This window comes from Geotrypetes seraphini, chromosome 1 (genome assembly GCF_902459505.1).
Source record: "Geotrypetes seraphini chromosome 1, aGeoSer1.1, whole genome shotgun sequence".
Taxonomy (NCBI): Eukaryota; Metazoa; Chordata; class Amphibia; order Gymnophiona; family Dermophiidae; genus Geotrypetes; species Geotrypetes seraphini.
In genome coordinates this window covers 78,002,149-78,146,327 of record NC_047084.1, presented here as the reverse complement: position 1 = coordinate 78,146,327, position 144,179 = coordinate 78,002,149, and the positions used below count along the sequence as shown (strand labels likewise).

Below are 144,179 nucleotides of genomic sequence, written 5' to 3'. Positions count from 1 at the left end.
GATGAAGTCTTCAAGATCGTGTTTGGAGGTGTTCCATTTGCCTGGTGTATCACATATCGCAAACATTCATCATTACTTCAATTAATATCAGAGAAAAGAATCATTTCTATTAAGCAGTAAATATAACTTAAAATCAGTAACAAATAGTGAAGAAAATTTCATCTTCTTTACAGTTTGTGTCCTGGAGGGCATTTCCAAAAGTCAGAACTAGAAACTCTTACATCAGCCTTCCTTAGTGGATCAAATTCAAACGATGTCGTCAGATATGGGGGGGTAGGGGGTAACTGGAAACCTTCACGGAGCCAGGTCTAGGACTTACACCACACGGGAAGCCCAGAACCAGCGGGAAACAGAAACTGTATAGATCGTAGATCCATGTACCTCTTCATCTGGCAAATCCATCTGCATTTTCCTGCCATGTATACTTCTCAATCACAAAAGATCTTTTCATTTCCATCTTCACCGGTCACAAGACCTCCCTGGAAACAGGAAACAGTAATATAAGGAGCGTTTCAACTTATACCTCCAGCTTCCTCTTCATCAAACAAAATCTGTTCCCAACTCTGACCCCACATCCGCGATAAATCTTCTTCCGCCTTACAGTGTATGAAGATATTTAATTAATATCAAACCGATATTCTGTAGGCATTACCGATCCTCTCTCCATGCAGCCCTCCAGACATCCACTCAGACATGACTACTCTTATTCAATGTCTGCAAATCATCTTTTCTCCATCCTCCTCACTCGACTTTAAACCCTTCATAAGAGACATTCTTCCCCGATGTTCCATTAAAGAGTACACAGACGTCAGCAAGTATATTTTATCTTCTTAGAGAAATTCCTTATTCAAAGAATTTATGAATTATTAAAGTTCCAAATCAGTTAACAGTTTCTTGTGACAGCCATTTTAGAACTATATAATAAAATACAAAAAAAATAAATGACTAACTTTTTTTTTTAATTAATCACGTTATAGACAACAGATTTGGATCATTTTTATACCTTTTCTTTGATAATTCCATTGGTATTTCTTGAGAGGAGATGAATTCCTTCAGTTTTTCAAGATCATTGAATATATAAAACTTATCTTTATGAGTGACCTTCATTTGAGACGGGAAAAAAGACCATATTTAGCTCCCATCTCCTTCAGTGGTTGTCTTAATTGCAAGAATTTTTGTTTTTGCAGAACTGTTTCTTTGGCCAAATCTGGAACAATTATTAGTTTTGAGTCTTTATATGATATTTTTTTACTTTTGATGCTTTTATAATGTCCAAAACATGCTGGAATCTAAGTAATTTAAATATAATTGTTCTTGGCTTTAGTACCAATCCTATGTGCTTTTTCTATCTCAACAGGAATATCTGTCTTAATTGAAAGAATCTTTGGAATGGTTTCTTCCAAAAAGGAAATAATATCCTTCCTTAAGACCAAAAATTCTTAAGTTCTGTTTTCTTGAAAATTTTCAAGATCAATTAATTTCTTCTGCATTATAATAATTTTTTTATGCTCTTCTTTATTTTCCATCTGTGTTTTTTCCAAATTTTCAATTCTGTTTTCCATTTTATTCATTCTATGATTAATAACATCTAACTTTCCATTCATGTTGTTCATTTCCTTTTTCATCTCCAGCATTGTTATGCTTATATTCTCCAATTTGTCCATTATTTCAATGACATCCAAAGCATCTAGTGAGGATGACACACCACCAAGCGATTGCAGATCTTCTTTTAATCTTTTTGGTTTCACTGAAGATTTACCTGAGTTATCTAGTGCCTTTTGTTTTACAGATGTCATCTTTAATAAAAAAAAAAATTAAAAAAAATTCTTCCAAATTTGATAAAATAAAAGGATATATAACAATTAATTTCTTTTAACTTGAGTCTAAGGGAGGGAGCTCAACCCTCAACCTGCCATACGCTGTGCTTTCAAGTTCCAGAATCAAGAAATGCACATCTGTTTTTATTTCTCAAGTGTTGCACTACTTACTGAGTTTAATTTCATGGGGGTTCCTAGTTCAGTTCTGGTCTTCATATTTCTCTTTGCAGTCCCTTATTCTGTATTTGGCAAAGGACTGTCTGTGTTTTGTGTTTGAAGAGATCATCTTTTCTAAGTTGTTTTATGTGTGGTAATAATGGCAGGTGGGGAAATCAGGAGGGGAGGAGAGAGATCTGAGGCCCCCTCTTTTAATTTCTTCCCTGGGCCCCAGCATGTCTAAAACCGGTCCTACCACTGGGGAAGTGACCACTTACAAGGACTTTGTATTTGAAGGCTCAGAGAGTCCAGAGTACCTGAAAGATGAGTCCAGAGAGCACAGCTATAAAGGACTTTTGCCAAGAACTTCTACCACGTCAGAGTGTTCATGAAGAAACTTATTAAAGAGTGTAAATATCTGAATCTATTTTGTTCTACTATTTACTGTATATATAGTTAATGCTAAAGTTGTCCCAAGTTTTGTTTGCCTCATTCAAGTTGAAGTAAATCCATTAATTCAGAACTGCAACTTCTAGCCCGGACTGACTTACTGGATGAAAGGAGAGTGAATGGCTTACTGGGCCCAGTCAGTCTCCCAGTGTAAACAGGTCCCAATCCTGACCTCCCAACAAACTTTACTAAAATAATAATAATAATAATAATAACTTTATTTTTCTATACCGCCATAATCAAACGACTTCTAGGCGGTTCACATTGAAAGAAGGCTGGACAATAAGAGAATTACAGAATGCATGGAGAGAAAAGTTACATAAGAGAATGGGGTTATATGGGGAAGGAAAATATGAGAGGTTGGAGATACCTGAGAGATTTCATCAGGAATTACAGCGGGGAAATAACATAGTGAGAGAAGGTCATCTGTTTAAGTAATAAATTTGTCGAATAGAGTGGTTTTAATTGATTTTCGGAATGCGTTGTAGTATTGTTTGGCTTCATTTAGTGTTGTAGTGTTGTTTGGCTTCAAGCAACCCGCCCTTATGCTCGCCAGGCAAGAAATGGTTACATGAGTCTCTTTGAATTCTCTAGGTTAAGCCTTGAGTTTACACTCCTTCTTATCCACCATAGTCTTTATTTTACTATAAGTGCACTTTTTTCCCTCTTTTACCCCTGCTTAAGGTACCAGGCATCCCTTTCTTCTAGGATGGGATAGGCAAGCCCAGGCCTCAAGGGTCGCAATCCAGTTGGGTTTTCAGGATTTCCCCCATTGAATTTGCATGAGATCTATTTGCATACACTGCTACCATTGTATGCAAATAGATCTCATGCATATTCATTGGGGAAATCTTGAAAACCAACAGGGTTGTGGCCCTCAAGGACCAAGGTCGTCTATTCTTGGTCTAGGATAGCAGTTCCCAACCCTGTCCTGGAGGACCACCAGCCAGTTGGGTTTTTGGGACAGCCTTAATGAATATGCATGAAAGAGATTTGCATATAATGGAGGTGACAGGCATGCACATCTGCCCCATGCATATTCATTAGAGCTATCCCGAAAACCTGACTGGCTGGTGGTCCTCCAGGACAGGGTTGGGAACCACTGGTCTAGGATCTCAAGGACTAACTAGTGAGAGACTTGCTACACATGCCACCGTGTTCAGGCAAACAAGGAATCCGTTGCATGAATTCAAAATACCACAACATAAGGAGATTTCTTCTTTGCTAATGGGAGTGAAAACAAGAGTTCTTGAATCGGTGGGGGGGGGGAGGGGAAAGAAGGGGGAACTGTGGAGAGTGCTGGATAAGTGCTCAAAGTACACAAAAAAAAAAGCCCCCAAAATCTGGCACCGCTTCAACTCTCTAAAGGGAAAATCTAACTGGAATAAAGAGAAAGGTATGTTTGTAGCCAATCTGGCATTTCTTCTGAGACCATAGTAAATGTGAGAGGTAAAAGCCACTGATGATCAGAGTAAACACACACTGTTGGGTACTTAGAATTTTACGCTGAAGCTATAGCTCTGCTTCCTGACAGAAAATGCATTATTCAGAATATTCTCAAACCAAAATAAGCTTCTACTGATTCATGCAAAGGTTTCTAGAGGTCTTTCAAAGATGTATGTGAAGGCACATTTGCACTCCCTAGTGATATGGAAAATGTTTTACGGCAGCAGAAGAGCGAAAGGCCGGAGCAGAGCAGGAAAGCTAACAGCTTCATCTAAACTGCCCATTGCAACATCTTCAGAAAGCCATTATAAATAGCCATCTATCCCCCAAATAGCATTCCATTCACTCACCAAAGCCAGACCGGAGCAGATCAAGCAAAAGATATGCTAAGATCCTGGAACAAAGCTGTTCAGGGACAGTTTTATCATTTCCCGCACTGGTGAAAAGTACATGTGTACTCTTCACTCTGCAGACTCTGCAGGATTTTTCAAAGAACAAGCACCTGCCTGTGCATATTTTTCCTTGAAAACTAGCCAGGAAAAGTGCCTGTGCATATTTATACCTGCTAACTCGTGGAGAGATTTTCAGTAAAATTACACACACACACACACACACACACACTTAGTAACATAGTAACATAGTAGATGACGGCAGATAAAGACCCGAATGGTCCATCCAGTCTGCCCAACCTGATTCAATTTAAATTTTTTTTTTTTTTTCTTCTTAGCTATTTCTGGGCGAGAATCCAAAGCTTTACCCGGTACTGTGCTTGGGTTCCAACTGCCGAAATCTCTGTTAAGACTTACTCCAGCCCATCTACACCCTCCCAGCCATTGAAGCCCTCCCCTGCCCATCCTCCTCCAAACGGCCATACACAGACACAGACCGTACAAGTCTGCCCAGTAACTGGCCTAGTTCAATCTTTAATATTATTTTCTGATTCTAAATCTTCTGTGTTCATCCCACGCTTCTTTGAACTCAGTCACAGTTTTACTCTCCACCACCTCTCTTGGGAGCGCATTCCAGGCATCCACCACCCTCTCCGTAAAGTAGAATTTCCTAACATTGCCCCTGAATCTACCACCCCTCAACCTCAAATTATGTCCTCTGGTTTTACCATTTTCCTTTCTCTGGAAAAGATTTTGTTCTACGTTAATACCCTTTAAGTATTTGAACGTCTGAATCATATCTCCCCTGTCTCTCCTTTCCTCTAGGGTATACATATTCAGGGCTTCCAGTCTCTCCTTGTATTCAGGCATTTTATTATATTGTGTGTTTATTTATTATGGAGGAAGGAGTGGCCTAGTGGTTAGAGCTACAGTCTCAGAACCCTGAGGTTATAGGTTCACATCCCACACTGCTCCTTGTGACCCTGGGCAAGTCACTCAATCCTCCATTACCCCAGGTACATTGTGATAGATTGTGAGCTCTCCAGGACAGATATGGAAAATGCTTGAGTACCTGATTGTAAACTTCGGGTTGGGTCTGGATGTCACCGCGTCACATCCGCTCATGCACAGATGCACGCCAGACTCGGCCCCGAACTTTCTGTAAGAGGTCTGTGTAGTGAGCTTTCTTAGCTTCCAGAATGGCAGCTTTGGAGGTGTTTGATCATTTTCTCCAGTGTGATTTGTAGTTCTCTTTTTGGGGTTTGACCCATTTCCTCATCTTCGTAAAAAATAAATTTGACCACGTCTCTCCGCTACTGTCCAAGCTTCACTGGCTTCCGATTATCGCCAGGGTCCACTTTAAATGCGCCTGCCTAGCTTTCAAAATCCTACACGGCATCCTCCCTCCCTGTATCCCTCTTTCTTGGAACTCTAACCCTAATACCACCAGATCCACCCACAAATTTAAACTATCCTTCCCCTCATTAAGAGGCATTTCCCATACAGGAAAACTAGTGACCTCCCTCCCCTTCAGAATCACCGAACTCTGGAACAACCTTTCCTCCCCTCTTCGGAACCTGAGCTCTCTCCAACTTTTCCGCTAACATCTGAAGACCTGGCTATTCTCAAAAATCTGATACCTATTCCATCTCTGGCACTCTAAGCCTTCTAAAAACTCTTCATACTTGGACCTCTAACCTTTCATTGTTAGTTCCTTTCTATCCCATCTCCTGTAAATCGTGCAGAGCTCTACAAATGTGGAGATGATGCGGTATACCTAAGGTTTAGTTTAATTTAGTTTCCTCTCTGCTTGTCTCAGAGCTCAGAGCTCTCTTTTGGTATCGGAGGTCATCATTGAACCAGGGAGCAGGGTTTTGGTTAGTAATTAAACATGTAGTTTTTGTTTGTGCCATGTTGTCGTAGAGGGTCTGATGGAGGCGGCCAGGTCAATGGAATAGAGATTTTGGTTGCAAGTTTTACTGAGATCCCGGATTCCAGTGGACATGGCTAGAAGATCGACTGTGCTTGGATTCCGAGTTTGCTTAGGGTGGAGCCCTATGGTTTGGGGTGAACATAACGTCACTTAGCAGCTGCCACCTCATGTTCTAACTTAAGAATACCTCTAGAGAGGCGGCATTTCCTAGCAATAACATAGGCGATACAATCTCCCCGAAGCACCACTTTCACGGTATTCCAGAAGAGGTCAGGATCATGTAAATGTTGGCTGTTAAATTCCAAATACTCTTCACATTTTTTTGTTAAAATTTTGTCAAAATGTTCATCCAAAGCCAAATAATTGGGAAAGCGCCAGCGGCCTGTTCCACGAAAGCCAAACCCTACATCCACCTCCACCCAAACCATGGAGTGATCTGATATCGCCGATGGGCCAATAGTCACCCCCAAACAATGCTCTTGAGTCACTAACGATTGATGATATGTAATCCTACTATAGTTCTCTGCTATTTTTAGTGGGTTAAATGTGTATACTGAAAGTATCATTATATGTTGTTCTTTAAATCATTGTGAATGTCTTACGCTGGAAACCGCTTAGTTATAAGTGGTTAAGAAATTTTAGAAATAAATAAGTAATAAATAAATGTTTCTGTCCCATTCCGGAATAAGGGAGTTCCACTGGCACAATGAAAGTCCTGTCAGAAGTAAGGCACTCCCACTCCCACTTCTCCTACCTGGGGTGTCTTTTTTTTCCTAAGCACTCCTTCTTGCTCCCAAGCCAGGAACACTCCACAGGCACCTGCTGTAGTAGGGCAGGGGCTTCAGATACCGTGCACATTTTGCTTTTAGGTATTCCCCCTCAATGCTAGGGTCTCAGCAGGAGTGGGCAACCAAAGACCATGCAGTCCCTTTTATTACTTTCTGACCCTGCCCACATGAGCTAGCTCTTTCCACAATCAGTCAAATGGAACAGGGAAGAAGATCTCCATAATTTCAGACACGAAAAGACAAACAGTGGAGATTGACCAAGGTCGAGGTGTGCAACTTTATTTCAAAACTTTATGAGTGCGATGGCTCGACATACACGTGTTTCGGCCTATCAGGCCTGCCTCAGGAGCCCAAACATATTGACACACAACAATAAATAAATATATCAAAATACATATATATTAAAACCATAAAAAATATATTTAAGAAACATATTAAAATATATATAAATGGAGTACAATATAAAATGGACCACAACAACGTCATACATACTATGATGGAAATTGAAAATTAAGCGAAATCTAAGTATATATGAAATTGTATCAATACAATAGAACAACATCAGTAAAAAATGATGAAAAGTCTAACAATAAAAAAACATTGGTATGCAGATTCTGGCTTCTATGTGGTTCAGTTTAACTTTTGTCTACACATTTCTATTTGTAGTTTGTGATTACTTATTCCGTACTGGATGAGGGTATATCTGTGTTCTGTGTGTATGAAAAGGATATGTTTTTTTGTTAGCATTGACTTTGTAGGATCGATCTATGATATTAATCTGGCTTGTGTAGTTTTACAGTGGGTGTATTGATGTTCTAGTGCTCTCTGCAGTGTTTATGATGCTGCCTTTTCCTAAGTGCACCCTTGTTATGTTACTCATGGATTACTACTAAAAATAATTTTTTTTTATATTGAGGTTGGGGTGTTAAAAAAAAAAAAGGATTGGCCCCAGGTGTCAAATGTACTACTGCTACTATCAAGGGAAAAGAAAGGGATAGAAAAATAAAAGCAGGGAAACTTAGCCAAAAAACCCCCAAACCCCAACAGGAAAAAGATTTTCAAGATGGAGTAGCATTACAATTCCCAAAAGGCCTAAAGGCAAGAATTTAGCCTGAGGGAGTATGGGAGCTGAAGCTTGTGAAAAATTCAGAGTTTAAAGAAAAACTGTAAACAGTACTAAGCCATGTTTCCAAATGTCTCATTTCTCCATATAAATCAGCATGCTGAATTAAAATACTTGTATCCCTTGTACAAAGTAAAGATTTACAAATCAAGACATATTTATTTAGAACTCATTAACATGATTTTCATACGTGGGAAGAATTTACATCATTGTTGCAATACCTGTAAATTTGTGTTATGATTTATATGACATGCAAGCTATTCTGGGGCTTATAAATCAAACTTTATTACTTACACAGACATGTGCTTAAAAACAAACAGGGAAGAGAAATCCAGCATTAAAAATCAAAACCTTCAGTATACCAATTTTGGGATTATAGAAATGATTTATTTAGGGCTCCTTTTATAAAAGCGCAGTAGAGGTTTCTACCGCGGGCTGACGAGGTATATGCTCCGACGCTCATAGGAATTCTATGAGTGTCAGAGCATTTTCCTCGCTGGCTCATGGTAGAAACCTCTACCATGGCTGTGTAAAAGCCAACATTAGTATTCTAGTCATCATGAAAATAAATGGCATTACACTTCCCCCTCCCCATTCGCGGTCTCGGCAATAGCGATTTCACATATTCGCAATTTTTGGGGGAGGGGGAAAAAAAGAAATAAAAACATAGTTTAGCCTTCCTCCCGGCATCTCGGCCTTACCTAGTGGTCTAGTGGGCATTCGGGGCAGGAGTGATCTTCCTACACTCCTACCCCGTGTAGATCGCCAATAGGAAATGGCTGTGGGGAGTTCCCGTAGTCTCTCGGGGTGGGTCAGAGCCGGACCAGAAGATATTCACCGTATTTCACCATTCGCGGTCTGGGTCTGCCCCTATCCCCCGCGAATCCAGAGGGAGAAGTGTATGTATTTTTTTAAAGATATGTTAAGGATAAAAAAATTGGCTTTGAAACAGCCACAAAGGGCTCCTTTTACAAAGGTGCACTAGTGTTTTTAGCGCCCGCACAAGATTAGAGCGCACTATATAGCACGCAGTAGCCCAAAAATTACCGCCTGCTTAAAAGGAGGTGATAGCGGCTAGCACGTGCTAAAACCGCTAGCGCACCTTGTAAAAGGAGCCCAAAGTGAATCCATCTCATTTTTATTCAGGCCTTCGCACTATCTCCTGTCCCTTCGGCTCCTCTTCATCATAATTGTTGCAAACAAATTCTGAAAAAAATTCCAGTAGTTCAAGGCTATAAACTGCACTGAAACATCTGGCACCCTGTAGATAGGAATGACACAATTTAATAATAATAATAATAATTTTATTCTTATATACCGCCAAAGCCATGATAGTTCGAGGCGGTTTACAACAAGAGGTGCTGGACAAACAGCGAAGTGGTCACCATACAAAGTCATCGAATACAAGCTTACAGGATGGAAGAAGAGAAAAACTATAAAATTCTTAGGTTACAAATCGATTAAACAAATTCATTTTTACTGATTTTCTGAACTTGAAGTAGGATGAGGAGTGCAGGATGATGTTACCCAGCCAATCGTTCCATTTACCTGCTTGGAAGGCGAGAGTTCTGTCCAGGAATCTTTTGTTGTAGGCAGCCGCCCTTTCCCCCATCCCACCCCTGCCACGCAGCTGAACCGCTGAACCCCCCGCTGACCCTTCATCCCTCCCCCCCAACCAACAAAAAGCAAACACCCATTTTATGGATTTCAGAATCATTCATAAAATGTCGCCAGCAGAGCAACAAGTCTGGGTGATTAGCATGCCATGTGATTAGCATGATTTCTTGAAATATTTGGACTGACTGTACAGAACCTTATAATAATGAACTAGTTGTTGGCAGCGAAAGACTTCTAGATGTTCCCACTCCTGCCCCTGTCTATTGAGGCCCCAATCAGTCTTCAGTCGTCTCCCTCCCTTGTCCTTCCCTCTGCCGTCTCAGTGTTTGTCCCAAGCACTACTGAATTACAGTCATCTTTTTGGTAGACAGTTTTAGTTATCCACTACTTTCAATACATATGTACTTACTTACGTTTCATCTCAGCCTCCTTCCTCCCAACTTCACATCATATGGGTTCAAATCGCAATAAATACGGCAACATTTTTTGGCAGCTCTGCCCGCTAAATATATTGCACACTTGCAAAACATTACATCCTAGATATGACTGCATGATAACAACAGGGACAAAAGACAAGCTATTTTGTTATCATCCTCATACATCCTCAACACTAAAAATATCTACATTTCACTTTGTAAAAAGAGCCCTTAGTCTTATTCTTTATGGTTTTTATTTGTTAAGTTAATTATTGTAAACCGAGTCGAGCTTTCTTGGACTGATGTCTCAGTTTATAAAGCCAAGCATTAGATTAGATTATATCCCAAGGACTGAGTTGAGAACCCCTACTGTAGATATGTCACATGAAGGTCGCTTTATAAGTTATACCAATTTCCAAAGCAGAATTCTGTGCATACTTCCTCATATGAAATTATTCTATGGGAAGAAGTGTGAATTAAACCCAATTCCCCATGCTCTTAGCCCGCAGCATTAATAATTAGGCACAGACTCTATTGTTTATGCATTTTAACACTACAAAACCATACCCTCATCCATAGTAACATAGTAACATAGTAGATGACGACAGATAATGACCCGAATGGTCCATCCAGTCTGCCCAACCTGATTCAATTTAAATTTTTTTTTTTTTTTCTTCTTAGCTATTTCTGGGCGAGAATCCAAAGCTTTACCCGGTACTGTGCTTGGGTTCCAACTGCCGAAATCTCTGTTAAGACTTACTCCAGCCCATCTACACCCTCCCAGCCATTGAAGCCCTCCCCTGCCCATCCTCCTCCAAACGTCCATGCACAGACACAGACCGTACAAGTCTGCCCAGTAACTGGCCTAGTTCAATCTTTAATATTATTTTCTGATTCTAAATCTTCTGTGTTCATCCCACGCTTCTTTGAACTCAGTCACAGTTTTACTCTCCACCACCTCTCTCGGGAGCGCATTCCAGGCATCCACCACCCTCTCCGTAAAGTAGAATTTCCTAACATTGCCCCTGAATCTACCACCCCTCAACCTCAAATTATGTCCTCTGGTTTTACCATTTTCCTTTCTCTGGAAAAGATTTTGTTCTACGTTAATACCCTTTAAGTATTAACGTAGGTAATCTAAGGGGTAGGTAATCTAAGGGGCTCCGAAGATTCATATTATAAAATTAGCCCATGGGAAGAACAAGCATTCATCCTTTCAAGACAGAATTATGGGAATGGCAGGGCATGGAAGCCTGCAGAAAGGAATGATGTGTCCTCAAGACTGAACAGCCAAAAGGTTGACCCTTATAATCCACAGACAAATGACGAGTCCAAAACAATAGGCTGTGGCAGTCGATGTTACTATTATAGACTTTTATTGGTATCCAACAGAACAAATTGCATCCTAACTTGTAATAATGAAGAGGACCCAACACGGTCCATGTGTCGACCCAGAGGTCTTCCAGGTTGAAACACGGAGCGTGTTGGGTCCTCTTCATTATCCTCAAGTTTGAAGACATCCAATACTAGTATCTGTGGTAAAGATGAAGCTAGTAATAAGATTAGCCTGATCTTTTCTGGGAAGGGGGGAACTAGATGTACGGAGCTAGCTGAAAATCATCCCCACTGCTGTTATAGTCCAGGGCCAGGAAAAAAACACTCAGTGGAAGGTATGAGTGGCGGGGGAAGGAACCTCCCTTGAGCCTCCTTCTTAACCTTATTTGATCCCCATGGACCAAATGGGGCAGGATCAACTGAATGACATGGGGACAAATCTTTCACCATCCTTGCAGGAACTCAATTTCTCTGTCCCATCCACATGAGTTTTGTTACTATCCCTATCCCATTCCTGTAAGCTCTGCCTTAACTGCACAAGCCTGGATTGGCCACTGTGAGAACAGGTTACTGGGCTTGATGGACCATTGGTCTGACCCAGTAAGACTATTCTTATGTTTTTATGTGCAGATGAGGACAGAACTTGCAGGAATGGGGCAGGGATAGGAAAAAAGAACTCGCTGGGACGGGACAGGAAAATGAGTTCCCACCGGGATGGGGGAAAAACTTGTCCCCGTGTCATTCTCTACTGGGAATCAGGTGCAGATACGTGGGAGGGATCCAAAGGGTGAGAGAGCTGTAATATTATTTTAATCGATGGCAAGAGGCTGGATGCCTGCTTTTATTGAAAAATAGCGCACACTAAAAAGAAAAAGTCAAAATGAAACACAAAATGCTAAACCAAATGAAAAAGAACATTCTGCACGCCCCAATTTTCTAAACTAGCTTTAAAAATCTATTTCATTCCTAATTTTGTTCCCCAGACTTGTCTAATCTAATCTAATCTAAACCTTAAGTTTATATATCGCATCATCTCCATGAGAATGGAGCTCGACACGGTTTACAAGAACTTAAAATAGTGGGTAGAGAAGAAGAAAAAGGATTACATGAACTTATGTGTAGAAGGGGGGAGAGAAAGGGGGGAAGGATAGAGCTACAATTTGCTGAAAAGCCAGGTTTTCAGTTGTTTGCGGAATAACTGAAGGGAGCTCAGGTTCCGCAGCGGGGTGGTGAGGTCGTTCCAAAGACCTGTGATTTTGAAGAGAAGGGATTTTCCCAGTTTGCCTGAATAGTGGATGCCGCGTGGAGAGGGGAAGGCTAGTTTAAGCCTTTGGGCAGTTCTGGAGGAGTCGGGACTGGAGGAGTTAAAAGACAGTGGGATAAGAGGAGGCAGGATTCCGTGAATGATCTTGAAAGCCAGGCAGGAACATTTGAAATGGATTCTGGAGATTATTGGGAGCCAATGAAGTTTGGCAAGGAGTGGCACTGAAGCAATAGATGTGAAAGAGCATAATGAACAGGCTTTAGACCCCCACCACTTAGAAAACAAAAATAATAAATGAGAAGTGGTAATGAGAAAGCTCACTAATGGATCAGCTTAAGTATGGAACAACACTTCTTCACCATTCTAAAATAGTAATCAATCAAACTCTTCACTTTAGGCATAAAAAGTAAGCTGCCAAGAGACTGTTAATACACAAACCAAATAAATTAAGAGTTGTATACGGAAATTAAAACTAGATTATTTTTGCCTTTTTTTTTTTTTAAGCTATCACAGTCCTTTTTTAAATGAAGGGTTTGATCAGGCTGGGCTATATTTTGCACCTTCTCTAGGAAGGAGATCCCCTGTATAAGACTTTGTTGAACAGTAGCAATTTACTGGAACAAATCAACTCCACCTAAGTAATAACTATGTATATAGTCTTCAGAGAATGACTTTACTTCCCAGGTCCCCAGCAAGGTTTTCTAAGTCTATCCCATCCTGGAACCTGAACTATAGCTACGTGTTACAGGGTTCCTGATTAGGAGTCACTGCCCAAGAAAAAGATCTAAGTGTCTTAATTGAGGATACGTTGAAACCCTCAGCTCAGTGTGCGGCAGCTAAAAGAGCAAATAGAATATTAATAATTATCAAGAAAGGAATGGAAAACAAAGATGAAAATGTTATAATGCCCTTGTATCACTCTATGGTATGATCACAACTTGAATACGGTATGCAGAGAAGGGATGGGTTAGATCTCTTCAGCTTGGAGAAGAGATGATAGAGTTCTACAAAATACTGAGTGAAGTAGAAAGGGTATATGTGAATTGCTTGTTTACTCTTTCCAAAAATGCTAGGACTAGAGGGCATGTGTTCAAACTACTAAGTAGCAGATTTAAAACAAACCAGAGAAAATATTTCTTCACACAACGTATAATTAAACTCTGGAATTCGTTGCTGGAGAATGCGGTGAAGTTAGCTTAGCAGGGTTTAAAAAAAGGTTTGGTTAATGTCCTAAAAGAGAAGTCCTTAAGCCATTATTAAGATGGCTTGGGTAAATCCACTGCTTATTCCTAGGATAAGCATATAAAATCTGTTTTTCTCCTTGGGATCTTGCCATGTACTTGGGACCTGAGTTGGCCACTGTTGTAAACAGGATACTGGTCTATCCCAGAATTGCAATTCATATGAACAATGGTGCCTGTTTTGCTTCTAGGTATGGGCTGGCTATAAATATAGAATTCTCCTCACAGCTGGTAAGCCTGCTGTATACATAACTTTTGAGAAGCACACAGAATTTGAAGGGTTAGTGGCATTGCTCCTCTCCTCTCTCCCTCCCTCTTCTTTCCCTCAAGGTCCTCTAAACATTGTCACGCTTACACATAGCAACAGGAAATACAGCAGGCTGCTTTCACCAGCCTTAGGTCTTCCCTCTACCACAGCGGTCTCAAATACGCGGCCTGCGGGCCGCATGTGGCTCTCCAGGTTTTATTTGCGGCCCGCGGTCTGAAGTGATCATTCTCTTCCTTTTGGAGCAGCAGCCGGCTCGCTCATTCAAAGCCGCGGGTTGGTGGCTCCTTGCACTATCCACTCCTGCATCGGAAGCCTCTCTGATGTCACAACATCAGAGAGGCTTCAGACGCAGGCACGGATCTTGCAAGGAGCCGCCACCCACGGCTTTGAACGAACGAGCCGGCCAGACACGCTGCTGCTACAGTGGCGTACCAAGGGGGGGCAGTCCACTGTTCTCCCTAGAGTGCAGCTCGCGGCTCGTCTAGAGCAGTGGTGCCCAACCTGCTTCCCTTCCCTTCTCACTGCTGCCATCGGGGATCAGGCCAGCACTGTGTTCTTTGATCTCCCTGCTTCTCTTCCCTGCGGGGCCGACCAACTCTCACGGCCCGACGTCATTTCTGACGTCGAGAGGACGTTCTGGCTAGCCAATCGCTGCCTGGCTGCCCGGAACGTCCTTTCCGATGTTAGAATTGACGTCGGGCAGCGAGAGTTGGTCGGCCCCGTGCAGAAGAGAAGCAGGGAGATCTCGTCCTGTTCCCGATAGCGGCAGAGGCAGCAGCCTATTCCATGGCGGCGGTGGCATGGGGGAGGGCAGGAAGGAAGAAAGAAAGAAAGAAGGTGGGGTGGGGACAGGGAGCCAGAAAAAAAAGCAAAAAATGGGGCACGGAGGAAGGAAGGAAGAAAGAAAGAAGGAGGGGGGACAGGGAACCAGAAACAAAGCAAAAAATGGGGCACGGAATGAGAGAAAGACAGACAGAGAAAGAAAGAAAAAGTTGGGGGAGGGAATGAGGTCTGGAGGAGAGGAAGCATACAGGAGGCTGAAAGAAGGGAAGAAGTATTGGATGCACAGTCAGAAGAATAAAGTGCAACCAGAGACTGATGAAATTACCAAAGGTAGGAAAATGATTTTATTTTCAATTTAGTGATTGAAATGTGCCAGTTTTGAGAAAGAAAAGATATTGAACTTTAAATGTGAGTGCTGCAGAAAAAAATAGAGTACTTGGAGGGCCGCAGAAAAAATAGTTTTTCAGAGGCCCTCCAAGTTCCTACAAATCCAAAATGTGGCCCTGCAAAGAGTTTGAGACCACTGCTCTAAACATTATCTTGCTTGCTGGTAGCAATAGCATGCACAGCAAGCTGCTTTTGGCCATCCCTTGTTCTTCTCTCTGCCACATCCCACCGATAGGAAAGTGCAGACGGGATGTGGTAGAGCAGTGGTCTCAAACTCAAACCCTTTGCGGGGCCACATTTTGGATTTGTAGGTACTTGGAGGGCCGCAGGAAAAATAGTTAATGTCTTATTAAAGAAATGACAATTTTGCATGAGGTAAAACTCTTTATAGTTTATAAAACTTTCCTTTAACAGTTAAAAGGAAATATATTTTGACATTGTTTAAGGGATTTCTTGTACATTTGGTGCTGGTCTTCTTTGATGAGGTCACTTCAGAATCTATTTCCAAGGAAGAGAAACTTTTTCCCTTTCATCCCCCTCCTTCCTTGTGTGAGCCGGAACACGCGGTCCCCGCAGCCCCCACCCGCACGCCGGCTCGATCGTTTAACCAGCTTCCTCTCTCCAGCTCTCCTTAGTTTGCCGGCTTTCTTTTTCGGCGACCGGCACGCTTTCAAAGAGCCGCACATGCGCGGCTGCTCAAAGTTCAATCTTCCGCTCTGCTGCAACTTCCTGTTTCCGGTTGGGTCAGAGCAGAAGATTGAATACTGAGCAGCCGTGCATGCGCGGCTCTTTTGAAAGCATTCCGGTCGCCAAAAAAGAAAGCCGGCAAACTAAGGTGAGGTAGAGAGAGGAAGCTGGTTAAACGATCGAGCCGGCGGGCGGATGGGCGGGTGGGGGCTGCGGGGACCGCACAATCCTTTATGCCTCACTGCGGTGACAAGACCATTCACCGCTCCACGGGGCAGTGATGGCCTTTTCCCCGCCCCCGCAGAGGCTGCTAATTTTCATTCCCCGTTTTTGGCGGGTTACCCGCGGCTAAACGCGGTAGCCGCGGGTAAACCGCCACCGTGTCATTCTCTAATATGAATAAGACCCCCATTTATATTAACACATCTTTGCAAACCTAAACAGATAAAGTGTAAGTGTGTGTCTGTTTTTAAATGGTTTTTTAAATCAATTTTGGGACTTGGAGCACTAGCTTTATAAAAACATCCCGTCAAAAGTTTGATTTCTCACCCTTTGTGCTCTGATTTTCTTTATCCACGCTGTTATTTTATATGCCACAGTCTTATCTTCCCATTGGTTGCCTCTTCTCCAAGCTGAAGAATCCTGCTAGTAGAACTTGTCTTATACCCCTAGTTATCTCTGTTTTCTATCAGTACCTTTTCTATGTATACAATATCCTTTGAGGTGGGCTGATCAGAACACACAATGCTCTAGATCAGGGGTCTCAAAGTCCCTCCTCGAGGGCCACAATCCAGTCGGTTTTCAGGATTTCTCCAATGAATATGCATGAGATCTATGTGCATGCACTGCTTTCAATGCATATTCATTGGGGAAATCCTGAAAACCCGACTGGATTGCGGCCCTCAAGGAGGGACTTTGAGATCCCTGCTCTAGATGCATGACAGATTCAAATAAGGATTGCTTAGTAGCCAGGCCAATTCCTTTGAAAAATTGTCCTCCCTATGCTTTTGTTCCTGGAATAATCACAATGGGGCAAATTCTATAAACGGCATCCCGATTGTAAGCAGTAATAGGCGTCCTACCGCTGTCTAACCAGTCAATCAGGATGCACCTTTTTTTTTTTTTTTTTAAACCTCCAGAGGCAGGTCGCCTACATTAGAGGCGCCTCTGGGAGCCTAGGGAGCTGCGCAAGTCCACCTAAGCTCGCCTAAGGATAGGCATGGGCGTGGTTTGGCCCGGAAGTAGTCTTAGGCAGACCCTTAGGCTAGTATAGACTCCTAGGCCAGTATGGGCATGGTTTGGCCCAGATGTAGCCTTAGAAAACATAGAAACATAGAAAGATGACGGCAGAAAAGGGCTACAGCCCATCAAGTCTGCCCACTCCACTGACCCACCCCATTAAGTCTGAGTGCTGATGACTCAGTTCCTCAGCTCGACCTTCGTAGGGATCCCACTGGATGTCCCATTTATTCTTAAAGTTGAGCACGCTGGTGGCCTTGATCACCTGCACCGGAAGTTTGTTCCAGTGATCCACCACCCTTTCTGTGAAGAAGTACTTCCTGGTGTCACAACTAAATTTCCCTCCTCTGAGTTTAAGCGGGTGCCCCCTTGTGACCGAGGGTCCCTTGGGAACGAATATGTCGTCTTCCAACGCGACACGACCTGTGACGTATTTAAATGTCTCAATCATGTCACCCCTTTCCCTGCGTTCTTCTAGAGTATAGCTGCAATTTGCCCAGTCTTTCTTCGTATGAGAGACCCTTGAGTCCGGAGACCATTCTAGTGGCCATCCGCTGGACCGACTCGGCTCGAAGCACATCTTTACGGTAATGTGGCCTCCAGAATTGCACACAGTATTCCAGATGAGGTCTCACCATGGCTCTGTAAAGTGGCATTATGACTTCAGGTTTGCGGCTGACGAAGCTTCTCTTGATACATCCCATCATTTGCCTTGCCTTGGATGAGGCCTTCTCTACTTGTTTGGCAGCCTTCATGTCTGCACTGATGATTACTCCCAAGTCCCATTCTTCTGAAGTCCTAGCTAGTGCTTCTCCATTCAAGGTGTATGTTCTGCATGGATTTCTGCTGCCGAGATGCATGACCTTACACTTCTTAGCGTTGAAGCCCAGCTGCCATGTCGAGGACCAGTTTTCCAACGTGATCAGATCCTGCTTCATACTATCCTTGAGATTGCTTTCACTTACTATATTACACAGTTTGGCGTCGTCGGTGAACAGTGCTACTTTACCCTGAAGCCCCCGGGTCAAGTCCCCTATGAATATATTGAAAAGGGATGGTCCCAGGACTGATCCCTGCGGCACTCCGCTAGTCACCTCCGATGTCTCAGAGAGGGTGCCGTTGACCACCACCCTCTGAAGTCTTCCACTCAGCCAATCATTGACCCATGCAGTTAGTTTCTCACCCAACCCCATCGATTTCATCTTGTTTAATAGTCTACGGTGCGGGACACTGTCAAAAGCATTACTGAAATCCAAGTACACTATGTCCAGAGACTCTCCCGAGTCTAGCTTTCCTGTCACCCAGTCAAAGAAGCTGATGAGATTGGATTGGCATGACCTGCTCCTAGTGAATCCATGTTGACAGGGATCCCCTAGGCCAGTGGGAGATGCATATAATGTAGGCCAGCAAAATGCTGGCCTACATTGTAAGTAGACACGGCCATTGATTTTTTTGTGGCAAGGGACCTACCTGCCATGATAAGTTTAGCAGCCACCGCCGCACCCCCCAAACGATCACAGCAGGAGGGATGCCCAGTCCCTCCTGCTGGGCAACCCCACCCCCAAATGATCGTGGCAGGAGGGATGCCCAGTCCCTCCTGCCCGGCACCCCCACCCCTAACAATCGCGGCAGGAGGGATGCCCAATCCATGCTGCCTGGCACCCCCCCTAATGATCGTGGCAGAAGGAATGCCCATTAGCTCCTGCCAGAACCCCCCACCCCTAAATCACCAGAAGGAGGGATGTCAAGTTCCTCCTGCCGGACACCCCCATCCCCCTGCCGGACCGGAATCTTAGGTTGGCCCATGTGCCTAAGGCCCCTCCTATGCGCGGGGCCTTAGGCACCTGGGCCAACCAGAATCTTAGGTTGCCAATCAGGCCTTAGGACCCTCCCCTGTGCATCCCACAATCCACCAGGAAGGGCAGGCCTACCATTTAGATGAAGGCGGGCCTGCTGGAAAGATGGAGGGAGGACCTGTCCAGCTAGCAATCAAACAAAGGTTAGAAGGAGACCAGGGTGCTAGGGGGGCTGGGCAGTCCGTCAGTTGGGTGGAGGGTGTCTGGCAGGAGGGACTGGGCATCCCTGCTGGTGATCTACCGGAGGGGGGGTTCCCACATGAGGGATTGGGCATCCATCCTTCCACAATCGGTAGGGGTGCCGGGCAGGAGGGAGTGGGCATCCCTCCTGCTGCGATCGTTCGGGGGAATGTGTGGCTGTGGCAGGGAGATTCCTTGCTGTGATAAGCTCAGTGGCAACCCGATTCTCTAACTGGCGTCTGTAACAGTTAGATAATCAGGTTCTTTTTTAGGCGGGCTTAGGCACAGTTCTGTATAGGACTCCTGTGTGCTCTGAGAATGGGTGTCCTATAAAGTAAAATCTGGTAACCCTAAAGTAGATACCCAATTAGCATACCTATAGTTAACACATGTTTTCAATAAAGTAATACTTTTCACATCTATAAAGCCAACAACTCTATAAGCAAAGCAGATATATCTTCAATTTCAATTATTGCTCTTATAACAAAGGCGGAGCAGTAATCTTACAAACAAAAGTAAAAACTTGTTTGCCAAAGGCTGCAAAATACCCACACATTTCTTTTTTTTTTTTTTTGTTTTCATGCACAAAACAGCAAGATAAAAGTCCATGTAATTTCCACCAGATAAGCGCAGCTATCACAAACAATGAACGCTGGATTGGGAAAAAAAAACCACACACAACATTTTTAAAAATCCAAAGGACAGATCTCATTTTTATTATTGGCAACCAGTGAAATTCCCATCACCTAGAATCTAATACTAAGGCAGTTTTCTTTAAGGCAGAATTCCAATGTGCGTAGAACTGTTAATTGTTCATTAATTGTAATATAACAAAAACTAAGAAATCATCTCAAGACCTCTTAGGCTGCAAGGCTACATTTTGAATTACATTTCCAAGCTGCACTGGAATGAAAACGGCAGCCATCTGTAGAAAGGAAGCACTCATTAACAAGTTGGCCTGTGGAGGCTTCTACATAATAGTCCAATACATCAAATAAGCCACAGAAGCAGGCTAATTATTTCACTTGCTATTAGTATGAATAAAATCATATTAATTATGGTGGATCACCGGGAAAGAGGGGGGCTACTTCATAGTAATTAATTCTGACTGACATTAGACTCTCTCTCGCACTTTCTGCACTAAAAGGAAATTGCCCAATCAATTTTTACAACACACAAAACCCCCATACAGAATTAGCTTTTATCTCTGACCAAAGTACATGAGGAATTGCAATCAAGCTTTCGCTGCTCTGGCTTTCAGGATAACCTTGTGGTCTAGTGATTTCAGTGTCGGACCCCACCCCACCCCCTCCCTTGTTTGAGAGGCAGCAACCCAGTAGTTAGAACGCCAAGCTAAGAAGCGCTGAAACCGGGGTTCAAATTCAACTTCCCTGACCTTTGGGCAAATCACCTTGGGCTAGATTCACTAAGGGCCCGATTCACTAGCCTGCCCGATTGTGACTGATCCATGGCAGGCCGACCAATTCACTATAGGCTAATATTTAAATGGGGGCGATCGGAGGAACGCCTCCCCCACCGACTGCACGGATCGCTACTGAGCAATCCCGATGCATGCGCAGACCATCTCTTTGCCTGTCGATGGTTTGCGCATGCTCTCTCTGCGCAAGGAAGACACTTTTGCAGGGAAGGAGGGAGGCAGGTGGGGGGGAAGGGGGCAATCAGCCAGAACACATGAATCCTACTAGGCCTTAACCTGCCCAGACTCTGCAAGCCTGTGGGTTTAAAGCGGGGGCTGCACTGAGGCATGTTCTGGAACACATCATAGTGCAGCCCCGCTTTAAACCAGAGGGCTCACACTGCAGGGAAGGTGGCAGAGAGCAGGGGAGTCAGGACAGAGAGCAGGGCATGATTGGAACAGAGAGCAGGGCAAGATCGGGGCAGAGAGTGGGGCTGTAAGATCAGGGCAGAGCTCAGGACAGAGAGCAGGGCTGGAAGACTGAGGCAGAGTGCAGGGTAGCAATGGAGCAGGAGAGTCGGCAGGGCCATGTGCGACTGGTCCCCAGCAGTTGCTTCTTCTGTTGATTGGCCAGCCCAGTAGGTGTCCCAGATTTGTTTAGTGAATCGCATCCCTGCATACTTTGCATGCCGTTTCCCCTCATTTGCATGCACAGATCGGAAGCGGATCAGAGGAGAAGTTAGTGAATCGGGTCAGAAGGAAATCTGGTTGCAAAGGGGCCGCAAACTAAAGAATGACACGGTGATGGTTTACCCGCGGCTACCGCGTTTAGCTGTGGGTAGCCCGCCAAAAACGGGGACTGAAAATTAGCAGCCTCTGCGGGGACGGGGACAAGGCCATCACCGCCCCGTGGAGCGGTGAATGGTCTTGTCACCGCAGTGAGGCATAAAGGATCGTGTGGTTCCCGCAGCCCCCACCCACCCACCCGCACACCGGCTCGATCGTTTAACCAGCTTCCTCTCTCCACCTCACCTTAGTTTGCCGGCTTTCTTTTTCGGCGACCGGAACGCTTTCAAAAGAGCCGCGCATGCGCGGCTGCTCAGTATTCAATCTTCAGCTCTGACCCAACCAGAAACAGGAAGTTGCAGCAGAGCAGAAGATTGAACTTTGAGCAGCCGCGCATGCGCGACTCTTTGAAAGCGTGCCGGTCGCCGAAAAAGAAAGCCGGCAAACTAAGGAGAGCTGGAGAGAGGAAGCTGGTTAAACGATCGATCCGGCGTCCGGGTGGGGGCTGCGAGGACCACGTGTTCCGGCTCACACAAGGAAGGAGGGGGTGAAAGGGAAAAAGTTTCTCTTCCTTGGAAATGAAGTGACCTCATCAAAGAAGACCAGCACCAAAATGTACAAGAAATCCCTTAAACAATGTCAAAAGAGCCCAAAATAGAAAACTGCTACTGCCTTGAGACTCCATTATTGAAGGAATCAACTTGAAATCACAGAAGAGACAGGAAAAGGTTAAATGCCTCATGGTACAAAGCACAAACCAAATTGTGAATGAAATCAGAGCAGACAGTAAGAATTATAAAATTGATGTCATTATCCATCTGGAAAAAAAGGCGTACTAGAAATAATGCCTCAGCAATACAATTTTCAGAAGTTCTATTTGCTCATGGTAAGGGAGAAGAGAGTCTGCTAGTGATGGTGGGGGGACTGATAGAAGATATGAAAGAAGGGTGGTAGAAAGGAACAGATGGTAAAGGAGGGAGGGAAGGGTGGTGGTGGAAAGGAATAGAACAGACATTGAAAGAGGGTAGAGAGGAACAGACCCTGAAGGAAAATGTGGAAGGCAGAGTGGGGAGAAGACGCTGGAAGGGAAGAAGACAGATGCCAGACTATGGGGGAGCGGAGGGAAGAAGTTGGATGCCAGACCAATTAGGGGGGGGGTGAAGGGAGAGGCACAGTAACAGCAAATGGAAGACGCAGAGAGAAGACACACAGTGGATGGAAGGAATTGAATGAGAAGATGTGGAAAGCAGAAACCAGACAACAAAGATAGGAAAAAAAAATTATATTTATTTATTTATTTATTTTTTGCTTTAGGATAAAATAGTATATTAGTTGTGTTGATAAAAATTTATAAACAAAGCCCTGCCAGCTGAACATCTCTTTCTCTAGTTCAGCAGCAGGAACTTTGATTTATAAGAAAGGAATAAGCTAAATATTACAGTACTAAGGCTTATATGGATGCAGCGGGGACGGGGACGGGGCGGTGAATGGGATGGCAGTGGCGGTGACGGGGCGGTGAAAGGGATGGCGGTGACAGTGACGGGGCGGTGAAGGGAACGGCGGTGACGGGGCGGTGCAGAGGATGGTGGGCCGGGGACGGTGCAGTGACGGGGACAGATTTTTTTCCCCGTGTCATTCTCTATCGCAAACAGATCGGTACACGATCGGTTTGCTTAGTGAATCTAGCCCCTTATCCCCATTGCCTCACATACTTAAATAGGATGTATAAGCTGTTTGGGAAAGGGACTTACCATACTTGAATTTGATTAATCATGTGGAAAGGCAGGCAAAAAAAATTTAACATTATCAGCCTCATTTTAGATAGAATGCGGATATCAGAACTGATACATCTATGTCAGAACATGTACAATTTCCAGTATTATTTTATATAAAAAAAAAAAAAAAAAGCACAAAGAGCCTCAATGAACATGGACTTGTCTTTACTGACCCAACACGAGCTGTGTTTTGGCATGTTGACAGATTTGTTTTTATGACACAGGAGAAGAGTAGAAAATCTCATGCCCTATTTAAGTTCCCTTCAGTTAAGGGGTGTAAAAGTAAGAAACATCATGGTCACTGTCTTTCTTATCAAGCAGCTCATTATGATAAAGATTTTCACCCATTATTGATTAGATCTACATCTTATACACATTATAGAAAACTTCTGGACTTTTCTTTTTTCTAAATTTTTGACTAATTAATCTCTGTATATTACATTTTCTTTTTTATGTATATTCTATTAGCATAATCTTTTGTTAACTGCATTGAACTTATGGTTATGCAGTTTAGAAATTTGTTATTATGTTATGTTATCAAGGGTCGGCCAATGAGCAAAATACAATTACCAAACTTTGGGGATCCAAATCAGTCCTAAAACTAAGCAGAGAGAGCAATCTTTTAATGAACACTTCGTAACAATTTGATATTTTCTATCACTTTAATCAATATATTGTTGTCTCTTCCTATCTTTCCCATCGCACTTTTAGTATATGCTCTGGAAGATCTTCCTCCATCGACACCCTGCTGTTGGTCAGGGTACCTCAGGGCTCTGTCCTGGGACCACTTCTTTTTTCCATCTACCGTATTTTCACGTAGATAACGCGCACCCGTGTAAAATGCACACACGGGTATAGCGCACGAAAAACACAAATTTATGTACAGAAATTTTTATATACCGCGCACACTCGTATACCGCGCATGCTGCCCGACTCTCCTCTGGAGACCCCGACTCTCTTTTCGCCCGCCCCGACTCTCCTTTCCCCCTTGAAGTCCTGTCCTTACCCTGAAAGCCTGAAGCACCCCCGACGTCCGATTCACTCCCCCGCAGGACCGCTCGCACCCCCACCCCGAAGGACCGCTCGCACGCACCCGCACCCCCACCCTGAAGGACCGTTCGCACCCCCACCCCGAAGGAGCGCTCGCACCCCCACAGCCTCCCCTCCTCCCCCATGGAGAAGCTGTCTACCTTGTTTCCGGATGCCAGCGAGCCCAGCTGTTTCCTCTGCCGGCGGTCCCGCCCCTTCTCTGAGCCCTGCTGTGCTGCTTTTTCTTCCGGCGGTCCCGCCCTTTCTCTGACGTCAGAGAAAGTGTGGGACCGCCTGAAGAGGAAGCAGCGCAGCACAGGGCTCTGAGAAGGGGCAGGACCGCCGGCAGAGGAAGCAGCTGGGCTGGTATCCGGAAACAAGGTAGACAGCTTCTCCACGGGGGAGGGGGGGAGGCTGTGGGGGTGCGAGCGGTCCTTTGGGTGGGGGTGCAAGCGGTCCTTCGGGGTGGGAGTGTGAGCGCTCCTTCCGGGTGATGAATCGGGCATCGGGGGAGGGGAAACTATGTAAAAAAAATTTTGTACAACGCGCTCACGCGTATAACGCGCAAGGGTATGCGCGGTTTGTAAAAACCACGTATAACGCGCACGTTATATGCGAGAAAATACGGTACACTTCTTCCCATGGCGCTCTAATCTCCTCTTATGGCTTTCAGTATCACCTCTATGCTGATGACTGACAGATCTATCTCTCTACACCTGAAATTTTGACAGACATTCAGGCCCAAATCTCAGTCTGCTACCTTGCTACCTGGATATCTCACCGCCATCTAAAACTAAACATGGCCAAGACTGAGCTCTTTATCTTTCCTCCTAAACTCACCTCTCTTCTTCCCCTGTTCTCTGTTTCTGTAGACAACGCCCTCATCCTCCCTGTCCCACTGTCTTGCAACCTCAGGGTGATCTTTGACTCAAGAACGAAAGAAGTTATCCTGCCGCTGTACCGGGCAATGGTGCGTCCGCATCTTGAGTACTGCGTCCAGTATTGGTCACCATACCTTAAAAAGGATATGGTGTTACTCGAGAGAGTTCAGAGGAGAGTGACACGACTGATTAAGGGGATGGAAAGCCTTTCATACGCTGAGAGATTGGAGAAACTGGGTCTCTTTTCCCTGGAGAAGAGAAGACTTAGAGGGGATATGATAGAGACTTACAAGATCATGAAGGGCATAGAGAGAGTAGAGAGGGACAGATTCTTCAAACTTTCAGAACATAAAAAAACAAGAGGGCATTCGGAAAAGTTGAAAGGGGACAGATTCAAAACGAATGCTAGGAAGTTCTTCTTTACCCAACGTGTGGTGGACACCTGGAATGCGCTTCCAGAGGATGTTATAGGGCAGCGAACGGTACTGGGGTTTAAGAAAGGATTGGACAATTTCCTGCTGGAAAAGGGGATAGAGGGGTATAGATAAAAGATTACTGCACAGGTCCTGGACCTGATGGGCCGCCGCGTGAACGGACTGCTGGGCGCGATGGACCTCAGGTCTGACCCAGCGGAGGCATTTCTTATGTTCTTATGTATCCCTCTCCCTCGCGTCTCAAATCCAACAGACTACCAAAATCCGTTGTTCCTTTCTGTATAATATCGCTAAAATCTTCAGGGTCAGGTCTGGGAGCAGCTACACAAATTTAGGGCATAGGCTGGGGCGGGAATTATTTCCAGTAGGCCGGAGAGTCTTTCACCCGAGAGACTCCAACTTATAGAACAGGAAAAAAAAAAAAAAAAAAATCTGTCTCATACCAAAGATAATTTTGTTGAACAGTAGCAATTTATTGGAACAAATCAACTCCACCTAAGAAATAACTGTATATCACACGTCAAACACAAAGCCCGGGTGCCAAATCCAGCCCGCCTGGCCGTTTTATGTGGCCCTCGATGATTGTGTCGCATCTAAGTACCTGATTGTGCAGCCCCGATCCCAGTGGAGCTCCAAGCTCCTCACCATGCTACCTCAGTACCCATTTGCAGGCAGAATGACCCAGTCCCAGTGTAAAAGCTAGGTTGGAGCAGGACGCTCCACTGAAGTGCCTGACCGCGACACATGTGTCTCAGGGCAAGGAAGGATCTATACTTCTACTAAGACTAAGTATCTTAATAGAAAATTTGGCCCTCGACAGCCTGTGTTTTAGATTTTGGACCCTTATGTGATTGAGTTTGACACCCCTGATGTATATAGTCTTCAGCGAATGACTTTACTTCCCAGGTCCCCAGCAAGGTTTTCTAAGTCTATCCCATCCTGGTACCAAGTCTCTGGTTAGGGGAGATCTCCCTCTTCATTCATCTTGTGGGCGGCTCAAGCCCCCCATCCCATTTTGCAGCCCAGGGCGACTTCCTCTTCCCCATGCTGTCACCATTCACATTGGCTCCAGCTACTACTACTACTACCATTTATCATTTTTATAGTGCTATTAGGCGTACACAGCATTGTACATCAAATATGGAACAGACAGTCCCTGCTCGAAAGAGCTTATAATCTAGTTATGACAGACAAACTGGTCAAAAAGGTGCCTCTATACACAGTGATCAGATGGGGAATGCAAGGCAGATGGTTGCTAGCAGATGGGTTGGAGTTAGGAATTGAAAGCAGCTTTGAGCATGAATTTGAATACTGCCAGAGATGGTGCTTGATGTATCGAGTCAGGCAGTTTGTTCCAGGCATATGGTGCAGTAAAGTAGAAGGGATGGAGTGTGGAATTGGCTGTAGAGGAGAAGGGTACAGTTATGAGAGAGACTTACCCGATGAGTGGAGTTTCCGGGAAGCAGTATAGGAAGAGAGGAGAGACACCGAGGAGCTGCAGAATGAATACACTTGTAGGTCTGCAAGAAGAGTTTGTATTGTATGTGGAAACTGATAGGAAGCCAATGAAGTGACTTGAGGAGAGGGGTAATGTGAGCATAGTGACTGACAGAATATGAGGTGTTCAATAGAGTTCTGAACAGATTGAAGGGGAGGGAGATGGTTTAGCAGAAGGCCAGTGAGAAGCAGGTTGCACTAGTCTAGGTGAGAAGTGATGAGGGTATGGATGAGGGTCTTGGCAGTATACTCAGAAATGGTCTGGTTTTAGCGATATTGTATAGAAAGAAATGACAGGTTTTGGCAGTCTTGGATATGAGAAGAGAAAGACAGATGAGTCAAAGATTACCCCAAGGTTGCGAGCCAACAAGGAGGATGTGGGTGTTCTTCACAGAAACAGAGAGCGGGGAAAGAGGAGAGACAGGTTTAGGTGGAAAGTTAAGGAGCTCAGTCTTGGACATGTTTAATTTTAGATAGTGGCAAACCATCCAGGTAGCAAACTCAGACAAGTGGTTGAAACCTGTGATTGAATGTTTGTCGAGATTTCAGGTGTAGAGGAATAGATCTGTGAGTTGTCGGCATAGAGATGATACTGAAAGTCATGGGAGGAGATTAAAGTGCCAAGGGAAGAAGTGTAGATGGACAAAATAAGTGGTCCCAGGACAGAGCCCTGAGGTATATCAACTGACAGTGGGATGGCGGTGGTGGAAGATTCACCACAGCATAAGCAAAAGGTGCAAAGGGAAAGAAAGGAAGAAAATCATGTGAAAACAGAGCTCTAAAATCCAAGCAAGGACAATAATGCAACAAGTTCCTCCTATTCCCATCCCTTCACACACTCAGTCAAGTAGTGCCTTCCCTACCAGTCCTATGCCACTAGGGGCCACTGCAGTAAACTTACTTAGGGTTACATGCAGTTTTAAGTTTGCATGATATAGAACAGTGTTTTTCAACCTTTTTTGGGCAAAGGCACACTTGTTTCATGAAAAAAATCACGAGGCACACCACCATTAGAAAATGTTAAAAAATTTAACTCTGTGCCTATATTGACTATATATAAAGTAATTCTCTTGAATAGGAATCAAATAAACACAAAGAAAGTATTTTATAATTACTTTATTATGAAATATTAAGTAAACAGAATAGTGAAAAATTATAAAATACTTTATTCAGTGCGAAACCTGGGCCTGTTTGGCTGAACACAAAGCTGATATTCTGGCTGGAATCGAAGAAAGACACACACGTAGTTCTTTGTCAACAGCTCTCAGTCTCTCTCTGTATTTGGTTTTTATAGCATACAAAAATAGACAAATATACCCTCCATCCTTTTTATTAAACCACAATAGCAGTTTTTAGCGCAGGGAGCTGCGCTGAATGCCCAGCGCTGCTCTTGACACTCATAGGCTCCCTGCGCTAAAAACCACTATTGCGGTTTAGTAAAAGGTGACCATATTGTAAAATATAGACAGCAGATATAAATTCAGAACTGTGCGTAGTAAGTGAAGGGAAGTTTTCATCTCTGGGAATTTACTCAGTTAACTATTAAGTTATTTGGGCAAATTCCTTTGAAAACTGTGGTAATACTGCCTCCACTTTGCTAAATTTAAAATAAAATCATTTTTCCTACCTTGTCTGGTGATTTCTGGTTGCACTTTCTTCTTCTGACTGTGCATCCAATCTTTCTTTCCTTCTATCAGCCTGTATGCTTTCTCTCCTCCACACCTCATTCCCTCCCCCAACTTTTTCTTCCTCTCTCCCTGACCTTTCTTTCTTTTTTTCTGTTTCTCTTCTTTCCTTCTGTTTCCCTGCCTGCCCCCTTTCTTTCTTTCTCCCTGCCGTTCCCCAAGCCACTGCCACTGCCGCTGCCATCGGGGAACAGGACCCACCAATGGATAACAGGCCCCAAAGCCGACGCCGACGCATGCTCTCCCTGACGTCAATTCTGCAATCGGAGAGGAAGTTCCGCCCAGCCAGGCAGCGATTGGCTGGCCCGAACTTCCTCTCCGACTGCAGAATTGACGTCGGGGAGAAGAAGACTTATTGGCTCGATAGATTAGATCGCCAAGACAAAGTGAGTCCTGGGTGATCGACTCACTTTGCCTTGGCGAGCTACTGGCGCCCCTGCCTCGGGCCCCCTGTCAGCTCCGGGCCCCTGAATGCAGGACTTGTAGTACTGCCCTGATGGCGACCCTGCGGCACACCAGGCAACATCTCGCGGCACACTAGTGTGCCGCGGAACAGCGGTTGAAAAACACTGATATAGAAGATAACTCTGCACAAAGCTACTCAATGTATTTGGGATATTTGTCACCAAGACAGAAGTGTGTGGAAGACTTTCAGGCTACTCCAGCTCAGGAAGTATAGAAGGATTAGTTTGGTTTTCTGCAGTACCAGCTGTGAGGATTTAATGCCTGCTTCTTCTTTATACTGCAATCATAACAGACCTTTTATGACAAATTTTTATCTGTGCAAATGCTGGAATGTTCTGCACATATATATTAGCATCTGATTTTTTTTTTTTCAAAACTTTCTTACATTAAAAAATACAGAATATGGAAATCTCATCAAAATCCTGGAACCATTGTCATTGAATATTTTGATTCATTCCCTTATCTACTGATATAAGGGAATCTGCCAGAAAGCTATTAGATGCCTTCAGTTAATACAATATACTGCCATCAAAGTCATTACAAACACGGGAAGATACGAACACAGAATAACCTATAAGATTGCCCTCTTAACATTCAACACCCTCAAAACGAAGGAACCGGCTTTCCTCGAAAAAAAATCTTATACCATATGAATCTAATAAATCCTTAAGACCCTCTGGACAACATCTGCTCTGGGTTCCTTCTCTAAAAATAATAAATGCCCGTAGATCAACAATAGTCTCAGTTACTGCACCTACAATTTGGAACGTCACCCCAATTTTCAAAAAAGGGTCAAGAGGAGAGCCGGGCAACTACAGACCGGTGAGTCTTATGTCTGTCCCTGGAAAGATGGTTGAAGCACTGATTAAAGATAGCATAGTCCGGCACTTGGATACACACGACCTGATGAGAGCCAGTCAACACGGCTTCAGGAAAGGGAAGTCATGTTTGACAAATTTACTACAATTCTTTGAAACTGTAAACAAATCTATCGATAACGGGGAACCAGTATACATAATATACCTAGACTTCTAGAAAGCGTTCGACAAAGTTCCACACGAAAGACTTCTCAGAAAATTAGAAAGCCACGGAATAGAGGGAAACATACTAAGGTGGATAGGCAAATGGCTGGAAAACAGAATGCAGAGGGTAGGCATAAATGGGAAGCTCTCAGACTGGGAGAAAGTGACAAGCGGTGTGCCCCAGGGTTCGGTTCTTGGGCCCATTTTATTTAATATTTTCATCGACGACCTAGAAGAAGGAACGTCTAGTGATATCATCAAATTTGCAGACGATACAAAGCTATGTCGGACAATCAGATCACAAAAGGACAGCGAGGAACTCCAGAGAGACTTGAGCCATTTGGAGAGATGGGCAGAGAAATGGCAGATGAAATTTAATGTGGAAAAGTGCAAAGTGATGCATTTAGGCAGAAAGAACAAGGAGCATGAGTACACCATGTCAGGTGCAACTCTGAGTAAGATTGAGCGAGAAAAGGACCTGGGGGTACTGATAGATAGGACCCTGAAACCATCAGCACAATGTGCAGTGGCGGCAAAGAAGGCAAATAGAATGTTGGGCATGATAAAGAAGGGAATCACGAGTAGATCGGAGGGTGTTATAATGCCGCTTTATAGAGCATTGGTCAGACCACACTTGGAATACTGTGTCCAACACTGGTCTCCCTATCTAAAGAAGGATATAAAACTGCTTGAGAGAGTGCAGAGACGAGCAACAAAGCTGGTAAAAGGTATGGAGAACTTGAGCTATGAAGAACGGCTTGGAAAACTGGGACTGTTCTCCCTTGAGAAGAGGAGACTGCGAGGGGATGTGATTGAGACTTTTAAAATAATAAAAGAAATCGACAAGATAGAGCAGGACAAAAAGTTATTTACGATGTCAAATGTGACTAGGACAAGAGGTCATGGACTGAAATTGAGGGGAGATAAGCCCAGGACAAATGCCAGAAAGTTCTGCTTCACACAGCGGGTGGTGGACACCTGGAACGCTCTCCCGGTGGAGATTGCTGCGGAACCCACCATTCTAGGATTTAAGGGCAAGTTAGATGCACATCTCCTCGGAAGGCAAATAGAGGGATACCGGTGACTAAGTTTTCGCCAGGTCGCACCTGGCTGGGCCTCCGCGTGAGCGGATCACCGGACTTGATGGACCCAGGGTCTGATCTGGTAATGGCAGTTCTTATGTTCTTATGTACTCATCTTTGGGCAGAGCAAAATTTAGACAAATTTAAAGGAACTTTAAAAAACTTTCTATTCACTGATGCTTTTGACTATTGAATCCTTTATTCTTTTCTCATTGACCCCCTTAGTCCTATTGTTTTTTTCTCCCATATATGTTACCTCTCCTGCTCATTCTTAGCACGTTTATTTTGGGCTCCTTTCACTAAGGTGCGCTGGCATTTTTAGCACACACAGGGAATTACCACGTGCTACGCTTCTAGAACTAATGCCAGCTCAATGCTGGCGTTAAGGTCTAGCGCACATTAAAGCCCTAGTGCACCTTAGTAAAAGGAGCCCTTTGTGCTCGTCTGTGTTGAAATTTATCTTTGATGTTTTAAATTTGTTTTTACCGTTATTTTACTGTTGTAAAACGCTTAGTACCTGTTAAGCATTCAATCAAATTTCCAATAAACTTGGAAACTTGGAACACAATAGAGATATATGTAATTATATCAAGATTCCATCAAATCCCCCTTAAAAGAAAGAAGTATAACTATCTTTTACACAAATAAACTTAGGCAAAAATTGGAAATTAATTTCTCAATATCTAAGCACAGTATTTTACTTATTACTCCTCATTACACACACACACAGAATAACTTTTAAAATCATACTGTTAACATTTAAAATTCAACAATCACATGCGCCGTTATTTTTGGACCGTCTTTTGATATCATTTTCTTCATCCAGGACACTTAGATCAACACAACAACATCTACTAACTATTCCGTCTTTAAAAATAATAGGGACCAGGAGACCCACTATCTTTTCAGTCATAGCACCCCAGCTCTGGAACAATTTACCACTATATTTACGTAATGAACCTTCTTTAGAAAAATTCAAGCGCTCCCTTAAAAGCTTTTTGTACAAGGACGCTTTCAAAGCATAGAAAGCATTATCTACAAGTACTAAATCCTAGTTTTTAATGAGTTTTATGAGTAGGTCGCCAAAATATTCTTTATTTTATTTTATATTCTGGTTATGTGATCCCACCATATGTGTTTTTCCTTAAACGTTTCTTTTTCTTTCCTTAAAAATTGTAGTTCACCCCCTTTGCCTTTTGTACCAGTTTGTAATAGAATGTGAAAATTTGTTCATATTATCTTGTTTTGTCCTCCCCAATTTTTTAATTTGTAATTTTAAAAAACAATTATTATACGCATTGAAATATATGATATTGCGTAGATAACAAATCCCAATAAACTTGAAACTTGACTTGACTTGAAACTTGATTACCAGTCACTTCCATGATTTTTAAGAAATTGCTCAAGTTGCAAAGAATCAACAAAAATAAAATCTTTACTTTGAAAAGAAACTAAACATTTACACAGAATTTTAGAAAAAAAAAGTTGTACCCAAAGCCAACACTTTAGGCTTCAAAGCCAAAAATGTTTTTTGCCTTAACTGAGTGGCCTTGTCAACATCAGGAACTATCACCACCTTTGCCTCGCAAAAAAAACACATTTTTTTTTTTTCTGAAAGCTTCATAATCAAAGATTTATCAGACTCACACAAGTTACCAAAAGAATAGATCTAGTCTGGATCACCTCTTGAGAATCTTAAAGGAAAACAGTTAAATCAATATCAGGAGAGACCAACTGATCCACCTTTTTCTTATCAGAGAGGTAAAAGTAATGTGAAAAAGAAAACATTGCAGCATAATCTAATCCTAACACTTCACTGAGGTACTTCCTAAGTAAAGTTTCAGGAGAAATCTTAGGACAATTAACAAAACACAGGTTTCTATCTCTAGCCGCATTTTCTAACATCTCTAACATTAAAAGCAAATTACAGGAATCCTTAATTGCTGAGACTGAAACTGCCTGAAGCGAAGAAGCCTGAGTTTCAACTGCTGACAAATATTTATCCAAAGATAAAATATTAGAATCCACATTAGTCAATTTCTCCACAACTTCTTGAGAAAACTTTTGATTCTGGGTAATTACTGATTTGTTCCCACCATAAGATAATTTAAATCCCATAAATCTTTCAAAGTAATGTCCTGTGTATCTTCTTCTATGTCCTTCGAACCTGATGCGTCAGTGGAAATTTCTTGAAAAACTTGTGGCATTTTAGAAAATGACACTTGGAAAATAATGAAACTCAGGTTGAACAGGGCTAGGAAATTTAGAGCCATATTGAGGCTCCATATCTAGAGGACCTTTAGGAGCAGATGGAGGATACACGCTGGAGGACTAAAAAACACCTGGTGAAGATATGGAGTGAGATTCAACTCCAGCAGGTTTCCCAGTTGTTATAACATATCTATCCATCGGTCCTATATTGGTGTAGACACTTGCACCTTGGCCTTATGTTTACCCATAGTAATAAATCAGGAAAAAAGTACCTTTATATGGTGTTCTGTTCTACTAATTATTTCCACAAACCTCCTCTGTTCTCTAAGGGGCTCCCAAGGGGCAGGGTGTGCCCCTCTGGCCACACAGAGGTGTTGGCATTTTGTAGGAGCGAAAGAGGCTCCAATGATATCAGAGGTAGACCCCAGATCTTGCCTGCAAGAATACCGTCACTCCAGCCAAGTCCAAATTCACTGCAAGATGGACAGCAGCCATAGCTCCCACCAGCAAAAGGATGCCCAGGTATGCCTCCTCCAAAGTGAGACAATTGTATCGGCTCTTTGCGGGAGCGAAAGAGGCCCCCCTGATGACGTCAGAGGTAGGCCCCAGATCTTTCCTGTGAGAACACCGTCACTCCAGCCAATCCAAATTTGCTGTAAGAAGGACAGCAGCCATAGCTCCCACCAGCAAAAGGATGTCCAGGCATGCCTCCTCCACACCATCTGAAAATTTTTATGCAAACTTTTTGTGCTGCTACTATTTACCCATAGAATAACATTACAGCATTGCGCAGATGTGGGCCAACGTTTTTATCTTGCTTGGGCATATGCTAACTACTAGCTGCCATTGGTGCAAAACCTTGTACATAGTCACCTGGTTTGCTCAGCCTGATTAGCACACAAGTTGCACACACTTCAGATTTGCTTTTTATTAGGTCACCACAACGGCGAGCAAAACTTTTGCATTGGAAGCCATCCATGCATAGTTCTAATATGCTGCTTTCTGCATCGACCCCCTGATTGCTTCAGAATGCAGCTCAAGAAATCTATTATCAAATAACTTGGCCTTCATTTCCAAGATTTTTTATATATGACTTCCACCCATCTACCAAGATGAAACCGAGTCATCCTCTGCACCTTATCCAACAAATCTCTGTAAGTTTAATAGTGAATTGTCTTATACTGTAGTACTGCAGGATCAATACTGCCCTGAGCATGCAATGCCTTCCAACAGAGCATGATCAGACTGGCTTACAGGGGAAATGGAAGCAGCTTAAAAATGAAATAAGGAGACCTTTTAAAAAATTGATCCTATTTAAAATAGTGCCACTGTTTTTCTTTGGACAATAAGAGAGTTCACTTAGGATGGTTGCACGATAAATAGCATCAGTAAAATGCCTCAAATTATTTTTTATTGTTGTAACAAAGCATGCCAATGTCAAATGGTTGCTGGGTAATTTTCTTAAGATTTTTCCATTTTTCACTATTTCAAAAAGGATTTTTAAAAAGCTGGGCAGCTTTGAAGCAAAGGAGAAAAGGCAAGTTTCACAAAATGAACAAGCTTAAAGACAGTAATTCCATACAGGAGCATTGATGTAGACACCTACTTTTCTTTATAGGAATGTAGTCTATACAGGAATGTAGACACCTACTTTTCTTTACAGAATACTATCATAGATCAGACATATAAATGGGTGTCAGGTCAAAAGCGCGCTGTGACAAAGGCGCGAGCAGACAACTGAGCGTAGCGTGGAGGCGCCCCCCGAAGAAAAAGACTGTTTTTAGGGGCTACGACAGGGGTGTGGGGGGGATCCCCCCCCCCACTTTACTTTATACAGATCGCGCCGCGTTGTGGGGGGTTTGGGGGGTTGTAACCCTCCACATTTTACTGAAAACTTAACTTTTTCCCTGTTTTTAGGGGAAAAGTTACATTTTCACTAAAATATGGGGGTTACAACCCCCCAAACCCTCCACAACGCCACCGCGATCTGTAAAATGGGGGGGGGGGCTCCCCAACAAAACCCCCCATCGCAGCCCCTAAAAACAGTCTTTTTCTTCGGCGCGCGCATCCATCTTGCGCACAGTTGTCGGTGCGCGCCTTTTGTCTTCCGCGTTACTGTCTATGAACCTATAAATGTACTGTATGTAAGGGTTTAGGCCTTAGAACTGGTGTAAATGCTGATGCCCAGAATTGAGATATATGCATAACTTATACCAGTGTTTCTCAACACATGGTATACCTTCATGTCCATGCACTTGGGAAGGCCGACTCCACCCATTTTGACATGTTTGCATCAGAGGGGTGGTACCAACAGGGCCTCACAAGCGGATAGATTCAAAGGCTCTGCGTTAGTTAAGCTAGTGCCGGGCCTTGTATAGACTCCGCACTCCCTGTCAGGAAGCGGGAGGGTGGCAGAAGACAAAGGGCTCTTCATCGCTGGAGTTAGCTTGGTGTTGCCTGGACTGTGGTCTCCTTGGCTGACCCAGAAGGCAGAGAGAAGTCAGCCAAGGTGGCATCACAGTCCGGGCAACACTAAGCTAACTCCAGTGATGAAGAGCCCTCTGTCTTCTGTCACCCTCCCGCTGCCTGTCAGGGAGTCCAGTCTATACAAGGTCTGGCACTGGAGCTACCTGTAGCTTAACTTCGAGTCTATCTGTTTGTGAGGCCCTGTTGGTACTGCCCCAAGGGGGTGGGAGTCAACGGGGCTTTCTCGAGTGCATGGACATAATGGCTATTCGTTGAAGTTAGCACCAGTGCTGGGCCCTGTGTGGACTCCAGATTCCGGGTTAGGCAGTGGTAGGGCGGCAAAAGGAGGAAGAGAAACGCTGGACTTGCTGGGGGGGGGGAAGGAGAGAGGGAGCAATGTTGGACTGAGGGATGTGAGGAAATGGAGAGAGTTGGCAAGGCTGGTTGGTTGGTTGGCTGTGGAAAAATGCTGGACATGGATGGAAGAGAAGGGAGTAGAAGGGATATGCTTTTTATGGGATGGAGAGGAAGGGAAGGAGGAAATGCACATGGATGGAGGAGAGGGAAGGGGAACTGAAGAGAAAGGGAAGATATGTACATGAATGAAGAGGAATAGGAGAGAGAGGAAGAAGGTGCACATGGATAAAGTGGAATAAAAGGAAATAGAAAGGAGATGCACATGGCTGGAAGGGAAAAGAAAGAGGGGAAAAGATGCATGTGGATGGAGGAAGTGAGGGGCATGAACTTGGAACACAGAAGGGAGGGAGAGAATAGAAAGGAAGAATTGTTGGACAAGAGTGATTGAGAGAGAAAGAAATAGTGCACATGGGGAAAGGAAGAAAGAGGAAAATTGTAGGGCATAGAGAGAGAGAAAAGAGTGAGGTAGAGATGCATGGGGAAGAGAAGGATGAGAGGGAGAAATGTTGGATATGGTTGTGGAGAGGTAACAGTGGGACAGACTGAAAGGAATGCAAGGGGGAGGAATGTTGGACATAATGGGAGAGAGATGTGGCATGTGCCTGAGAGGTGATAGGAGAAATGTTGGGCATGAGGCTGGTGGGCAGTGGTGAAAGATGCTGCACATGATCCGGAGGTTGAAAGAGGGAGAAATGTTGGATGTGGCAGCAGAGGGGGTGGGACAGATGCACCCTAGATCTCTCTCTCTCTCTTTCCCCACTCCCTTTGCAGCAAGGGAGGGAATGAGAAAAAGACAGATGGATAGTGAGAGAGGGAGAAATGTTGCCAATGGGGGTAGAGGAGAGAGGAAGAAAAGTTGGACTCATGGAGGGACAGAGAGATGTTGGTTGGGGAAGGGAATGAGGTCCAGAGGAGAGGAAACATGCAGGAGGCAGAAATAAAGAAATGTTGGATGCACAGTCAGAAGGAAGTGCAACCAGAGACGAATAAAATCACCAGACATCAAAGGTAGGGAAAATGATTTTATTTTCAATTTAGTGATCAAAATGTGTCAGTTTTGAGAATTTATACCGGCTGTCTATATTTTGCCTATATTTGTCTATTTTTTGTAGCTGTTCCTGAGGTGACATTGCATATTTTAAAGTCATCTGCCTTGACCTCTTTGAAAAAAAATGAATATAAATGATAATTAACATTTTCTTTGCGTAGTGTGCTTTGCATTTTTTTATTTTAAACTAAACTAAACCTTAAGTTTGTATACCACATCATCTCCATAAAGATAGAGCTTGACATGGTTCACAGGTAATTCAATAAATGCGGGAAGGACATAATAAGAAATTAGAGATTATGAAGAGGATAGATAGCTTTTCATTTTAAATAGATAGCTTTAAGTTTTGGAGAAAAGCCAGGTTTTAAGATGCTTTTGGAAAAATTGGAATGAGCCTAGGTTCCGCAACAGGGCAGGGAGGTTATTTTGTGGTTACCATTATGTATTGTTAATAAGATTATATTGTGTGTATATGAAAAATGAATGGAAGAAATTGCATTACAATTAGTACTATTATTATGGGGGGTGGGATCAGGGGCGGAGCTTGGGCGGGGTACTTTGTTGATATTTGTTAGACTTAGGGAGTTTTGGCTTGGAGAAGTTGACAAATACTGACTTCTACCATTTTATAAGACACATTTATGTGAGTCCCGCCAAGCACCCATGTGAATGCCAATCATGTGAAATAGTCTCTAACATAGACCACCAACTCATAGCTAGATTTTTGATATTTACACATATCTGTGCCAGGATTCTGGTCACTTACATTTGTATTTGCAGTGTAAATATTAGCACCTTTATAGAATCACTCCCTTTAGTGCTCAGAATAAGTAACATGAGTCGCATGTCTTCAAGATTATTATTTATTAAATTCTGTAAGCCCTGTGCTTTTGGGCATCTTGTGTCCTTTGATTTATGGTGCCCTAGTCAAGGCAAATGTAAACAAATCTAGAACAAGCCTAAGGTAGCATCACTGTATCAGAATATGTTATTCATAAGAACCACCACTCCCCCTACATCCTCTAAGAAAGAGTATTTCTCATTTCTGAAAAACTCTTGGCCAAAACTAAGCTCAAATATGGAAAACAGAAGAGGAGCAGACCATATGAAGAAAACAGGTCTTTATTCACCACATTTAGCTCCCAGTTTAAACTAGTGCCCCCAACATGGACTTGCCACATATAAACCAGTGGTCTCAAACTCGCGGCCCGCCAGGTACTATTTGAGGCCCTCAGTATATTTATCATAATCACAAAAGTAAAATAAAACGGTTTCTTCATCATATGTCTCTTTAGCTATAAATTACAATATTATTATTAAGATTTAGCCAAAAGGAAAGATTTATAAACTATAAAGAGTTTTACCTCATGCAAAATTGTAATTTCTTTAATAAGACATTAACTATTTTTTTCTGAGGCCCTCCAAGTATCTACAAATGCAAAATGTGGCCCTGCAAAGGGTTTGAGTTTGAGACCACTGATATAAACCCAGGTTAGAGATAGTTTTTAACAGTTATGGTGAAGCTTGGATTTTTACATCAGCTGGTATTCATCTGCCCGAGTAAGTCATACTAGCTAAACATGGCCATGGCAGGCACACTTGTTTAAACCTGGGAACTAAAAGTAGTGAATAAAGACCATTTCTTCAAACAACATGTAATTAAACTCTGGAATTTGTTGACAGAGAATGTGATGAAATCAGTTAGCTTAGCGGGGTTTAAAAAAGGTTTTGGATAATTTCCTAAAATAGAAGTCCATAGGCCATTATTGAGATGGCTTGGGGAAATCAACTGCTTACTCCTAGGATAAGCAGCATAAAATCAGCTTTACTACTTGGGATCAGTGGCGTACCAAGGTCAGGGGTGGGCGGTGCACAGCCGGCCGGATCCGGAACCTCCTGGGACCTTCACTTCAGCGCGGCTGCCGGTTCACCCCCGCAGCCAAGAAAAAGGCTAAGAAGCTGGCGGAAATGGCAAAAGCGCCCTTTAAGGAATGCCCTCCCTATCTGGCTCTATCCCTCCCCCTTCGTGACACCACCAGACAGCGTTCTCAGCCACTGATTGACCTTGCTGGGCACTGCGACCCCAATCGCTAGAACACTGATCGAGAACAAAAGCGATCAGTGTTCTGGTGCCTGGGATCGCTCCGCCCAGGCAAGGTCGACCAATGGCTGAGAACGCTATCCAGTGGCGTCATGAAGGGGGTGGGATAGAGCCAGATTGGGAGGGCATTCTTAGCCTTTTTCTAGCACTGGATTTTCCGCTGTGTTTTATAATTGAAGAAAGAACTGTGTAGCAGTGGTGTACCAAGGGCGGGGCTGGGGTGGGGGTGTCAAACAAATGATGGGCCAGGGGGGTGTCAAAAATATTGGACCTCGGCTGTCACATATCCTAGGTACGCCACTGCTTGGGATCAAGCTAGGTACTTGAGATCTGGGTTGGCCACTCTTGGAAAACAGGATACTGGGCTTGATGGACCTTCAGTCTGTCCCAGTATGGCAGTTCTTATGTTCCATAAACTACTAGCAATAGGAATTTAATAGGTCACCACTTAAACGTATTCCAATAATTTCACTATCTTGGAGGAAAAAAGAGAGAAACTTCAGGGACAGAAAAACTTGCATTAAAATGGAGAAATGACCTCAGTTTCTTCTGGTGAAAATTTCACCTGAAAGACCTCTATGCTAGCCGTACACAACTTTAAAGCTGCATAGGTCAGTGAAAACTCCATTTGTTTGGAAAGTATATCGGCAGAGGGAGAAGAAAACGAACTGTTTGGATTCAAACTATGCTTGGAGGACAGTGCTATTATTGAGATAAGTGCTGCTATTTGGATTATTTGGACTATAAATGAGAAGGCATTTAAATGATCTTTAAACAAATGGAGTTTTCACTGACCTAGGATGTTTTTTTCCTATGCAGCTTTAAAGTTGTGTAAGGCTAGCATAGAGGTCTTTCAGGTGAAATTTTCACCGGAAGAAACTGAGGTCATTTCTCCATTTTAATGCTAGTTTTTATGTTCCTTCATTTGGTCTGCTCTTCTTTTTTCCTATATTGGATCTTGTGTATCTTTTGCCATGTTGCTTTCTCAGCTAAAACTTAAGCTCAGTGAGAAGCAGCTGGTAATATTCTTGATACTTAATGTAACAGACATCATATTATGTTTTATCGTGACATGCTTGCCCTCTAGAGGCACAAAGTTTTCCTTGCATGTGAGTTCACCTACAACAAAGGCTGGCTGATATGTGATTTTGTCTCTGCTGTCATTCTATCCTGCAGATATGGAGTCAGAACAGAAGTATAGAATCCTGACCAGGGCATTATTATTGTGCATCACACCTTCTTCCCAAACGAGGATGGCAACTATTTTTGTGCAATAGTCCTGCATCTTCCTGCTCAGTCTATCTATGTTCCGAGGTTGCACATCACAACTGTTGACTTGCAAAGAAGGCTTTTGTCTCTCCGCAGACAGGATTCATGCAAAGCGGACAGCGCAGAGTTAACTGCTTGGAGCAGACTTCATTTGACGTGATGTGCGAATAGACCAAGTCTGCCAGAGCCTGAAAAACAGATTAAAATCTTTAAAAACACACACACAAAAAAATTTTTATGATCAAGCTTCCATTTTTTGCTTTAAGCCAGATTCAAAATTCCTGAAATGAAATGCCATTGACAAGTAAATCCCTCATCTGGGAAACTAACAGAGGGCTCCAGAGAAAGAAATGCAAACACACAAGAATGTTAAGATGCATGCTCTATTCTGCTACAGCAACAGTCTTTATCTTGTAACAAAGCCATATCAAATCCCACCCCATGATCCTTGAGCCTTACTTTATTCATAAAAATGGGGGGGGGGGGGGGATCACATCTCCATTTTGAAAACCTGCCAAGCCTTAGTGCCTAAATATAATTTATCCCTCTAAAGCAGGGGTGTCAAAGTCCCTCCTCGAGGGCCGCAATCCAGTCGGGTTTTCGGGATTTCCCCAATGAATATGCATGCTTTCATTGTATGCTAATAGATCTCATGCATATTCATTGGGGAGATCCTGGAAATCCGATTGGATTGCGGCCCTCGAGGAGGGACTTTGACACCCCTGCTCTACAGAGAGGAAAACAAAGCATGCAATGTGAATATTTATTTCACTTTTTAGCCCATCTTCCCAAAGGAGCTCAGAACAGGTTACAGATCAGGTACTCAGGCATTTTCCCTATCTGTCCCAGTGGCCTCACAGTCTGTCTGATGTACTTGGGGCAGTGGAGGATTAAGTGACTTGCCCAGGGTCACAAGGAGCAGCACGGGGTTTTGAACTCATAAATTACCTCAGGGTGCTGAGACGGTAGCTCTAACTACTACACCACACTGTCTTCCTGTAGTCAAAGTAAAAAAAAGATATAATAGGGGACCCCAGCAGCAAAAAGTCTTTTCCCTCTCCACAAACATCTCGAGGAAAAGAGTGCTGCGGATTTGCTCAGAGTTATAGCTCCCAGCTCATCCAAGGGAGATGCTTTCACCAGCACTACTACTGAGCTAAGCAATGCACAGTTTTCAAGAGCATATAACAGAATTTCCCCAAATAGAATCATGTGTTTGGGGTTGTGACCCAGGCAGGAGATCTACAGGAAATCATCATCCTGCACTACCCAGGTTATCGTGTGCTTCCTGCAGTCACACAATTTGGTTTCAGGCTGCAAAAAACATCAGTAATCACAGCTATATAAGAAAGAATAAAAATAGTATTCCTTGCAGGTTGATTCTTAAGTTGGTCCAATAACCTATCCAAAGGCAATGAAGCTATCTGGATTAAGAAGGTCTCCTTCTGATGTACTTGAGGCTCTCCAGTTCTCTTGCATATCATTCTCTAAGGATAATACTTTTGGTGGACCAATAAAAGGTATTGGAACCTGTGAAAATCAAAACCAACCAAGCAGTCCTACCTGAATTCATTCATGAGGAACCCAAGCATATATGGGGCAATTCTATAACCTAGGCACTAACATTTACATACACATTGTGTGTGTAAATGTTTAGAATACTCACTCCTTTCTTTGGCACTTATAAAGAAGCAAGGTAAAATACATAAATCCTGTAGTAAAAATATATTTACCTTAAAGCTTTCACAAATATCTCAGCGGCTACTCAAGACATCAATTTTAGTTCCAAGGTCAGTGTTCTCCCTAGGGCCTTTTAGCCGGGCGGTCCGCCCGGGTAATTTAGATGACTTCCCGGCTAAATTCTGCTGCCGCCGCCGCTGCTCAACATTAAAAAAAAAACAACAACAAAAAAAATCCAGCTTGGAGATTTCACGCCTTAGCCCGTAGCGAACTTATGCTCCAGAGCTTTAATGTGTGCTTGCCGGCTTCCCTTCTCTTCCCTCCAAAACCGGAAGTTATCTCCGGGGGGGAGGGGAAGAGAAGGGAAGCCGGCACGCACATGTTAGAGCCCCGAAGCATGATTTCGCTATGGGCTAAGGCGGGAGACAGGTCAGTGAAGCTTACAATTTGCTCTTCTTGCTGCTGGGTCCTGCCTACTTTCTGTTTCCGCGAAGGCAGGACCTGGCAGCATTTCTCCCAATAGGTCATCGCGATCTTGGGCCAATCAGCCTTCCTCTCCGACAGCAGAATTAACGTCAGGGAGAGGAATGCTGGTCGGCCCGAAGCAGAGAGAGCTTGGGGTAGCGGCGGTGACTTTGGGGCCTGTTATCCGATGGCGGCGGCTTGGGGGCCTGTTCCCCGATGGCAGCGGCATTGGCAGTGGCTTTGGGGAGGGCAAGGAGAAAAAAAGAAAGAGGACAGGCAGGGAGACAGAAGGAAAGAAGAGAAACAGAAAAAAAGAAAGAGGGCATGAAGAGAGAAAGAAAGAAAGGGCAGGGAAGGGAGGAAGAAAAAGTCAGGGTAGGGAATAAGGTCTGGAGGAGAGGAAGCCTACAGACTGAAAGAAGGGAAGAAAGATTGGATGCGCAGTCAGAAGAAGAAAGTGCAACCAGAGGCTCATGAAATCACCAGACAAGGCAAGAAAAATGATTTTATTTTCAATTTAGTGATCAAAATGTGGTTGAATTTATATCTGCTGTCTATATTTTACACTATGGTCCCCTTTTACTAAACCGCAATAGAGGTTTTTAGCACAGGGAGCCTATGAGTGTCAAGAGCAGCGCTGGGCATTCAGCGCAACTCCCTGCGCTAAAAACTGCTATCGTGGTTTAGTAAAAAGGGAGGGGGTATATTTGTCTATTTTTGTATGGATGTTACTGAGGTGACAGTGCATAGAGTCATCTGCTTTGACCTCTTTGAAAAAAAACCCGGAATAGGAATGATTGTTAACATTTTCTATGCGTACAGTGTGCTTTGTGTTTTTTTTTTATTTTATTGTTGGTAAATCATTTTGACTTGGTCATTTTAAAAGTAGCTCACAAGCCCAAAACGTGTGGGCATCCCTGCTCTAGAACATCGCTCCTTAGTTTTATCAAGTGGTGCAGTGAGGGGCCAGCACTTTACATCTTATCACCTCATTATTTCTTTTTTCTCCTCATGTACAGCACGATTCTTTATTCTAAGCAGCTCTGGCACTAACAGTACTACGGGTGCCTTATGTTACTTTCACTACCACTTGCAGTCAGGTTCGGCATTTTATCATGGTTTTGATTTTTTATTTAGTTTTTCACCAGTATTTTCATTTATTTATTAAAGCAGCCTTTTTTAACAGCCCTATGCCCCCTCCCCTATCAGTGTGCATATCACTGTCGACAATTTTTTGGCGTCTCTTTCAATGGATCAAATATCATAGCCCCACTGTCGCGTGTTTACATTTATTCTGCGTACGAGTTTATCTCATCAGTGCAGAGACCTTTTCGTTAAGTCCATTTTACTCTCCCTTTTTTACTTTCCCGAGTGCTGTGGTTTTATTCTTTGGTTTTAATAGAAGCTCATTTGAACAATAATTTAGATCTTTCCCAGGTTTCACTTTTCATCTACCCGGTCGGCTTGTCTTGAGCTACTATCGGCTTATGTTTTCAAGATACACTCTGTATTATCAGGTGTTCATTTCCCATACGTTCACTTTTGCCCTGTTTAGGTCTATATAGTCTAGGCATACTCATTTTAAGTATGTATATGCCCTATTTTTTTTTTTTTTGGGGGGGGGATAAGTTCTTTTAGCATGTTATTTCATTAATTCTGAGTTTGGTTTTACAATATGTTGTTCTTGGTTTTTAGTTTACACATTATTTATTCTTTTCTATGACATGTTCACATCGCAATTTTACTCAAAAGTAAAGTATAAATAGGTATCTATATTTCCATTCAAGCTTCATCACGGTGCTCTGGTTTTGGCTCCAGTATTTGTCACTTCCGTCCACAATGTCTGGCTATCCGTTAGCGTCTCATATTTTAAAGACTCACTCGTTTTAATTAGCAGTGATCCACACATCTTTTCATAATGGACATGTCTGATTTTAGCATTTGGATCTTAGTACTATGGGTTTGGTCTTTCTGGTTTCCTTTCTATAGTCCGCTTTTGTCTGGAGTCTTTTAAGTTTAGAATTACATTTTATGACATATTTTTGTGGTTATAATTGTATGACATGTCTAAATCGGTCAAGTTATCCATTCTTTTTATTATTTTTTGTCCCCTCATACAGTGGCAGACCGCCCCGGGTGCCAGCCCTAGGGGGGTACATAGCCAGCTGGATCCAGAACCTTCCGAGCTGCTCTAAATGGCACCTGCACCTTAGCGCGGCTGCCGTACTTATTCCGAAGCAGAGCCAGCAGCCGCACTGAAGTGCAGGAAGGTCCCGCGATGACCGCCTCTGCCTCTGGAAGACGTATGCGACGTCGAAAGAGGTGGACCGGCAGCTGCAGTCATTGTGGAACCTTGCTGCAACTCCCTGCGTCTGCCGGCCCACCCCTCCAACGTCACTTACATCTTCCAGAGGCAGAGGCAACAGAAGTAGTCATCATGGGACCTTGCTAGTTTGGAGGGAGAGAGGAGCATAGAAGGGTGGTGGAGGGAGAAAAAAGGAGTCAGGGTGGTATGGAAGGGTGGTGGAGGGAGAGAAAGGGGGCAGATGGTGATGGAATTGGTGTGCAGGGAAAGGAGAGAGACACATAAGGGGGAAGGATATTGGATGGAATTGGGTTGGAGGGAAAGAAAGGAGGCAGATGCTGATGGAAATGGGGGGAAGGGAGAGGAGAGAGTGAAATGCCAGACCATGGGGGTGTGGGTGAGGGAAGGGAAGAAGAGGAGAGAGATGCCAGACCATTGGAGGAGGGAAGGGAAGAAGATGGATGCCAGAATAATAGGGGTGAAAGGAGAGAAGCAAGGGGAATACAAGGAGAGAAGATGCCATATAGAAGGGGCAGAGAGAGGGTAGACAGTGAATGAAAGGAAGAGAGTGACAAGACTATGAGGAAAGCAGAAACCAGAGAAGACAATGTAGAAAAAAATTCTATTTATTTATTTTTTTGCTTTAGGGGAGATGCATCGCTGTTTCTGTAGTGTTGCATTGTATGCAGAGTCCAGCTTCTTGGTGGTTCAATTTAACCTTTGTCTATGTTTTTCTATTTTATCCCCCCTTTTACAAAACTGTAGAGCGTTTTTTTAGCACCAGCCATGGTGGTAATTGCTCAGAATTCTATGAGAGTCTGAGCTGTTACCACCATGGCTAAAAACCACATTACAGTTTTGTAAAAGGGAGAGGTTTGTGATTACATATTCCATGTTAGGCAAAGGTGTTTTCTGTGTTCTGTGTGTTCGAAAGACATGGTTTTCAGTTAGGATTGACTGTGTAGGATTGATCTGTACTAGTCTGGCTTGTTTAGTTTTACAATGGGTGTATTGATGTACTGCTCACTACAGTATGTAAGATGCTGCCTTTTCCTAGGTATACTCTTGTGAGATGTGTGGATTGTTCCTAAAAATCATGTTTTTCATACAGATGGGGGTGTCAAAAAATGATGGGCCTCGGGTGTTACATATGCTAGGTACACCACTGCCTTCATAGTTTATATCTAATCCACAAGCCTGCTTTTAGGACCTACAGGGTATGTATCCCTCTGATTCATGACAATTTCACTTCTCATGTTATCTTATCCATTCTTTTTATTATACAACTGCCTAGATAAGCATCATTCTTTGACGTGATTGGACCTTGAAAACTAACGGCAACAGTGTTCTCCCCAGAAATTTTTTCCAGCCATGAAAAACATTTGCTGCATTTAGTGTGCCACAAAAAACATTTGCTCCATTTAGTGTGCCAGAGATAAAAAATTTTGAGAGACGCTGCTCTATAACATTTGAAAGCGGACAAATATCTAATTATTCACTTCTAGAATTGGATACTTCTTAAATTTAATAAAAAAATTATGGCACAAGTGTCAAACCTTAAGAAAGGCAGTCATATTAAGCATTGGAAAATAACTAATAATAATTAACTAATACAAATAGTACACATTTAGGGCTCCTTTTACTAAGCTGCGATAGCGGTTTTACTGCGTGCTTAGCTCACGCAGAATTGCCTCATGTGCTAGAAGTTAACGCCAGCATTGAGCTAGTATTAGTTCTAGCCGTGTAGCGTGGCCAACCCAGATCACAAGTACCTGGCAAGATCCCAAAGAGTAAAACAGATTTTATATTGCTTATTCTAGGAATAAGCAGTAGATTTCCCAAGTCCATCTTAATAATGGCTTAAGGACTTTTCTTTTAGAGAAAGTTATCCAAACTTTTTTTAAAATCCTGCTAAGCTAACTGCTATCACCACATTTTCCAGCACCCAAGTCTAGAGTTTAATTACACACTGAATGAAGAATATTTTCTCTGGTTTGTTTTATATCTACTATTTAGTAGCTTCACTGCATGTCCCTGGCCCAATAATTTTTAGAAAGAGCAAACAAGCGATTCACATCTACCAGTTCCACTTCACTCAGTATTTTTTAGACCTCTATAATATCTCCCCTGAGCTGTCTCTTCTCCAGGCCAAAGTTTCCTAGCTGCTTTAGCCTTTCCTCATAGGGAAGTCGCCCCATCCCTTTTATCATTTTCGTCCCCATTCTCTGTACCTTTTCTAATTCCACTATATCTTTTTTTCACATTCAGCGACCAGAATTGCATAGAGTATTCGAGGAACAGCTGCATCATGGAGCAGTACAAAGGCATTATAAAATTCTCATCTTAGTTTTCTATTCCTTTCCAACCGGAACCTTCTTGCCGCCGAGTCCCTCCTTCTGATGTAACTTCCAGCTGGAAGTTACATCGGGAAGGGCTTGGCAGTAAGAAGTTTCCGGAGCAGCCCTGCATGCAGGAAGCTTCTAAGAGGCTGGTAGGTCCGCCCTGGGAGACGCGAAAGGGGCTGACCCAGGAGCGTTGCAGGTTTGTTGTTTTGGTTTTGGTTTTTTTGGGGGGGGTTTTTGCCTCACACAATCAAGAGGGAGGGTGCGAGGGTGAAGGACTGTTGGACCTGTGATAGGGACAGAGGGAGGGAGAGGAGTTGCTGGACTTGCGAGGGGGGCTGCTATTGCTGCACCCGCAAAAGGGGGAGAGAGTTGCTTGGGCTGCTGGATCGACAGGAGCTGAAGGGAAAGGAGACAGTTGCTGAATATGGGATTGGGGAGAAGGGAAATAGGTGCTGGGCCCATGTGGTGGGTGGAGTGGAGCTGGAGGAAGGGGAGAGGTGCCAGACCCACACCTGAGCAATGCAGGGAGGGGGATAGAGGTATTGGACCCACAGAAAGGGGGCTAGAGGGAAGGCAGAGAGGTGCAGTACCTGCTTGGAGGAAGAGAGAGAAGAAAAGGGAAAGAGAAAAGTTAAACCAAGGGGATGAAGGAAGAGCGAGTGAAATATTGAACATAGCGGAGGGAGGGAGGGAGGAAAGAGACAGTGTGAGAGACACATTGGTGTAAGGGAGTAAGAGAGGGGAGAAGCTGGACGCAGGGAGATATACAAAAAGAGGGGAAATGGTGGGCATGGATGGGAGCATAAGAACAGGGGTAAAAAGGGAAATGCTGCCTTTGCATGGGGATGGTATATGGACACAGGGGGGTAATGCTAGACATGGGGGGGAAATAGAATGTGGGAAGTGTGTACCTATCCCATTTTAGCATCTACCTCTTTCACAGCCTGAAGGCCATGTTGGGTTTTGTTTTAAATAAGCTGCATACTTCTTGATAATTTGATCTGCTTTGGGGCTTCTACCTGACTGCTTGCAGGTCATCACCTCTTCGTTGCTTCCCATACTTTTGAACATCCAAATGTATGCACCTAAGTCCCCATCCTGCCCCAATCCACTCTGGGAATGCCTCTGCTTATCGCAGCTGAAACTATATGTGAAAGAGCATATCACATACAATTCTATCCAAGCAATTTTATCTGAAGTCATTTCCACACAAAAATCTCTGCTTTATGTATGTAATTGGCTTTTTCAATTGCCTCCTCCCCCAACCTCACCCCCACCCACTGACTAAAAAAACTTACCTAGCATGTGGAAGGGAAGGCATAACAGCAACACAAATCTCTCATACCATGTTTGCCACTCACTGTTTACTATACCATGTCTTCCATGCTCTGCACGCTTGCCTTACTGGGGTTTTTTTTTTGCCAAGTCATGTCTCACTGTCAGCCATGCTTGTAATACTGTCTGCCATGCTATGTTCCACCATTCTACGCTCACCATGCTTTGTCATATTTTGTTTTACCAAGCTTCGTTAAATAGGGTTTTTTCCATCTCTATCAGACAATGGTTGCCTTGCAACTTTATATCATACGATGTCAGAGTGTGGTGTAGGAGCTTTGGCAGCTTCGGCACCCTGTGGTTATGGGTTCAAGCCCACGTTGTCCCCTGTGACGTCCAGCGGGCCACTTGATCCCCCCCTCCCCATTGCCCTAGGTACATTAGATAGATTGTGAGCCCAGTGGGACAGATAGGGAAAAATGCCAGAGCACCTGAATAAATTCATATAAACCATTCTGAGCTCTCCTGGGAGAACAGTATAGAAAATTGAATTTAAAAATAAATAAAGAAACGGTACCCATGAAGACAGCAAGAAACTGTAGACAAAAACCCAATGCTAGCATTAGAGGTAATTAGCACTGATCTAGCATGCACATACATGTGCGCAAAATGTTCAGAAGGTTCCAACTTAGGAAACATGTGCCAAAGATGGCCGCAAATTGCATTTAAATATTCTCAAACGGATGTTAATGAAGTCATTTGGTATTCCCTCCCAATGCTCAGAGAACAGCACAGAAACAAATGCTGCCCTTAACACTAGAAACGTACCGCCAAGCTCAGGGGGTGGCACTGAAGGTTTAGAAGAGAGGATTTCTTCAGACTTTCTCACTTTAACTTGCTGATTTTGTCTTTTTCGTTTTAGAAGCAGAAGAAAGCCTGCACATGCTATAAATGCTGATAGTGAGAAACAAATGTGTGCGAATTCAGGCAAAACCAAAAGTGAAAGCACACAGAAGCACCTGTTTTACTCTCGCATGAGCTTTTTGAGTGAAAACAATTTTTGAAAAGCTTATATTTAAAAGGCACAGAAGAATGGTGCCGATGTGTGCTTGCACTTCTGGCCATCTCTTGGCTTGCAAGCAAGAGCTGCACTTACCATGAAACTCATGTGCACATGCGCCAACCACATTCCTCCACCTTGTTTTTTTTTGTTCCATAGTGCACACATAATTGGAATGCCATTTCCTTTGAGCATTGGTGGTATGGGTTGGCATTGTTGTAACATATATAACATAGTAGATGACGGCAGATAAAGACCCAAATGGTCCATCCAGTCTGCCTAACCTGATTCAATTTAAATTTTTTTTTTTTTTTTAATTTTTTCTTCTTAGTTATTTCTGGGCAAGAATCCAAAGCTTTACCCGGTACTGTGCTTGGGTTCCAACTGCAGAAATCTCTGTTAAGACTTACTCCAGCCCATCTATATCCTCCCAGCCATTGAAAGCCCTCCCCTGCCCATCCTCCTCCAAACGGCCATGCACAGACACAGACCGCACAAGTCTGCCCAGTAACTGGCCTAGTTCAATATTTAATATTATTTTCTGATTTTAAATCTTCTGTGTTCATCCCACGCTTCTTTGAACTCAGTCACAGTTTTACTCTCCACCACCCTCTCCGTAAAGTAGAATTTCCTAACATTGCCCCTGAATCTACCACCCCTCAACCTCAAATTAGGTCCTCTGGTTTTACCATTTTCCTTTCTCTGGAAAAAATTTTGTTCTACATTAATACCCTTCAAGTATTTGAACGTCTGAATCATATCTCCCCTGTCTCTCCTTTCCTCTAGGGTATACATATTTAGGGCTTCCAGTCTCTCCTCATACGCTTTAGCGCCAGAGTTTTGAGAATTGGCTCCTGTGATTCCAGAACAATTCTATATATGCTGGTTAAATCAGTGCATCTAAGATTACCTTGTACAGTGCTGTGTTTGGAACAGGCTACAGAAGGATCAGAAGAATCAAAACTTATAACATGAACTATCTGAAAGATCATCTTAAATACAGATAAAAACCTTTAAGGTATGTGTTTCCTTTTGGAAGTGCCTCGTTTGTCACATTCATAACAATTTAAAAAAAAAAATCTATGTTCTTTTTATAAACATCACTATTAGTTAAGAGTGCTTAAACAAGGTCAATACCTTGGAGAACAAAGGATTTCCATTAAGAGATTCAGCTCTTCTGATGTTTTCAACACCACACTGAAAAAAAACCCAGAGAACACTTAGAATACTATAACACAACATATGAGAACAATTACAATTGAATGGTCCATCAGCTTAGTTTTCCTCTTCACACTAAGGATATTTTCCTGCTGCTTGCCAGGTTTTGAAAAGCCATCTGAACGTCTGGTAACCCTATGCTCTGCCATCCTGGGCATGCTACTTCCAGCACAAAGGCCCTCCTGGCTTTCCAATGATCTAAAGGTCTATGAAAACTAAATAAGGATTTTGCCCAAATATCTGGCTGCCCTGCAATGTCATTAAGTTTTGCTTCCTTTACTGCACCTTGTTTTCTCCTCATCACCTTGCTGGACTGTACCCAACCACCATCAACCTACCAGCACTTGGCCCAATTGGTTTCTGATAAGCTGTTGCTTACCGAGTCCTTCCCAGTTATCCCATGACCTGCAATGTGACTATGAGATAAATATTTTATCTGCTTTTGTTCTACTTTAGAGAATGACATGGGGACAAATTTGTTCCCGCCCCTGCAGGAACTGAATTTCTCCATCCCGTCACTGTGAGTTTTGTTGCAGTCCTTGTCCCTGCCCTGTTTTCTGTAAGCTCTGCCTTAAACCACACAAGCCTCAAACGCTTATGATTTTAAAGTGTTTGAGGCACGTGCAGATGAGGGTGGAGTTTGCAGGAACGGAGCAGGGACAGGAAAATGAGTTCCCGAAGGGACGGGGAAAAATTTGTCCCCATGTCATTCTCCTTTTCACATCTCCCCATGCCTCTGTTTTTTTTTTTTTTTTATAATTCTTTATTTATTAGATTATTCATTACAATATCTTTGTAACAAACATGCATGAATGAACACAAAGTAAAAAATACAATGTAAATTCCCAACGGGAATTAACATAATAATAAGGAAACTAATTCAACCATGTCCTAGTCCACATTAAAACTGATCGCCAGTGCAAATAAAACATCAAAAGAAATATTTCTATCTACTCTCTAGGAACAGGCAAATGGCTATTTATATATTGAACATCATCCTCCAAAAATATACTAAATATAAGAAATTAAACTTTCAATAAAGGTTTCTCTTTAATAAAATCTTCCACCTGGGCTGGATCAAAAAACACATATTTCTCATTTCCATATGATATTAGGCATTTGCATGGAAATTTTAAGAAGAAAGTAGCTCCAACTGCCAAAACCTTTTGCTTTAGCTGGAGGAACTGTTTCCTCTTAAATTGGGTCTGTCTAGAGACATCTGGAAAAATAACCACCCGTTGACCACAAAACATCTCTTGTTTTTTCAGGAAATATAATTTCAAAATATCTTGTTTCTCAAGTTCTGTCTTGAAGGTCACGAGAAGAGTTGCTCGTTTTTCAATTATGTCTTTAGATGACTCCAAAAACTGTGACACATTCAAACTCTCAGGTGTTACTATTCTATCCATTCCACCTTCCTCTACCTTTTCTTTGGAATCTCTTGAAATGTAGTATAGATTATCGACCTCAAAGGTCTCCACTTTACTATAATGTAATATCTCCCTCAAATACATTTTCAAGAGTTCCATTGAAGAAAGGTAGTGTGTGGTAGGAAAATTTAACAAACGAAGGTTCTTAACTCTAATAGCATTTTCCATACCTCTGTTTTTAAGAGAATGAAGGATGAAGGATACTGCAACCTTCCAACCATGTTCTTATCACTGTCCTCTCTCTCTATACATTTCAAGTGTCATTGTGTTTTCTCATAGCGCAGGTTTCTACCACTTCTGTTGATAGATTAGTCTAGAAATCTACCATGTCACACTTGGCTCACTTGTTTTATCTTGCAGTCGAGTATAGACACTAATATGCTTGTTCCAGATTGGCATCACAGTCACTTCTTATCTTTCTATCTTTTCATTTTTTATCTTTCTCTTTATCATTATTCATTATTACCTCTTCCTTTTAAGACCCCTGAGGAAAGCGTGGAGCGTGTAGGGTCCGGTTGGATTTTTATCACAGTATTTTTTATCATTGTACTTTTTTAATTGAATTTTCATGGTTTTATATGTCAGTGTTTAATAAATTATCTCCAGAACATCTGTATCCACAGTTTTTGTTTTCATTGGTGGATTGTTTTCACTGTGGATCATTGGGTCTCCCCATTTTTCTTTGATAAGTTAGTCTAGAAATCTACCAACTTCTCAGAAAAGTATATTCTCAAATTTCTTCTGAAGCTTCCTCTCTCATGCTTTGTATTATGCCCTTCATCCTTGAGATTTCTTCTCTAAAACAGCTTTTTGGGGGGGAAAACCAAAAAGTGAACAGGAGGAAAAGGGGTATATTGAAGGAAAAAATTGTCATTGTTTCCGTATGCATCAAGGATGAAATAAGTCTCCTTTTTAAACCAATCACAATATGGATCCAGTTCAGCTGCTTCCCACAAGAGGCCACGCTGCACCACTAGAAGCGGCAGGAAATCGCCACGGAAACAATCAAATAAACAGAACAAAGTGGGAAGGTTGAGATGTTCCAGTAGGGGTCTTTATTGTCAGTAGCATAAAAACATTCAGCTACTCAACGCTGCATGTGTTTCGGCACTCAGCGTACCTTCCTCTGGAGTAAAGCTCTCTGTAACAGTGAGTCAGAAAATTTCATTGCACTGTTTTATTGAGAGCAAGCTAAATCTTCTTTATAAGAGAGGCAATGCTTTTTCCAAAACGTACCTTTAAAGCACAACCATTTGGTGCTTAAACAATAAAATTTCAGGACTCCCGAGGAAGGTACCCTGAGTACCAAAACGCATGCAGCATTGAGTCGCTGAATGTTTTCATGTTACTGACCCCTGCTGGAACATTTCGACCTTCCCACAATAGGTCAGCATTAATTTCAGACACATCTTGTCTCAGCACAACAGTGCACAAAGTATGTGTCTTCCTGCATTCATACCATCTCGGGAAAACATGGCACCGATAACCAGGAAAAAGCCTGTTACCTCAGCACCCTGGCCTCTAGTAAGGTAGCAGCAATATTCCCTTCATACACTCTGATAAATCATGCGGGTTTGGTACTAGGATATTAAGTACCCAAGGTAATGATCTGTCATCAATTCTTGTATGGAATCATACCAGAATTGTTCAAAAATAATATGCTTAGTTATTTACCAAACAGATCATTACGTTCTGAGAATTTAGCTTTACTGAAAACGAATGCTAACCCGAGGCTTGTGGAGGCTGTTAAAACTGTTGTGCAGAAGTTAAAATATGGAACTCCCTTGTGGGCCAAATACGAAACTGTTGTGAAAAGGGCTTGTTTAGAAAATTACTCAAGTCACAATTATTTGTAGATGCCTTTTCCTAGCCAATAATTTTTTTCTGGTTTAGTTTATGAATTGTTCATGATCTCTTTATATAATCCATTGGTGTTATTGTGCAGATACGTTCACTGAGGATTGTTTGTATGTGTGTGTTTATTATGTTTCTTTTATAATTTACAACAATCTATAGATGGTGTCAAATAGATCACCATCCCTAGGGACCCAATCTCCAAAACTGAGTTCCCGATCCTCAGAGACAATACACTGGGGTCAAACCAATCATCTCCCCTGTGATTAACATGTCGCTTCGTCACAGGATCAAATCTTGTATTGTAAATACTATTTTAAATTCTTTTAAATATAAATAATTTCAGAAATAGTGTTATTATCGGAGTCTCTATTGATCCCATTCATTGCTTAAACTGATTCATCCTCTGTTTTAGGCTCTGAGAAATTGAATTGAAAGTTAAAAAAAAAAAAAAGTTCTTAATTTTCTATTATATTTTTATCAATACTTTTAAAATTTCTTACCCTCTATTTGTATTTTCCTTTTATGTATCCTTTATTATACTTATTGTAGTTCTCCCTACTTCCCTTATATATTGGTATGTCATGTCCGTCTGTGTTGGTTTTAGTTAATAAGTAAGACGCTGTTTTAATTGTAAATCACTTTGAATTAATGATATTGCGATACATCAAAATGTTAATAAAACTTGAAACTTATAGACACCACTTTTCAAATAACTGTAGTACTTAGTTTAGTTTGTGGTCAGTTTTGGGATAGCTCTGCATCAACATGTTTCACTGTAATGTTTTTTCAAGACAGCCAATCCCTTTGGTTTAACCGCCATCTCTTCTATGAAGAGTGGACGATGGAGATGGCGGTTAAATCAAGATGGAGATGGCTCACCACACAATTGTTTCCCACGTACTCACCTTTATAGGACCCCCAGGGACCCCTGAAGAAGACTTTTTGTCGAAACGCGGACCGTGTTGGGTCCTGTATCCCTAGCAGACTAGGTCCTTTAAGGCTCTTATGTGGATGATTTACTTTTATGTGGATGGAATTATTTTATGTGGATGATTTCAGTGTACCTTTGGAACTTTGACACTTTCAAATAAAGTCCATTTAGGAACATCGTCACTCCACAGAGTTTTTTTTGGTTTTCTCTGGATTTTCTTCTTTGTGGATATTTTGGGGTCAATTCCTTTTGTTTTTCGATCCACTGCAGGAAATTTCAGTGCGGAATCATCCTCTTTTGTCGTTACTGCAGGAGAAGTGCTGGCGGATCGCGAACAGGGAGGAGGCCGCACTGAATTGTCCCGTTCAAGGAGCAGGGAGAGGTGCCGGCAGATTGTGGACAGGGAGGATAAGGGGAGGGAAGAACTTTGGAGGGGTGTGGGGGGCATCGCTCGAGAGGTGCTGGATCAAGAATCGACCCCTTCCAGGAAAGGTGCCGGCAGATCGTGGATAGGGAGCTGAGGGGGAGGGAAGAATTTGGGGAGGGGGAAGGGCATTGCCCCTCCCACAATGAAGTCAGACTGAGATTCTTATACTGCTGTAGCTCCCAGACCCATCGAATCTTCGCAGCTGTTTCATCACAGGACAATAGTTCAGCGATGAACTGGCCATGCTGAAATGGCCGCACTGAATTGGCCGCAATGAAATGGCTGAAAAGGAATCATCGTAGACCCTATTTCACCCAAGAACAAGCATTTAATCTAGTAGAGCTGTGCAATCTCAGTGTACTACTACCATTTATTATTTCTATAGCGCTGAAAGGCGTACGCAGCGTTGTACATTCTAACACACAATAGACAGTCCCTGCTCCGAAGTGCTTACAATCTAATTTAGACAGGACATTTCAGGGTTGGGGAGATTATAGTGGGTATAGGTATCTGACAGCAGTGAGTGGGAGTTAAAAGTTGAAAGCAGTTTCAAAAAAGTGGGCCTTGAGTTTGGATTTGAACATTGCCAGGGACGGAGCACAACGTATTGATTCAGGAAGCCTGTTCCAGGCATACGGCGCTGCAAGAAAGAAGGGACGGAGTCTGGAGTTGGCAGTGGAAGAGAAGAGTACAGATAAGAGGGGCTTGCCCGATGAGTGGAGATCACGGGGGGAGCATAGGGGGAGATAAGCAAGGAGAGATTTTGGGGGGCTTCAGAGCGAACGCACTTGTAAGTCAGCAAGAGGAGTCTAAACTGCATTCGGAAATGGATGGGGAGCCAATGAAGTGACTTGAGGAGAGGGGTAATGTGAGAATAGCGGCTCTCATGAAATATGAGTCACACAGCAGAGAGAGAGGAGTCAAAGATCACTCCAAGGTATACAGGGTGCCCACAAAAACACTCCTTCATTTTAAATTGTTACAAAACTAAAATTTATTGGAATATTCTTTCACTTTTGAGGCTACAGTTTCATCAACTCATAAAGTTTCCTAAGGTACCTGTTGATTGCATACACTCTTTGTGCGCCCCACCTATTACTTGGCAAACATCGATGCAATAATCGAGCTCAGACCAGACTCTCTGAAGCATATCCAGCATGAACGCGTTTATAGCTTAAGTGATGCGTTCCTGCAGATCATCTATAGTTGCGGGTAGTGGAGGTACGTACACCCTGTCTTTCACGAACCCCCAAAGGAAAAAGTCACAAACAGTAATGTCCGGTGATCACCTGGTCATTTTGTTGCATTGAAGGTTGTAACTTCTGCATCAATTACAGCTTATAAGGGTGAAAATGCAAGCAATTGTGTAAGATCTTGATAACCGTGCTTTTTGGGACTTATATTTGCTGTCATCTTATTTATAAACATATTCCAATAAGTTTTGATTTTGTAACCATTTAAAATCAAGGAGTGTTTTTGTGGGCACCCTTTACATATATATTTTTTTCATGTATTTTAGTTTTGTCCAAAAATTACATTTTTTTTTAGCGAACATTACTATGCTATATGGAGGGTCTCTTGGGTTGGTAGGTCCCCTTTTCACCTGGAGTCCTATTAGATCAATTTCAGGCTTTTTCAAATACAATATTGTGGTCATCGCTTGCTACTTTGGAAAGCAGAGGTCCTGGGTAAGAAAAATTATTCTTACTGTTTGGACCAGTGAAGTGAGAGACTCTTTCTGGGCATGGTGGAACAGTTTTCATGCACTGATATTGCTGGAGCAGAAACATGCCAAATCTACCAGGAAATGAAAAAAAGGTGGGGAGGGTTACCATTTGGGAGGCATAGGGACTGACACTATTGGCTGATGGATTGATCGTTAGTGTTATTATTGCTTCTGTGTATTTTAAATTGATTATGTATATTTTTGTTTTATAAACTGCTTAAGTGTTAAGCGGTGATAAATTTTAGAAATAAATAAATATATACACACACATAATCGTGTGACTCCTAGGGCACATAGCTTGATTCGTAATTCTTTTTGATATACAATTGGGTCTGGCAGGGGGGCTCCCATTCTACTCTCACTTTCATTTTTTGGGGGGGATTGTGTGAGTGTGTTTGGGGGGTAGGTCCTGGGGTGGGTAGGAAGGCAAGTAATGTAAGCTTTGGGGTTTCTATGCTGGATTGGTATCTGGGGGAGTAAAAGAGCACAATTCCTTCAGCTCTCGTTAGTTATGTTTAATGTGTGTATCCATTGAAAAAAGTTGGATCTAATATAATTTGGGGTAAGTTCCAATATGGGGTAGAAAAGGAAGGTGACTTGTTTGAAACTGCTCTTCGAATGTTGTTCATATTTGCCTCATTTCTTGTTATTGTATGACTTCCAAGTGATTAACAAACAGAATTTGTTGCTGGAGAGAATCAGTTAGCTTAGCAGGGTTTAAAAAAGGTTTGGATAATTTCTTAAAAGAGAAGTCCATAAGCCGTTATGTCCTATTAGTTAATTCTTTTGTAAACTGAATTGAGCCCCACTGTTGGGATGACTCGGTATACAAGACCAAGAATTGGATTGGAGATGGTTATTCTTAAAATAAGCAGCATAAAATCCGTTTTACTACTTGGGATCTAGCTAGGTACTTGGGACCTGGGTTGGCCACTGTTGGAAAGAGAATACTGGGCTTGATGGACTTTCAGTCTATCCCCATATGGCAATTCTTATATTCTTATGTTCTGAACATCTGCCTCAGTCTCCCAACCACATTTAAAACACCAGCCCTAGAATACCCTAATACCCAAAAATCATAGACCAAGCATCTTTAACCACATCAACAAACAAATTGATATGAAATGACAAGGCGTACCTCATTAGCTAAAACTTGTGCATATTCGATATCCAGTTCGTACAGGGTTTCAATGTGGTCACTGGTGAATGCGATGGGAACCAAGAGGATGTTCTTCTTCCCTCTCTGACAGAGTCCCTTGATAGCCTCGTTTGTCTGGGGACCCAGCCAGGCCATGGGACCAACCTGCACCACAAAAATAAATGTTACAGCGCTTTTAAGAGTAAAAACATAAGATTTGCTGCTGCTGGGTCAGACCAGTGGTCCATCGTGCCCAGCAGTCCGCTCATGCGGCAGCCCTTAGGTCAAAGACCAGTGCCCTATTTGAGTCAAGCCTTACCTGCATATGTTCTGTTCCAGCAGGAACTTATCCAACCTTTTCTTGAATCCGTGGAGGGTGTTTTCCCCTATAACAGCCTCCAGAAGAGTGTTCCAGATTTCTACCACTCTCTGGGTGAAGAAGAACTTCCTTACATTTGTACGGAATCTTTTCCCTTCTAACTTTAGTGAGTGCCCTCTCGTTCTCATCACCTCAGAGAGGGTGAACAATCTCTCTTTCTCCACTATGTCAATTCCCTTCAATATTACCATGATCAAATAAGGTCACTTGTTAGAAACTGTTTCTATAGGTTAAGGTTGATTAGATCATTAGCCGCATTTTTAGATTAATCATCATTGAATATCCTAATACATTCGTTAGTCATATCAAAAATTGACTACTGCAATGCGTTGTACAAGGGAATAACCTTAAAAGAAATACATAGATTGCAAATTCTTCAAAGCATTGCAATAAAAATAATTACCAAAAGGAAAAAATTTGATCATATGACTCCCCTCCTAAAGGAAAATCATTGGTTACCTGTATATTGGTATACCTGTATTCAAGGAGGGACACAATCTTCTCCGTCACAGCCCCTCAAATCTGGAATTTGTTCCCAATTAATATAAGGGAAGAAAAATTACTTAGTAAGTTTAAAAGTCTCCTGAAAAGCTGGCTTTTTAAGGACACTTTTAATTGAGGTATTTAAATTTTATATATTCAGGATACTCTTTAGCGGACTAATAATGCTGTTATGTGAAAATTGAGCGGGTAACCTTTTCCCCATCCTATTGTTTCATTACCTATGCTCTTTTTATTTGTTTACAAATTGTATTTAATCCTTTTTTTTCTTTTTACCTTTTGTGTTTGGTTGGTCAAAAGTTGTATTAACTGTCTGGTTTGATCAAAGTGTTTTTCTTTTTACCCCAATTTTATCGTTATTTGTAAATCTCATTGGATTATGATTTTGCGATCAAATCAAATTTTTAAATAAACTTGAAACTTGAATATCTTGAATGTTTCGATCATGTCCCCTCTCAGTCTCCTCTTTTCAAGGGAGAAAAGGCCCAGTTTCTCTAGCCTCCCCCAGCCCCTTAACCATTTTTGTTGCTCTTCTCTGAACCCTCCATGCATTGACTGCTTGCAGTTCCATCTGCTTCTTCCTACCACCTAAAGTCAAACTTCCTCATTGGGGCAATGAGCTTAAGTTTATTAACACATGTGAACCACAGGGTTTACTGTGCATTAATGCTGATTGCCCTTAATGCACTTCTATGTTACTCTGCATTAAATGTTAATGTGCACTAATGCTATAAAAATATTAACAAGCAGCATCACACATTCATACAAAAAGTGACTCATAATATTAAAATGGGACAATGCAAAAACAATTTTAAATTCCTGAAGTACAGTTTATTGTATATAACATGCCAGCAAGATAAAGCAAGACCTAATGTGGGCCTTGATCATCCCCAGAAATCTCACCCAACACCCCCACTGAATCATTACTACTTACTTCTATAGTGCTACCAGATGCACGCAGAGCTGTACGTTTAACACACAGAAATAGTCCTTGCTTGAAAGAGCTTACATTCTGATTATAGATGACAAACAGCACAAACAAGGTAAATCTATGACTCTATCCCTTCAAAATACCTATCTACAGTCAAAGAAATGGCAGCAGCAGCCCTCTCTTAGCCAGCTGTCTCAACAACAAGGAGGGGTCACTGCTGTCTCCTGCCACTCATTTCTTTAATGTCAGCAGATAAGAAGATGGCAATGGAATAGAAGTATCTTCCTTTGCAGAGTGAAGGAAAATGCCTAAAGAGAAGCAAATCCTTTGGACTGGGGCCAAGAAGAATAGGGGGGAAAGAGGGAGGAAGGGTTGGTATGGGCGGGAGTCTAGAGATGATTACATAAGAACATAAGAATAGCCTTACTAGGTCAGACCAATGGTCCATCAAGCCCAGTAGACCGTTCTCAAGGTGGCCAATCCAGGTTACTAGTACCTGGCCAAAACCCAAGGAGTAGCAGCTTTCCATGCTACTGATCCAGGGCAAACAGAGGCTTCCCTCATGTCTTAACAGACTATGGACTTTTTCTCCAAGAATTTGTCCAAACCTTTCTTAAAACCAGCTACGCTATCCGCTTTTACCACAACCTCTGGCATCGCGTTCCAGATCTTAACTATTCTCCGAGTAAAAAATATTTCCTCCTATTGGTTTTAAAAGTACTTCCCTGCAGTTTCATCGAGTGTCCCCTAGTTTTTGTAATTTTTGACAGAGTGAAAAATCGATCCACTTGTTTCAAGCCTTTCTTTAATCCAGCAGTAACATATTGGTGAAATCCTGAATTTTAACACACCTTTTAGTACTTTTTTGTTACTAGCCATGACGGTTAATTGTCCATAGGAATACTTACAGTGATGCAGTGTAATACTCAATTTGTAATTGCATAAATTTATATTAAAAGGTATGTATTTACTTATTCACATATTTGCTTGTGATTTGAATAATTTCAAAATTATTTATAAATTAATTCTCTTTTACAGTTTTAACATGTATGGTAATATGAGAATTTGCTGGAAGTGTTCATCGTCATTAATATATTATAATTTAATCTCATATACTCTAATTAGTTTATAAAATTTTCTGCTTTCAATAATACTAATATACCTAAAGTTATTTATCTTCTTTTTACTACAGGCCGCTGAAAAGTGCTGAAGAACCCAATGTGGCCCTTGTGGCAAAAAGTTTGGAGACCTCTGACCAAAGACTTTTTGAATATATATATATAAAATATATATATATATATATAAAATGTACATATCTCTCAGAGCTGCTTTTTCATGCTGGCCCCAACAATTTCCTCTACTATAATGTCCCAACATTTTTGGGTTTTAGGACACCCACACCATATATATATATATATATCTCACTAATAATAAAACCCTAGAGCGCGCATGAGCTCTTGAAAATTCGTGATTCCTGGCGCCGTGAGGTGTGCTTCTGTGGCAGTATTCTATTTCACACCTCACGGCGCTTGCAGGGGCTGGAGGCGCGTGCGCGGTGGCTGAAGGCACGCGACTGTGCTCTCTCTAAACCTCCTGGCTCCAGCGGCGTAGGCAGCATCAGTGGTGGACAGCAGCCCCGCTCCGGCCGTTGACCCTCCACAAACCTCCCGGCTCCAGCGGTGTAGGCAGCACTATAAACGCGCTGCTTCGCGCCCTTCTACTGCCGATTTCCTCTGCTGCATCTCTGATGACATCATTGGAGACAGACGCGGCAGAAAAAATTCAGCAGTAGAAGGCCGCGAAGCAGCGTGTTTAAAGTGCTGCCTACACGGCTGGAGCCCGGAGGTTTGTCAGCGGTGGGAGGGTCAGGAGCAGGCCAGTAAAAGAAGGGGGAGGGGCCGAACGGAGCAGGGAAGGGTAAGGGAAGAGAAGGGAAAGGGGGGGTGGGGGAAAATGCTGCTACTGCTTCTGCACAGGAAAGGGTGGGATAGGAGGGAAATGCTGTTGCTGCTGCATAGGGAAGTGGGATGGAAATGCTGCTGCACAGAGAAATGGGGAAAAATGACAGACAGACAGCGGGAGGGAGGGAGACAGAAAGAAAGAAAGACACAGGGGCAGGGAGAGGGACAGAAAGACAGACAGAGAAAGGGGGCCAGAGAGAGAGAATCAGCAGGAGAGGGAAAGGGGGCTGCTTTGGGGGGAGGGGTGTGCTTGGGGCAAACATCTTTGCTCTGGGGGGGAAAGACAGAAGGGGCAATGGAGAAACAGGGAGAGGGAAAGGGGGCTGCTTTGGGGGGAGGAGTGTGCTGGGGGAGACAGAAGGGGCCATGGAGAGATAGGGAGAGGGAAAGGGGGCTGCTTTGGAGGGAGGTGTGCTGTGGACAGACAGCTTTGCTCTGGGGGGAAGACAGAAGAGGGCCATGGAGAGACATTTGGGGGAGAGGTGTGTGCTGGGGGCAGACAGCTTTGCTCGGGGGGGAGGGGGAGACAGAAGGATACAGACAGCGGCCAAGGAGAGAGAGATAAAGAAACACAGACAGACACATCTATTCTAACACCTGTTAATGTAACGGGCTTAAAGACTAGTATATATATATATATATATATACATCCCCTCATAGAAACATAAAAACATGATGGCATATAAAGGCCAAATGGCTCATCTAGTCTGCCATCTACAGTATTTCTTTCTCTCTCCGAGAGATTCCACATGCCTATCCTAGGCCCTTTAGAATTCAGACACAGTCTCTGTCTCCACCGCCTCTTCAGGGAGACTGTTCCATGCATCTTACCATCTTTTCTGTGAAAAAAAGTATTTCCTTAGATTACTCCGGAGCCTATCATCTCTTAACTTCATCCTATGCCCTCTCATACAGAGTTTCCTTTCAAATTAAAGAGACTCGACTCATGCGCATTTACATTATGTAGGTATTTAAACATCTCTATCACATCTCCCTTCTACTGCCTTTCCTCCAAAATATACAGATTGAGATCTTTAAGTCTGTCCCCATACGCCTTATGATGAAGACCACATACCATTTTAGTATTTTTTATTTATTCAATTTTCTATACCGTTCTCCCAGGGGAGTTCAGAACGGTTTACATTAATTTATTTAGGCACTCAAGCATTTTTCCCTGTCTGTCCCGGCGGGCTCACAATCTATCTAACGTACCTGGGGCAATGGGGGGATTAAGTGACTTGCCCAGGGTCACAAGGAGCAGCGTGGGTTTGAACCCACAACCTCAGGATGCTGAGGCTGTAGCTTTAACCACTGCGCCACACTCTTCCTCTGGACCGACTCCATCCTTTTTATATCTTTTTGAAGATGCGGCCTCCAGAATTGTACACAATATTTTAAATAAGGTCTCACCAGAGTCATAGGAACATAAGAATTGCAGCTGCTGGGTCAGACCAGTGGTCCATCGTGCCTAGCAGTCCACTCACGTGGCGGCCCACAGGTCAAATACCAGTGCTCTAAATGATTCCAGCCTCACTTGCGTACGTTCCAGTTTAACAGGAACTTGTCCAACTTTGTCTTGAATCCCTGGAGGGTGTTTTTCCCTGTAACAGACTCCGGAAAAGCATTCCAGTTTTCTACCACTTTCTGGGCGAAGAAGAACTTCCTTACGTTTGTATAGAATCTATCTCCTTTCAAATCTAGAGAGTGCCCTCTCGTTCTCCCTACCTTGGAGAGGGTGAACAATCTGTCTTTATCTGCTAAGTCTATTCCTTCAGTATTTTCAATGTTTTGATCATGTCCCCTGTCAGTCTCCTCTTTTCAAGGGAGAAGAGGCCCAGTTTCTCCAATCTTTCACTGTACGGCAACTCCTCCAGCCCTTTAACCATTTTAGTCGCTCTTCTCTGGACCCTTTTGAGTAGTACCGTGTCCTTCTTCATGTATGGCGACAAGTGCTGGACGCAGTACTTTAGGTGAGGGCGCATCATGGCCCGGTACAGCGGCATGATAACCTTCTCCGATTGGCTCGTGATCCCCTTCTTTATCATTCCTAGCATTCTGTTTGCCCTTTTTGCCACCGCCGCACATTGTGCGGACGGCTTCATCGACTTGTCGATCATAACTCCCAAGTCTCTTTCCTGGGAGGTATCTCCAAGTACCGCCCCGGACATCCTGTATTCGTGCATGAGATTTTTGTTACAGACATGCATCACTTTACACTTATCCAGTCTTATACAGAGGCATCAATACCTCCTTTTTCCTACTGGCCATACCTCTTCCTATGCAACCTAGCATTGTTCTAGCTTTCGCTGTCACCTTTTCAACCTGTTTGGCCATCTTAAGATCATCACATACAATCACACCCAAGTTCCGCTCTTCTGTCGTGCACATAAGCTCTTCACTCCCTAATCTGTACCATTCCCTCGGGTTTTTGCAGGTTTTGTACCCGTTGTTCTATCCAGGTTACATCCTTCTAAGTCATTTGTTTTCTTTTGATTTCATCTTCTTGCTAGCTAGGGATCCTCTATATTTATTCCACAACTTTTGGAATTGTCACTGTTTTTGTCCCAACCACCTCTACTGGGGGCATCCAGCACCTGTCTGATGAAAATGTATTCCTAATGTTGCCTTTAGGCTTACTTCCTTGCAGTTCCATTTCTTGTCCTCTAGCTGCCTCGGTCTTTGAAAGAGACTTGTTTACTCATTAATACCTTTCAAGTATATAGATGTCTGTATTATATCTCTCCCGTCTCTTCTCTTGGGTACAACACAGTCAGGTCTTCAAATTTCTTCTTACATATCTTCTGGTACAGATCCCATACCATTTTTGTCACCTTCCTCTGAACCACTTCAAGTCTTTATATCCTTAGCAAAATAGGACCTCCAAAGCTGGACGTAGTCTCCAAGTGGGGCTTCACCAACAGCATGTATAGGGTTATCAACACCTCTTTCCTTCTGCTAATTATGCCACTCTGCACAGTCTAGCATCCTTCTGGCTTTGGCTAACCACCATGTCACAGTTCTAACAAGGCAGTCAATGCCTTAATTGTCCGGCATACCTCTAGAGATGCAACCCAATGCAGAACTAGGAGTCAAGCAACACTATCTACCAAGATTTGCACTCACAAATCTATGGAGGATAACCATTATTATGTAATAAATGTTCATCCTACCACCTCAAATGCATTTCTCATATGCACATTACTAGTGGTGTAGTAAGGGGTGGGGGCACAGAAGGCATGGACTTGGGAGAGAGGAAGGGAGGGAAAGAGATGCTGAGGTGGGAGAGGGAATGCAATTTTGGACACAAGGCATGGACTTGGGAGAGAGGAAGTGAGGGAAAGAAATGCTGAGGTGGGGAAGGGAATGCATTATTGGACCCAGAAGGCATGGACTTGGGAGAGAGGAAGGGAGGGAAAGAGATGCTGAGGTGGGGAAGGGAATGCGTTTTTGGACACAGAAGGCATGAACTTGAGATAGAGGAAGGGAGGGAAAGAGATGCTGAGGTGGGGAAGGGAATGCATTATTGGACACAGAAGGCATGGACTGAGAGAGGAAGGGAGGGAAAGAGATGCTGAGGTGGGGAAGGGAATGCGTTTTTGGACACAGAAGGCATGAACTTGGGAGAGAGGAAGGGAGGGAAAGAGATGGTTGTGTACACGGGGAATGGAAGAGAGGAAGGGAAGGAAAGAGATGCTGAGGTGGGGAAGGGAATGTGTTTTTGAACACAGAAGGCATGGACTTGGGAGAGAGGAAGGGAGGGAGAGAGATGCTGAGGTGGGGGAGGGAATGCGTTTTTGGACACAGAAGGCATGAACTTTGGAGAGAGGAAGGGAGGGAAAGAGATGCTGAGGTGGGGGAGGGAATGCGTATTTGGATACAGAAGGCATGGACTTGGGAGAGAGGAAGGGAGGAAAAGAGATGCTGAGGTGGGAGAGGGAATGCATTATTGTGCACAGAAGGCATGGACTTGGGAGAGAGGAAGGGAGGGAAAGAGATGCTGAGGTGGGGAAGGGAATGCGTTTTTGGACACAGAAGGCATGGACTTGGGAGAGAGGAAGGGAGGGAAAGAGATGCTGAAGTGGGGGAGGGAATGTGTTTTTGGACACAGAAGGCATGAACTTGAGGTAGAGGAAGGGAGGGAAAGAAATGCTGAGGTGGGGAGGGAATGCAATTTTGGACACAAGGCATGGACTTGGGAGAGAGGAAGGGAGGAAAAGAGATGCTGAGGTGGGGAAGGGAATGCATTATTGTGCACAGAAGGCATGGACTTGGGAGAGAGGAAGGGAGGGAAAGAGATGCTGAGGTGGGGAAGGGAATGCGTTTTTGGACACAGAAGGCATGGACTTGGGAGAGAGGAAGGGAGGGAAAGAGATGCTGAAGTGGGGGAGGGAATGTGTTTTTGGACACAGAAGGCATGAACTTGAGGTAGAGGAAGGGAGGGAAAGAAATGCTGAGGTGGGGAGGGAATGCAATTTTGGACACAAGGCATGGACTTGGGAGAGAGGAAGGGAGGAAAAGAGATGCTGAGGTGGGGAAGGGAATGCATTATTGTGCACAGAAGGCATGGACTTGGGAGAGAGGAAGGGAGGGAAAGAGATGCTGAGGTGGGGAAGGGAATGCGTTTTTGGACACAGAAGGCATAAACTTGGGAGAGAGGAAGGGAGGGAAAAAGATGGTTGTGTACAAGGGGAATGGAAGAAAAGAGAATTTTTGGTCATAGGGAGGGAGTGAGGCACAGATGAGAGGGAGAAATATTGTAGTGGAATGGATAGATTGAAATGGATGCAAGAGGGAGGAATGTTGGACATAGTGGTGAAGGGAATGGAGGGAGAGATGTGGCATGGTGCTGGAGAGGGGTGATAAAAGGAGAAATGTTGGGCATGGGACTGGTGGGCAGGTGCGAAAGATGAGAAAGGGATAAATGCTGGACCATGGTAAGAGGAACCAATGGACAGCAACAGAAGAATTTACAGAAGATGGGAACGCGGAAAAAAGAAACTGGGACCAACTTTATGGAAAAATAAGTCTCCAAACAACGGTAAAAAATGTTAGCTTTGGGAAATGTATATAGCAGATGTCTTTGTATTGTGTTCAAAAGAAAAGGAAATGCATTTTTGGTTTTATTTCTACAGTGTTGAAGTACTTGCTGACCCTTGCTGTGACTGGTGGGGATCCCCCAAGCACCGCCAGTAGAGGACCTCCTCTAGAGACGGCCAGAACTCCCCTCCACCAAGCACAGCAGTCGCTGCCAACATCCATGAGCCACTGAGGTGCCAACATCTATGACTCAGGGACGCTACTGCTGCCTGCCAAACTTGGCAAAAGGGACCCCCGGCCAACTGCAAAGGAAGTCCTCAGATGACAGCTTAGGGGTTCTCATCAGCTGAGTATTTATATTTTATATTTACATTAGAGGCTCTGGTAGAAATCCGTTTACAAAGTATGTATTCTTCCCAATTAATATTTCCAAATTAATAAAGTGTCTTTGCTTATTTGTAAATGGGTCTCTACCAGAGCCTTTAATTCAGTAGCATAATTAAATGAAATAACTATTTCAGAAGTTTATAGGGATGGGCGGGGACAAAGGGAATTCCTCACGGAGACAGGTGGGGATGGAAGGACACCTCACGGGGACGAGTGGGGACAGAGGGATTCCTCGCAGAGACGGGTGGGGACGGAGGGATTCCTCGCGGGGATGGGTGGGATTTCTGTCCCCGCGCAACTCTCTAGTCTGTGTCTGTATATGGCCATTTGGGGGAAGATGGGCTGGGGAGGTCTTCAATGGCTGGGAGGGTGTAGATGGACTGTAGTCAGCTTTGACGGAGGCTTCAGTATTTGGAACCTAAGAACAGTACCGGGCAGAGCTTTAAATTCTTGCCCAGAAATAGCTAAGGAGATGAAGAAAAAAAAAAAAAACCCCAACAAATTTTTAGATTTAATCAGGTTGGGCAGACTAGATGGACCATTCGAGTCTTTATCTACTGTCATCTACTATGTTACTATGTTACATGGAGGCAGCTGTCCAGCGAGGGAGGGGCAGGAGCGCGGAAAGCTCCTGCTGATACAGCGCTGGACCGACAGATTTTAATAAGGTTCCGGGGGGCTGCCTATGGGGGGGGGCTGCCCTGTCCCGGCCTACCACTAGACCACCAGAGGGGGGACAGGGTATACCATTTGGTTAAGAATTTTTTTTCTTGGTTTTTCCTCTTCTACAGGTGGGTGCATCTTATGGTCAAGGTGCGTCTTACAGAGCAAAAAATACGGTACTTGTATATATGTAAACTGCTTTGAAAGTATAATCACAAAAAGTATACAAGTCCCATCACCCCTTTCCCCTTTAAATATACAAAAGCCAATATATACTATCTGGTCATATTTGCTGTAAACATCTATATCAGACCAGACTGGATGACCCACTAGTTTCCAATGAATACTGTGAAGCAGGCCCCACCAGGAACATATTAAAGTTCTCCCACACATCCAATCCTTTTATACCTTGGACTGCCACACGAGCCGGTATGGATTAGAATAGCCAAGCTTCTCCATTACTTTTTGTACCGTAGCTCCCACCTCCTGTGGGTAAGTGTCACCTCGATTCACTACCTGGTATGAAAAAAAAAAGAAAGCAACAATTATTTTTAAAGGCTGACTCAAATGCCTCTTTACTCACACGTATGGAAAGTCCTGCATGTGGAGTTAACTTCCATACATTTGTTTGAAACATATGCTAAACTTATACCCCCCTTTTATTAAACTGCAACAACAATTTTTAGCGCAGGGAGCCGTGCTGAATGCCTCACGCTGCTCCTGACGCTCATAGAGTTCCTACGAGCGTCGGGAGCAATGCGAGGCATTCAGCGCAGCTCCCAGTACTAAAAACTGCTAGTGCAGTTTAATAAAAGGAAGCCTTAAAGTGCATCTTAAGGTGTGCATTATTTCTGGGCTCAAACTCATTAAATAGGGAATCAAAATTAGCATGGAAAAATTGTGTTAAAACTCAAGTATAAACCTGTACACATTATAGCAAAGGCTTTAGTGTCCTTGCCAAAAATCTTGCATAATCACCTCTGAATTTGTGCCAATAAAAAAAAAATTATAGAAACACTAAATATAATGCAGAGGCTGTAAGTTTCAAGTTCAGTTTTATTTTATATGCTGCCCTTTAGATAAGCTATCTAAGTGGTTTAGAGTATAAATAATGTAGACATAAAAAAAACAAGAAAGGAAAGCAAAGCAGAAGGAACTACAATTTGCTTAAGGAGGAAAAAAGATGCACTCTGCTGTCACGCCTCCAAGCCGAACACACCAGCAACTGCTCCACCTCAATGCCCTCCAACAAAACAAAACCTACTTGACAGAATAATCCAGTGAATGATTAAAAATGGGACATTTCAGCTGTGTGGTTATGGCTGAAAACTCATTTTTAAAATTTTATTTTTTGAGTCTTTTTAAAATTCCAGTGCTCTCCCATTGACTTTTAGTGTGTTTCTATGCCAATGACTTTGTTGCCATGACACTGGCAGAATTTTACAGTATTAAGGCCATCGGTGCTGTGTTTATAAAAAAAAAAAACAATTAGCGACGCCAGGAGGTGGGCACACTATACTCTCAATTTGCATCATTATTTCAACTTTTTAAACACTATTTGGAAAACAGTGTGTTTAAAATTCAAACAGTGGTATTTTACATGTTTTCATCAGCAACAGTTTCACCAAGCATTCTCCTTTCATTTCTAGGCATGTATTTAAGATTTTTATGTACTTTGGTCATTTCAATCTGTTTTTATACTAATTCAAAGAACAAGTAACCTTTGACCTTTGGAGAGCACATATAAGCTTTCAGAAGATCAAGCTAGGTTGAGATTATTGAGCAGCAGTGCTGTGGCTGTAAGTAATTCACTCTAAATCCTTTCTTTTATGAGCTTTGTGAGTTCTATTTATTTATTTAGGAATCTATAATTGAGCTGTGGCTTTGAAATATGTCAGTGATTTGTGCTATCACTAGAAAGAAGTGTGCCTTGTTTATCCCCTCTAGGTATGTGCTATTGCTAGCCCTTTCGTGCATTTCTATAGTCACACTGGGAGGAGTAGGGCCCTCTGCAAGAAGTATTCTATCTAACATCGTAACATAGTAGATGATGGCAGATAAAGACCTACATGGTCCATCCAGTCTGCCCGATAAGATTACCCCACACCATGCTGCCATATGATAATGATGATTGATATTTATAGCTGGCTTTATTCCTAAAATTAGGTTCAGAGTGGGTGAACAATGCAAAAGATGGATGTACTCAGTGGTCTCAAACTCAAACTCTTTGCAAGGCCACATTTTGGATTTGTAGGTACTTGGAGGGCCTCAGAAAAAATAGTTAATGTCTTATTAAAGAAATGACAATTTTGCATGAGGTAAACCTGTTTATAGTTTATAAATCTTTCCTTTTGGCTAAGTCTTAATAATAATATTGTAATTTATATCTAAAGAGATATATGATGAAGAAACTGTTTTATTTTACTTTTGTGATTATGATAAACATACCGAGGGCCTCAAAATAGTACCTGGCGGGCTGCATGTGTCCCCGGGCCATGAGTTTGAGAACATTGGATATACTGTATGAATCTAGAAATACAATAATAAACAATAAAACTGCAACAATATCGATATTAAAACTTTGAAAACAAGTATGTTTCCAGCAGTTTACAAAAGTGCATATAAGATGAACATAATCTAATTTCCACTGGGAGAGCTTTGCAATTTGAAATGAAAATGAAAAATGACAGTTAATCTGTGACAGAACTATCAGTTGCACCAATACTTTAAAACAGTGTTTCTCAACTCGGTCCTGGAATACCTTACATTACATTACATTACGGATTTCTATTCCGCCTATACCTTGCAGTTCAAGGCGGATTACAAAAGATTTGACTGGACATTTTCCAGTGAAGATACAATTTTTTTTTTTTAACAGAGGAGAGATAGCTGGATAGAATCCTAAGGGGACTTAGGGGTTGGATAGTAAAATGACAGTGCCGAACTGTGTGATATAGACAAATAGAATACAGTTAGAGTAGGTAAGATTACCATCTATTTTAGGGGTCTGTTTGCTTGGAAGGTGTTTAGATGGGTTATTTGGGGAAGAATTATCTGGAGGTAGGTGAATAATCTGGAGGTAGGTGAAGAAGGGTTAAGATATTTGGATGAATTTTTTGAAAAGCAGGGTTTTGATTTCTTTTCGGAATGTTTTGAAGTCGTCTGATGTTGTCAGCAGATTGGAGATGGAATGGTTGAGTTTTGCTGCTTGTGTTGCCAGAAGGTCCTGGAGTACCCCCTTGCCAGTCAGGATTTCAAGATATCCACAATGAATATGCATGAAAGACATTTGCATGTAATGGAGGCAGCATATGCAAATCAAGTTTATGCAAATTCAACATGGATATCCTGAAAACCTGACTGTTAAGGGGGTACTCCAGGACCGAGTTGAGAAACACTTAGGAATAAAATAAAAATGGAGTGATTGAAGTTGTTTCAACTTGAAAAATATCTTCTGGAGATTATTGTTTAATCAAAGTATTCATTGTTAAGGCAGAATCCAAAATATCCCAAGAACTCTTGAGGTTTTATGTACTGCCAGTTGAGTACCATCAGGAAAACTGATGTATAAAGGAATAATTTCAGTATGTACACTAAACCGGAGAACTTTTGTCTTATCTGTGTTTAAATTTAAGATGAAAAGAAAAAGCCCAACAGCTTTTTTTTTCTATGTACAGTAATTATCAATCCTAGAAAAGGTAATATCTCGAGATGAATTCACAAGAATCAACATAAAGATATCATCTACATAAGACAGAAATTTCATACCAGTCTCCAATATAATACTTCTAAGTGAACTCAGGTAGACGCTATGCAGACATGGAGAAATGAGATAACCCTGTGGGACCCCCCACAAGGAGATTTCCATGAGCAGGATACATCATCTTTAACAAAATAGTAACATAGTAGATGACGGCAGATAAAGACCCAAATGGTCCATCCAGTCTGCCCAACCTGATTCAATTTGCAAGAATCCAAAGCTCTACCCGGTACTGTGCTTGGGCTCCAACTGCTGAAGTCTCCGACAAAGCTCACTCCAGCCCAGCCACACCCTCCAAGCCACTGAAGCCCTCCCCAGCCCATCCTCAACCAAAAGACCATATACAGACACATACTGTTCAAGTCTGCCCAGTACTGGCCTTAGTGCAGGGGTGTCCAATGTCGGTCCTCGAGGGCCGCAGTCCAGTCGGGTTTTCAGGATTTCCCCAGTGAATATGCATGAGATCTATTAGCATACAATGAAAGCAGTGCATGCAAATAGACCTCATGTATATTCATTGGGGAAATCCTGAAAACCCGACTGGACTGCGGCCCTCGAGGACCGACATTGGACACCCCTGCCTTAGTTCTTCAATATTTACTATTATTTTCTGATTCTAGATCCTCTGTGTTCATTCCTCGCTTCTTTGAACTCCGTCACCATTTTCGTCTCCACCACCTCTCTTGGGAGCGTATTCCAGGCATCCACCACCCTCTCCGTAAAGAAGAATTTCCTTACATTGCTCTTGAGTCTCCCATCCCTCAACCTCAAATTATGTCCTCTGGTTTTACCATTTTCCTTTCTCTGAAAAAGATTTTGTCCTACGTTAATACCTTTCAAGTATTTGAACGTCTGAATAGTATCTCCACTGTCCCTCTGTTCTTCTAGGGCAGCAGTAGGCAATTCCGGTCCTCGAGAGCCGGAGCCAGGTCAGATTTTCAGGATAGCCACAACAAATATGCATGAGATACATTTGCCTCTCAAGGAGGCAGTGCAGGCAAATCCATCTCATACATATTCATTGTAGATATCCTGAAAACATGACCTGGCTTCGGTTCTCAAGGACCGGAATTGCCTACCCCTGTTCTAGGGTATACAGATTCGGAATAATGGCCGTTTTTTTCAAAAATGAACTAAACCATTGAAATACATTGGCATTAAATCCTAATTCTGCTAGCTTGATCTGCCCTTGCCATTTTCTGGGCATAAACCATAGCACTCTGGAGGGAAAATCCATAGTCTGCTATTGAGATAGACATGGGAGAAGCCACTGCTTGCCCTGGAATTGATAGCATGGAATCTTGCTGCTATTTGGAATTCTGCCAGGTACTTGTTACCTGGATTGGCCACTGTTGGAAACAGGATACTGGGTGCCTAGATGGACTATCAGTTTGACCCAGGATGGATATTCTTGAAACATGATACAAGTATGATTAATTTTGCTGAATCTAAGAATCATAAAACTATGGCTTGAACTCTGCATCCCTCTGCTTTGAGACGATTGAAAGCCTGAAACAAGGCATTAAGTGCCCAGTCACTGAACAACAAAGGAAGGCTGGGTTAGTTGAAGTGTTAACAGACCTTTAGTCTCCAAGATATGCACAACAATCAAAGAGTCTGAAGTGGGACAAGAGAGAGACATCAGCAACTGAATACTCCCAAACAATGAGCCTATTAATTCTGTCAAAACTCAGTATCAACTCAGCCAAGAAACATGTAACCAGCAAAAACAAATGGAACTAACTAAGAACCATGCATCTACCTTCAGACCCAGAAAGAAACCAGTTTTAAACTATTCCTGAATTATGACTGGACTGCTACACACCACATGACCACAGCTCCTATAGCCCATAAAAAGTAAAGATTCACCCAAGTTCCTCCTTTTTTGGATCACCATATGACCCTCTGGATCTGCTCACCTTGCTGGATAACTCATCTGCGTCCAAGTCTCTACTACTATTACTTATTTCTATAGTGCTACCAGGCTTAAGCAGCATTGTACATCAAAACATTACATTACATTACATTAGTGATTTCTATTCCGCTTGTGCCTTGCGGTTCTAAGTGGATTACAAATTAGAAGATATCTGGACATTACCGAGAGAATTATATAACAAAGATTCATGTACATTACATGAAACAGTTGAGAATTACAAATTAGAGGATATCTGAATTTATCCGATGGAATTACATAGTAAAGATTCAAGTACTTACAGGATACAGTGGAGAATAACAATATATTCGGAATTACCTAACATTGAAGGGATAAGTTTATTGGATACATGTGGTAGATGCTTATTTAGCGGTCTGGATATTTTTTGGTAGGTATGGTTCGAGGGATTGACTAGTGCATTATTCATGGGGGAGAAAGCATGTACGAGTGGGAAGAGATTAGTAAGTAAGGATGTGTTTTTTGAATAGAACTGTTTTGATTTCTTTTTGAAACACTTTGATGTCTGTTGTTTTGATCATCAGTTTGGTGATAGTGGGGTCAATTTTCGCTGCCTGTGTCGCTAGAAGGCTGTCGTAAAGTTTCTTACGTCGGGTTTCGTTATGAGGGGGGAAGGTGAATAGGTTCTGAGTTCTCCTTGATCTGGGTGAGTGATAGCGGTGTAGGCGGTTGTTTAGGTAGCTGGGGGCAGTACCATGGGTTACTTTAAATAGTAGACAATAGAATTTGAATTGAGTTCTTGCTTTTATCGGAAGCCAGTGAGCATCTACATAGGCGGGAGTGATGTGGTCAAATTTGCTAAGTGAGTAGATGAGTCTGATGGCTGTGTTTTGAACGGTCTGTAGTTGTTTTATCATGTTGTTTGGGCAAGGTAGGTAGAGGCTGTTGCAGTAATCTAAGGTACTAAGTATGAGGGATTGTACAATGAGCTTGTAGTGTTCTTTGGTAAGGAATTTTCTTATTTTTCTTAGGTTTCGCATGGTGAAGAATGCTTTTTGTATGATTTTGTGGATTTGTGTCTGCATTGTGCAGCGTCTGTCTAATTGTATTCCTAGAATTTTGAGAGTGCTTTGTATTGGATATTTGGTTGCGTTTACTTCCAGTTCTGTTAGGATGGTTTTTGTTCCTTCTCTAGTAGTAGGAATTTGGTTTTCTCTGCATTCAGTTTCAGCTTATGGTTCTTCATCCATTTTTCTACAGTTTTTAGTGTTGTTTTCAGGCGTCTGTTGGAGATGGGGTCTTGGATGTCGAAGGGGAGGAGGATGGTTATGTCATCCGCGTAGCTGAAAGATGTTATATTTAGGGCGTCTAGGGCAGTGCCTAAGGAAGCTATGAAGAGGTTGAAAAGTATGGGCGAAAGAGGGGATCCTTGTGGTACTCCGCATGGGTTTGTCCAGGGGTCGGATAGAAGATCTTTTGATTTAACTCTGTAAGATCTTGTTTTAAGGAATCCTTGGAACCAGTTGTGGACTTTACCTGATATTCCTATGGCATCTAGTATCTGGAGTAGTATTGGATGGTCAACTAAGTCGAATGCTGCTGAAAGATCGAGTTGGATGACTAGTAACTTGTTTCCTTTGCTGAGGTGCTGTCTGGCTATATCTAGTAAAGATACCAGTAGTGTTTCTGTGCTGTGATTAGCTCTGAAGCCAGATTGAGTTGGATGCAGAATGTGGTGGTCTTCTAGGTAATTGGTGAGATATTGTGCTACTATACCCTCTATGAGTTTGACATATAGTGGGATAGAAGCGATTGGTCTGTAGTTTGTTGGGTTGTCTATTGGGCCTTTGGGGTCTTTTAGTATGGGAGTGATTATGATTTCGCCAAGATCCGGAGGGAACTGACCTTCCCTGAGGGTGGTTTGCAGCCATAGCGTGAGGCATGCTATGAATTTAGTGGACGCTGTGGCTAGTAGATAGGGAGAACAGTTGTTCAGATCACAAGAAGATTTGCTGTATTTTTTATACAGCCGGTCAAGGTCTGACCATTGTGTCGTTGGGAAGTTGTTCCAGGTCCTATCTGCTGAGATGGCTTCATCTATTGTGGGATTTATTTGTATCTCTTCTATGATGTTTTGAGAGTTGTTGAATGTGGATCTGATTGTGGTGATTTTATTTTTGAAGTGGTCCGCTAGTTGAGAAGCTGTTGGAGTCTGGGTTCCTTGGGTGGCGAGGAAGGGTTTGGTATCAGTGAGGTTTTTTACAATGCTGAAAAGTTTTTTGGTGTCCAGTTTTTCGGTGCCAATGAGTTTGGAGTAGTAGTCTTTGCATTTATCCTTCAGTTTGATTTTGTATTGTTTGATTTGGGATCTCCATTCTGTTTTATTGTGGTCTTGTTTCTGTTTTTTCCATGTCCTTTCTAATTGTCTGCATTGCCTTTTTAGGTGTAGGAGTTCGGCGTCAAACCATTTGTCTGATGGTCTGCATACTTTGTTTTTTGTTTTTAGTGGTGCTAGTTTGTTCAAAGTGGATTCACTTGTGGAACGCCAGGTGTTTATGAATTCTTTGGGGTTATTTAAGTCTATTGCTGGATCTACTGTGTCCCAGAATGTATTAGGTTCGATTTTCTGTCTGGACTTGAAGCTTCATTTGCGTTGAGTAGGTTTGATGTTATTATGCTCCCAGTTGATGGTGAAGGTGTACTTGTAGTGGTCAGACCATAAGGTAGGATGCCATGAGCCATTGGTGATATGGATGTTTTGTGTGTTGAGGTTGGGAGATGTGTAAGCGGCAATATCGATTTGATGGCCCTTTTCATGCGTGGGTTCGGGGTTGAGTATTTGGTATGATAGGGTGTTGAGGAATGTAAGAATATCCACTACTTGTTTGGAGGTATTGTCTTCTAAGTGGAGATTAATGTCTCCTAGGATCAGATTGTGTGTGGACGAGAGGGAATTCTGGAAGATAAATTCTTCAAGTTCTTGTTTAGAGGTATTCCATTTTCCTGGTGTGACATAGCATAGAAGGCAGTTCAGAGTTCCTGTGAGAGTGTTGTCAGAGAGTTGGCAGGCTAGAAGGTCTAGGTGAGGGGTGGAGTGCTTGGTAAGGACTTTAATGTTGAGGTTGTTTTTTACAATGATTGCTAGACCTCCACCTCTTCTGGAGGTGGAGGTCAAAACATGGAAGAGACAGTCATAAGAACATAAGAATAGCCTTACTGAGTCAGACCAATGGTCCATCTAGCCCAGTATCCCATCTACACAGTGGCCAATCCAGGTCATAACTACCTGGCAAAAACCCAAATAGTAGCAACATTCTGTGCTTGCGACCCAGAGCAAACAGTGACTTCCCTCAGGTCTGCCTCAATAGAGGACAGGAACTTCTCCAAACCTTCTTTAAAACCAGCTACATTGACCGTTCTTACCACATCCTCTGGCAAGGCGTTCCAGAGCTTAACTATTCTCAGAGTGAAAAAAATATTTTCTCCTATTGATTTTACTTTATACTTAAGACTCGAACAGGATTTGCAAAAATTTAAGAAAAGTTTAAAGTGCCTTCTTTTTAAAGAAGCCTTTAACTGAAAGTTCATTTCCACGGTAAAATCTTATAGTTTCCAACCTCCCTTAATCAAGGCTACTAATAGCTCTCTCATTTGATCTTTTTTTGTCACCAATCCTTTTCCTCATACCCCCCTAATGTACTTCCCTTTTATGTACTTTTTCTTTAAAAATTGTATTTCTTCCCCACTTTCCTATTGTTTCTAGTGGTTTTTAAAAGTAGTTACCCTTGTATGTTTGATTAATATACTATGTATAAGTGATTTATTTAAATCTTATTTTATCTTCTGTACAACGCTTTGTAATTTGGAAAAGCGTTCAATCAAATAATATGAATAAACTTGAATAATATGAAACTTGAATTTTAAAAATATTTCCCTGTAACTTCATTGAGTGTCCCTAGTCTTGCGTAACTTTTGATGGAGTAAAAGAAAATTGATCCACTTGTACCTGTACCACACCACTCAGGATTTTGTAGACTTCAATCACATTTCCCCTCAGCAGAGTTCTAACCTCTTTGGATTTTCCTCATATAAGAAGAATCCATCCCATTTATCATCTTGGTTGCACTTTTTTGAACCTTTTCTAGTTTTGCTATATCTTTTTGGAGATAAGGCGACCAGAATTGAACCCAATATTCAAGGTGAGGTTGCGTCATGGAGCAATATGGAGGCATTATAACATTCTTAGTCTTGTTTACCATCCCTTTTCTAATAATTCCTAGTATCCTGTTTTCTTTTTTAGTCGCCATCACACACTAGGAGATCTCTGCAGTCATCCAAGCCCAGGTCTTAGCCTGCCTGTCTGACATTGCTTCCTGGATGTCTCACTTATCTAAATATGGCCAAAACTGAACTTCTCCTCTTTCTGTCCAACTATCCTCCCCTCTGCCCCCATTCTCTCTTTTGGTCAATAACATTCTCATCCTCCCTGTCGTGTTGGCCCGCAAACACAGGGCCATCTTTGACTCCACCCTTTCCTTCTCTGCTCAGATCCAATAGACCACCAAAGCCTGTCATTTCTTCCTCTACATCAGTGGTTCCCATACCTGTCCTGGAGGACCCCCAGGCCAGTCGGGTTTTCAAGATAGCCCTAATGAATATGAATGGCGCAGATCTGCATTTCTGGCATCTCCATTATATGCAAATCTCTGTCATGCATATTCATTAGGGCTATCTTGAAAACCCGACTGGCCTGGGGGTCCTCCAGGACAGGTTTGGGAACCACTGCTCTACGTCGTCAAAATCCAACCCTTCCTCTCTGACCACACCACCAAAACCCTTATTCACACTCTTTATCACATCCCACCTTGACTACTACAACCTCTTTCTCACTGGCCTCCCACTAAACCACCTTTCCCCACTCCAATCCATTCAAAACTCTGCTGCATGACTCATACTCCACCAAAGTTATTATGCATGCATCACACCGCTCCTAAAATCACTTAACTGGCACCCATCCATTTCCAAATACAATTCAAATTCCTCTGACCTACAAATTCATCCACTCCTCAGCCCCCGTTATCTTTCCTCACTAATCTCACCCTGTGTGTCATCCCCTCCCCCCCACCATAAGAACACCGTTCCTTGGGTAAGTCCCTCTTTTCTGCTCCCTTCTTCTCCACCACCAACTCCAGACTACGTCCCTTCTACCTTGCTGCACCATATGCCTGAACACGTTGCCCGAATCAATACACCAAGCACCATCACTAGTAGTGTTCAAATCTAGGCTAAAAACCCACTTATTCGATGCTGCCTTCAACTCCTAACATGCACCGTAGCTCAAGCTCCCCCTCCACAGATATCTGTTGTCTGTTTTTGCTTAGATTGTAAGCTCTTCAAGCAGGGAACATCTCTTATATATACCAACTATTGTACAGTGCCATGTAGCACTTTAGAAATGCTTGGTAGTAGTAGATATAAAACAAACTGGAGAAAATAATTCTTCACTCAGCGTATAATTAAACTCTGGAATTTGTTGCCAGAGAATGTGGTGAAAGCAGTTAACTTAGCAGGGTTTTAAAAAGGTTTGGATAATTTCCCACAAATAATGGATTGTGGACTTTTCTAAGATGGACTTGGGAAAATCCATTGCTTATTCCTAGGATAAGCAGCATAAAATCTATTTTACTCTTTGGGATCTTGCCAGGTACTTGTGACCTGGGTTGGCCACTGTTGGAAAAAGAATACTGGGCTTGATGGACCCTTGGTCTGTCCCAGTATGGCAAATCTTATGTTCTAGAATAATCAAGTGGATGATTACAACTGGGACATTTCAGCTGTGTAAGAATACCATTTCAAAGTTCAAGAAAATGATAATCATACCATTACCTTCCAAAAGATACAAGCATCAGAAACTTCTCTAGGCACCGGCTCCCCAGAGTTTTACCCTCCACTTACCACTTCCCCGCTCAAATGAGACTGCAACTGCTGTGCCACACTGGTGCCACCTAGTGCTCAAAAATGTCCTCATTGCATCAACATTTTCCAACAAGGAAGTCTAATTTAAGCTCTGGGCAAAAGCCCAGCTTAAAAGACAGTACTACATCGCTGAAATGTGCCACTAGTTTCACAGGATATTCAGTAGCTGTGATTGATCTAATTGGATGCCTGAATCTTTCATCTTTGTTACATCTGAGCAACAAGGGCTGCATCTATCCATACCAGATTGGCGGCTGACTCAATGACCTGAGGCCTGAATATCAACTAAGCATTGCTGTGTAGTGAGGGTGTACAGGCTGAATAGTTTTTTTTCTGGGCTGGGGATTTCAGGGGGGGCGCGCAATTCATTTAAATTCTTTTTTTTTGGAGGGGTTTTATTTCCCTTCCAATTTCAAATTAGTATTTGCAAATAGTGTGTGTTAAAATGGAAAACAAAAATTACTGATTTTTGATTGCATTTTGACATTTTGAAGTGAAAGAGACCATTTCACTACATCTTTCATGACATTTTAGAACAGACATGGGCAACTCCAGTCCTCGAGGGCCGGAATCCAATCAGGTTTTCAGGATTTCCCCAATGAATATGCATCGAAAGCAGTTCATGCAAATAGATCTCATGCATATTCACTGGGGAAATCCTGAAAACCCGATTGAATTCCGGCCCTCGAGGATCGGAGTTGCCCATGTCTGCTTTAGAACGAAAGTACACCCCTACTGCGTATTTTACAGATGTTCAAGAATTTGAAGGCAGGGATGGCCTTTCAACATCTCCTGTCAGGGAAAGAATGTTCATAACAATATAATATTGCCACATTTTCAGAAAATGTTCAAAACCCTAAGCAATCCTTTTCTGCTGTGTTTCCAAGAGGAATACTATAGCTGTAGCATAGAGATGCAGGAACAGATTTTGAAGATTCTATTTACAAATGTCGTTAGAAAACACTTTGCAACAAAGCTAAGCCTCACGAATCCAAGATGGTGGAGAACTGGCAACTTTTACGATACTGGCAGGAGACTGGGTACAAGAGATCACAAAGTCGATGTCAGCAAAACTGAAGGATAAACTAAATAAGCTGCAGTCAGCGATGAATGAGCTGAATGAAAAACAGATTCCCATAGTCGTGGGCTGATGAAGGTTGAATCTCGGGTTTCGGCACAGGAGGATAGCAGCGCCCAAATGGCACAGCACACTGAAACCCTACAGAAAGAGACAAAGGAGCAACTTGAACACGAAATCGGGCTTAGTGGGGCGAGTTGGAGGTAAGGACCTCTACCGCATATTCAGCAAATGGCTTCCAGAGAAAGTAGGCCTATACAAGGGCACACAATTTTCTTGCAAAAGAGTGCACTGGATCAGGCCTAAAACTACAATGGAACAGAGACAACGGACTACAATAGCATGCTACATTAATTGGAGAGAGGAGGAGCACGTGCTACACGTGGTCCACAGAGCTGGGCCTATAGACTACGAAAGGGGAAAAGTCATGCTGTTTAATAATTACTCATCAAGGGTAGCAGCTCAGAGAAAGATCATGGCGCCATGCACAGAGCTGCACCACAAAAACATTCACTTTGCGCTGGTTTACCCTGCTAAGATTAGAGAATGGCATGATGGAAAAACCATAAACCTGCAATCTATGAAGGAGACTAAGGCTTACGTGGACAAACTGAATAGGCCTGGCTAAAGTTGGTGGATTTGAGTCTTCTTCTGTCAGCAGAAGGACCTCTCTCAAATAGGTGTTCAAGGACAAGGACTTCATGGCATTACTCAAAAGGTTCCCACTGTTATTTATGGATTTTTTTTTCCATTTGCAAGTAAGCAAGGGGAGGACACGTGCACACAGCCATTATGTCCCACAGAAGGATATGTAGTAAGTCAATCTACAGTTATGTGAAAAAATTAGGACACCCCATGAAATATTCAGTTCTTTCTTAAGAAATGTTCACACATCGATGTCAAATGTATTTTTTCCTTATCTCTGGAAAATAAAGTGATATCCTTTTCCTTGATTTACTCATGAAACAAGATATCCACAAAAATGTGTATTCTAACTAAGGAACTGAATATTTAATGGGGTGTCCTAATTTTTTCAGATGACTGTATAGGATGAAGTACCTGCCAGGGTAGAAATGGGTGGAAACTCACAGCAGCCAATCAGCTAGCAGCTCTGCATGGGCAGGAGCAAAGGAAAGTCACTCCTGCCACGGTTCACTGCTGGACCACCAGTATGTGGGGGAGGCTGGAGGGAGGAAAAAATTCTTAGAATTGGCTGGGACCAGGAATTACAATAAGCCCGGTGGAGGCCTGAAAGGCATTGGGAAGGAGGAAGGGACAGGGTATAGAACCTGGCAGGGCAGGGAGGGGCTGGATGCAGAGCAGGGAGGGAGAAGGAACAGGGTGCAGATACTGGCAGGACATGATAAGGCACTGCACTTGAATAACCCCTCCCCCTCTCAGTTTTATATTCAAGTCAACCTTTTTTCTTCCTTTTTTTGGGGGGTGGGGAAGGTTACCTTGGTTTACAGTCTGGTCAGTTTATATTCAAGTATATAGTATATGGTATTCAGGCACTTATTTTGTACCTGGAATAATTAAGTGACTTGCTCAGCTTCAGGTCAGGTTATGCCACTCCCCATTTACTCTCTGTTGTAATAGTTTATTGTTAGCTTCTATATTGCTACTAATGACTGGGAAGTCAATTCCGAGTGGTTTGCATGAGCTTCTGTAAAAGGTGTTACAATACAGAGTTACAAAGAGCTTCTGCAAGGCGTTACAATACCTGGGCTCTATACAGAGTTACAGGGGCTTCTGTAGCGGTGTTACAATACAGAGTTATTAATACCAGCATAATTATGGCATAATCAATCAATCGTCCTACTTATATGTATTGTCAAATATATTTTATTGAGCACAAGAAAAGCAGTATACAATGCAACAGAACAATACAACAATACCGGCTCACAAATTCAGCAGAAACCCCGCAAACCCCCCCTTCCCACCCCTACCAACACCTCCAAATCCTCCTTCACCAAGATACAAGCAGTAAAAACAAACCAAGACACAAAACAGAAACCAAATTAACAGTTCAATGAGCGACTACGAGCCACTGGAGTCATGGTAGTCCAGAAAGGTTCCAGGTACGCTGAAAGACTCTTCCATACAAGGAGGAGAAATCCTGCACTCCTCGGCGTTCCCACATCAGAAGGGTAATCATGCGACAACGCCACAATGAATAATCTGGAGCTTCCACGGCCAGCCACTTGAGCAAGATGCATTTCAGTGCAATCAGGACAGTCCATCGAAGGAAAGCACCCACCCCAGGGCGACGAGGATGAAAATGTAGAGGGGCTCCAAACAGAAGGAGAGGAGAATGTATCGTCCTAATGTTCCAAGTAGTGTCCACAAAAAAGGAAAATAGCCTCCCAAAAGGATTGAATGGAGGAACAAGTCAAGAACATGTGCCCTAATCCAGCTTCAGGGGCACTACATTGAAGGCAGGCAGCAGAAGCTCGGATCCCTGCCAGATGCGCACGCTTAGGAGACAGGAAGGACCAGCTTATAATGCTGCTTCCAAAAAGTCGTATATTTACTGACAGCAGTTAAGCGTTTAACTTCCTTCAGAATTACATCCTCAGGCAATTCAACATTGAGATCTCGTACCCAGGCCGTTCTTGAACGGTCAGAATCAAGCAGGGGGGACTCATCTTTAAGGTGCCTCTGGTGGAATTTCAGAGGAACAGGCAGTTGGGAACCAAAGGTAAATGTGGTGGACAACAGCTCCTGGCAAGGAGCCGTAAGATGGGCAAGGGGTAAAGACGCAATATAATGACGAATCTGCATGTAAGCAAAGCCGTCAGTAGGAGGGATGGCAAATTCCTCACACAGCTGAGCAAAGGCCTTAATGGTCCCGTCATCCTCCACCAAGTGAAACAAATAATGAATCCCCCCCTGCTTCCCATCCAACAAAGCTAGCCCCAGCCACCCCCGGTGGAAAATTCAGATTAAAATGTAAAGGTAAGAAGGGAGAAACAGTAGGGCTAAGCGAATTAAATTTACAGACCCAGTGCCAAACCCTCCGGAGAGGACAATGGAGCACTGTACACGGGAGGAGTCCCGGCTTAGTGAGAAGAGCAGAGTGAAGAAAGGTACTAAAATGGGTTGTAGTAAAACAGGATAGTTCTAGGGAGGTGTTAGTAAAATAAGAAGTACCCCGAAAGAAGTCATTAATATGGCGCAAGCCACATCCAATAGTCAGGAAACGAAGATTTAACAGACCTAAGCCTCCCTTATACCACGGAGAGGCCGCCAGTCGGTAGGGCAGGGGAAGGGAATTCCGGTCCTCGAGAGCCGTATTCCAGTCGGGTTTTCAGGATTTCCCCAATGAATATGCATTGAAAGCAGTGCATGCAAATAGATCTCATGCATATTCATTGGGGAAATCCTGAAAACCCGACTGGAATACGGCTCTCAAGGACCGGAGTTCCCTACCCCTGCGGTAGGGCAAGCAAGCCTGTTTATCTGCTCACAGAAACCACTGAACCACCTACTTATATGTATATGTTCTTACCAAACCAATCGTCTTACCTATCTTCACATCTAATATTAGGTTTACTATTGCAGCTAAGTACACTATATTACACACCTCCTAAGGAGTTTGGCCTATTCAACTAAATATAGTCTATATACATGTATCTGTATCGTGTTTATGTTTATCTTTGAAGTATTATCTTCCTCAGAGTCTAGTTTTCTGGGCATCGTAATTAATGCATTCCTAGTGATTAGTACAGTTAGCTGGATTCTCACATTACAGGAGTAATTTTATTAAGAAATTTTGCACATGAACACTCTTTTTTTGCCCTTAAAAAGACTCACAAAAATCAACCCATTTTTAGGTGCATAAAAATACATTCTATGAAAAAAGGTGTGCACTTTGACCCACTTGTAGGCATGTCTGGAAGAAAGCAAAAGGCAGTGCAACTCTGCGTATATCTAGCGGTGCTACGGAAATTAGCAGTAGCTTATAAAATATGCACCTTTACACCTTATTTCAAGCTGTGCAGATTTACACCAACTCCCAGGCAGGTGTAAACAGGCACACGTGCACTTTAGCTAAAACACAGAAACATAGAAATAGACGGCAGATAAGGGCCACGGCCCATCTAGTCTGCCCACCCCAATGACCCTCCCCTACCTTTCTCTGTGAATAGATCCCACGCGTCTGTCCCATTGGGCCTTAAAATCAGGCACGCTGCTGGCCTCAATCACCTGAAGTGGAAGGCTATTCCAGCGATCAACCACCCTTTCAGTGAAAAAGAATTTCCCGCCCCTGATTTTCCACGGATACCCCCTTGTTGCCGCGGGACCCTTGAAAAAGAAGATATCTTCTTCCACCTCGAAGCGGCCCGTGAGATACTTGAATGTCTCGATCATGTCACCCCTCTCTCTGCGCTCCTCGAGTGAGTACAGCTGCAACTTATCCAGCCGTTCCTCGTACGGGAGTCCCTTGAGTCCCAAGACCATCCGGGTGGCCATTCTCTGGACCGACTCCAGTCTCAGCACATCCTTGCAGTAATGCGGCCTCCAGAATTGCACATAGTATTCCAGGTGGGGCCTCACCATGGATCTATACAATGGCATAATAACTTCAGGCTTACGGCTGACGACACTCCTGCGTACGCAACCTATGATTTGCCTTGCCTTGGAGGAAGCTTGCTCCACTATACAGCTTTTGTCAGGCTATTTTAAATATACACATAAGTGCTTAAGGGTTCCTTTTACTAAGGTGCGCTAGCGGTTTTAGCTACAATGCCAAGCGCACCAGATGCTCACGCCACCATAAAGCTAGCGTTAGTTTTTTTCGTTTAGCGCAGGGGTTTGTGCGCGCTTAAAAAATGCTAGCGCGCCTTAGTAAAAGGAGCCCTGGCCTCCGAGTTTTATTTATTTAAAACTTTTTTTTTATACCGTTTACGAAAACTAAACGCAAGTCTTTGGACCAGAGGGCCGCCGCGTGAGCGGACTGCTAGGGCACGATGGATCCCTGGTCTGACCCAGCAGCCGGCAATTCTTAGGTTCTTATGTAAGAACATGCATAAAATGACGAAAACTAAAATCTTAAAAACTCCATAGTTAACAGTTTGTTCCCTTCAAGTAACAGTCAAAAAATCACAGGAATGCAGTGACAAACAGCTGAGTTTTTAATTGTTTCTTAAATTGTAACCGATTTACACCTAGGGCTAGATTCGCAAACCGGCCCGATCCGGGCAGGTCCGATGAATTCTCGAAACCCCAATATGCAGGTGGGGGCAATCGGAGGAACACCCCCATCTGCCTGCCCGGATCGCTCAATAGCGATCCCAGTGCATGCGTAGACCATCTATAGATGGTCTGCGCATGCGCTGGACCTCCGGGCCCGGCATAGATTTTTTTTTTCCTCACTGGAATGTGGATGCGCGCCGACAGTTACTAGCAAACCGCTTTGAGAGAGAGGAAGAGAGCCAAGCAGGAGATATATTGGAGATGCATAATCACAACGGAGGGAAACAAATAATTTAAAGAAGCCCTGCTCTTGCCACCCAGACTCTCCTGCTCTCTGCTGCCTTCCCTGTAGTGCGAGAGGAATTTTAAAGTTGTGTCGCCACTGGCTAACAGGCACTGCTTCCCCCCCCCCCCCGGCCCCAGGGCTTCTGCAGCCCCTGAAACAGTTTAAAGGCAGCGAGATCGGGGCAGCAGAGAGCAGGGCGGCGCTGGAGAGTGTGAAAATAAGGTTTGCGACTGGTCCCCAGCAGTCGCTCCTTGAGTTGGTCGGCCAGCCCAGTCGGATCGTGAAATGTGTGTAGTGAATCGCGTCCCGCATGCGTTTCTCCTCATTTGCACGCACGGATCGCAGGAGAGGTTAGTGAATGTGGCCCGAGGGAAATCTGGTCGCAAAGGGGTTGCAAACCGATCAGAATACGATCGGTTTGCTTTGTGAATCTAGCCCATAGTCAGAAATGGCTCACTAAAGCATTCCATGTCTTAACACCAGCAATGCAGAAATTCATCACTCTACTATCTATATAATTTCCCTGCACTATTGAATTCAATAGCCTTTGATTTTCAGATCTAATAGGCTCATAGAGCACCACAACTTGCCGAAAGTACCATGGTGTTTGATGGTATAAGTTTCATTGGCATAAGTAACTGCCTTATGTTGTACCCGAAATAAAACTGGTAACAAGTGTAATGTCTTCAAAATTGAGGTAATATGGACCAACCTGTCAAACTACCAGTACTAGTCTGGCAGCAGCATTTTGTACAAATTGCAACGCTCTCCGTCTTGTTTTAGAAATTCGGAGATATGTGGTGTTACAGTAGACTAATCTAGACAGAACCATCCCCTGCACAACAGTTCAAAAATCATAGGGCAAATTAAACTCCTATCTGACCTCTCAACATAGGCAATTTGTTTTAAATACCCTCTAATATCTCAACTCCTTCTAGCAACCTTGGGTGAACACACAGGTTGTGTTCGCTCACTCTTTGCTTGGTTTTGTCGTCATACCATGAAGATCCCAAGACTTCAACAACTTACAGACATGGGTAATGAGTGAGCTGAGAAAAGGATGACCACATCTCTTCGCTTCTCTTCTGGAAACTTGGCCAGTTCCTTTTGAATGTGCTCTGAGAAACACTGTTAAGAAAAGAACAGAGAAAGGAAATGAAGGGAACCAAATGCATTTCTTTTCATACGCTACAGAGAACAGGGTATATGGACATCTTGGATTTCACTTCTTTAGGTCCTGCACAATGTTTTCAGAATTTGATGTATAGCTTAGTGCTGCTCGATTCAGGAAAAAAAAATTTTTCAATTCGATTTTCCTGCCCAATTGGGTGTTTTTTTCAAACATCCTGGTGGGTTTATTTTATAGCCTCTTCACCCCCTTTGCCATCTCCTACCCACACTGGTGCTGTGGTGTAAACAAACAAAAAAGACTTTTCCTCTCTCTGTTAAATCCTAGCTCACGTTTGTGGTCTAACACCAACTCTGGCAGGATACACATTTCAAATCTGACATGTTGTAATCACAAAACAGAAAATAAAATGATTTTTTCTACATTTTGATGTCTGGTCATTATTCAAATCATGTTGGTCCCAGGCTCTGTTTGTCTTCTGATAACTCACTTGCTAGGGACTCCTTCTTTCTTCTTTCTCCGTGCTAACCATCCATCTTCCATCTGTTACCCCCCCTTCCATTTCCCTTCATTTCCCCTGGTCTGGCATACGTCTCCTTCCAACCCCCCACTTGCCCTGACATCTCTCCCTCCATGGTCTACTGTCGCCTTTCCTTTCCCTCCCTCCCATGGTCTTGACATCTCTCTTTTCTCTCCTCTCCCTTCCTGGTCTTCCTTCTCCCTCCTTCCCTCTCTCTCCCCAACTGGGGTGCAGCAGTAGCATTTCTCTTCCCCCTTCCCGTCTCACTCTCCTCCTCCACTGCTCTTCCCCCTTCTCCCATCCACTCTCCTCCACTGCTCTCCCCTCAGTCCCGCTGCAGCTTTCCCTCTTCCATTTTAAGTCCAGCAGCACTCTCCTCTGTTCCCAATCCAACAGCACCTCTCCCTCTCACCTCCAACAGTACCTCTCTCTCCCCTCCTCTCTACTTCCGTTTCCTCCACCAATTAGCTGCAGCACCTCTCCTTTCCATCCCCAGGGCAAACAACACCTCTCTTCTCCAACTAGCAGGGCTCCTCTCCCTTTCCTTTCCTTCCCCTGACTAGGAGCAGTACCTTACCCACTTACCTCTCAGGTCTAGCAGCACCACTCCCTCCTCTCCTCGCCTCCTATCAGCACACCTCCCTCTTGTCTCCCAAATCCATGGCACCACTCCCCCCCTCCCGATTAACAGGCTCTCATCGGCTCTCTCTGGCTTGGGGATTCCCCGGCCTGATTCTGCACAGCCTGAAGTTCTATGTTCGACTCCGGCCAAAGAAAGTAAAAAAGAACACCCCCCCTCCCGAAAAACCAGGTGATTTTTCAAACCCTCCCTGTAACACTAGCCTGGATTAGCAGCTGCACCGCTCTCTCTTTGCATAACTTTAGCGAGTCAATTCCTTTCTGCAGCCTCAGGGCCTCTGCTAGGCTGTCCCGCCTCTGAGGAAGAAGGAAGTTGCATCATCGGAGGTGGGGGCAGCCTAGCAGAGGCCCTGAGGCTGCAGAAGGGAACTGACTCGCTAAAGCTAAGGAAGGAGAGAGCGGTGCAGCTGCTAATCCAGGCTAGTATTACAGGGAGGGTTTGAAAAATCACCTGGTTTTTCGGGGGGGGGTTCTTTTTACTTTCTTTGGCCAGAGTCGAACATAGAACTTCAGGCTGTGCCGAGTCAGGCCAGGGAATCCCCAAGCCGGTGAGAGGGCTTTTAAAAAAAATGTTTTGAGTGACGGCATCGGCACAGCAGGACTAGTGACCGCGATGACAGCCGGGTGTGGGGAGGAGGGTTGGCCCCGAATCAGAGAGGCCGATTTTTAAAAAAATACATATTGATTCACCAAAGTGAATCGGTGAATCGATTTGAATCAGAAATCGGGCAGCACTAGTATAGCTATCACTGTCAGTAGTACTCAAACCACACTATACCCGACCAATTCACTTCATAATTGCAACTCATTGCAAACACACACCTTTTATGGACATCACAAGGAAAAAGCCAGTATTTTGCTACAATATAAACAATAAGTGGCAAGTTTATAAAAGTTAAGTGCCATTTGCACATATAAAATCAACATGATAAGAACATAAGAATTGCCATACTGGGACAGAACGAAGGTACATCAAGCCCAGTTTCCTGTTTCCAACAGCAGCCATCCTAAGGAGTAAAACAGATTTTATGCTGCTTATCCTAGGAATAAGCAGTGTATTTTTCCAATTCCATCTTAATAATGGCTTATGGACTTTTAGGAAATTATCCAAACCTTTTTAAAACCCTACTAAGCTAACTACTTTCACCGCATTCTCTGGCAATAAATTCCAGAGTTTGATTACATGTTGAGTAAGGAAATATTTTCTCCAGTTCGTTTTAAATCTACTACTTAGTAATCTTCATCACATGCCCCCTAGTCTTAATATTTTTGGAAAGAATAAACAAGTGATTCACATCTTCCCATTCCACCTCACTCAGTATTGTATCTAACTCTATCATATCTCCCCTGAGCCATCTCTTCTCCAGGCTGAAGAGTCCCAGCTGCTTTAGCCTTTCCTCCTAGGGAAGACATCCCATCCCTTTTATAATTTTCATCGCCCTTCTCTAATTCCACTATATCTTTTTTGAGATGCAGTGACCAGAATTGCACACAGTATTTGAGGTGCAGACACATCATGGAGCGATACAAGGGCATTATAACATTCTCATATTCGTTTTCCATTCCTTTCCTGATAATTCCTAGCTTTCTATTTAAGAACATATAAGAATTGCCGCTGCTGGGTCAGACCGGTGGTCCATCGTGCCCAGCAGTCCGCTCACGTGGCGGCCCTCTGATCAAAGACCAGTGCCCTAACTGACTAACCCTACCTGAGTACGTTCTGATTCAGCATAAACTTGTCTAACTTTGTTTTGAATCCTTGGAGGGTGTTTTCCCCTATGAGACTCCGGAAGAGCGTTCCAGTTTTCTACCACTCTCTGGGTGAAAAAGAACTTCCTTACATTTGTACGGAATCTATCCCCTTTCAATTTTAGAGAGTGCCCTCTCGTTCTCCCTACCTTGGAGAGGGTGAACAACCTATCCTTATCTACCAAGTCTATTCCCTTCAGTACCTTGAATGTTTCGATCATGTCCCCTTGCAATCTCCTCTGTTCGAGGGAGAAGAGGCCCAGTTTCTCTAATCTTTCGCTGTACAGCAACTCCTCCAGTCCCTTAACCATCTTAGTCGCTCTTCTCTGGACCCTTTCAAGTAGTACCATATCCTTCTTCATGTACAGCGACCAGTGCTGGATGCAGTACTCCAGGTGAGGTAGCACTATAGCCCAGTACAATGGCATGATAACCTTTTCCGATCTGTTGTGATCCCCTTCTTTATCATTCCTAGCATTCTGTTTGCCCTTTTTGCTGCCGCCGCACATTGCACAGACGGCTTCATCAACTTCTCGATCAGAACTCCCCAAGTCTCATTCCTGGGAGGTCTATCCAAGTACCGCCCCGGACATCCTGTATTCGTGCATGAGATTTTTGTTACCTACATGCATCACTTTACACTTATCCACGTTGAACCTTATCTATCATGTCGATGCCCATTCCTCGAGCCTGATTATGTCATGTTGCAGATCTTCGCAATCCCCCTGCGTCTTCACTACTCTGAATAACTTCGTATCGTCTGCAAATTTAATTACCTCACTCGTCGTACCAATGTCTAGATCATTTATAAAGATGTTGAAGAGCATGGGTCCAAGCACCGAGCCCTGCGGCACCCCACTGGTGATGCTCCTCCAGTCCGAGTATTGTCCATTTACCCCCCACTCTGTTTCCTATGATCCAGCCAGTTTTTAATCAATGTGAGTATTTCACCCTCGATTCCATGGCTCACAATTTTTCGAAGTAGTCGTTCATGCGGAACCTTGTCAAACGTCTTCTGAAAATCCAGATATACAATGTCGACCAGGTCACCTTTGTCTATCTGCTTGTTTACTCCTTCAAAGAAGTGCAGCAAGTTTGTCAAACACGATCTGCCTTTGCTAAAACCGTGCTGACTGGTCCTCATCAGCCCATGTCCGTCAAGGTGATCAATGATGCGGCCCTTTATCAGCGCCTCTACCATCTTACCCAGTACCGAGGTCAGATTTACCGGTCTGTAGTTTCTCGGATATCCCCTCGAACCTTTCTTGAAGATCGGCATAACACTCGCCACCTTCCAGTCTTCCGGAATCTTCCCCAATTTGATCGACAGATTGGCTATTAGTTGAATCAGTTTAGCTATGGTCCCTTTCAGTTCCTTGATGACCCTCGGCTGGATGCCATCCGGTCCCTGGGATTTATCGCTCTTAAGCCTATCAATCTGCCTACATGACTCCTCTAGACTGACCTTCAATCCTGTCAACTTTCCATCTTTGTTTCCAGCATATAGCCTGATGGGTTCTGGTAAACTGTGTAAATCTTCTTTAATAAATACAGATGCAAAAAATGTGTTCAGTTTGTCGGCGATTGCTTTGTCCTCTTTTAGCGCTCCCTTTATTCCATGGTCATCCAACAGTCCCACCGCTTCCTTCGCGGGTCGTTTCCCCTTGATGTATCGAAAGAACTGCTTGAAGTTTTTCGCCTCCTTGGCTATTTTTTCCTCATAGTCTCTTTTGGCCCCTTTTACCGCCTTGTGGCACCTGCGTTGATGTTGTTTATGTTTGTTACAGTTTTCGTCTGTTTTTGACCTTTTCCATTCCTTAAACAAAGATTTCTTGTCTCTTAGCCACCGCTGTACACTGAGCAGAGGGTTTCAATGTGTCCTCAATGATGACACCTAGATCCTTTTCCTGGGCGGTAGCTCCTAATGTAGAACCCTGCCTCACATAGCTATAGTTCGGGTTCCTCTTTCCCATATGCGTCACTTTGCATTTGCCCACATTAAATGGTCATCTGCCATTTTATTTTGATGTCCAGTATCCCAGTCTTGCAAGGTCCCCTTGCAATTTTTCACAACCCTCTTGTGATTTAACAACTTTGAACAACTTTGTGTCATCAGCACATTTAATTATCTCACTAGTTATTTCCGTCTCTAGATCATTTATAAATATGTTAAAAAGCAGCCAGCAAAGGCCCCCAAGGAACCCCACTATTTACCCTTCTCCATTGAGAAGATTGACCATTTAACCCTATTGTCTGTTTTCTCTCTTTTAAGCAGTTCCTTAACTCATAATTTCTGCCGCTTTTGATACACTGGATGATGACATCCTGTTAGACAGGCTTGGCGAGTGTTGACTCTAAAGGATTGCAGGGTTTCAATCATTTTTATGTAATCGGAAAGAGGAAGTAAATATTGAAGGACAAGTGTCGGTTCAAAGGACTGTAAAAACTGGTGTCCCAAAAGGGTCGGCTCTTTCAGCTGTTTTGTTTCATTTGTACCTGCTTCCTTTATGTAGCTTGCTGCAGGGATTTGAGGTATCATATAGATTATATGCAGATGACATGCAATTTTTCTTTCCAGTTGATGGATGTCTGTTGTGGTCTATTGAGCGACTGAACGAGGTCATGGCCAAGATAAACGAATGGCTAGATGTTAATAAATTAATGATGGAACATTGCGAAAACAAAGGTAATGTGCCTATCAAAACAGTCCAATATAAATATTCCACTTCTTGTTAGAATATTAGGCACACCGATTAACTTCTCTTCTGAGATTCGTTATTTGGGTGTAATCATTCATTCGCAGTTGACTTTTAAAGAACATATACAGGCAACAATAAGAAGGCATATTTTAAGCTGTGGCTATTGAATAATCTTCGATCGTATATCTCCGGTAGCGACTACAAGCATGCTTGTCAGGCGATTACTGTAACGTGGGGTTTTTTTTTTAGGAGTTTCTGCAACCACTATGCATGCCTTACAGGTTACCCAAAATTCTAGTATTTGAAGCCTCTTGGAGTAGGGAAATATGATCACGTGTCAGATTATGATGTCAAATTTTATTGGCTTAAAATGGAATAATAATAATAACTTTATTTTTATACACCTCCATACCACAAACAGTTCTAAGCAGTTTACAAGGGAAGAGACTGTATACAGACAGCGACATTACAGAGAACTTTCAAAATTACAATGGCATGCTAATAGTCAGATTTAGTCAGGGTGCAGTATAAACTGTTGCTACTAATTTATCTGAGTATTCATCAGCAAGTACCAAAATACTTCATTGATAGTATTTTACATTATGCTCCCTTTAAAAATTATGCTCTGCAGGCCACTGTGATTTATATATAACAACAAGGAAGGAAATAAGACTACAAACAATTAGAGCAAGAGTTTACTTCCAATTTATATAAGGCAGCAAGGAGATGTGAAGATTTTTAAGATTGATAAAAAGCTATTTAGTTTGAAAAGTGAAGTATGGGTGTTGAAAAATCATTTTTACGCTATGGTGGGATAAAGGACATAGTGGTGGAGAGGAGATGTATTTGTCTGTGGTCTGATTTTGTGTGGACGTTTGTTTTGTAATGTAATGTAATTTATTTCTTATATACCGCTACATCCGTTAGGTTCTAAGCGGTTTACAGAAAATATACATTAAGATTAGAAATAAGAAAGGTACTTGAAAAATTCCCTTTTTTTGTTTTGTATATTATGTATGTGATTTTGTGATCTACTTTGCAAAAATGTGGACAATAAATAAGGGACACAGAGCGTGCAAGCTTCCCCAGTACTGGCCTTAGTTCCTTCAATGTAAACCCATTATTTTCTGATTAGAGATCCTCTGTGTTCATCCCACGCCTGTTTGAACTCTTAACACCATTTTCTTCTCCACCACCTCCCTCAGGGACGCATTCCATGCATCAACCACCCTCTCCGTAAAGAAGAATTCCAGATACACAATACTGACCCAAAAGCTGGGAATATAGGTGTACACAAGTGCGGCACCTGAAAGAATGTGAGTTTGGGGCACAGAGTGGATGAATGCTGGGCGGGACAAGCAAACAATCATGCAGGATTTATTTTAGAAATATCAGGCCTGGTATTGTTTATGTTTATTAAAAGGCTTGATATACCGCCATGCTTCATCAGATTGTCATGGATTTTTATGAAATAGCTATCTCATGTCTTTAGTATCTCTCTTCTCACCATCTAATATAATAAAGCCCTATGCGCGCATGCACACTCCCACCTGCGTGCTCCCATTTTTCGTGCGCTGTAGGGACCCACAGGTAGGAGTGTGCATGTGCGCGGCGGCACAGAGCCTGTCGGCCTTGGCAGCTCTTGCCATCTGAAGGATGTGAACTGGCCAGGGCGACGTCAGCAGGGGCTGGAACAGACTTTAATTCCTGCCTCCCAGGCTTCTCCTCCTGCTCCGTCTGGGCCCGCGTAAAAAAACCAAAAACCCCCAGAGCTTGCTTCGGGTCCAGCAAGGGCTGTGGGTCCTGAAACCTTCCAATTTAAGCAGCGTCTGCAGCACTCTACACACGCTGCTTCAGGGCCTTCTACTGCCCTGATTTGCTGGGCAGTAGAAGGCCCCGAAGCAGCAGTGTGTAGATTGTTGCAGATGCTGCTGGAATCGGAAGGTTTGTCAGGACCACGGGAAGGAAAGGGGGGGCAGTAAGGGACTAAGGGAGCCGGTCAGACCGCGGGAAGGGAGAGGGGGGGTAGGGGAAACGCTGCTGCTGCACAGGGAAGTGGTGTGGGGGGAGGGAATGCTGGAGAGAAATGCTGCTGCATAGGAGGAAGAGAGAGACAGATAGATAGAAAGAAAAGAAGAAAGACACAGGGGCAGGGAGAGACACAGAAAAACAGACAGACAAAGGGGGCCAGGGAAAGAGACAGACAGCGTGAGGGAGAGAGAGACAGAAATAAAGACACACGGACATATATTCTAGCACCTGTTAATGTAACGGGCTAAAATACTAGTACCCATTTTAATTCATAATATGTGGTAACTAGCTTATAATTTTGTAGAATAAGTTCATGACACCATTGGATTGGAAAAACCTTGCACTGTAACAATGACGAATTGCAACCTGTAAAACTGTACAGTATATTATGTATGTTAGCCTGTAACCCGTTCTGAGTTCTTTGGGGATGAGGGATAGAAAAAAAAATAAATAAATAAATAATTTCAACATTTACATAACATACAATTTTGGGAATTGTCCCTCCATGTTTCCCAGAGCTCTCTACATTAGCAAAGCACAGAAAAAAATTGTTGCAGCCACTCTTCCACTACCGGCAGAGCCCGCTCACCTGAACAAGGATAGGATGGGTGGGCCACCTGTCTATAGCGCTCCATTTCATTGCTGGCTTCTTGTCTTTAGCGTGATAGTACCGATAGATAGCATTCAAACTGCTTCCTGAAAATGGAGAGGAAAAAATATCAGCCATAAAAGTCAAATGAAATGCAAAAATAAATTGTGATAATATACAGAGGGGTGGAGAGGTTCATTATGCAAGACGTTCTCTTTCTCTAGAAAATGATTTTCTGTTGCCTCTTCCTCCATGGGTTAAGATACAGCAAGGAAAGCAGACGTGCTCCTGACAAAAAGTTTATAAATACCAGAAATAAAGACCACATAGGTATTTACATTCAAGTGCTCTAAGTATTTTTTACTATCTGTCCTGGTGGGCAAAAGAGGATTAAGTGACCTGCCCAGGGTCACAAGGAGCAGCACAGGAATTGAACCCGCAACCTCAGGGTGCTGAGGCAGGGGGTTCTAACCATTAGTCCACTCCTCTGCAGCACCCAGGAACAAGAAATAAGGATCCTCAAAGGTATAAAAATCTATAGAGTTACTAATGCTGTTTTCTTGAAAAGAAGGAAAGAGAGATGCTTTACATAAGATCATAGTCTATAGGCCAGTAACTTTTTTTATATATATATGTCCAGAATCATATAAATTAGTGTGAATTCATATGCACAAATACCATCCTATAGGAATTGTGCTGCTGTCTGGACTACACTTGGTTTTCTACTGTTTTTTAAAGGAAGCCTCAGCCCCACCACTCCACCGCAAAATGTTATTTTATTGCGAGAAGATTTGTGTGGCTCTTCATCATTGGCCGTCCTTATTATCTGGTATTCTATTGTATTTTGTTTATATTCCCATTCAAAAAAGTGTTTCAATAAGTTATTCAATAAATAGTGCTGAATGTTTATACATTTGTTATGTGTTACTTAGGGGTCAGACTCCTGAGTTTTTGGCTGTGATTCAAGTTGAATAACGCAAGCTAAGTAACACATAACAAATGTATAAACATTCAGCACTATTTATTGAATAACTTATTGAAACACTTTTTTGAATGGGAATATAAACAAAATACAATAGAATACCAGATAATAAGGACGGCCAATGATGAAGAGCCACACAAATCTTCTCGCAATAAAATAACATTTTGCGGTGGAGTGGTGGGGCTGAGGCTTCCTTTAAAAAACAGTAGAAAAGCAAGTGTAGTCCAGACAGCAGCACAATTCCTATAGGATGGTATTTGTGTATATGAATTTACATAAGATCATAGCAGTCGGTCTTACACACTGTAACAAAAATAAGAGACCAACAGAGCCAAGATTTAGAAAACACTTTAAAAAAAAAAATCAACCTAAGAGCAGATAAGCCAAGGGTAAAACAAAGACCTGTAAAAGCCTTGAGGAGGTGTACAGGATTCAACACTGATGGAGCTACAGAAAGCAAGACAATCACAGATAGCCACAATCTGACCTAGGGACTAAACAGGGAAAAGTGAAGAACCACTAACTGAGCCATATCACACTGGCCAATATGCAGGATATTGTGCATACGTTATGAAGAGGAAGAATAGTCAAATGATTAGTGCAGTGGCCTGCAAACCAGGTGAATTGGGTTCAATTCCCACTAAAGCTCCTTGCGACTCTGGACAAGTCACTTAACCCTCCATTGCTCCAAATACAAAATACATACCTGTATATAATACGTAAAGTGCTTTAACTGTAACCACAGAGAGGCAGTATACCAAATCCTTCCTCCTTTCCTTTTCCCTTATATAAGGTGGTACCTACTATTGCTACTATTACTGTGTTCCCCCGAAAATAAGACACTGTCTTATATTAATTTTGGGCCCAAAAAAGGCACTAGGTCTTATTTTCGGGGATGTCTTATTTTTTTCATGTACAATGATCATCTCTCCCTCACATGTGCATCTTTCCTCCCCTCTCACCCAACCCCTTCTGCAGTATCTTTCTATCCCTCCCATCCCTTGTGCAGCAGAACCCTTGCAGCTTCTATCCCTCCTTTCCTCCCATCCCCCATGTAACATCTTTCTATTCCCCCCCACCCGCCGACCCATCTCTCCCTCCCATCCGAACATCATCAGCAACGCGGCAGAGGAACGCCCAGAAGATAGTAGGCAGCAAAGCAGCCTGTCTAGATTGATGCCGATGCTGCCGGTTTGCTATAAGGTATTTATTTTGGTCTCGCAGTTCAGATGGGAGGGAGAGATGGGGCTGGGGGGGGGGGAAGCGCTGTTGCTGATGACGACTAGGGCTTATTTTCGGGGGTAGGGCTTATATTAAGACCTACCCCAAAAATCATGCTAGGGCTTATTGTCGGGGTAGATCCTATTTTGGGGAAAACACCGTACTACTAGCTTCTTACCACCTGTCTGCCCCTGAAGTGAGCTACAGTTGGCAGTTCTGCAGTTTCAGCATGCTCTCCTCTTGACCATGTCTCATCATCTTCCATCTCTTCCAGAATCAGTAGCATGGGTTTGTGTCACTATTGACACTAGTGTTGCACATTAGTAAACTCAACCTCAAGTTCCAAGAGGTATTTAGGATGAAAAAAAATCTCTCAAAAACATTAACACACGGCGGCAATTCATCTTTTCTGTCACAGCCCCCCAAACATGGAATTCCCTTGGTATTCATTTAAGGGAAGAACGTAACCTAGACAGATTCAAGAGCAAGTTAAAATGCTTTCTTTTTAAAGATGCATTTGACTGCTAGAAAGCTAGGTTAGGAGCCTCAATTGAATCCCATTTCCCAACTTATTTGAAGCCCACCGCTCTCACCCTTCCTATTGTTTTTTCCCCTACTTGTCTTATTTTACTATCAACAACTTGTATTTCTTTCCCCATTTCTTCCTTTTGTTTAATATGTTTTGTCAGTTTAGTCTTATTCGTTTGTTTTGCTTCCCCCCAGAAATTTATAATTTTATTATTTTTTTGTACATCGCTTAGAATTTTGAATACGCAGTTAATCAAATTTTTAATAAACTTGAAACTTGATTATTATTTTTCAGCACTGGCATAAATGGGAGCCACAGGCACATATTATATAATATTATAAGAATTTGTTACTTCTGCTCAACTCTCAAAGGAAAAAAAATCTGACACTCTCACCTCAACCTCACCTCAGAAGTGACTAACAGAAATCAACTATACTAAATATGATTTTTTTTTTTAACACTTGTTATCAGAGCACCAAGACAGCAAAAGGTTCAGAGATGTAGCACATCCTGTTGGACTCAAGGCTCAGTCTTCACCCGCGAGGCGCCGGGACTTGGTCCTCAGCTGCAGACAAGGGTTGACTCAGCTGATCCATTTAGTAATTTTGAGTTTACGCCCAGCAGTGTCTACTGCGAGCTGTCAAATCTCAAGGTTAACAAGGCAATGGGGCCTGACAACCTACACCCCAGGGTGCTCAGGGAGTTGTGTGATGTCTTGGCGGAACCGCTATCCGCACTCTTCAATCTCTCCCTTAGTACAGGTGACGTCCCGTTGGACTGGAAAATGGCTAACGTCATTCCACTTCATAAGAAAGGCTCCAAGATGGAAACAGCAAACTACAGACCGGTGAGTCTCACATCAATAGTGAGCAAACTAATGGAAACTCTAATCAAATGCCAATTGGATACGATCATGAACGAGGAGAATCTACGTGATCCCCGTCAACATGGATTTACTAAGGGGAGATCCTGCCAATCCAACCTGATCGGCTTCTTTGACTGGGTGACGAGAAAGCTGGATGTTGGGGAGTCCCTGGACATCGTATACCTGGACTTCAGCAAAGCATTCGATAGCGTACCACACCGCAGGTTGCTGAGCAAAATCAGTTCTATAGGATTGGGCGACACGCTGACAAAATGGATTGGGAACTGGCTTGAGGGTAGGCTTCAGAGGGTAATGGTGAATGGCACCCCCTCCGAAACGACGGAGGTGATCAGTGGAGTGCCACAGGGCTCCGTCCTGGGCCCGATCCTGTTCAACATCTACATAAGAGACTTGGCAGAAGGTCTCCGAGGTAAAATAACATTATTCGCTGATGACGCCAAACTAAGCAATGTAGTGGCCAAGAGTACAACAGACAAAAACTCAATGCCCGACAACATGATGCACGACCTACTACTACTGGAGCGCTGGTCTAGGTCCTGGCAACTCAGCTTCAATGCCAAAAAATGCAAAGTCATGCACCTGGGCAGCCATAATCCATGCAAGACTTACACCCTAAATGGCGAGATCCTAACAAGAACTAATGCAGAGCGTGACCTAGGGGTGATCGTCAGTGAGGACATGAAGGCTGCCAATCAAGTGGAGCAAGCTTCCTCCAAAGCAAGGCAAATCATAGGTTGCATACGCAGGAGTTTCGTCAGCCGTAAGCCTGAAGTCATTATGCCATTGTATAGATCCATGGTGAGACCACACCTGGAGTACTGTGTGCAATTTTGGAGGCCGCATTACCGAAAAGATGTGCTGAGACTAGAGTCGGTGCAGAGAATGGCAACCCGGATGATCGCTGGGCTCAAGGATCTCCCTTACGAGGAAAGGCTGGATAAGTTACAGCTCTACTCACTCGAGGAACGCAGAGAGAGGGGAGACATGATAGAGACGTTCAAGTATCTCACGGGTCGCATCGAAGTGGAAGAAGATATCTTCCTTCTCATGGGTCCCACGGCAACCAGGGGGCACCCGTGGAAAATCAGGGGAGGGAAACTGCACAGTGACACCAGGAAATTCTTTTTCACTGAGAGAGTGGTTGACCGCTGGAATAATCTTCCACTTCAGGTCACTGAGGCCAGCAGCGTGCCTGATTTTAAGGCCAAATGGGATAGATACGTGGGATCTATTCACTGAGTTAGGTGGGGAAGGGTCATTGCGGTGGGCAGACTTGATGGGCCGTGGCCCTTATCTGCCGTCTATTTCTATGTTTCTATGTTTCTATGAGTGCCACCACACTCCAGAGGCTAGGGCACCCCTGGGTCCAGCATCTCAGGAGGGGGGGTAAAGGGGATGGGACTAGATATACCGCTTTTTCTGTGTGGTTACAATCAAAGCGGTTTACATATTTTAGGTAAGTACTTATTTTGTACCTGGGACAATGAAGTGACTTGCCCAGAGTCATAAGGAGCTTCAGTGGGAAATGAACAGGTCACCTGACACAGGAGTCTCTGATGCAGCAAGGCCCTCTCTCCCTCCAGTCTAAATATATTTCCTGTCTAGGGAGGTGTCCGGTGGCATCCCCTTCTTACCGCCACTATCTTGGAAAATGGCAGCACCAGACTACCCTAGTAGTAAATAACAATGCGCCACTAGAAGTCAGGCATTGTCAGTTTTCAAGATGAGGGATGGCAAAAGAGGGATGCAGAAATACTGCAGCAATGCACACTGCTTTTTTAACACTTAATATGCCATTGGTTCACTGCATAAGTAGTAAAAGGTTTTTTTAACATAGATCTAAACTTGATTACTACTGACTAAACATACAGTAACACGCTGAATAGAACTATTTTAAATAGTGCTACTACTATTTATTATTTCTATAGTGCTACCAGATGCATGCAGCGCTGTACATTAAACACACAAGAGACAGCCCCTACTCAAAAGAGCTTACAATCTAATTATGAAAGACACAGTGGACAAAAAATGGCGATATGCTGCTCATGCAGAGAAATGCAAAGGGAGAAGAGGTAGAGAGGGTAGGGGGCAACAGAGAGAATGACAAACAAATGTGGTGCTTTACAAATTGGTAGGGTTAAGACTTAAATGCAGTGGGCCTTCAGCCTGGATTTGAATACTGGCAGGTTGTTCCAGCCAGACGGCGCAACAAGGCAGAAGGGAAGGAATTGGGAGTTGGCTGTAGAAGAGGAGGGTATAGACAAGAGAGACTTACTCGACGGAGTTCCTGGGGCAGAGTATAGAGTACAAGTGGATCGATTTTTCACTCCATCAAAAATTACAAAGACTAGGGACACTTGATGAAGTTACAGGGAAATACTTTTAAAACCAATAGGAGGAAATTTTTTTGCACTCAGAGAATAGTTAAGCTCTGGAATGCATTGCCAGAGAATGTGGTAAGAGCAGATAGCGTAGCTGGTTTTAAGAAAGGTTTGGACAAGTTCCTGGAGGAAAAGTCCATAGTCTGTTATTGATAAAGACACGAGGGAAGCCACTGCTTGCCCTGGATCGGTAGCATGGAATATTGCTACACCTTGGGTTTTGGCCAGGTACTAGGGACCTGGAATAGCCACCGTGAGAACAGGCTACTGGGTTTGATGGACCATTGATCTGACCCAGTAAGGTTATGCTTATGTTCTTATGTAGAGATATTGAGGAACCGCAGAGTGATTAAGAGGAGTTTGAATTGTATGTGGAAACGGGCAGGGAGCCAATGAAGCGACTTGAAGAGGAGGGTAATGTGAGCATAACGACCCTGGTGGAATAACAGGCATACAGCAGAATTCTGAAGAGATTAAAGGGGAGTGAGATGGCTTAAGTGAAAGACCTGCAAGAAGCATGTTGCTGTAATCTAGGTGAGAAGTGATGAAATAGTACAGCCATGTTTAAATACGCTGACTGCTAATACTGAAAATCCAGTCCAGACTGTTCGTTCTTGTCTTTTATATAGAACTTTATTCCTAAATTTAGTACATTATTATTTTTTTCCTCTGTATAGAACTGTACAGTGCTTTTTTAATAAGTACCTACAACTGATGCAGGGAGGTAGAGATTTTTCTGAGCCTAGTTTAGTTCTCTATGCCATGAACCAAGGGGGATGCTGGCAGGCCAAACTAACCATCTTGCATGCTCACCTGTAGTAGAACAGCTGTATTGTGGATACTGTGTGAAAGCAACAGCCCTTTCTATCCCATCTTCCTCCATCTCTTCTATGGCTTCTTCCGTCAGCGGGTGGACATATCGAAATCCAATGTAATATTTGTGGGGTGCTGTTAGAAGAAAAAGAATATCAGATGATATTTCAGCATCTTCTCGTCCCTTAATTCTCTTGAGCACCTTTCTCTGATCTGGCAATCAGATAACTTTAACCCCTTGCTCAAATCTTGCAAGAAACAGAGCAAAGGGAGCATGACTGTTTCCAGCCCTGTTTAGAATATGTTTGATTCCTAAAACAACAACATTCCTTAATAAATGTATTTATGTCTTCATGACTTTCAGAAGTCATGAAACTTAATAGTAATCCCATAAGGGTCAACTTCATATTCTTCATTAAGTTACAGTTTTAGTAAAAATTATATATTTTTTAAGATAATTATTTCAAGGCATCTTAAAAAGTTAGTTCAAAAGTCAACTTTTTAAGATAATTAAGCATCTCAACACATCTAAAAAATATTCAATTTTCACAATTATTACTATTAATTATTTCTAGAGTGCTATCAGATGTAAGCAGCGCTGTACCAAGATGCCTTAGAGAGATAGATATGCATTTCTCCAAGGCATCTTGGTTTAACCACGAGTTTCAAATTTTTTGGGATGTCATCGTGGCCCACAAAGGAACCATCTGGACCCCTGATGAAGGTGTGCTAATCGAAACATGGACCGTGTCAGGTCCCTGTTCCCTTGTCATAAAGGTGAATCACATTAAGGAAAATTACATTTTTTAATAAAGACTTGGAAATTTGTACATTGCATCTACAGTATTTTCCTTTGTTTTTCGGTAGGACTTCCTATGCCTGCACCATATATACAGAACATATGGCCACAGGACAGGTCAAAAGTCAGAATTTATATTTGGATGCGTGTGTATTGCAGTGGTATGACAAAGCTAGAAAAACCACGAAAACACTTGCATTCAGAAAATTATGAAAACCGTGTCAAAGGTTTGCTAAAATACAGCAGGATGCATGATGAAAATAGGTCACCTGACACAGGGAAGCCCTGGACCAAACAGCCTCCGATGCTGCAAGGCCTCCTTGCGAAGGCAATATTTTAATCTACTTAAAAAAAAAAAAATTGAAGACCTCTTCAACTTTGACTATGTCCATCTTCATGATTTCATTACACAGACATTGTCTCTCCATCTCTAAACCTAGGTATCCCGTTTATAAGACTACCCTTTTAAAATAAAAATAAAAAAAGACAACTGTGTATACAACCCAGAACACTCAAGAAGATTAGGGCAAATATTCTATTTAGATGCCAGAAGTGAGAAAAGTACAGATTTCAAGACTAAAATCTGACTATCATGCAAAGAAAAGATAAACAGAATGAATCGAGTATACTCAAGTGTCTAACATTATAATAAAGATTCTGCTCTAACTACAAACGAGGAGTAGTCAGCTCTTTTAGAATTAACAATATTCACTGTTCTAAAAATGGAAAAATTATCTTGCAGTAGGGTTATAAAGCAACACTTGTGTCCCATGAATGAAGTAGATCAAAACAGAAACAAGTGGGTCAATTGGGACATTTCCAAATGAAATCTTTATTGATGGAAAGAAGAGGTGCAATTCTGCAGAGACTGATGCAACAAAATGAAGGAGAGAACAGCAGCAAAATTACTGAATCTTTAAATGAACCACACAAAGACCAGAGAGGTATAAATATACCAAATTCCTTTTAGATTGTAGGACATGTTCTAAAGAACAAATTTCAACATTTAATAAACAAACAATAATGATCCCAATTTGCTACATTTCTTTCCCCTCTGTGATAGGGTGAAGTTCCTTTCCCATGCCAGCAGAGGGAGCCTGAGCAGTTGAAAGAAAGAGCTAATCTGCTATCCGCTTACCCCAAGGGAACAGTGGTGCTGAAAAGGACAGATCCCAAGCAGAAAGCAGAGAAAAAGAAGTGCTTTTCCATGGTACAGCAGAGAGAGACCCTGCCCTGTATTAGCCTACCTGGTAGAGCTTGGGGGGACTGGAGAGCCTTCAAGCTTGATGACCAGGGGAGGGCCAGTGGCAGGGCATCTGAGTGACCTGGAGAGTGCTCAGAGAGTGCCTGAGGGATCAGGGAGAGTCCTCGGTAGAGCGCCTAAGGGAACGGGCAAGTCCTCAGGGAGTGACCAGCGATTCAAGGGCCTGTAGAGAGACCAGAGTACCAGGAAAGTTCAGGCTGACAGTGGCTGGTGGAGAGACCAGTGGTGACCAGCAGAGGAATTAGAGTGATTGGCGGGAGCCAAGAAGCCGGCAACCAGAGGGACCAGTGGGGACCTGAGAGGCCAGAAATCAGAGGGACCGGTAGGACCCAGAGTGAGTGACCAGAGGGACTGGCTACCAGAAAGTCTGGATATGACTGGAGGAACCAGAGAGACCGCCAATAGCTGGAACAATCTTTGGCAGCCTAAGAGACCAGAAAGGTCGTGTCAGAACAGTGCCTGGAAGACCAGAAACACTTGTGGGGTGGAGAGGTGAAAGGCAATGACCGCTCAGCCCGTTCACAACCTACCCAACCACACTCTTAACGGGATAAAAACCTATTTTGGGTCAAGCCCACCAAGGTATTAGATAGCAGATGTCTATTACACAGGCCACATTACTATGGTGTATTCTCAATGCCTGAAGGTTGTTAGCACTTTAGAGTATTATACAAGCCATTTTTGGGGGTTTATGCTCCTTCAAGATTTTCTACACCACCCTCCAATAGAATATCAGAGAAGTATACAAACATAGGAGGGGGATAAGGGGGAAAAGGGGGAAAAGGAAAAAAAGGAAAAAAAAGGAAAAAAAGGAAAAAAAGCAGGAGAGATTTTAGAATAAAGAAAAGCAAGACCAGATTCTAGCTGCCACAAGTGGCCCATCACTGCAGACTAAAGAAGTCCAGCAAAATAGTTTTCAAGCTAGCTTAAAATTTACGGTGTTAGGAAGTAAAATTTCAAAGCAGCAAGACCTACAAAATACAGAATTATGTGCATCTGAGATGAGCATGTAATGGAGGAAGCACTGCCCTGCCTTCCTGGGACCTCAAGATTTGGTAAGTTTATATGGTATAAGAGAATTATCTATGAGAAAGGGAAGGCCAGAAATAAGTTATGTTAACCCACTCAAGTTTAAATTTCACTCTGTAAGCAAAAGGGAGCCAGTGACTTTCTACTGTAAGCGATGTAACATGGCCAGTAGCCCCTTGCAAAACGAGTAGTTTTAGTCCTGCATTCTAGACTCACTATTATCTTTTAATAGAGCAGTGTATATCGCAAACTGTGTGTAGCAGCACAGTAGTGGGCTGCGAAGAGATTCTAGGTGTGCCACCAGGGATTCAAGAATCGACGAAATGTACGTGAGTATCACTGCCGGCGCCTCTCTTCCTCTCTGCCACCTGGCATAGCTCTGCAAATGTTTGCCAGCACAAGAGCCCAGAGGCTCATCTGGAGGGCCTCTTGGCATGTGTGGATGTTGACGGGATGATGTCATACGCATGCGTGCAACATCATTGCATCAACAGCCATGCATGCTCGGAGGCCTTCTAGACCGGTGGTTCCCAACAGGCCAGTCGGGTTTTCAGGACAGCCCTAATGAATATGCATGGAGCAGATTTGCAAGCCTGGCACCTTCATTATATGCAGATCTCTCTTATGCATATTCATTAGGGCTATCCTGAAAATCTGACTGGCCTGGTGATCCTCCAGGACAGGGTTGGGAACCACTGTTCTAGACGAGACGAGGTTCACGTGGGGGCAGGGCTGGGGGTAGGGCAGGGCTGGGTTGGAACAGGACGGGGCGGGGTCATGTGTCCTCTTTTTTTTGCCATGAAAAAAAAACATTTGCTCTGTTAGTGTGCCGGAGCTTTAAAAAAAAGTTTGCGAGACACTGTAATAGAGGGTACATTAGCCCATTATAAAGAGAATTACAATTATCAATTGATAAGCAAGAATAGATCTAATACAGCGATGACTGAAGAAAGATTTTTACAACAGCAGAAATCTGAAGGCTAAAAACTGAGATCAGAATTAAAAATACAGCCTTATACTTTTCCTGTATATTGAAAGGCAAGCTAATGTCCTATCAGTAAGTGGTTGACACCAGCCAGTGATCCACATAGGCAACTGCCAAGTCATCAGCTATTTGCCTTATTTGTTACCAATCCATATTATAGGACAAAGATCTGCATCTTTCTTTGCATTTGGATGGGTCCTCATTTTCATGTCAAACACATCACAATGGACAAAACACCTGTTTTAACCAGAGACAGGCTACTAAATACTGCACACTCTGAATGTGTGCGTTGAGGAGCAAGGCAAGTACATTTACCTGCACCCCTAGAGGCACCCCTAGAAACAGGGGTAGGACAGAGACTAAGGATATATCATGCAATGTTTGCTTTTTTTTTTTTTTTTTTAAGGATACAGTAAAGGTTTATAATTTTCTTTCAGCTATGAAGGTCAAATGAAAGGAGGAAAGCATAAGCTACAAGTGACCATTATAAAGCCCTAGTCATCTAAATCAACCAAAATAAAACAGGGGTGGGAGAGAGGGAGAAAAAAAAAATCAATGGTTTTCATCATCCATTCCTGCAAGGTTACTACAGTAAATGCAGAAGCATTCACAATCTGAAGCATGGAAAAGGGGGCTCTGGGCAATCTTCAGATACAAATGCCCTGGGAGCTCCAGGATAAGAGAAACACTTTTAGAGAAGCTCCATTTTGTGACATGCAGCATTATCTTTCCATTCCAGAGTACAAGGGCTCACACTGAGAATCTACCCCTCCCTTTCTCTCTACAGTGTGCTCTTCCAATGAAGCCCTCTCTGTTTTATCTATTCCTGCACACCTCGCTTGAGCCCCTCCACTTCAAACCAGTTTTATCTCACAAACCTGCAAGCCAAACATGATGACAAAGGCCAAATCTAACACAGAGCGCACTCGCAAGCAAAAGGAACAAGGAAAACTAGGACATACACAGCAACGCATGAGGGCCGTGAGAGCCATGCGTGAAAGAAACTTCACTTGAAAATTAAAATGGAGGCTGATGGGAATAAACATAGAAGAACAGGGCAGAAAGCACAGCAAGAATTTTCAACTTGCAAGTTTATTCAGGACTGGAGAATGACACGGTGACAAAATTCATCACCGTTCCTGTCCCCGCGGATAACCACGGGAAATAATCCCATGTCATTTTCTAGTGTCTATTTCAATCTCAGTCCTTCTACACCAGCATTCTTCAAAGCAAAGCTTGTGGGTCAGTGGTTGTGGCCATTCATACTCTGATTCTTATGTGAGCCAAGGATAATGAAGCCATTGTGACATCACTGATGTGATTGGCTCTTAGGCACTGGTGGAATGAGGCATTATGACATCACAATATCTGCTCTGGATAGCAGAGACTGTCATCCTGTAGTGTCTGTTTCAACCTCAGTCCTTCTACACCAGCATTCTTCAAAGCAAAGCTTGCGGGTCAGTGGTTGTGGCCATTCATACTCTGATTCTTCCCTCTCTCCTTAAAGAATGACATGAAGATGGTTTCCCACGGTTATCCGCGGGGAAGGGAACGGTGATGAATTTTGTCACTGTGTCATTCTCATCAGGACTTCTAACCCACATATTAGGCACAGCTTTCTTAGGTCTAGATTCACTAAACCCTCCGATCCTGTCCCGACGATTGCAAAACCAGTTTTAATGGTTTTGTGATAGTTCTCCGACCCCGACCCGATTCGCTAAACTGCTTCCGATCAAATCTCCTACATGATCCGATCCACCCATGCAAATGAGGGAAAACGGCATGCAAAAGTAGGACGCCATCAATTCACTAAATTGATTGGGTTTGCCGAAGTGAAGCAACTGCTGAGGACCAGTCGCTTCACTTCCTTACCAACTCTCCTGCCCTTTAAAACCATGGACTCACAATGCTCTTTTAGCAGAATATATTAAAAAAGAATTTTTCCCTTTTTTATATCTTCTGAAAAAACCCATTGCGAGCCCATAGTTTTAACCCATGCCAATGCCCCCTATGCCCGCCACTGTTGCAGCCTCCAAATTATGGCAGGAGGGATTCCCACTCCCTCCTGCCATTGGTCCCACTCCTGACTCCCCCCCCCAAAAAAAAAAAACAAATGGCAGGAGGGATGCCCACTCCCTCTTGCCACCAGATGCCACCTACCCATTCCCGGTCCCCTCCCTACCCCCCTCCCTGTGCTCAGTCCCTCCTCCTCCAATGCTTCCCGTGACGCGTCTGAGGCCTTAGGCCCCGCCCCGGTGCATCATGTGATGCACGGGAGGGTCTAAGGCCCTAATTCCTTAGGGAGTAGCCCAAGGAAGTCCCTGATTGGCTAGGGCCTCAAACACGTTGTGGGAGGCATTGTTGCAGGAGGGACTGAGCACCCCTCCTGCTCTGTTACAGGTACAGGGAGAGGGGGTGGGGAGGGGACCAGGAACGGGGAGGGGGAGTTCAGTGGCAGGAGGGAGTCGGAAACCTTCCTGCCGTTTGTTTTTTTTTTTTGAGGGGGGAAGTCGTGAGTGGGATCAATGGCAGGAGGGAGTGGGAATCCTTCCTGTCATAATTTTGAAGTGGTGGCGGCGGCATTGGGCATCGGCGGGGGAGGTGGGGGGGTCGGGTAGGGAGGGGCACTTAAAATTTTTTTTTTTAATCGGGCTATTTTGCATGTGTAATAAACGCAAAATATCTGCCTGATTTTTTTTTATTATTATTATTTTTTCATTTCAATACATCCAAGTACATAGATGTAAAAGGAAATACAAAAGTATAACATCACTCAGCCATACAAACTAAGCACCAAGAAATAAAACAAAGTAATAATTATCATATACAGTCCACAATATAATTAGGAGAGGCAAGATTAAAGTAAGTCCCTCGGGGAGAGGGAATTCATATACAATGAAATAAAGAGAAAAAGAAAAAGAAAAAGAGAGCAGCACTAGTTGTTAACCTACTCTTGAAATAATCACCGCATTACTTTACATGTTTCATTCTGGATGAGTCGATATACCTTTCCCCTCAAGGAAAAAACCTAATTGGGCAGGTTCAAAAAATATATAATTACTCCCCTGATGGGAAACAAAACATTTTCAAGGAAATCGCAATTGAAACACTGCCCCCAGGGCTATCACTTTTGGGCGCAATAATAGAAATTCTTTCCTCCTAGATTGTATCCATTTTGAGAAGTCTGGAAATATATATACCCTATCACCTAAATAGGTGATTTGTTTTAAATTAAAATATAACTTCAACAGCATTTCTTTATCCTGTAGAAACACAAGAGAGACCAACAATGTCGCCCGTCCCTGAATTTCAATATCAGAAGATTGCAATATAGCGGAAACATCTAATTGTATATCTTCATCTACTACAGTTTTCCCCTTTTGCATTTGTTTTAAATAATATATCCTCTGAAATGGGGGAAGACTTACTTCCGGAACCTTTAGGACTATTGCCACAAAGTTCTTAAAGAGTTCATGTGATGACATAAACTTAGCAATCGGAAAATTTAAAATCCTTAAATTCAAGTTTTTTTGTTGATTTTCTAGATTTTCAATCTTCCTCAAAAGCATCATTTTATCAGACATTTGTTTAGCAACCAAATTCGAGGTCTCAGTTGTTAATTTCTCTAATTTGTTTAAATCCACCTGGTGCTGTTGAACAAAAGTCTCTAAATGGGTTATCCTATAGCTTGAATTTTGAGCAATAGAAACAAAGTTAGTGCATACCAAATGTAAATTCTCGATCGCTGTCCAGATTGAATCCAATGTTACTACCTGTGATCTCACAAGCGGCTTGAGGGGGGAGATTAATGCCAGATTTTCTTTGGTATCTTCCCCGGAAAGTAATCTCCAGGCTCCAACTGCCTCACCACCGCTTGCTCCCACTGTCTCCGCACTCCCAAGATGCAGCAGCTCCAACCCAGGAGTTGGCGTTGTTGTTTTCACTTCCGGGTCTACGTCGAGCGCAGACTGTGTCTCGCTCAATATGCTCAGCGAGCCCTCCTGCAGAGTCTGCATCACCGGTGATTCTCCGGGGATTGGGGGGGGGGTGCGGTCCTTGCGGGCTCAACAAGAGTGACATCTCGCCGTCCAAGCTGTGAGTTCCCCCACTCACAGCAGCAGAAGCGCCCGACATAGAAGGCTGGACTGTAAATGCTGTAATTACAGTCTGCCGCAGCGTTGAAGAGCCAGAGGTAGGTAGAGGGAAGCCCCTCTGTTTCATAGAAACATAGAAATAGACGGCAGATAAGGGCCACGGCCCATCTAGTCTGCCCACCCTAATGACCCTCCCCTACCTTTGCCTTGTGAATAGATCCCATGTGTCGATCCCATTTGGCCTTAAAGTCAGGCACGCTGCTGGCCTCAATCACCTGCAGTGGAAGACCATTCCAGCTATCAACCACCCTTTCACTGAAAAAGAATTTCCTGGTGTCACCTCGTAGTTTCCCGCCCCTGATTTTCCACGGATGCCCTCTTGTTGCCGCAGGTCCCTTGAAAAAGAAGATGTCTTCCTCTGCCTCGACGTGGCCCGTGAGATACTTGAACATCTCGATCATGTCTCCCCTCTCTCTGCGCTCCTCGAGCGAGTATAGCTGTAATTTGTCTAACCGTTCTTCGTACGGGAGATCCTTGAGTCCCGAGACCATCCGGGTGGCCATTCTCTGCACCGACTCCAGTCTCAGCACATCCTTGAGATAATGCGGCCTCCAGAATTGCACACAGTATTTCCCCCTTCTTTTAGGCATAAAGGCTGTTCCACCAACGATTAATTCTAGAAAAATTGCCTGCAGTTGGGGGACACTCCTCTCAGCTAACTGCTCAGGACGCCATCTTGCCAACACCTCTGCCTGATTTTTTTTTTTTTTTTTTAATTTTAAGCTGGCATAAGCCCTGACAGCAGTGACAGGAGGCTGCTTCTCCTGACACTACTCAAACTACATCCACGGATCAAATTATAGATTATCCAACCCACACTCAAATGTATACAAATTCTCCAAATAGGGGGGGTCTAAAGGATAACTTCTAAATACCTGTGTTCAACGATTTTTTTTTTGCACATCAAGTGCATTAAATCCTCAATAGTTTAAATTTTTGAGCTCATTTATTTTAAACATATAAACTATCACCTAAAAAATAGAACTAATCCCCGTGATTAATAATGAGGTTGAAGTATCATAAATATGCATAATTCTCAGTAACGAGACCTCTTATAACTTAGATGTTATTTCAAGTCTTCATTCTGAACGCATGTGATGTAATCATTTACTTCACAAACCTCCTTCCTACCTTAAAATTTAATTATTAATTTACTGTCAGGGCTCTGCCCCGACTCAATTGGTTTGAGTTGGGAGTTTGCATGCAAATGATTTGCACCTCTGTGCAAATCATTTGCATCCATAGAAGATAGTGAATCAATCACTGTTTTAAAATCGGCCAGGAATCGGCCAACAGCGATCGACTCCCTATCTTTAGTGAATCTGGGCCTAAGTGGCATACAATCTAGTCAGGGATGAAGGGAAAGTGATTACAGTTACAGACAAAGGACATGATAGTGAGGTAAGAGGTGAGAACTTACTTTAGGGAAAACCAATTAAGGAATAAGTGAATAGTAAGGCTCACATAAAAAAGTAGGGAACAAGGATTTATCATCTATTTCAGTGTCCCACAAACTTTGTCGAGCCACAGCACAGTAAAAGTAGTGGCCATGGCTTAAGGCATCCAGAAGTGCGCTGACATCAACACAATGACATCACACACATGTGTGACATCATCACATTGACAAAAGATGCATGTGTGAAGGCCCTCCAGATGGGCCCTGAGTCACAAGTGGGGGTTGCCAGCAGGGAAGATGTACAGAGAGAAGAAGAGGTGCTGGCGCCAGCTAATTGCCTACAGACGTGCCTCTTACCACAAGAGGCACTTCATGTAGGCACTCGGCTGGTGCCTCTCCTCATCTCCAGAATCTCGCGGCACACATCAATTCTCAGGAGGCACACACTAGCCACAGCACACAGTTTGCGATACACTGATCTATAGACTACAGATAATCTTGCAGAGAGAAGGAGTGCAAAATTCAAGGAGGGAAGGGACAATCCCCTGCTCTACTGAACATAGTCACCACTAGGTCAGGACGCAAGCTGAGAAGCACCAAGGAAGAGCTGAACAGTCAGTCCACTATCTGTTTGAAGGCAGAGAATACACTGAGCATTCAAAGCTGCATGATATCCTTATGGGGCAAATTACTTGAACTACCGTACTTTCTCTCTGTCTCCATCTGCTGGCTGAAAGATAGAATACCCATTTATTCTGGACTTTTCTGGTCTAAACAATAAGGAATTAAGGGCTAGATTCACAAAGCCTACCTTTGCTGGGCAATCTGTGGCCAATCCATTTACGAGTCTTCTTGGGCGATCGATTCAGCAAGCCTCCTCATGCAAATTAATGCAATCGGAGGCACGCCCACACAGTCACTGAACGGATCGCTGCAGAGCAATTGTGACGCATGCACGGACCATCTTATTTTCCTGTAGATAGTCTGCGCATGCGCTGGCTCTCAGCACAAGTATGGGAGGGGGGGAGAGGGGGGATCGAGGAGGCTACAACTGTCAGTATAGGACGTGAAGGAGATCAGCCGGGGCTGGTGACGAGAAGTGCAGCCCCGCTTTTAACCCATGGGTTAAAACCATGGGTTAAAAACACAGGCTCACAGAGGGGCATGGCCAAAGAGAACAGGACGGCATGGCAAAATAGGTCAGATAGGCATGGCCAAAGAGAGCAGGGCGGCATGGCGGAATAGGGCAAAGAGGCAAGGGGAGAAGAGAGCAGGGCAGCATGGCGGAAGAGAGGAGAGCGGCAGAGAGCTGGGCACTTTTTGGATAATTTCAGGGCTGCAGGGCTGGGATTTCAGGCAGAGAGCAGGACAGTCGGAATAGCGGTGAGCGACTGGTCCCCAGCAGTTGCTTCTTTTGATCAGCCAGCGCAGTCGGTGTTCCTGAAGTTTTCTTTTGTGAATCATTTCCTTCCTATATTTGCATGCCATTCCCCCTCATTTGCATGCGCAGATCGGATGAGGCAGGAATCGAATCAGGAGTAAGGTTAGTGAATGGGAGCGGGGTTGCAACGTGATCGCAAACCGATCAGTACACGATCGGTTTGCTTAGTGAATCTAGACCTAAGTAATATAAGTTGATTGCATTATACAGAAAAATCTTTCAAACTGATTGTACAAGAAACTTCTTATGCTATAAAGCACAAATAGATGCATTTTAGAAAATGAGGCCAATAAATTCTGCAATAGCTGTTGCAGCATCATACAAAAGTATGCAGTGGGTACAAAAGGAGGTAGCATTGACTAACCCTCAGTCACTCTGACATATTTTGCCTTATGGTCAGGATCCAGAAAGCAGCAAGTAAGGCAGAATATTGATCATCAGGCCTTATCTCTGGCTCCTGCTGTAAGGGTGGTGTCCTCCAAGCTCTCTGTGGAGATATGTACCACAGCAGTTACTCTGCAATCTACAGAGCTGAAGGGCAGGTTTCACTCATTTTGCCAACAAAGCAGTCTGAGAAAAGTATTTAAATTTATTTCACAGAAAGACAGTGGTTTTACATTACAGCTGCATACCCCAAATTTGTTCACTATGGGGTTCATAATAAAAAATAAAAAAAAACATCTAAAAAGTGTCCTAAATGGCTACTTGGACGATCAAAAAGCCTGATCGTAAACCAAGGTTCCACTGTAATTTGATGTGACTTGAGACCCATTTTTTCTTGTTTGTTAAATTTTTGTGGGTAATATTTTGTTTCACACCTTTTTTTCTTTATTGGGGGGGTCGGTGAATTCAAAACTAACCTTAATTTTTAGGTATAACACTCTGATTTTTGGCAAAGCATCTATCTTTTTGAACCATTTTCAAAAAAATGGATAAAACAAGCCATTGGGATGTAGGAGGGGCCAGAAATTTTAACAGACTAGCCACACAGACATCCCAGCAAAGCAGTGGGACACCTTAGGGCACTGTACTGTACTTCACATAAAAGGTTCCAGGCACAAATATCTCACCATAACCACCTTACATTGTATGGTAAACTCTCCAAAACTCACCCCAAGCCTACTGGATCCAATTACACCACACCTACAGCCCTTATGCCTGCAGGTGTCACCTACATGTAAGTACAGTGGGATTTAGGTGGATTTTGGAAGGCTCACAGATTCCACCAATTCCACCATAAGTGTAGTGGGGTATGGGTCTGAGCCTCCATCTCTTTTGTTAACTACACCGCCCACTAGGCTACCTGAGGAACCTGCTTGCTGCTCTAACAGTTTTCATATAGGCTAGTATGTATTGTTTCATTCTTATCTGGGGAGTGCGGGGGAGTGGAGGGGGGGGGGGGTCAGTGACCACTGGGGGAGTGTGGGGAGTTCATCCCTCTAGTGGTCATTTGGTCAGTTTGGGACATTTTTTGGCACTTATTCATTTTTAAAACAGATCTAGCCCCAGACGTCTAAATTGTACCCCGGCCATATCTTAAATGTTTGATTATGACAATAAAATGTCCAGGCCATAAGCCCACTCTAGTCCTGCCCACATCATGTCTCTAACACGCCACCTTGAGATTTAGGCCCTCTTTTGCAAAGGCACGCTAAATTAACACTTGAACTAACCGCTAACGCGTCCATAGGATAACATGCAAGCGTTAGCATTTACCGCATGCTAATATTTACCGCACGCTAAAAAGCATAACGTACCTTAGTAAAAGAGAGGGTTAGACAAACTACTGACTGACAGCATAGATATCCATCTAGAATATAAGTTTTGAAAACAGCAAATTGGAAGGGTTTAAAAAGAAAAAAAATGTTCATCTATCTCTTTATGCCACTTTTTGGACATTTTTTTTTTTAAATAATATAATAATAATAACTTTATTTTTATATACCTCCATACCACAAATAGTTCTAAGAGGTTTACAAGGAAAGAGATTGTATAGAAACAGCGACATTACAGAGAACTTTTGAAATTGCATTGGCATGTTAAGTTTAGTTAGGTTTATCTGGAAGTGTTTTGGAAGTACATCAGGTTGAAGTGGGGTCAGAGAAATTTGTCAAAGAGATAAGTTTTTATTGACTTCCTAAACGTTTGGTACTAAAGTGCATTTGAGATGAAGTTGGTTAAACATTTGTTCCATTTGCCTGCTTGGAATGATAGTGTTCTATCGAGGTATCTCTTGTAGGTGCAGCCCTTTAGGGATGGAAAAGCGAACAAGTGGGTACTGCGTGTATTAGTTGTGCCTGGGAATTTGAATTGGTGAGACAGACAGGATGGGAATGAACCTGTCATGGTTTTGAAGCAAAGGCAAGCAAACTTAAAAATGACCCCTTGCTTCCACAGGCAGCCAGTGTAGTTTTCTGTAATATGGGCTTACATGGTCTGATTTATTGAGGCCATAAATGAGACGGACTGCAGCATTTTGGATGACTTTCAGTCGTTTGATGGTTTTCTTGAGATATCCCAAGTATATAATATTGCAGTACTATCTACTGTAGATTTTCAGAAAGATTTTGACAAAGTTCCTCATGGGATAGGATGCAATGTTCTGCTGTGGACTGGGAACTGATTAGTAGAAAACAAAGACTAAGGTTAAATGAACAATTCTGTCGACAAAGAGAGATCTGTGCTGAGGAACACTGTTTTTTAACGGTTCATAGACAACGGCGCGAAAGACAAAGGCGCGCCCAGACAATTGAGCGCAGCGCGGAGGCGCGCGCCGCTCAAAATTACTGTTTTTAGTGGCTACGACGGGGGGGTTTGTTGGGGAACCCCCCAACTTTACTTAATAGACATCGCGCCGGCGTTATGGGGGGTTTGTAACCCCCAGGATATATTCACCCGAAGTGGTTCAAAACACAATATACAAAAATGATACCAAATACCACTTCCAGAGAGTAAGTATCTAAAATTAATTCTACAATGATTGTAACTACTCAGGAAAAGGCCTCAGAATGGGAGCTTACGCAAAGTCCTATCATGGACTGAAACTTCAGCGTAATTGCTCCTGCTCCAATCACTGGCCCCAAAAACCTGAGGATGTATTCAATACAGTTTACTTCAAGTTTGAATAAATATAATTTTTAAACTTTTTTTAACTTTTTATAAGACCTTTATGTAAACTGTAACTTTTTAATAAACTATAGATACATCTCTCTATTAGTTTGCAATAGAATTTGACAACTAAGTACTTATCTTAATCGTTGTCATTGTTAGTTCAGAAGTTGCCTGTAAGTTGCCAAAAATTGCCGACGTGGCCAGCGTTTCGTGGACTTATCACTCGGACCACTGCTTCAGGGCCATAGGCAAAACCATGCAGGCATAGTTCCGTTGAAAGCTGCCAAAAGCTTACAAAACAGGGAAAAAGTGAAGTTTACAGTAAAATGTGGGGGGTTACAACCCCCCACACTCCCCACAACAAGGCACAATGTCTATTAAGTAAAGTGGGGGGGTTCCCCCCAACGCCCCCCCGTCGGAGCCCTAAAAACATTAATTTTGAGCAGCGCGCACCTCCACGCTGCGCTCAATTGTCTGGGCGTGCCTTTGTCCCGGCGCGCTTTTGACCTGACACCTTTTTTAACATTTATAAATTATTCATAGTTGTTAAATCACAAACTGTGAAAAATTGCAGGAGAGACTTGCATGAATGGCAGACTAGGCATCCAAATGGCAGAAGAAATTTTCTGTGGACCAGCGCAAAGTATCGCACATTTAGGAAAAACAACCCAATTTATAGCTACATACAATGCTTGGTTCCGAATTAGGAATCACTGCTTAGTGAAAGATCTAGGTGCCAACACAGACAATACATTGAAATATTCAGCTCAGTGTGTGGCAAGATCCAAAAAAAAAACCCAAAAACAACCCAAAACCAAGTAGAATACTAGTACACTTCTTCCTCCATATTCGCGGTTTCAGCATTCGCGGTTTTTAGCTTGCTGGCACCTCCCCTCAGATTACATCAGCTTGCATAGAGAAATCACTGATTCCAAGCACTTTCTTCGCTGTGTTTTGTCTCTCCTTCAGGAACAGGCCTGGTCTCCCACCATGTTATTCCCGGTTTCACCATATTAACGATGGTTTTTAATAGAAAACAGCAAATAACATATGAAAAAGTTGTTCACGTTTTTTTATGTATTTGCGATTCTGTTAATCCCCTATCACAGCAAATACAGAGGGAGAAGTGTAATTATTAGGAAAGGGACAGAGAATAAAACAAAGATTATAATCTTAATGCCTCTGTATCGCTGCAACTTAAGTGCTGTGAGCAATTCTGGTCATTACATCTCAAAAGAAGTTTAGTGGAATTAGAAAAGTTACAAAGAAGGGTGACCGAATTAAGGGGATGGGAATAACTCATGTAAGGAAACCTAAAGAGATTAAGGTTCTTCGGCTTAGAGAACAGATGGCTGAGGGAAGATATGATTGAGGTCTATAAAATACTGAGTGGAATGGAATGAGTAAAAGTGAATCGATTGTTTATTCTTTCAAAAAGAATAAAACAGTAGGGAGCATGCCATAAATTACATAGTGATCTTTTAAACCAAATAGAAGTAGATAGTTTTTCAAATACTTTATTTAGAAAAAAACTTTTATACAGAGAATACAACCATCTTTATTGTTGTGCCACAGTGAGAATGTGAGGGTTGCAAGACATCCTTGGGCATTCACCTTGTTTCTTGGATTTTCATTTTATATGCCCAAGGAAGTGATTCCAGCTGCGTTTTCAAGCTACCTACAATGAATGCGCATGAGATTTGCAATGCAAGGGGCAGTATATGCAAATCAATCTTTTGCATATTCACTAGCTGAAACTCGACTATTAAGTTAATGTTATTTGCACCGCTGCAGAGCTGCCAAGTTACCCGGCTTCATGAAGGAGACATTTTAGCCAGTCCGATGGTTGAACTTACATCAAAGTTCAGTGTACTATTTGTAGTCCCTGATACTACCAAGTAAAATCAGCATTTCATGTCCCATAATGTACCAGGATAGGGTTGTAGAAATTCAGGACTAGTTCAGAATTTCCCTCCTGGAACTGGGTAATTTGGCAGCTCTCCAGCTCTTAACCATTATGCCTCTCCATTTGAGGCATGTGCTTTCAGGGTCCTCCTACTCATTCACCAAGTATTACTGCCAATATACCCACAGGTGGAGGGGCGTTTTCAATAGGATGTCTGAGTTTGAGTTTGAACGTCTTGGGAAAGACGTCAAGAAATCCAGTAGAGAAAACATCCATTCTCAGAATACGGCTCCCCACTCTCCCCCAACCTATTCAACCTCTTCATGAGTTCTCTTGGTAACATTAAACTTAAAGACGAAAGCATATTGTCCTACACAGATGACATCTTTCTCCTTATTCCCATAACCAACAATCACTCAGACATCACCAACAAATTTTCACATAATATTGAAAGAATCCAAATCTGGACAACTACCAACAAACTAAATTAAACACAACTAAAACCAAAGTTCTATACTTCCACACACTCCAACAGACGGCACCAACAAGCATCACTCTTCGATCAGGCAAGACCCTCCCTGTAGAAGAATCCTCCAAAATCCTAGGTTGTATACTGGACTCCACACTTCCCATGGAACCACAAATCTCCCATCTCCGAAAGAAATCCCTCTACACCTTGAGACAACTAAGATTAATCAGACCATACTTTCACCAACACCACTTCGCCCTAATTGTACAAGTGATGATATTACCACAACTAGACTACTGCAACTATATCTAGATGGGAATCAACACCGCTTTATTTTTGCAACTCATCCAAACCACCGCTGTTAGATTAATCTTCAACCTGAGAAAATATGACTCAATTACAGCCTTCACCAGGCAACTGCACTGGCTACCCATCCCATCACGAATAACCTTCAACACTTCATGCATCATTCACTGTATACTTTATGGAAACTCCACAGCTCCTCTCGTCCAGCTCTTCTCCAAAGCATGGTCTACTTCTCGGAGAACCCTCAACAGAATAGTTCTAAATCTCCCTTCCACAAAAAATCTTCAATAAAAACGTGTTTTCCACTCCATGCTCACCTTTCTAGGTGTAAAAACTTGGAATGACCTTACTGAAACGACCAGAACAGAACCTAACCACGCCATATTCCAGAAGAAACTGAAAACTCATTTATTTGACACTTAATCACCTGTATCCCCTCCTTCCCCCCTCTCCCCTCCCCCCTTCTCCATCCTCTCCCCTCTCTATAAGTCACCTTGAGCCTACCTAGGTATGAGCAATGCAGAAATAGAGGATTAGATTAGATCTATCTTTTTCTTTTAAGAATGACCTATCTAGACGTTTTGGTCCCTAGTACATCTATCTTTTTTGCCCACTCTCTAATATAAAGATGTCCACATGGAAAATGCACAAAAGCCAGCTTTTTGGACATGGTACCCAACTACCTTGTCTGAAAGGCTTCCCATCAGCTGATCACAGCAGGGAAATCCCAATCAGCTGAGCCAGTTTCATGGAGTTCTGCTAGCTCAGTGTTTGGGGATTCCCCTGCAAGGATCAGCTGAACCGGCAGGGAGAACCGCTGTTCTTCTTTCCCTCCCTCATACCCACCAATCTCCCCCCAGCCCCTCTCCACAGAGGGCTGCTGTCCATAGAGCCCTACACCCCTTCCTCCAACATTACCTATCACCCCATACCTTCTGATGAAAAATTGACAGGAGGGAAGCCCACTCCCTCCTACCGCCTTTTCAGAATGACTGTCTTCCCCCTCCCAATGCATCTTTGGATGCAGTGGGAGGGGCCTAAGGCCCTGATTAGCTCAAATTCCATTTTGAGCCAATCAAGGTCTTAAGCCCCTCCCACCACATCCCAAGATGCATTGGGAGGGGAAGGACATGTCATTCTGAAGAGACGATTCTATCAGAAAGAGGGAGTGTGCTTCCACTTGGACGTTTTGACTATCAAGACATCCATCTTTTTTGACAATGAGTCTGATAGGCTCTACTTTCCCTGCTACTTCTGGAATAGTGAAATGTTGGGGCGAGTGGGGAGGAAGAAGAAATCTTGATAGAGTGCCCACAAATATACATTTGCCTAGGGCCCAATACACAGTGTTAATCTAGCCCTGCCCAGACCATCCATATTGTAGACTGAAAGAAGTCGGAATCTAAGAAGATAGAAACAATATAATTAAATTTACTCAAACCATGATAGAGGTGGTCTAGGGAAGGCCACATAAACAGAGCCAGAACTATACCACACAAAACAGCCCTTGTTCTACACTCTTTGTGGCAGAATTCATGAAAATGGATACTGCTGAGAAACCTTACTAGCAGAGGGCCAGTTATAACCCATGCTAGTTGAATTGTTCTGTCTTCTTCACGTTAAGTGAAGTTACTACAGCTATTTTAGATCAACTATATAAAGAAGCCTGCATGCATATGGAATAGTATGGTGACTATCTTGAGTCAGACACACCTGGAGAAAACCTTACCTGTGCGAGGAGAAAGCTCATCCAACAGTTTCACCATGCCTTCTCCCTGCTTGGCAGTCCACATTTTGATCGGTGACCCTCCACCTATCTTGCTGTATTGGTGCTGAATCTTTGGTGTACGCCTTTTTGCAATAAACGGTGCAAGCTTGCTGAAAATAAAATTAAAATAGATTTCTCCCAAAAAATTAAACAAAAAACACATCTCAAACATGTTTATTACAAAGGGCCACATGTTCACCATTATTTTACCCATTCTTTAAAAGAAAGTCAATATTGGGGCACTGTCAAAAATTAGTTCATGCTGTGAGAGTATCTTGCTTCCAGTAATGACACATCATTCAGACATTTTTAATGATAATTTTTAGTGCTAATCCCCCTATGCCTCATGGACTATTGATGTTTTATGATTAAGATTTGCGCTTTTTTAAATTTGTTTTATCTGTATCCCAATTATTTCCTGATCAAGATGTCTTGCTTTGAACTATTAAAAAAATTCAAACACCCTCCACTCAAGCAGCAAAAATAATTCCCTTCTTTACAAAAGGGAAAATACTCTTACTAAAGTAATTACAGTGAACCAAGATCTTGTTCTCAGATGGTAATTTAAGTGAACTTCCCCCTTTGTCTTTGCATGATACACAGATGAACTTTTGAGTTTAACAGGGATAATTTTATGGTTATTTTTGCCTATATGGGCAAATACAAACATAAAGTAGTTCTTATAAAACAGTATTATAAACAACAATATTATACAGTGGAACCTCGGTTTGCGAGTAACCCAGTTTGCGAGTGTTTTGCAAGACGAGCAAAATACTCAGCAAACTTTCGTCTTGCAAAACGAGTGTTGACTCGCTACACGAGCTCTCACTAGGGTGACCCAGGGGTGGGTGGGTACCTGTCTGTGGGTGCTGCAGCCCTTGCAGCGTGGTGGTTTCCTTTCCCCGGGGTCCCCTTGCGGCTCTCCTCCCTCTTTGGCAATGCCTTTGCCGTTAACCAGTGCCTCCCGGCTTCCGATTCAAGCCGGCCATCCTCCAAACGCATGCGCAGGACCTCTGAACTCCCCCGTCAAGCCAGCGCTGCTACAACAACAGGCGCACCACGTACAAGCACAGGAGGCACTAGTTAACGGCAAAGGCATCGCCAAAGAGGGAGGAGAGCCGCATGGGGACCCCGGGGAAAGGAAACCACCATGCTGCAAGGGCTACAGCACCCAAAGACAGGTACCCACCCACCCCTGGGCCACCATAGTAAACCTTGGTTGTGGAACGAATTGTTTCAGTTTACATTGTGGCCTATGGGGACATGTGCTTTGATATATGAGTACTTTGGATTACGAGCAAGCTTCTGGAACGAATTATGCTCATAAACCAAGGTACCACTGTATAAGTATTTTATACAACAGTATTATCCTCTATAATAAAACCCTAAGCGTGCATGCGCACTTAGGGTTTTGTGATCACTGCTGCCGTGCTGTGTCCCTCCATGCCGAATTCCATTTTGGAACACGGAGGCAGGGAACACACCGGCGACTCTCCTCTCCTGCCCTCACTCACCAACCGCTGCCGACGGCGCTGCTCCTCTTTAAAGCAGCCTGCTAAGGATCACGGCCTGCTGTAGGGAACCTCGCAGGCTGCTCTGCACCTCGGTAGCACGTTCCCTCTGACGTATGCGATCGCGTCAGAGGGAACGTGCTACCAAGGTGCAGAGCAGCCTGCGAGGTTCGCTACAGCCGGCCGCGATCTTCAGGAGGCTGCTTTGACGAGGAGCATCAGCGGTTCAAAGACACCAGGAAGCCGGCTGCAGGGGGAGCAGGGAAGATGGAAATGGGGAGCAGGTAAAGAGTGCTGCTGGACAGGGGGAGCAGGGAAGAGGGACAGGGGGAGCAGGTAAAGAGTGCTGCTGGACAGGGGGAGCAGGGAAGGGGTGCTGTTGGACACGGGGGAGGTAAAAGGAAGGGAGAAGGGATACTGCTGGACAGAGGGAGCAGGCAAGGGGTGGTGGTGGACAGCGAAAGAAAGAAAGAAAGAAAGAAAGAAAGAAAGAAAGAAAGAAAGAAAGAAAGAAAGAAAGAAAGAAAGAAAGAAAGAAAGAAAGAAAGAAAGAAAGAAAGAAAGAAAGAAAGAAAGAAAGAGGCCAAGGAGAGAGAGAGAAAGAAAGAAAAACAAGACACACACATCTATTCTAGCACCCGTTAATGTAACGGGCTTAAAGACTAGTATAACATATGTATTATATACAACAGTATTTTATAAAGTCCTCTATATAGTGAACAGTTCTCTCTAAAGAAACAAATTGTAATTAAGGAGAAAAAGTCTTCAAGTGCTTCTCAGTGACAAGTAAATAATCTTGTCACCAACTTTTGAAGCTATTAGTCATTATGAAAACCATAGGCTTATAAAATAGTGCCAGGTGTAATAATATATGCAATGGCATGGACATATTAGAGGCATTGCCGAAGATGCAGGGCAGAGTTGTGAAGTAGATTATAAAATACTTTAATTTACTCATATATGCCTTCATGTGCTAATGCTATTTTCTGTTAATGCTTTCCCGTCCTGTAAATGTTTATATGGACTTTTCCTCCAGGAACTTGGCCAAACCTTTATTAAAACCAGCTACGCTATCCGTTCTTACCACATCTTCTGGCAACGCATTCCAGAGTTTAACTATTCTCCGAGTGAAAAAATATTTCCTCCTATTGGGTTTAAAAGTATTTTCCTGTAACTTCGAGTGACCCCTAGTCTTTGTAATTTTTGATGGAGTGAAAAATCGATAAACTTGTACCCGTTCTACTCCACTCAGGATTTTGTAGACTTCACTCATATCTCCCCTCAGCCATAGTTATGTCTTCTTTTAGTGATAACACCCATTTATTAAAAGATGAATCTAAGATGGGCAGATTGGTTTTGCCATTTTCATTTCTGGGTAAAAGCGCCCTGATACTTCAATTCGACCTGAGTAGTGCCTTCGACCTGGTCGACCACGACATTATGCTCAACTGCCTTGACTCCATCGGCATCTCCGGACAGGTAATAGATTGGTTCACAGGCTTCCTAACAAACCGTACCTACCAGGTCCACAGTAATGGAGCCTTCTCCCACCACTGGCGTAACCCTTGTGGAGTCCCACAAGGCTCTCCCCTATCCCCCTCCCTATTCAATATTTACTTGACCCCTCTGGCACGAAGCCTAGCAAACTCTAACCTAAAATCGTTCATATATGCAGATGACATCACCATCATTGTCCCCATTACCTCACTCACTCTAGAAACGGAAAAACTCATCGCATCTATCCTCACCAAGTTAGAATTGTGGACCTCAAAACTCAAATTAAAATTGAACTCTGAAAAAACCAAAATCTTCCTAGCGAGTCCCAACCACAAATTAACAAACACTTCCCTCAGATTGAATGGGCTAGATTACCCTATCTTACCCACCATAAAAATCCTTGGAGTCATCCTGGACCGCACCCTAACCTTCGATGACCATACCAGTGCCCAGGTGAAAAAATGTTTCTATACCCTCTGGAAACTGCGCTCCATCAAACGCTACTTCGACCACCAAGCCTTCCGTCTACTCGTTCAATCTCTGGTATTAAGCATATTAGACTACTGCAACATTATTTACCTGGGATCCTATAAAAATACCATCAAACGTCTTAGAACAGTCCAAAATGCGGCCGTCCGCCTCATCTATGATCTCAAAAAATACGACCATGTTAGCCCCTACTACACCAAACTCCATTGGCTTCCAGTTGAGGCAAGGATCATCTTTAAGTTCGCCTGCCTCTGTTTCAAAACTCTTACAGGATCTTCCCCAATCTACTTGTCTGAGCACCTTGAAATAGCAGGCCCCTCTCACACACGAAACGCCCACCTATTCACCTTTCCCTCCCTAAAAGGCTGCCTCTACAAGAGATTCATTGATAGAACACTAGCATTCCAAGCGGGCAAATGGAACAATTGCCTTACCGCCCTCATCTCCAACTCCCCGCCCTACCACCTGTTCAGGAAGTCACTAAAAACCTACCTCTTCGACAAATTCCGCTAACGCTGCCTTCCCTCCTTCCCTGCACCCTCCTGACCTCGACATGCCTCCATTCCCTCTGACTACGCCCCCCTCCCAAGCCACTATGGCCTCTCTTTCTCAATCTCTGTTTTATCTAATTGCCCTGACTTTTCATTGCCTCCATTTACCACCGCTATAACATGTAACATCGCTATATACGTACTGTCTCTTCCTTAGTATATGCCTTTTCATTACTGCTATTTATGTAACTTCGCTGTAAATGTAACAACACTGTAATATGTATCATCGCTGTAAATGTACAGTCTCTTCTATTGTTAACCGCATTGAACTTCCATGGTATTGCGGTATACAAGAATAAAGTTATTATTATTATTATTATTATTTATTGGCTGCAACTTACTGAGTTTTTCAGGACCACTGTTCACATACAAAAGAACATTATTAAAAGGCAAAACCATGTACAACAGTGTTTCTCTACCCAGTCCTGGAGAATCCCCAAGCCAGTCGGGTTTTCAGGATTTCTGGAGTGAATATGTATGAGAGAGATTTGCATGCACTGTAGACAGCATATGCAAATCTCCCTTCATGGGGTGCTTGGAAAATGACCCTCCATATATTCTGAAAGCCCAACTGGCTAGGGAGTACTTGAGGACTGGCTTGAGAAATACTGAGGTACAACATACCAACACTGGGGATTTATTTAGCTATGATTCACAAACTCGCCAGAAAGTTTTCTTTGAAATACTGCAGTGCAAAGTCATGCGGAATGAGTGTGTGAAGAGGAAGTATAGCAGCAGCTACAATCAAAACCTATCTATGTCACAGCCACATAATAATACTAATAATAATAGCAGCTTTATTTATATCCCGTCATACCTTTTCAGTTCAAGATGGTATACAACAAGTGGAACTGTAAGGACAGCGAAGTTACATCAGTTAGATTTGGGAGGGACAGATAGACAGATAGGTGACTGGGAGAAAAGGGGGAAGGGATGTGTAAGGCATGGTAGGTGATGAGCAGAATTGAAGGGTCAGATAAATCTGTCGAACATAGTACCTGGCCTTGTCCCATTGTTAAGTATTATCTACAGAAGATGCCACATGTAGATTTCTGATATCACATACATCCTTTCTAGAGATACTAAGATGACATCTAAAGAACGAACATCTGCAAACTAAAAGGAACTCTCTGGATAATTCTTGTGCTGATCCTATACAGTGCAGTCATTGCGTACCTTTGCACAGGAAGCGTCATCAGGTCTTTGTCCAAAAAAAGCCTGAGAAGGAAATCATGAACATCATCCAGGGTCTCTGGGCCTCCCATGTTCAGCATCAAAATGCCAGTTTTAGGTTTCCTGTACAACCAATAGCATCACCGTTAAGTACAGTATTTGCTTCCTACGGCATCTTGCCCTTCCTGCAGCAAGATCCCCAAACTTGTCTGTAATTGTGGTTTGGTTTTTAAATGCCCAATAGCATAAGTTTTCAACCTGTGGAAAGTGATCTCCCGCCCCACAAAGAACAGCATGGACGAACTGCAAGTGGCCATAGGTTGAAGGAGATCAGAGTCCGCCACAGCAGAAGAATCCCTTACATCCAAAACTGCTTAGAGGGAATACTGCTAAGGACACAAGTCAGTAGATTCAAACTAGTGCTTCTGGTAGCAGAAAATTCTACGATGTCTCGGTAGAGATTAAACAAGAAATCCTTAAGGCACCATTGGGTGAGGTTTGATGATTCCCACATTCCAGAGGATTCATGAAAATTGGGAAATTAAAAAGAGAAGACCTTGACTTGATCACTATTAAAGATCAGACTATAAAGGGGGATGAGGAGGCCTTCCAAATGAAGACAATACCATTGAAATGGAAAGGATAATACACCTTAGAAGAGAACCCAGAAACCTTCAGTCAGTTTTTGGTAAGGACTTTGCAAAAACTTAAACTTTCTTTTCCATTACTTAAAGGTATTGTTTCTACTGGTAAACTAGGGAAAACTTATTCAATTAAACCAGTGGTTCCCAATCCTGTCCTGGAGTACCACCAGGCCAACCGGGTTTTCAGGATAGCCCTAATCAATATGCATGGAGCAGATTTGCATGCCTGTCACTTGCATTATATGCAAATCTCTGTCATACATATTCATTAGGTTGGCCTGGTGGTCCTCCAGGACAGGGACACTGGTTTAAACTAACAGAGATATGGAACGATATTACCTTAAGGTTAAGAGAATTAGGTTCACTTCAATCCTTTTGCAAAAATTTAAAAATTTGGTTATGTTCAAAATTGTAAGTTTGGTTTTTTTATATCTTTTTATTTTATTGTAAACCGAATCAAGCTTTATTATATGAAGATAACCCAGTCTATACATTCAAGTTTTAGTTTAGTAAAAGACTGAAAAGTTTCCAGGTTGCTCTGGAACAACATAGGGCTAGATTCATCAACCTGCCCGATTGGGCCTGATCCGGACAGGTCCGACGAATTCTGGAAGCTAAAATATGCACATGGGGCGATCAGAGGAACGCCCCCATCTGTCAGCATGGATCACTTTTCTGCGATCCCCACGCATGCGCAGAATATCTGTAGATGGTCTGCGCATTCCCGTCGAGAGTCGCAATTTTTTATTTTTTTTTTTAACTTTAAACTTTTTTATTAGTTTTTAGCCCTATGAGCCCGTGGTTTTAACCTGCAGGTTTAAAGCAGGACGGATAAGGGCAGGAGAGATTCGGGGAAGTCAGGGCAGGAGAACCGGGGCGGTGATGCAGCGAGCAGGTAGGAGATTTTCAGGGAAGTCAAGGCAGGAGAACTGGGGTGGCGATGCGGCGAGCAGGCAGGAGATTTTCAGGGAAGTCAGGGCAGGAGAACCGAGGGGGCCAATGTGGCGAGCAGGCAGGAGATTTTCGGGGAAGTCAGGGCAGGAGAACCAGGCAATGCGGCGATCAGGCAGGAGATTTTCAGGAAAGTCAGGGCAGGAGAACCAGCGACCAGGCAGGAGAGGGCGGGGAGCAGGGCAGAAAGCAGGGCTTCCAGAGTCGGAAAGACATTTTCGACTGGTCTCCAGCAGTCGCTTCTTCAGTTGATCAGCCAGCCCAGTTGGATCGAGAATTTTGTGTTGTGAATCATGTCCCTGCCTACTTTGCATGCATTTCTCCTCATTTGCATGCACGGATTCGAAGCGGATCGCAGGAGAGGTTAGTGAATGGGGCCCGAGGGAAATCTGGTCGCAACCCAATCGGTACACGAATCTAGCCCATAGTGTGCCCAATTATCACTGCACTGTACTATGAGAAGAACCTAGAGAGACACAGGAAAATGTGACATGCATTGCTTAAGTATGTGTTTTCAAATACAACTAATCTAGCTGATGTCCTCTTCCGTTTAACAAAAGAAAATGCTGGGTTCCATCTCTTCTCATCTTATGTCATAACTAAAGCTTAGTTATTGTGGAGATGCAGAAAATATTACTTACAGTTGTCATATAGTCTGGAGAAGTGTACAGTAATGCCTAAGCTAAGATACTCCAATAATGCAGGAATGCAGGTTATTAATTTAATGCACATCTATGTATTCCTCTATTTGTGTGTGGAAGGGTGCAAGCATCCTCATAAATGGACCAAAAACAATTATCTGCATCTCCACAATAACATTTTTCCAATTTCCCTGCTCTCCCCGCTCAATCCTACCATGAACAGTGAAAAATCAGCCCCCCTCCCCCTCTCCATTTCTCTTTCAAGGCATATGAGGAGTGTATGTAACCTTAGTGCTATGAGACCCAAGACTTTAGTTCTTTGAACACTTTCTTTAATAACTTGAAATAAAGAACAAACACAGTTTGATGATTTCAAGGCAGTTCCGTTCTTACAGAATCTTCTCACTCCACCAGCACATTCTATACAAGGGGAAGCAAATCAAATAACTGAAGAAATCCAGAAATAACTGCCAGTTTCCACTAATCTTGAGCAAAGCACTCATCCCAAAGTGAAATATCACTTATGTGATGACAAGGGCATGAAAAACTTTAAAATATTTATTTTATTTTTAAAAAAATTTCTATACTGCCTAAGACCTAAGCAGACTGTAATATTCTTACATTTAACTCTGTCCACTGTTGTGCCTCCATGAAATAATTTTCCTGGGCTTGAGGAAGTCTAGAACCCCACTAACTCAACCGTGAAGCCAGGCAGCTTCCAGAAATTTGTCAGAAAGCTGTTGAGTGGACAAACTGCACACAAGCTCCTGCACAAGTAGATAAGCTATACCTCTGGGCAGTCTGGATCTGATGTTTTGAGTCTTTGGTCTGTGCTGCATGAGCAGAGGACTGCCACCTCCTTGGAAGGTCGGTCCACCCTCCTCCACAGCTGCTGCTTCTGATAACTGAGACAAAATTGGAGGCCCAAACTATCAGTGAGCTATCAAACAAACACTAGCGACAAGAGTCACACATGTCAGTGATGTCAAAGCATGTATAGAAGTGGTCTCAAACTCACGGCCTGCCAGGTACTATTTTGAGGCCCTGGCAGGCCTCATAATCACAAAAGTAAAATAATCACAAAAGTATCATAATCACAAAAGTAAAATAAAACAGTTTCTTGATCATATCTCTTTAGCTATAAATGGCAATATTATTATTAAGACTTAGCCAAAAGGAAAGATTTATAAACTATAAAGAGCTTGACCTCATGCAAAACTGTCATTTCTTATAAGACATTAATTATTTTTTCTGAGGCCCTCCAAGTACCAACAAATCCAAAAGATGGCCCCGCAAAGGGTTTGAGTTTGAGATCACTGATGTATAGCTTGTCGTAACAAAATCTGCATGTTAGCAATACAATGATATTGTTGCAATGATTCAAAGTGCTGAGGGAAGGGAGAGAGAGTTTGGGTCAACAGAGTCTGTGACATGCTATTTTGCATTAAGCTTTCAATACAAAGCAGTCTTTTACTGGAGCACAGCAGCCAAGTAATATAACTAGATTGGCAGCTACAGCAACAAAACCTATTGTTTTCTTTTCCAGGGAATACATTTTTTTTACAGAGTTTTTTTTTCTAACCGGGTAGACAAGTTATAAAAACATGATCATCCTGAAGAAAGCACCAAAATAACCTGTTACCTCCCCAGTGACCGTGCATTCTGTCTGTTTAACCATATTAGAGCCCAAATAGTAATTACCGCAGTGCATTTTAGCCTCCACTTGTGTTTTCTGATAATTTTTGAAAAATAATTATTCAAATCATTTCATATGCAGGGATGGCGTTTTAAAAATTTGAGCAAAAACTAATTTTCGGGAAACTAACCCCCCCATTTTTTTTACGAACGCATAGCGTTGGTTTTAGCGCCGGCAGCGGCGGTAACTGCTCCAATGTTCAGAGAATTCCTATGAACGTCGGAGCAGTTACCTCCGCTGCCGGCGCTAAAACCCACGCTATGGGTTCGTAAAAGGGGGGGGGGTAAATATTTGTTCCTGTGTTACATCTAAGAACAATAGCAATAAACAAGATGAAAGAAAAGCTTTACTGCTCCCTATACATAGATTAAAAACTGCACATTGTGTGGGGAGGGGGATCTGTCTTCAAACCACAGATCAATAAGCAAATATGTTGGAAGGGGGGATTAAATCAGGATATGTTAGCTTGTGGTGTCTACTAGAGTCACTGAGATGGTGTCCTAAGAACATAAGATTTGCCATACTGGGGCAGACCGAAAGTCCATCAAGCTTAGTATCCTATTTCCAACAGTGGCCAACACAGGTCCCAAGGACCTAGCTAGATCCCAAGTAGTAAAACAGATTTTATGCTGCTTATCCTAGGAATAAGCAGAGGATTTACCCAAGCCATCTCAATAATGGCCTATGGACTTCTCTTTTAGGAAATTATCCAAGCCTTTTTTTAAACCCCGCTATGCCGATTTCACCACATTCTCCGGCAATGAATTCCATACTTTAATTATATGTTGTGTGAAGAAATATTTATTTGTTTTTTATCTATTACTTAGTAGCTTCATTGCTTGCCCCCTAGTCCTAATATTTTTGGAAAGAGTGAACAAACGATTCACATCTACCTTTTCCACTCCACTCAGTATTTCATAGACTATCATATCACCCCTAAGCCATCTCTTCTCCAAGCTGAAGAACCCTAGCCGCTCCTCATAGGGAAGTCATCCCAAACCTTTTATCATTTTCATCGCCCTTCGTCGTCCCACAGATTTTGCATAAAAAAACAACCATCTCAAACCTAGCATTCTCTGGTTTGGAAAACAAGTGTTATGCAAGGAGAATATCCATATCAGTGCCGTGCTGAAAGGGAAGCCCTACTGCTGCTGGCTCTGTCCAATAAAAAAATCAGACCTGCATGAATCTTGCCACTTACGTACAGTACCTAATATCCATTCTTTGGACTGATAATGTCAATGCTGTTTATAAGAAGAGGAAACACAGGGATGTTTTAAAGTCAGCCAAGTAGGTGTTCACATCACATATGTTATGAAAGGAGACACACTGCATATTGTGGTAACACTTTAAATGTGACTGGGGATCTTTTCAAGGCTAGCAGAAGTATATGAAATAAAGAAACTTAACAATTAACCCACCCCCCTCCCCCCAAAAAAAACAAACTGTTCATTGTAATTAGAGTAAAAATGGCATATCTTATCTTATTTCTCACTTGGAAACAGTTTGGCCAAAACTTTGCTGTAGGACAGTTAATATTGCATTTTCCTGATTACAAAGAACACACATTCAACACATGTATGATCAACCCTATGAAAGACACTCCCTTCCCCTCCATTTAAACCAGTGGTCTCAAACCCGCAGCCTGGGTGCCACATGCAGCCCACCAAGTACTATTTTGAGGCCCTCGGTATGTTTATCATAATCACAAAAGTAAAATAAAACAGTTTCTTGAATTACAATATTACAATATTATTATTAAGACTTAGCCAAAAGGAAAAATTTATTAACTATAAAGAGTTTTACCTCATGCAAAATTGTAATTTCTTTAATAAGACATTAACTATTTTTTCTGAGGCCCTCCAAATACTTACAAATCCAAAATGTGGCCCTGCAAAGGGTTTGAGACCACAGATTTAAACTATCTTAAATGATAAAACACCATGCCTCTCCTTATATCAGGGGTGCCCAAAAGGTCGATCGCGAAGGCAACATGAGTCGAACATGGAGTCCATCCTGGGCTCCGTGATACTCACATTGCCTTCTGTTCTACCTGCTTCCCGACCCTGTAAAGAGGACGCTGAAGCGCCGGGTCGACCAACGTTCTTCACTCGACGTCAATTCTGACATTGGAGAGGAAGTTCCGGGCTAGCCAATCACTGCCTGGCTGGCCCGGAACTTCCTCTCCGACGTTAGAATTGACATCAGGTGGGGAAGGTTGGTCAGCCCGGTGCTTCAGTGTCCTCTTTACGGCAGCAGCCTGTTCCCAGATGGCGATGGCGGCGGCTTGGGGGAGGGCAGGGAGACAGACAGAAAGGGCATGGAGAGAGAAAGACAGAAAGAAAAAAAGGGGTTAGGGAGACAGAAAGAAAGAGTGAAAGAAAGGGGAGGAGAGCAGGGAGAGAGGAAGAAAAAGTTTGGGGAGGGAATGATGTCTAGAGGAAAGAAAGCATACAGGAGGCTGAAAGAAGGGAAGAAATATTGGATGCACAGTCAGAAGTGCAACCAGAGACTCATGAAATCACCAGACAACAAAGGTAGGAAAAATGATTTTATTTTCAATTTAGTGATCAAAATGTGTCCGTTTTGAGAATTTTTATCTGCTGTCTATATTTTGCACTATGGTCCCCTTTTACTAAACCACAATAGCAGTTTTTAGCGCAGGGCATTCAGCGCAGCTCCCTGCGCTAAAAACTGCTATTGTGGTTTAGTAAAAAGGAAGGGGGTATATTTGTCTATTTTTTGTATAGTTGTTACTGAGGTGACATTGCATAGTCAGCTGCCTTGACCTCTTTGAAAACCCATGGAATATAAATAATTAACATTTTTTTCTGCGTACAGTGTGCTTTGTGGGGTTGTTGTTTTTTTTTATTTTATTGTTGGTAGATTATTTTGACTTGATCATTTTAAAAGTAGATCACAAGCTCAAAAAGTGTGGGCACCCCTGCCTTATAGTGTATTCTGCAAGACCAGTCTGATATCAGGAGAACTCTCATTCTCTTCACTATATCAAACTCTGGCTATATGTCACTCTAAAAATTTAAGTGCTGTAGTGTCCTTTATATTTCCATTTGCCTTGTATTTAAAATAAAGAGAAACCTTCATCTTAATCCATAGTACCATTATGTTTATTACATTGGCGACATGGTAATGCCTAAAAGGAAGTTAAATTGATTATAGCTACCAAACTTGTGTCTATATATAAATTGTAACACCAGAAGGATGGCATTAACACTCAAGGATACCCAGGCTGAAAAGGGCACGTGCCAAACCCACCAGCCTGTCTCACTAAACATGGTCACTGTTCTGCAAGGTAGGGCCATGCTGTGGCCGCGGTGTGTTGTGTTCCTGCTGTTCCTTAACCGAGGAGCTGCCTTCAGAGCGGTTTGCATCATGGTTACACGCTCGCGCCGTTCTCATCTATCAATGCTGTGTGCGCGCACGTCCGGGCTGTTGTTGTGCAGCGGCGAGATGGGTGTAATTTAGCGCAGCACCACCCTGCTCTCCTTCCTGAAAGACCTGGCGATCCGCTGTCCAGAAGCTCTCAAAACGGAAGCGGACACCCTGGCGAGACTGAGACTCGGGGCACGGTGGGGAAGACGAGCGCTCAAGCAAAGCCAGAGCTGCAGCCGAAGTTCGCGCGGCGCCACTCACCGTGCAGCCAAACTCGGCCGGTCGCGCGCACCACAGCCATGACGTTCCTAGGCAGAGACGATAACTCCCGCAGCTTCTCGGGTCCAGCTCTAGTCAAACCCAGAAGCTGCCGTAGCCACGCCCCCCGTCACGCCTCGCACAGGCGACGCCCACCATCTTGTGGCTGGCAGAAGGTAGCTTCCAAACTACAACTATTACTTATCACTTATATGGCGCTAAAAGGCATACGCAGCGCTGTACATGTTGGCATTTATAGACGGTCCCTGCTCATAAGAGCTTACAATCTACATTGGACAGACAAGACATGACATAGAGGGTAGGGGAGTTAGGAGTTGAAAGCACTCTCAAAGAGGTGGGCTTTTAAACGGACCTTGAACAATGCCGGAAATGGAGCCCACGGTAGGGGTTCAGGCAACTTGTTCCAAGCATATGGTGCAGCAAGGGAGAAGGGATAGAGTTTAGAGTTGGCAGCTGAAGAGAAGGGAACAAATAGGAAGAATTTACCAGCTGAGCAGAGCTCAGAGGGGAGGGCTCATAGGGGTAACCAGAGGTAGTGAGGGGCAGCTGAGCGAGTACAACCCCGGTTGTATGCCAGGAGAGAATGCTTATGTACAATTAACCCTTTATTTGTCACTAGTTTTTTAGCCCGTTACATTAATGGGTGCTAGAATATGTGCTGTCTGTATGTCTGTCTTTCTTCCTCTTTCTGCTCCCTTTCTTTCTTTCTCACTCCCTGGCCCCCTGTCTGTCTTTCTTTCTTTTTTTATGTCTCTCTCTATGCCCCATCTGTCTGGGGTTTTTTTTTCTTTCTGTCTCTTTCCTCCTGTCTGTCTTCCTTTCACCTCCCTCCTGTCCAGCATTAGCCCTTCTCCCTTTCTTTTACCTCCCCCCTGTACAGCAGCACCCCTTCCTAGAGAAAGAATAAGATTGGTCCTTGCAGTGCACCTTTCCCTTCACCTCAACAATTCTCAAAACAGGCCTTCATCCTTCCCTTTCCAATCCACGATACAATTCCACTTATCATCTACTTCCCTCCTGCTGGCCAAGGAACTAATCTGACTCTCTCCTTCCTTCTTTCCCTCCGACCCTGGACTTTCTGATTTTCTGGAGTTTTACCCTTTGCCTCCTACCTGATGTTAATTCAAATTCCTACCTCTCTCTGTTTTTGTCATGGCCCTCCCTTTCTCCTTAACTTCCCCCATTATTCGGGTGCATTTCCTGATGCTGGAGGCCGTGCGGTTGCTCATGTTTCTGAGGCTTGGGCTTGGCTCTGGCGGTGCTGCTATCACTCTGGGCTTCATGCTGCTGAGGGCTGGGCGGCGAGGACCAGTAGAAGAAGTAGTGTTGGGCCTGGTGCTCCTCCATGGATGGGCAGGTTCCAAGACAGCAGGTTCCAGGGCATAGACTTCATGGCTCAGGGCCGCTTCTCCCCCATCCCATACCCTGCCCGCAGCGCAGCTCACCTCCGCAACCTCACAGGCCAGGCCTCCAACATCTGCAAGATGGCTCTTGCCCGCCTATTCTGGTTACCGAGGTCAGGCCCCCAGCGAGGCATCAGGTCAGTATGGCGGTGAAGATGAATTTTCTCTGTGCAGGAATGTTGCTGAGGAAACATGCACAGGCTCCTACTGCGCATGCAGGGACATGGCACCACAGAGGCATGGGAACACGGGGATTGAAGTGCACATGCACGCTAAGGGTATTATTATAACAGATTCTTGCTCAGAAGCATTTCCAAATTCCTTGTTACTTGATACTGTAGTTCTCGTTCAACATCACGTTACATAAAGCAGCAGTTTTCACCCTCTGCCTATTAAAGAGTTAAAGAAATAATAGCTTTAAGAGCAAGATAGGGGATGGTTGAGGAACATGGTGCACATACAGGTATAACACTATTAGATCCTTGGATGGAATGGCTCTAGGAAATGAGATGGGTCAGAAGTTGAAGAAATTCTTTGAGAACGCCTTGGAGGATGTGATCTCCTCTTCTGGATTGCACAAGGTCTTGTGGGAGGCTAGAGGGATGCAGTGATTTTACAGAAATGAAACACAATTGGGAAAGAGATCTGGGGCATCACTTGGATACCTGGGATTACATAATTCAGGGCACACCGTGATTTGACATTAATATAGGTCATAAGGAAACTTTTTTTATAGGGTATTGCTAAGGGCCTATTGCTCTCAACAACAGTGGTACAAATCAAGTAGAACTCCCTCTCCCATTAGAGCCAAAAGAGGCTTCTCTCTCCTCTTTCCCTGGCATGTCTTCCTCCTTTCCTTCCCATAGTATCTCTCTCTTCCCTCCTTTCCTTCCACCTCTGTATCTCTCATCTTCCCCCTCCTGTGGTCTGGCATCACTGTCCTCCTCCCCTTCCGTTTCCCTTCCCTTCTTTCTTTCCACAAAGGTCAGGCATCTTAATACCCTTTCCTCCCCATCTCCACAGTCTAGCATTTTTGTACTAACCTCTCCCTCCCACCCTGGCAGGATCCGGTATTTTTTCTTTAGCCTTTTTATTTCCAGCACTGTACTCTTACAGTCTTCTGGCTATGGGAAGTGTGAGTGAAGTAAATACGCTGCCTAGAGCAGCCCCAGAAGCTTTCCCTTTGCTAGTTCCCTACCGTATGGACAAGAATCTGTGTGTAGCAAAGGGAAAGCTTCCAGGGCACCTGAAGGCAGCGTGTTTCTTTTACTCATGCTGCTCATGGGAGGAAGAAAACAGCAAACAAGAGTGAAATAAAAAGGGTAAAAAAGTGCCCGATTGGGGGATGATATTCCAGACAGGCTCCATGCGCCACTATTAGCTCACAGGCCTTACAATGAAGACCACTGTATTAATGAGTTTAGTGATTCAACAAATTTTGGCTTCCTGGAAGAATAGCTCTGAACTTTCAAACTGTGCATGGTAGAATGCTGTGTTTGGTGTAGAAGTATAAGGAAGTAGCTGCTGTAAAAAAGGAGTTTGCCATATTTTCATAAGTTCAAAATGATTTTATTGAATAATTATGAAAACATACATGTGAACAATGATATCACTCCCCATAATGACGAAAAGTGTCATTAAAATTATACAGAAATCTGACAAATGTCTAAAGGCCTCCAAATCTTTTTAAATTTTGGTAAAATGTGCATTTTAACAGCAACTACCTCCTCATATTTCCTTACGAAACATTTGAAGAGTGGCATTTGCTTTAGAAAAACAGATGGCGGTGGTTTGTAAGAGCAAGCCAGAGTCTGAAGCCTAGATTCTCAAAAAGTTGCATAAAAACTGATAGGCTGCTATCGCAGCATTTATAACAGCAATTTAAAAAAAAAAACCCCAAAACAACCTATTCTACAAAAAAACACTCATGCAAATGAGGTTGGTGGAGAGTAGTGAAGATTCACTAAATTTGCATGTGCTCATCGCTGGTGATGGCGATAGGCACATGTGCACAATAAACACAACTCCCCCTCCCCCCCTACACAAAACCCAACAACAAATCAAGCTGCCAAAATCAAGAAACCCTCCAACCAACAGCGGGCGAGATGCCCACTCTCTCCTGCTGCCAAGAAACACAGCCCCCCAGGTAAAGGGAGAGATGCCCACACTCTCCCGCCATGAAGCAACAGACTCCCCAACAACCCCCTCCCCCTTTGGCAGCAGGAGAGATGTCTACTTTCTCCTTCCGCCATGCAACAGACACCCCAACAACTCTCCACCCCACCCTGGCAGCAGGAGACATGCCCCCCCCGGCAACTGAAGAGATGCCCACTCTGTCCCACTGCCATGCAACTGTGCCCCACCCTCTCTCCCTTACCTTACTTAGATTGCTGAACAGAGGGATGTCAGCTCCCTCCAGCCAGCAGGCCTACCTCTTCACAATGGTGGGCCTTCCCCAGTGCATTCTGGGATGCACCGGGGAGGGGTCTAAGGCTCTAATTGGCCTAGGTTGTTTAAAGCCCCTCCTATGTGTGCGGCCTTAGGTGCCTGGGCCAATCAGAGCCTTAGGCTCCTTCCTGGTGTATCCAGGAAAGGGCTAAGACTCTGGCCCAGATGCTTAATCCCATAGGAGGGGCCTTAAACAACCTGGGCCAATCAGAGCCTCAGGATGCACTGGGGAGGGGAAGGTCTGCCACTGTGAAGATGTGGGCCTACTGGCCAAAGGGAGCAGACATCCCTTCAGCCACCAATCTAAGTAAGGTAAGGGGAGAGGGCGGGGTCATCGGAGGCACCTGGGGGGGTTTTCATGGTGGCAGGAGAGAGTGGTCATCTCTCCTGCTGCTGGAGGGTGCAGTTGCTTGGCGGTGGGAGGGGGTTGTTGAGGTGTCTGTTACTTGGTGGTGGGAGTGGGCATCTCTCTTGCTGCTGAAGGGGTGTTGGGGGGTGTGTGTTGCTTGGCAGAAGGAGAGAGTGGGCATCTCCTGCTGCATGAGGGGTTATTGGTGTTGGCGACGCAGCAGGAGAGAGGGCATCTCTCCTGAACTTCAAATTTGGGTTGGGGTTTGATTTTGGGGGGGCACTCAGCAGTGTCAGGTGGTTGTGCAATGTGGCAAGAGAGAGTGGGCATCTCTTCTGCTGATCTTCAATTTGTTTTTTTGATTTGTTTGTTGAGCCAATCATCACTCAAGACACTAATCAGAAATTAAGGCAACAACAGCTCAGACCCATCAGTAAATTTTGGCTGCAAATGCGGCACAAGGTTAAAGAGTCACTCGGCCTTTATAGAGAATCGCTCGGAGTGATCATTTTAATATTAATGACATCATTGTACTACATTTGCATAGCAATGTCAGGGACTGTTAGAAATCTTGGAAAAGACCTCACTAAGCCATATTGATAATCCGCCGCTAAAACAGCTGGAACCAGTTTAGCAAACACATTAAAGGCAGATTTTAGTCAGTCTCCAAGCCTGATGATCTCCGACACAGCTCATATCAACAATCTTAGCATGATAATTGCTGAAGACAAGGCGTTCCTACAGTACTGGCTCAACACGAAAAGGGAATAAAAGATCAATGACTGGTATCGATAAAGAAGAGACACCGGAGCATAATCTTGATGAGGTCATTGAATGAATTTGCTAAGAAGAGAAACAAACAGCAGTAACTGATTTCAAGTAGCAGCTCTGGTGATGAGGATGCCGACAGTATAGTAGCCAATTCCATTTTTTATCATACATTACTGAGCAGCATCAGTAGGTTTATCTAGATAAGTGGTCTCAAACGCGCAGCCCGGGGACCACATGCGGCCCGCCAGGTACTATTTTCAGGCCCTCGGCATGTTACCATTGTTTTGGAATGTTGCCCACCTCACTGCTGTAACCTCATGCAGGCGCTTTCCTGCATCTTGCACTGCTTTCAGCTGTGTACAGCTGAAATTATAAGAAGCAATTGAGGAAAGATTTATAAACTATAACAAGTTTTACCTCATGCAAAGTTGTCATTTCTTTAATAAGACATTAACTAGTTTTTCTGTGGCCCTCCAAGTACCTACAAATCCAAAATGTGGCCCTGCAAAGGGTTTGAGTTTGAGACCGCTGATCTAGATAGTGTAGTCTTGCCAATGTCAGTTTGTTGCTAATTGTGTCAAAATGTTAACCTGAATATGTAATATAATTGACACAGAACCAATTCATAAAACAAATTTGTTTCTGCATTTTAATAAGTTATTTTCGTCAAATGAGATGATTGTGCTCAAATAAAAATATCAAACCTTTTGGCAAATATTTTTAGCTAAAGTGGAACAGTTCTAGTGGGTAAGACCTTTGAAAATTAGCATTTCTTTTCTTAAAGCTCCACCCTAGTTAGCATTCCCTCGAAAAAATGGGCCACATTTTGTTGTTAAAAAAATAACAAACAGTTGTTCAGTGTTATTTATCATGAATTTATTAGTTGCCAAGAGCATTTTCTATATGCAAATGTTTCAGCAAAAAAAATAATTTCATACAAAATATGAAATACATACAGTCCAGACAGACCAAGACCAAGATCTAACTTGCAGGATATCCGAAACACATAAAAATAATCTTATGAATACTTAAAAACCAAACCTGTTTGCCAGTTGTGCCCTGGAAAATAATCTAAACTGGTCCCAGGCAGAAAACTAGAAATTTGCTCAGTCCCTCATCTCCTCCATTGAGTATGTAGGAATGTATGTCTAAAATCGAGCTTATTTTCAAAACACTCAGTTACACAAAGTACCATAGTAACCTATAGCATTTTGTGAGTGTACGTGATTTGAAATGAGCCCCTTAAGCAATTAAGAGATTTCTGGTGACAAATATTTTAGAACTAGTGACAAATACTACACTTTTAGCTTAATCTGTGGGGATTTCCTTAAGAGGAGGATTAAGGCGTGAATGTGCTCTCCGTTTAGGATTATGGCTCCCAACCCTTTTATGAAGGGAAAAGGAGTGAGAAGATGATCTAAATCTGACTGGGCCTTATGCCACATCCGAGAAGCTCTTACCTACCACTGAAGGAGCCTGAGAATCTGAGCTGTTAATGGTAAGGCAAGAATATTTTTGAATGTCTGTAGGCAGAAGGCACACGATTACACTTCCCTTTCTACTGACATTAGCTGAATGTCTAAATTACAAGAAAGGGCAAAGCTTACTGTAGTTAGTGGTCATAAAGGGCCCTTTTACTAGGCTGTGCTTAGGGCTTCTTAACAAGCCGATTAGTGCAGGCTACTACAGTAAGTGACCCCCAAAGCCCACGGAGCCTTTCCCTCTGACCCAGCCTACCCTTCTGGAAACAGAAATTGGGACAGAGAGGAAGGCCACTGGCACTGCAGGGCTGAAGACTGGCTTCGAATGCAGGGAGAAAGAAAAGAGCAAGCTGGGGTCCAGTCTTGGGAGGGGGTGAGAGAGATAATGGGCCTGGGATGGAGAGGATGCAGGGAAGAAAGAAAAAGATATTAGATGAGAGAGGGAGGGACCTGGGGGCTGGCAAATGGAAGATATGGGGGAGGGGGAGCCATGGAAATCTGGGCCTCCTCCATTGGCTCCAAAGCTGCAGTACCCGTGTTCAGTAACTGGTGGGATAGCTGAAGCCCCATCAACCAAAGAAATATGCCCCTTCCTCCTCATACTGCCTCATGACTGAAGCGAATGGCACGCCTTCAGTCACCGACTCTTGAACTCCCAAGCATGCTCAGTTCATTCACAAACTCAGCATGATGAAGGAAGTGCCAGCATTAGCAGCTGTAAGCACCCCAGTAACTTTCTCGCACTTAAGGCAGCATGATGAGAAAGGTGGTGGCTTTGCCAATGGATTTCTTCAACTGGCAGGGGTTCGGTTTCCCTACCAGTTGAGTATGATACTAATATAGAAACATAGAAAATGATGGCAGAAAAGGGCTATAGCCCACCAAGTCTGCCCATTCCAAGTATCTGCCCCCCTGAATTCACTCCCCTAAAGATCCCACATGAGCATCCCATTTGCTCTTAAAATCCGTCACGCTGTTGGCCTCAATCACCTGCAGTGGGAGCCTGTTCCACTGATCCACCACTCTTTCGGTGAAGAAGTACTTTCTGGAGTCTCCATGAAACTTCCCTCCCCTGATTTTCTTTTTTTTTTTTTTTATAATTCTTTATTTTCATTTTATAGTATTGACATATTAGTCAAAATAAAGAAAGTAATACAACTCCAGTTCAAACTTTAAAATGAGACCATAATCAATAAAGAAAATATACATTAGAAATACAAAAACAAAAAAAAAATTTCCTTCTCATACATCAAAAACATTAGACCCAAATATAAATTTTACTGGTTTGTATCATTAGACCTCAATCAAGAGGGGAGTAAGCTTTACAATGGCTGAAATCTTTATCAAATAATACAAAGAAAATAAAAGATGGTAGCGAGGGAGAACAAGAACCTTATTAATGAGCTGACTTGAAACAGAAATTCTCAACAATATTAAATTTGCTCTTTAGCAGAAATAAATTTTGTCAGCTGCTGAGGTTCAAAGAAAAATCTATTCCCTTGATAGGTCATTACACATTTACAGGGGAATCTGAGTACAAACGTCGCACCTAATTGCAAAACCCTTGGTCTCAAAATTAGAAATTGTTTTCTTCTCTTTTGGGTTATTCGTGACACATCTGGATACATTCTCACTATTTTAGTCATAAATGGTACAGCTTTAAACTTAAAAAACATTTTAAGCATCCATTCCCTGTCAGCATCAATAGCAAATTGTACAAATAGCGTAGCAGTTGCCGGTATCTCTTCACTTGACCTCTCAAGAAAATTTGTCAAATCCAAACTATCAGCATCCAAATTCTGCTGGTTTGGTTTTTGAACAGATACTCTGGTAGGTAAATAATATATTTTAGTGAGAGGCGGATAGGAGGTTTCGGGAACTTTCAAAACTTCTTTCAAATACTTTTTAAATGTATCCTGCGCTGAGATAAGTGGTAATTTTGGAAAGTTAATAATCCGAAGATTACTTCTTTAAGTCATATTTTCCAACATTTCCACCTTAAAATTAAGGTTTCCACTATCTCTTACCCAGACCAAAGCCTGAGACTCCACTGTTTTTATTCTAGTTTCATGTCCATCCACTTTATTTTCAACGCTGGATATCCTATTTTTCATTTCCAAATTTTCAGACACAGAGGTATAGCGTGTGGTAAGTTGCTGCATTTGGGTTCCCAAAGAGATTTGCAAACTAGATATTGCTTCCCAAATTGTCTCCATGTTGAAAATCTTGGGTCTCTGCATTGGTATCAGTTCAACACCCAGATTCTCTGATGAAAAAGTACCTGGAACTTCAGCAGGTGATGAAGTCAGTGTCAGGAAATCCTGAGGCAATTTCTGTTCCAACTCCTCCGAATGCTCTGATAGTCGATTTGGCTTCACCACTCCTCCTGCTGGGCCGACTCCCGATCTCAGCAGGTCTGGAGAGTGATCACCCCGGGACATTTCCTCCACTGTCGACTGGTCAAACGCCCCCGAACAACTCGGAGGACTTTGCTCTTCCATTGACTGATCAAACGCCCCCGGGCGACTCGGAGGACTCCGCTCTTCCGGGGTTAGTGATGTTGCCTCGAGGGAGAGCTGTAACGCTTCAGCCAGCGTGTCTCTCCCAGCCGAGAAATCCTCCGGCTGTGTTAGTGTCCCTCGCTGAAGAAAAGCGTCCATCGGGCCCGAAGCTGCTGGCAAAGATTCATCGGGAAAAACCCGAAGTTTAGATTTTCTTTTCACCATTTCAAAGGTAAGAGCAGCCCAGGAACATCCGTGGCGTCTAACTCCAGCTACCCGCGGCCATCTTCCTTAAGCCACTCCCCCTCCCCTGATTTTCAGCGGATGTCCTCTGGTGGTCGAGGGTCCCCTGAGACAGAAGATATCATCATCTGACTCGATGCGACCCGTGATGTACTTAAACGTTTCACTCATGTCTCCCCTCTCTCTTCGTTCCTCAAGTGAGTACAGCCGCAACTTCTTTAGTCTTTCTTCATACGTTAGGTCCTTTAGCCCCAAGACCATCCTGGTGGCCATTCGCTGAACCGACTCGATCCTCAGCACGTCCTTACGGTAGTGTGGTCTCCAGAATTGAACACAGTACTCCATGTGAGGCCTCACCATGGATCTGTACAGCGGCATAATGACTTCAGGTCTCCTGCTGACAAAACCTCTACGGATACAACCCATCATTTGTCTTGCCTTGGAGGAAGCCTTCTCCACTTGATTGGCAGCCTTCATGTCTTCACTAATGATCACC

At 43.1% G+C, this 144,179-nt stretch overlaps 1 protein-coding gene across 3 annotated transcripts; it reads right to left on the bottom strand.

Moving 5' to 3' along the window:
- Positions 1–39,428: 39,428 nt before the first annotated feature.
- FECH (ferrochelatase) lies at positions 39,429–134,640 on the bottom strand. Of its 3 annotated transcripts, none has more exons than XM_033933827.1 (11): positions 134,470–134,634; positions 129,910–130,024; positions 126,887–127,006; positions 121,624–121,772; positions 103,035–103,169; positions 96,223–96,329; positions 87,896–87,994; positions 69,085–69,192; positions 58,818–58,982; positions 51,228–51,287; positions 39,429–41,148 (listed from the first exon to the last, which is right to left on the bottom strand). In XM_033933827.1, the coding sequence occupies exons 1-11, from the start codon at positions 134,507–134,509 to the stop codon at positions 41,014–41,016; spliced, it is 1,233 nt and encodes a 410-aa protein (XP_033789718.1). In that variant the 5' UTR covers positions 134,510–134,634; the 3' UTR covers positions 39,429–41,013. The 3 variants fall into 3 exon arrangements, with proteins under 3 accessions (XP_033789718.1, XP_033789735.1, XP_033789729.1); XM_033933844.1 differs by lacking the exon at positions 134,470–134,634 and adding an exon at positions 134,092–134,454; XM_033933838.1 differs by lacking the exon at positions 126,887–127,006 and having other exon boundaries at positions 134,470–134,640.
- Between the last annotated feature and the right edge of the window lie 9,539 nt (positions 134,641–144,179).

What these genes read in the sequence shown, in the direction of transcription:
- FECH (XM_033933827.1), bottom strand. Translation starts at nt 134,509, where the DNA reads ATGGCTGTGGTGCGCGCGACCGGCCGAGTTTGGCTGCACG. An exon ending in CCCATCCTATCCTTGTTCAG is followed by an intron (nt 87,995 to 96,222) that starts GTGAGCGGGCTC and finishes TTTTCTTAACAG; the next exon opens with TGTTTCTCAGAGCACATTCA. An exon ending in GGCTCGTGTGGCAGTCCAAG is followed by an intron (nt 58,983 to 69,084) that starts GTATAAAAGGAT and finishes TTTGTGGTGCAG; the next exon opens with GTTGGTCCCATGGCCTGGCT.